A 130303-nucleotide genomic window follows, 5' to 3' on the forward strand; every position below is an offset into this window, starting at 1 on the left:
TGAGTTACTATTTCTATTTCCTTTGGATAATTACCATTGCAGTTTTGTATTTAGTTTTTGAGGCACCTTCATACTGTTTTCCGTAGTGGCTGCCCTTTGGGTACCCATACTGCCTAAAGTTTCACCTTTCCCCACATCCTTTCCAACACTCATTATCTCTAATTTTTTTTTTTTTTTTTTGTCTCTTATCTTCTGCCCTGTTTGCTATTCTGACAAGTGTGAGGTGATATCTCATTGTTTTGGTTTGCATTCCCCTGATGATTAGTGATGTTGGGCACCCTTTTGTGTCCCTGTTGGTCATTTATTTGTCTTCTTTGGAAAAAATATCTATTCAGATCTTCTGCTCATTTTTTAGATTGTTTGTTACTTTTCCCCTGAGTCCTGTGAGTTCTTTCTATATTTTGGATATTACCCTCTTAGCAGATATATGGTTTGCAAATATTTTATCCCATTTTGAACATTTTATTTTCATTTTGTTGATAATTTCTTTTGCTGCCTAGGAACTTTCTTAGTTCGATATAGTCCCGCTGATTTATTTTTGCTTTGTCATTTGTGCTTAAGGCGTCATTACCAAAAAAATCATTGCTAAGACATTGTCAAGGAGATTTCCCCCTGTTTTCTTCTATGAGTTTTACAGTTTCGGGTCTTATATTCAAGTATTTAATCCACTTTGAGTTCATTTTTGTCAGTGGTGTGTTCTAGGTGTCCAATTTTATTTTCTGCACGTGGTTATCCAGTTATCCCAGAACCGTTTATTGAAGAGACTATCCTTTCCCCATTGAGTATTCTTGGTCAAATATTAGTTGGCCATATATATATATATATATGGGTTTATTTCTGAGCTCTCTATTCTGTTCCATTGATGTATATATGTTATTATGCCAGTATCATACTGTTTGGAATACTATACTTTGCAGTATAGTTTGAAATCAGCAAGTGTGATGCCTCCAGTTTTGCTCTTCTTTCTCAGGATTACTTTACCTATTCAGGGTCCTTTGTGATTTCATGTGAATTTTAGGATTGTTTACTGTATTATGGTAAAAAAAAAAAAGGCATTGGAATTTTTATAGATATTGCATTGAATATATAAATGGCTTTGGTTAGTATGAACATTAATTCTTCTAATCCATGAACACAGGATATTTTTCCATTTGTTTCTGTCTTCTTTAATTTCTTTCATCAAAGTCTTGTAGTTTTCAGTATACATATCTTTTACCTTCTTGGTTAAATTTATTCTGGATTATTTCATTGTTTTTGATGCTATTGTGAATGAGATATTTCCTCCCAAATATTCTTTTCTTAATGTATAGAAATACAATTAATTTCTGTATGTTGATTTTATATCCTTCAACTTTACTAAATTTGATTAGCTATAACAGTTTTTTGGTTGAATCTTCGTGATTTTCTATATATTAGATATCATCTGCAATTAAGATAATGGAATCTGGGACTTCCCTGCTGGCCCAGTGGTTAAGACTCTGAGCTCCCAATGCAGGGGGCCCAGCTTCGATCCCTGGTCAGGGAACTAGATCCCACATGCTGCAACTAAGACCTGGTGCAGCCAAATAAATGAATTAAAAAAAAAAAGATAATGGAATCTAAAAAAATAATGCAAACAAAAGTATATGCAAAACAGAAACAGACTCACAGATATAGGGAACAAATTAGCAGTTACCAAAGAAAAGAGGGAAGAGAGAGGGGCAAATTAGGGTTATGAGATAAACAGATACAAACTATCATGTATAAAATGGATAAGCAATGGGGATATATTGTACAGCACAGGGGATTATAGCCATTATCTTGTTAAAACTTTTAATGGAGTGTAAACTATAAAAATATTGAATCACTATGCTATATACCTAAAAGTAATATAATATTGTAAATCAACTATAATTCAATTAAAAATAAATAAGGGCTTCATTGGTGGTCCAGTGGTTAAGAATCCACCTTGCAATGCATGGAATACTGGTTCAATCCCTGGTCCAGGAGGATCCCACATTCCACAAGGCAATGAAGCCTGTGCCCCATGACAACTACTGAAGCCCACATACCCTAGAGGCTGTGCTCCACAACAAGAGAAGCCACTGCAATAAGAAGCCTGCACACCACAGCTAGACAGTAGCCCCTGCCCACTGCAACTAGAGAAAGTCCACAAGCAGTAGTGAAGACCCAACACAGCAAAAAAATAAATAAATAAAAATAATAAAACAATTCATGCTGGAACCACTGGACATCTAAATGCAAAGGAGTGAATATAGATACAAGGCTTTTACACCCTTCACAAAAATTAACTGAAAATGAATCAAAGGCCTAAATGTAAAATTATAAAGAATAACATAGAAGAAAAACTAGATTACCTTGGATAGAGCACTGACTTCAAATACAACCCCAAAGACACAGACCTTGAAAGAATTAATTGATATTGAACTTCATTAAAATTAATAACTTCTGCTCTGTGAAAGATAATGTCAGGAGAATGAGGAAACCACAAACTGAGAAAAAATATTTGCAAAAGACACATCTGATAGAGGATTTATACAAAATATACAAAGAACTCTTAAAAGTCAACAATAAGAAGATGATCCAGTTTTAAAATTGGCCAAAGACTTCAACAGACACTTCACCGAAGAATAGATACAAATGTTACCTAGCTTTCATGCTTCCTGGTAATCATTCAAAGGAACTGAAAGCTTACGTTCACACAAAAATATGCATATGGATTATTTATAGCAGGATTATTCATAATTGACAAAAGTTAGAAGTAACCAAGATGTCCGTCAGTAGGTGAGTGGATAAACAGTGGTACATCTAGACCATGAAATATCATTTAATGATACAATAATGATGTATATATGTCATTATACATTTGTCCAAACCAATAGAATGTACAATACCAAGAGTGAATTACAATATAAACTATGAACTTTGGGTCATTATGAGGTGTCAATGTAGGTTTTTCCACTTTAACAGATGTACCATTCTGGTGGGGGGATGTTAATAATGGAGGAGGCTATGCCTGTGTGGGGGCAGGGAGTGTATAAGCAATCTCTATGCTTCCTCTCAATTTTGCTGTGAACCTAAAACTGCTTTTAAAAAAATTAGTCTTTAAGAATAATCAAGGATTGAAGTATGAATGTATGCTACAACATAGATGAACTTGAAAACTTTGTTTATTGAAAGAAGCCATACACAAAAGGTCACATGTTATTCCATTATATAAGATGCCCAGAATAAGCAAATCCATAGACAAAGAAAACAAACTTGTGGTTGCCAAGAGTGCTGGGGGAGGAGAAAAGACTGTTGTTGGGTAAGAGATCCTTCTGGGGGGTGGGGATGAAAATGTCCTGGAATTAGAAGTTGGTAATGGCTAGTCAACTTTGTGAATATAGTAAAAAAAAAAAAAAAAACCCACTGAATTGTACACTTTAAAGGGGTGAGTTTTATGGCATGTGAATTTTATGTTAATGTGTGCATGGTGTGCTAAGATACTTCAGTTGTCTCTTACCCTTTGCTACCCTATGTACTACAGCCACCAGTCTCCTCTGTCTGTGGGATTCTCCAGGAAAGAAAACTGGACTGGGTTGCCATGCCCTCTTTTAGGGGATCTTCCTGACCCATGGATCAAATCTATGTCTCCTGCATTGGCAGGTGGGTTCTTTAGCACTAGGGCCTCCTGGGAACCCCTTGTATATTAATAATTATTTTTAAAAGGACTATTTAAATTTGCATTTGAATCAGCTGGAGGAAAAAATCAAGCAAACCATTTACTTGTTTGCATTATCTGGATCATATTGTTTTAGCTAGTCAGTTTGGTGAGCCAACCAGTAGCCCCCCATGGTTTCCGTTAGAGGTAGAAGATAGAGGCTTCATTTTGTCTTTGCCTATTAGACTCTAAGCTATAATAGCTGAGGCTGTCTCTTTTTATTGCACTTGTAAATATGCACTAAGGCTCCCAAATAATGGACAGAGCCAATAAACATAATGAATAAATTAATAATAAAACCAAATTATGAAAGGAAAAGAGCAAATGACTGGCATGCACTGTTGTCAGAACAAATTCACTCAAGTGAGAAAAACAGCCTGTTGGATTCAGCTGCTAAGGAAGCAGCAATTTATTTAGAAAGCAGCTGCCTTTCCAGAATGGATTATCTTCTGATAAAAGTGATGAATATGTATATATGAACAGGGAGGGGGCTGGTTAAAGATTGCACTCAGGATAACTCAATTGATTCTTTCAGAATCGTGTGACTTAGCAATGAATCAGCATCACTGGCAGGCCATTTGCTTTTCTGTGGCAGTGTGTGGTTGAAACATACTCTTCTCTCTTACCTTCCATGTTACATTAGCTAACTCAAGCCTACAAAGTGAGAGAAAAGACTGTTCCTATAAAGATTTAGGATTGGGTCATTTTCATATGGCTCCCATCACTAATATAGTTTTTAAATATAAAATATCATCAAATGCCTTTGAAACTCTCAGTTGAAAAGGGGAATTTGAGCAGGTCAGGCATAAGATCTCTTAAAAAAAAAATCAAAGACAACCCACCCCCAAGTCACAAAATTAACAATCTTTAAACATCCACTCCTCACCAAAGAGTGAGTGAAGTAGAGAGATTTGACTGAAACTGCCACCTTGGGTAAGTTTGTCAGAAGCTCCTTTTATCTTCCAGGTTTCTTTCATTTGCTTACTGACCCTTAAATAAAAGGACAGAACTCTTAGCTTCACCTAGTGGCCCAAGAAGCCTCTTCCCTTTTCAGTAGAGCCTGAATGTTCCGGAGCAGAACCAGAGCCCCACCCTACCTCTGTTCATATCCCCTTGGGGTATGCCAGCCAAGAACTATAAAAGAGCTGAGCAAGTGTGTAAGGGTCTTATCCCAGGTCTATATCTCAGTTCTAATAACTTTGGGCAGGTTACTCACTATTTAAGCCTCAGCTTCCTCATATGTATATTAGAGATAATAATAGTATTTAATTCACAGGGTTACTAGGGGATTAAATGAGGTCATGCTGTGGTTGTTAATATTACTCTCTCTCCTTACTTAAGTATCTCTCCTACATAAATGAAAGGTGAGAGAGACTGAGTTTCTAGCTTAGAATCTCAACCGATAAATATAAATCACTAGAAAAAGAATGAGTCTCTATCAGTAACTTCTGACTTGTTTTCTGAAAATTTGGAACTCAATTTGGTGAAAAGGTTTCCTTTCTGGAATGCACTTCCTCTGGCATCCTTTGGCTCAGTTTAGTAACCCACAAGGCAGGTTCAGGTGACTGTGGGTCATGTCCTCCGCTGACTCATCCCATGGTGCACACAGAAGGTGAGGACTCCAAGGGAAGAACATTGAATGGAGGAGAGTGGGAAGAAGGAGGCTCCTCACATGGCCACTCTGCTCCTGTTAATGATCCTGGTTGCCAAGGAGGATAAATCACGGTTTCCCAGCAGTAGATCCAGGATTCATTGACTCAGTGACCAATGGACATTTTGCTGGCAACCTTTGGTATTTCTGCACTTTTACAGTTGGGAAGACAAATAATCTTAGAAACCAAAAGAAATGCCTCAGTATGACCATAGCACATGTGTTCGTCTGAACTTCATGGACGATTGTGGTAAGATAGAATTCCAGAGAATATTTGTTGTAAAATGTTGCGAAATTTTCTCTGTGTGTGTGTGTTTTCTTAAAACTTGTCTTCTACAAAAAGGCACCTGCTTTCTTTAACTGGAAGCACTTTGTGCGTGCAACAACTTTCTAGAGCAACTGCTGTGAGAAATCATTTTATGCAAACTTAAGGACTTCCTAGTGAGGAAAAACTGCTTCAAAGAGGAATAGCTCCTAATATTGTTCTGAGGAGAATAAAATATTATTCCCTTATCATGAAAAAGATAGTCACAGAGGTTCCTGCTACTTATACAACCAACTAACATGACTAATTGTTCTCTTTCCACTTATGCTGCTTATAAGAGAAGTTGTAAAAGAAACAGGAGAAGATGAGCCAGGGGGGAAGGCAGCAGAGTTCTATATTTAGTCCTAATAGGCAAGCTGGGTAAAGAAGTCACCCGTGGCTGTGTCTGAGGGAAGTTGTGGTACCAAGATCACCTGAAATCCACGGTTATCCTAATAAGATGTTCTAGGAATGAAAGTAATATAAGAACTCAGATGAATTAGAAGGAAACCTTTACCAAAGCCTGAGAATATGAATCAGGATTAGACTGAGCAGTGATATGTAATGTGAGAAAGATTTTTAAACTTTATTTATTTTTGATTATTTTTGGCGGTGCTGGGTCTCTGCTGTTGTGCCTAGGCTTTCTTTAGTGGTAGTGAGCAGGGGCTAGTCTCCAGTTGTGGTGTGTGGGCTTTGCACTGCAGTGGCTTCTCCTGTGGCTTTCAGGCTTTAGAGCATGCGCTCAGTAGTTGTTGTGCATGGACTGAGTTGCCCTGCAGCATATGGTTGGTATCTTACCAGACCAGGAACTAAATCTGCGTCCCATGCATTGTGAGGTAGATTCTCAACCACTGGACCATCAGTGAAGCCTGAGAAAGATGTCTGATTTTACCTGCTTATTTTTTTATTCTATTTTAATTTTTGTTGACATATAATTGATCATAATGTTGTGCCAATTTCTGCTGTATAGCAAAGTGACTCAGTTATTCACATATAGACATTCTTTTCTAATTGTTTATTTGGATCTTATATTTTTCATATACTAATAATATTTTAAATGGTTGTGTTTAATGTTGGCTATTTAAGTAAGAAAATGTGCTTCAAAAAATGAAGAATAATATAACAGAAGTCTTACCAAGCACTCTCTTTCTGTTACCTGTGCTCAGGGTTACCTGTCTATTTGGACCATGAGATAGATAATTATCAAGTCATTCATGGATGTGAAGGAAAATTTCAGAAAGCAATTGCTTTCTCTCTGAAAACGGCCTGAAAATTAAATCTTGATTAATAACACTCTCTAGATACTTTCAGATATTTGTCTTTTATAATCATCTTGAGTGTGTGTGCGTGCTTAGTCATGTCTGCTCTTTGCAACCCCATGGACTGTAGCCCACTAGACGCCTCTGTCTATGGGATTTCCCAGCAAGAATCCTGGAGCAGGTTGCTGTTTCCTTCTCCAGGGGATCTTCCCAACCCAGCATCGAACCCATGTCTCTTGCTCATCTGACTTGTACTTACCCCAGGACAAACAATATTGGCTTTTCTTCTGTGTACATAGATAAGAAACTGAATTTTTCAGTCAAGGCAGGAAGCTTTAGACTAGCTGGGAATGCTATGAAATATGGAATACAATAATAAGGGGCAAAAAAGGGATAAGCACTCGTACCTTGACTGAATTCAGTTTCTTATCTAATATACACAGAAAAAAGCCACCATTGTTTGTCCTGGGATAAGTGGTGAGAAACAAGGAGAGCAGGAAGGATTTTCAAGGTTAGGAGACAAATTTAAAAGACCATCACCTTGCTTTCTGTGTTCCCTTGCATCAGAAATGAAGATACACACAGGAGGAAAAGAGAGGGGATGAGAAGGAGGGGGCTCATCCATGGTGGTACGGAATGAGCAGAGCCATGTTAGCTCCTGTCATACTGTCATTTTCTGGGTCTGTCCCACACATTCAGGCCTGGAAGCAGATTCTCACCCAGGGAATATCCCAAGTACTATAATCAACTCATTGCAAAACAACGTCTTGCTCTCTTGTAGTTGCAAAACTCCCTCAAATATCTTTTGGCCCCTAGCTAAGGCCTCTTTATCTCTCAGGATCCCAAATGTGCCATCGTAATATGGAAATCTGCAGGTTGATATATTCTTAGCTCAGAGGAAGACTGTTCATTTCCTTAACAAATGTTTGTGGAATTCCTGCCAAGAGAGACCTAACACTGTTCCCAGCAACTGGGAGTACAAAATTAGGTCAAATCCCCTCTTTCTCTCATGTGTGTTGGGAAAGTAAAAACAAGAACTACAAAGCCCCTGATTTTGTGGGACTTAAAGTCTATAGGAAAGACTGATGATTGGCCCAGTAGTATTAGAAGGTGGTTAAATATGAAGCTAGGGGAAGTGCACTATAACGGGAGAAGAGCAAGGGAGCATGACTCTCAGAAAAGGTATCAGGGAAAACTTCCCAGAGTGAGGGACATGTTAATGAGAGCTAAAGGGTGAGTGGGCATCACTGATCGCTCAGCGGTAAAGAACTCCAAATGCAGGAGGTGTGGGTTTGACCCCTGGTTTGGGAAGATCCCCTGGAGAAGGACATGGCAACCCACTCCAGTATGTTGCCTGGGAAATCCCATGGACAGAGGAGCCTGGCGGGCTACAGTCCACGGGGTCGCAAAGAGTTGGACATGATTTAGCAACTGAGCACAAAAGGGGGAATAGAAGTTAGTCTGGTGAAGAAGGTTAAAAAGATTATCAGGCAGTGGGAACATGGAAAAGACCAAGGATGAAAAGAATCTCAGTTTTGCTAGAGAATGAAGTGCATGACTGCATGTCTCCCCACTGTGATGGGGAGACAACAGGGTAACAGAAGGCATCTCAAACATAAGATGCTTACCAAGTAGCTAATCTGCCACTTCTTTCTGGACAAACCCCAGTGGACCTTCCTTAATCACAGGAAACAAGACATATGAAAAGAGAAGCCTCCCCTTGAGAGGAACACAGGGAACAGTTAGCCTCTGGGGAGAACTGGACTCCAATTAAAGCCAGAAGAGAGTTAAAGATGGAGAAAAGCTTGTCAGTTATAGGAAACATTCTGTGGAAACTTTGGGTGGGAGGACAACAGCAGGAAATTGAATGAAAAACACAGAACACAGAGACTTCCCTTATGGTCCAGTGATTAAGACACTGAGCTTCAACTGCAGGGTTGCAGGTTTGATCCCTGTTTGAGAAACTAAGACCCCACATGCCATGGACAAAATATTTTTTTTAAAAAAGCACAGAACACAGAGATGTGAGTGGAGGGGTAGATAACCAGAAGAGATTGCATACTAGGAGGTGAAAAAAAATAAATGGTTACATGGCAAAATGGACTTAGCTAATTAGGATTCTTTTAGTTAAAAAGTATTAGAAAGTCCCTTGAATTGGTGTGATATAAAAAAGAAGTGAAGGGGCATTTGGCATAAGGATACAGAGGTCTTTCATGGACCCAAAGGAAAGAATGCAGGAAGAATGGACCATGAAGAAGAAGCTGGAAACAAGAACTATTATGTCTTTGCTTCTCTTTGCCCATTTTCTTATGCAGCTAATTACTTTTCTCTGCTTTTTTGTCCACAGAGTGGATGCAGATCTCAAATTTACACATTCTGTTTCTAACAAAATGCACTAGCAAACCATAACCAACTTCAGACCCAGTTCCAAAATCCCTTCTGTGATTTGATTGTCACAACCTGAGTACATGTTCGTTCCTTTTCCACATGGGACAAATGTGACAGTTAGCCCTGAACTCCAGTGGGTCAGGAGCAGGGCCCCAAACTGTGATTCAGGAAGTTGACTCGAATGCCCTCAAAATAACTTATTCTTACAAATGCCTTTCTGGCTATATGGGGTTGTCAATGGTGGAGGGGTCTCTCTGGCCTTTCAGGGATTAGCCAACTCCTGGGTAAGTTATCTTACTGAGGCACACTGGAGGTCTGATGACTGTGAAGACCCCAGTTGCTCTGCATGGTGTCCCCTGTGGCCCAAAATGAATGAGACTTCCAAACTACACAGTTTCCAAGAAGGTGACTTGAGGCCTACAGTAGATGTGTGTGAAGGTACAGGCGATGAAGTTCCCTCTCTTTCCTCCATGCAGTGGCTGCTCTTTACCCTCCAGGTGCCCATTACACTGCAGAGGGTCTCATTTTTTTGTGGACACCAAAATCTACACATGCCATGGTTAAAATTCAAATTCCTGGGTCCAATCTTAACAATTCCAATTCAGTGGTTTGATTCAATATCTAGGAATCTTCATTAAAAAAATTTTTTTTAAATTTTATATTGGAGGATAGTTGATTTACAGTGTTATGTTAGTTTCAGGTGTACAACAAAGTGATTTAGTTATACATGTGAATATATCCATATATATATTCATATTTCCATTCTTTCAGTTTCTTTTCCCACATAGGTTATTACAAATTATTGAGTTGAGCTCCCTGTGCTATACAGTAGATCTTTGTTGACTGTTTTATATATAGTTGGAGAAGGAAATGGCAACCCACTTCAGTACTCTTGCCTAGAAAATCCCATGTGGGAGGAGCCTGGTGTAGGCTACTGTCCATGGGGTCACAAAGAGTCAGACATGACTGAGCGACTTCACATTCACTTATATATAGTAGTGGGTAGGAATCTTCATTTTAAACAAGTACCTCTGGTGATCCCAGTGCATGAAATCCTTGAATCACACTTTGAGAAACTTGGCAATGCCAGTTTGATGGCAACTTTCAGGGTCTTAGACTTCCCTGGTGGCTCAGACGGTAAAGCGTCTGCCTACAATGTGGGAGACCTGGGTTCAATCCCTTGGTGGGGAAGATCCTCTGAAAAAGGAAATGGCAACCCACTCCAGTACCCTTGCCTGGAAAACCCCATGGGAGGAGCCTGGTAGCCTACAGTCCACGGGGTTGCAAAGAGTGACAAAGAGTTGGACATGACTGAGCGACTTGATTTTACTTACTTTCAGGGTCTTAATCATGCAACCAGCTAAAAATCACTCCTTAAAGCTATATTTAACTCATTTTATATATCTACATAGATCAAATTATTTCATTTATTGACTCAGATTTGTATTAAAAACAAAAATGTCTTTTTTTGCATCATGTGTTATTTCTGTTTTCTGATTTCACACCCAGCATTGAAATTTCTCCTGCTTAATAATTCTTAATGAATGTTTCTGACTCTGTCCTCTGAGCAAACTCTTTTTCTTTAGTAAATAATTTACTGCTGGTGACAGTCTGGTGATCTTTGCTTGTATCACTTGGCTAACTTAGTTGTAGAGGTAGGAAAGGAAAGTTTTGCTTTTTAACCTGTTACTTCCGTACTTTTTAGGTCAGGCCTGTGTGCGTGTGTGCATGAGTGTGTGCTAAGTCACTTCAGTCGTGTCTGACTCTTTGCGACCCCATGGACCATAGCCCACCAGGCTCCACTGTTCATGGGATTCTCAGGCAAGAATACTGGAGTGGGTTGCCATGCCCTCCTCCAGAGGATCTTCCCAAACCAGGGATCAAACCTGTGCCTCTTATGTCTCCTGCATTGGCAGACAGGTTCTTTACTATTTAGGTCAAGAGCAGGGTATAATAACGTGCAACAAACAAAAACGTTACGGTAAGTATGAAACTGAGAACCAGGAGTTCCAAATTACCTGTTTATCCTGAAAATAATAAAATCCCAGAATGCCAGAACTGGTAGAGATTTAGAGTCAATCCATCACTAGGTTGGCTGTATGAACTGTTTATTAAGTAACTTCTATGTGTGGGGAATTCTACGTGCTTTGTATGCATTATTTCATCTAATCTTCACAGTAACACTTGAGAAAGGGATCATTATTCCTAATTGAGCCAGAGTTTTAAGAACATCTCAACAGGCTTGATCAGTGAGGACAGTCAATTAATAGGGATTAATATAAAGCCATTTACCTGGTCTCCAAACGTGGCTGCACAAGTTTGGGATGGGTAAGATTGGACTCCACGGAATTTTGCATGAAATGACATGTGTGTTTTCACTGTGGCTGTAAGTTATTCATAAATAGGCAATAGAACCACTGCCAGAAAAGCTGTTTTCTTAAGCATAAATACATGGACAGAAGTTTTGTCCACTCTTTTCTCTGCTATTGTTCTGTGTGGTTGATTCCAGACTCCACAGTTTATGAGAAATTTTGACCAACCAACCTCCAAAGGAGAGATACAGGGTCCTGAAAGACATTTCCTCTGAAGAACACATAAAGGAATAGAGGTTATTTAAACCCCCTTAACATGAAAGCTACTTTGAATCCTTGAAGAGCTATGAGATGCACACAGGAAGGGACAATGTGTGGTTCTGAGAACAGCAAGAGGTATGATGGATGGCCCTCATAGGGAGATGAATTTCAGCACAAGGTAAGGAAGCACTTTCCAACAACGAGGACTGTACAACAACAGTACGGAGCCTTGTGTGAGGCAGCAGGCTCCCCTGGAAGATAAACTCCTCCTCCCTTCGTCCATGAAGATGAACCACTTACCCTGGAAGTTTGAGGAGGTTCATCCCAGGATGTGGGATTGGGTCCTATGACTTCTCAGATCCTTTCCAATTCTGAGAACTTATTATTCTGGTACCACAGATAGGATTTAGAAAGTTACCATATGAAAGACACTGAATCAGTGCTTTGAAGCACAGAAAATAAGGAATGATTCTTGCATTCAAATTACTTACCACCTAATGGATAAAAAGACAGGTTAAAAAGTAAATAAAAAAATGCATAGTTCCTATTTGCAGGGAAGGAATGGAGATGTAGAGAATGGGCTTGTGGACACAGTGGGAGAAGAAGGTTGTTAGGAAAATTGAGAAAGTGGCATTTACATATATATATATATATAATCATGTATAAAATAGATAACTAGTGGGAAGTTGCTATATAACACAAGGAGTCCAGCCTGGTGCTCTGTGATGACCTAGAGGGGTGGGGTAGGGTGGAGGGAAGGAAGGCACAAGAGGGAGGGGGTCTATATATAATTATGGCTGATTTGTGTTGTTATATGGCAGAAACCAATACAACACTGTAAAACAATTTTCCTCCAATTAAAAATTAAATTTAAAAATGCATAGTTCAACCCCCTTTTACAGCTGAGGTTAAAGTCAACATCTTTGTAGTTTCATTTATTGATGAAAGAATTGAGATTGAGGGATAGAGTGGATATTGGATTAGGTGTTGCACATAATAAAATGGAGATTCTATTATAGGGTGACCTTAATACTATATTAAAGTGATATTTTGGAGAAGGCAATGGCACCCCACTCCAGTACTCTTGCCTGGAGAATCCCAGGGATGGGGGAGCCTGGTGGGCTGCCATCTATGGGGTTGCACAGAGTCGGACACGACTGAAGTGACTTAGCAGCAGCAGCAAAGTGATATTTTATTCAGGGGTTTTAGGGATTCTGTATAACCCTTCCATTTAAATGATTCTGATGGTTATAGACAAAAGATGAAGTAAACCAGAAGAAGTAAAGTAATATTGTGCAATGTCTATAGACTAGTCTCTAAATTCCGGTGGTCTAGGCTGTACTGTTTGGAGAAATTATTTCTCTAAGTGGGTTGGATTTTTTTTTTTTTTAATCGCATGGAAACAAAGCAGGCTTTGGGCCCACTCTTTGTAAATACCTTCCTAAAAACCAAACCCTCCTCCCCAATCCTACAACTATAACATGCAACAAGGAAAAGACAAGTACCAGTTGCAGTTTGCATGTAGACTTGACCTCTGCTACCTGCCATGGGTCTTCTCACTCCTGAGCACTAGATCCTGCCATCACATGGGAGAAGAGGAGGAAAGATGGCCAAGGCTTCCCCTGGAAGGAAACAAAAAAGAGAGAAGAGGAAACACCACATTCATGCACATTGAGAATGTTCCCTTTAAGAGCTTTACCTGCTGGTAACTGGCCAATCCAAACCTGGACTCCTCCTTTAAGGGAGAGTCTCCCACTGTATCCCAAGTCATCCTGTGAGAGGGCAGGAGACAGGGAAGTACTGCGTGAAAGAGAGCCCAAGAAGGTCTTGGACTTTATTCTCCTAGAAGTCAACATTGCTGTTTTATATCATGAAGTTAATGACTCCTATTTCTAAGTTACCTTTGGTGTGTTCATCACACCTTTTTAAAATTAATTTTTATTGGAGTATAGTTGCTTTGCAATGTTGTGTTTCTGCCGTACAGCAAAGTGAATCAGCCATACGTATACATATATCTCCTTTTTTGGATTTCCTTCCCACTTAGGTCACCACAGAGCATTGAGTAAGGTTCCCTGTGCTATACAGTAGGTTTTCATTAGTTCTCTACTTTATACATAGTATCAATAGTGTATGTACATGAACCCTAATCTCCCAGTTCATCCCACTCTCTTTCCCCCACTTGGCATCCATATGTTTCGTCTCTACGTTACATCTTTTTAAGGGCTATGAGCTCTTTGAATAAATGTTAACTAGTGGTATGGCTTAAGACTTGAACATTAGTTGGAATCTCAGAGAATTTTTTGAAATACCTAGACAAGAATTTAATGATTACAAACTATGCAATAGGCATTCTGCATAAACAAGTTACAAAATTTATTATAATAACCCTGTGATTTAAGGATTATTATTAACGAAAGGTTTTGTTTTCCATCACACTGAAGTTTCACACAAACATACTTCTGTTCATTCTGCGGCAAACTGAACAATTTCTGAGAGTGTGGTTCCTAGTAATCTGAGGTGTGCTTGTGTTTCACAGGCTCCTTCAATCTTGTGTCTTCTTTGCCAGCACGCAGCCCTGGGTAATTCCTCATGTAATTCTTCAAGTCCGTTCTCTCTGCTGCCACCCCTAGGCAGCACAAAGAATTTCTGTGAGTAACACATAGCTCAGTTGGTAAAGAATCCGCCTGCAATGCAGGAGACCTGGGTTTAATCCCTGGGTTGGGAAGATTCCCTGGAGAAGGGAAAGGCTACCCACTCTGTATTCTGGCCTGGAGAATTCCAGTGCAGTCCATGGGGTCACAAAGAGTCGGACACGATTGAGCGACTATCACTGTCATGAAGCCATACTCCCAGGGTTCAATCTGATATATGCACGCTCTCCTGAGCTGGAGTCTCATTGCTATTCATGTAATCACTTTACTCATCATTGTTAACTCCCTGATACATCCCTCTTAGTATCGATTCTATATTTTTCCATACTCCCTAAACCTTCCACCTTTGACCCAACTCCTCCACAACTTCATTCTTATGCCCCCACCCCTTCAAATGGATGCTCCCTTGACTTTTCTTTATCAGAGAGACTTGATCACCATAGCAACCACTGCTGGCTTTCGTTCATTTCCTCAGAAGCCCCTACTGGCAGAGATAGCTGAATCATGGAACTTTTGCAAGGAGATGCTGGGAACCCTTAGTTCTGGGGGCTGAAATCTCAAAAGGAAAGGAAAGGGAAGTCACTCAGTCGTGCCTGACTCTTTGCGACCCCATGGATAGTAGCCTGCACCAAGCTCCTCTGTCCATGGGATTTTCTAGGCAAGAAGACTGGAGTGGGTTACTGTTTCCAAAGGCATCTCTAAATTCAACTAACCAGAAAGAAACAGATCCAGAAGGACAAAGGGAGCACAAAAGGGAGTCTAGAAATAGCCATCTCTTGTCCTGCCAACTTCTTGAGGGAAGTCATAGGTTCTGTGAAAAAATAGGGGTAGAGGTGAAATTTGAGAGCCTAATATCAAAAGACATTATACCTTGTTTCTTGCATTGCTTTGAATGCATTAAAAGTATGAACTTTAAAGAAACAAAATGAATATCTGACACTGTTTATCCCTTAACTATAATTTCCAAACAGACTTACAGAGTTAAAAGATGGAGTGATAGGTTAAGCCTATTTAGCAAACATTTGTTGTGGTCCTCTTTAAATAATGAAAAAGAATGAATATGACATAGAATCTGTCCTAGTGGGAGATATATACAGCTAGGGGAAAACAAAAAAGTTTCCAGTTAGACTTAAGTCAGTTCTTACAGAGGCATTTCTGTCACAAAGCACAAGCATACATGGAATCTCCATGAATTTGGGGAATGTTGTCCAATAAAGAAAGCATTTAGCCTTTATTGCACATCCAAGTTACCAAGGCAGTTCATTCTCTTTTGATTTAGTTCACCATGAGACAGTAGCTTCCTTATAGGGGACTCATAAGTCACAGTTCTTGGGTTTTTGAGTTTTCTCTTTCCTTCATCACCCTTATCCTTACTTCTATAGCAGCTGAGAAAGAAGTGCTCTCTTGGCCAAATTTTGAGGACAAGTTTAGGCTATACAACAAAACACTACAGTAAAATAGAGTCACACTGGACCTGCATAAGAACAAAGTACAGTGAAAACACAAGACGGGGCAATTTATGTTGTCCTGTGGACTTGAGAGAGGAAGGGCTGGCAAAAGCTTCATAAAAGAGAAAATATTTGAGCTGTATTTTGTCCTCCTCTTTTATTCCTAGGTGATATTTTAAATCATATTCTCTTTTGGGGGAGATTTTTTTAAATTTATTTTAATTGGAGGCTAATACAATATTGTGGTGGTTTTTGCCACACATTGAAATGAATGGGCCACGGGTGTACATGTGTCCCCCATCCTGAACCCCCTCCACCTCCCTCCTCATCCCATCCCTCTGGGTTGTCCCATGGCACCGGCTTTGAGTGCCCTGCTTCATGCATTGAAGTTGGACTGGTCATCTAATTCACATATGGCAATATACATATTTCAGTGCTATTCTCTCAAATCATCCCACCCTTGCCTTCTCCTACAGAGTCCAAAAGCCTGTTCTTTACATCTGTGTCTCTTTTGCTGTCTTGCATATAGGGTCGTTGTTACCATCTTTCTAAATTCTATATATATGCGTTAGTACACTGTATTGGTGTTTTTCTTTCTGACTTACGGAAATTTCTTTTTTTAAGTTGGAAGAGATGGGAAGCTATCCAGAAAGCTAATTCCTTTATAATTCTTCTCAGCCTCAGTCTAGACTTGCCAGAGTCTCTGCTAGGTTATGCTCTTAGGTGATGTTACTAAGGACTGTGTGAGATATTCCCTATTTCAGAAGGCAGTAAATAGTTACTGATTCACTCTCATATCCCTTAAGCTTGCATTATTTAATTTCTTTCTCCCTGTTATATTATTGATAGGGGAAAAAAAATCTCTTACTGTTTTCCTCAAAGTGTTTTGGAAAGATCAAGGAAACTATCACCTTAAGAATGTTGGAAACCTTGGGGGCATATGGCATTCAAATACTAGACTGAATGTCTAATGATATCATTTTAAAAATATCTTTCATTATTCTGTCATGTCCTGAAATCCCAATCCCATAAAAGCATAACAGAAATGGGGTTGGGGATTTTACTAAATTAAAATTTGTAAAGGAGGAAGGAAAGAAATTATGGTTTTCTTTACTTTCATTATTGTTCATTCCACATTCCAGAAAAAAGTAAACTATTAGTTAAGAGTCACAATTAGATAATTCTATATAGGAAGCCAAGGCTAGAAGTTCAAAATTTAACAGGGCTGATGAAATCAGAACATATCAGCCATCAAAATCTCATTTCCCTTTGGCAGCACTTTCTATGCAACCCCACAAAAGTTTCTAGGGCTTCACCTATTACACTTAGAGTCATCAACATTACTAAAAGCACTTTAAAGGTATTAATTATCTTAACTTACTTTCCTAATTAGTGATGGAGCACACCTCTGAAGAAATGGAAGGGGATGGGTATCAGGAACCCCTCCTTGATGACAGGAAACCAAGTGACAAAAGAGAGTTGATTTGTCCCAAGATATCTAAAGGCAAACTGGAAATGACAGCTAGACTCAAGTTTGGTTCAACCTGAAAAAAGAAAAACGCTACCTCATTCACTGACACCAAAATATTCGCCTTCACTTACAAAATGATTTTCTTCCTGGCATTTTTTTCCTTCGTTCAGCCTCAGAGATAATAATAATGATTACCAGAGATGGTAGTGAAAGCCAAACTTAATCACCATAATTGACAATTAAGTTGGGTAACAACACAGAGACAGGTGATTTCACACAGGGCTAATGAAAATGGGCTATTAAAATCTGCACACGTTTGGCAGCAATTATGAGCTCCTGGAACCATTTGCTTTGAAATGTGCACATTTCACAGGCGGCTGCCTGCCAATGAGACAGCTCTGAGCAGGACCAAGAAAGAAAGGAAAAGGCAAAGTCACCAGAGATTTTTGTAGGTGCCATTTGCCTTCAGTGGTTTGCTGGATCTTTATTATTACATACCTGATATTTTAAAGCCAAAGAAAAATGCTCAATTCACAGTTTTAGGAAATGATGACCCATTTTCCTACAAAACCACAATGGGACTGGCAGATGACAGGGAGTAGGCATGGACAAATGTTGAGTAGCATAGAGGGGGTCCGTGGAGTTTTAAGTGTGGGCCATGTGGGAGAAAGTTGGGTTTCCAGTCTAGAGTGCATCAGAGACCCTTATTTTAATCATTTTTGTAAAATGAAAAGCCTCAGACTAAAGGATCTGCCTGCAATGCAGGAGACCTGAATTCAATCCCTGGGTTGGGAAGATCTCCTGTAGAAGGGAATAGCTACCCTGTACTCCAGTATTCTTGCCTGGAGAATTCCATGGAAGAGGAGCCTGGCAGGTGTTATAGTCCATGGGGTCACAGGGTCGGACTTGACTGAGCAACTAACACTTTCACATTTTCACAAAATGTAAAGTAGAAGCAATAATCCCTGCTTCCCAAGGATGACGGAGAATAGTCATCCTTAAACACACCTGGATTAAGAAGGTGAGGTTACTTGACTGGTTCAACACTATTACTCCTTTATATTCAGTCTGCCACCATTTTGCTAAAAGCCTCTCTCCATGAAGTTCATACTGTCTGGATATACCAGTTAGTAGGGAAGCTAATTAACTATTTTTAATAACAGGAAACCAGATGACAAAAAGCAGTTGTCTTGAGGCAATCTGGGAATGACATCTGTATTCAAATATGGTGATTGAATCTTATTTTTTATCCACTCTGACAATCTCTCTTTTAAATGATACATTAGGACCACTCATATTTTAAGTGATACTCCATAACCTAATCCTTAACCTAAGTGATTATTAATATCACTAGATTAATACCTACTATGTTTGTAATTAGCTTCTTTATTGAACTTGTTCTTTTTTATCTCTCCCTCTTTTTCTGCCTTTTTTGTTTTAACTGAGTATTTTGCATGATTCCATTTTATCTCCTCTGTTAGTGTACCAATGACACTCACTTTTTGTGTAATTGAGTATATTTTTTTAGTGGTTGCTCTATAGTTTGCAGCACACATTTACAATTAATTTGCCTGCTTCTTCATGCTTAGTGGAGGTATCTTATAACAAAGTGTTCCCAATTCCTCCCTCCCATCTCTTATAAAATTTTTCTCTTGTGTTTTATTTTTTATTTACTAGATTAATATATATTGCTTTTTGTTTAACCCTTTACATTCCTCTCTGGCTGACATGCACAAAAGAAGAAAAACTGGAAAGGCCCAAAGCTAATAGAGTTAGCAAAGACAGGTGAGAAATTTCTAGAAGTAAATGGTATGGTTCTGATCTCGAATAGCCTTTATATCAATAGAATTTAAAACTTTTCATTTGTGAATCACTTGAGAAGGAAAAATATGTGACACTTCACCCATTTCTGAAGGAAGAACTTGGTGACAAGGGACCTGAAGGAAAAAAATATACATGCTGCTATAGACATTTTCAGAGTAGTTTTTTATGAATCAGTTATTTACTTGTTAAATATAGAATATACTGATAAATCATGGGCCCTAGAGATAAAAATTGCCTAGAAATTCAATTATACTCACACTGAGTGCATATTACAACTTTCTTAAACGGCAGAACTCTGTAAGTAGTTTGCTGGCTTCTCTTCAAGCTTGTTGCCTCTCCCCTCAGCAGTATCCAGTTTACCCTCAAAGGCATTATTCACTTCTGTTACAGTGTTTTTGATTTATGATTTATAGCACTTATAGCATTAATAGAAATAAAATATTTTTTATAAAAAATAAGATTATAAAGCAAATGATTTATAGCATTTCCTTTGATTCTTAGAGTTTCTTTCTCCTTGCTTATATTACTTATCTGTTATTTGCATGTTTTCTACTTTTTCCACTAGAATCCTTAACCTATTAATCAGTTATTTTAAGTTCCCTCTTCAATAATTCCAAAATACATATGATATCTGAATCTGGTTATGTTGCATGCTTTGTCTCTTCAGATTTTTTAATTTTTTTGTCTTTTAGTGTGCCTTGTGATTTTCGTTGAAAGTAGGTGTCCTTTTCTAGTTGATAAGTTTCCTAGTTTTCAGTAATTTGATTGTGGTATGGTATGTGTGTTTTGCTTAAGAGTTCATTGAGAGTCTTCGTTCTGTGTGTTATTTGCGCGCCCCCCCCAAATTAGAAACTGTGGAGCCTTTATTTCTTCAAATATTTTTCTGCCTCATTCTCTGTCTTTGAGACTACAATTTTGGATATACTATACTTCTTTAACATTGTCCCAGAAGTCACTACAACTTCTTTTTTCAGTCTTTTTTTCTCTCTTCAATTCATTTTGGATAAATTCTATGTCTTCATGTTTAATGAAAATTTCTTCTGTGCTCTCTAATCTTCTATTAACCATATCTAGTAATATTTCTATTTATGATATTTTATCTTCTTTTGGAGTTCCATTTATATCTTCCATTTCTCTCCTCCTTATACTTATATTTCTTTTCCTTTTTGAACATATAAGAATAATTAAAATGTATGTTTTAACTTTTTTGCCTAATTCCATCATCTCTCTCATTTCTGAGTTTGTTTCGATTGTCTGAATTTTATCCTGGTTCTGGGTCATATTTTCCTGTCCTTACTGTATTTTGTTTTTAAAGATTGTTGAAATTTGTTCTCAGAAGTTAAGTTATTTGTGTTCAGTTTGATTCTTTTGAGAGTTGTTTTAAAATTCTTTCAGGATGAGTCTATCGTAGTCATTGCTCAAGGGCACTTGGACCCACTTTTAAGTCAAGGCCTTTTTCTTCATTTTCTGCTGTGACAGTAATGATCTCCAGCCCAGTGTGGTCTCTAGGGATTATATGCCTTCTCCTAGTCACAGTTCTTTGCCTGGTACCTGTTCTTTCCCATTACCCTACCATACACAGGCTCCTATTCAGCTATTGATTCATGGGGTCCATTATATATATTTTGGTAACTCTTCTGTGTGTCGTCCTCCTCTCAGTTACTCTGTGCAAAAATCCAAGATTCCTTGTTTTTTTGTTTGTTTTTTAACTCAACAGTTTTCCATGCCTTTTTTGTTTCTTCCCTGTGCCATATCCCAGAAATTGTCTCTAAGAAGAAAACTTAGGTATGGTAGGTTTCACCTTATTTCTTTCAGAGATCAGAGTTCAGAGCTTCCTGTTGCCCGATGTCTGAAAAGTTTTTTTCTATATTTTTTCCGGTTTTCTAATTGTCTATTCCGGCAGCATAATTCTGGACTCAGTTTCTGATCAGAAGCAGAAGATGTCTCCCAGTTTTTGGAGCTATTTCTCGTAAAGACCATCTAAGAACTTCCACCTATATTATTACTAGCCAGAACATGTTATTACATGGCTGTTTCTAACTGCAAAGTCCACTGGAATGTGTAATTGTTTAATTGAATAGATTACATGCACACACACATACATTCCCCAATAAAACAGTATTCTGTTACATGGAGAAAATAGAGGAAAGGAAGAATTAATATTTTGGCAACTAGTAGTTCCTGTTATAACTCTTTATCTTGTTTGTTTTTAGCAATAATATAAAGCTTTTAAATGGCTGCAAAATGTTTTACAATGTGAATATTATCATTTATATGTCCATCCCTCCTCTGTTAGTGGATACTTGTCTGTAGTTTGGGTTTTTTGTTTTGTTTTTGTTTGATTTTTGTCACCACAAACCTAATTTACATACATACATACGTACTCTCTCTGTCATATATATACATGTATCTGAGATATTAGTGTCCAAACTTACAAACAACAAAATTCTTGCCTGGAGAATTCCATGGACAGATGAGCCTGGTGGGCTACAGTCCATGGGATCATAAAGAGTCGGACACAACTGAGCAACTAACACTTTCACTTAACTTTTACAGCAAAAAAGAAAAGGGATGATTTTCATGAAAATACTAATTACCAAGACCTTGACCTAAAAAGAAAGAAATAAAAAGCTAGAATAAACAGGACTAAGAAAGAAGAAAGAAAGAAAGATAGTGCTAAGTCATGTCCGACTCTTGCGATCCCATGAACTGTAGCCTGCAGGCTCCTCTTTCCATGGGATTCTCCAGGCAGGAATACTGGAGTGGGTTGCCATTTCCTTCTCCAAGACTAACAAGACTAGACCATAGGAAAAAAAGGTAAATAGAAAAAAGAGCAAGTCTAAGTGGTTAGCAAATACATAAAAAGTCTCTGCCAGCACTGTATGTGTGTGTGTGAGAGATGTGCAAACTGCTGGCAGTAGACAGGATCACTCTAATTTCTGGTGAGATTATCTTATAGTGTTAGTTGCTCAGTCATGTCTGACTCTTTGCGACCCAATGGACTGTAGCCTGCCACACTCCTCTGTCCATGGAATTCTCCAGGCAAAAATACTGGAGTGGGAAGCCATTACCTTCTCCAGGGGATCATGACGACCCAGGGCTTGAACCCGGTCTCCTGCTGTGCAGGCAGGTTGTTTACCATCTGAGCCACCAGGAAGATTTTACTGGGTGATGTTAGAAACAATAGTAATCAGTATGACATAAAACCCAACCAGCCAGAAGCTTTGCTAACTCTAATAGAATAGATACCAGATGTACACAAATGGTATGATCATTCTAGTGTTCAGTGACGAAAATCATCTGTGCATACACATATGTAAACATATCATTACGTATTTGTGCTCATATCTATGTAATCAGTTCCACGGATTGGGAACCTGCAGTATGTTGGGTGTGTGTACAGATGAGAAGTCTGACACAAGTCTCATCTTTTCATTTTAAGAACAGTTTGATTTTTCTCTTTGGGAATTTATAAGATTTACCTTTGTGCCTGGTGTTCAAGAATTTTAGCTCAGATGGTAAAGCATACACCTGCAATGCAGGAGACCCAGTTTCAATCCCTGAGTTGGGAAGATCCTCTGGAGAAGGAAATAGTAACCCACTCCAGTATCCTTGCCTGGAAAATTCCATGAACAGAGAAGCCTGGCAGGCTACATTCCATGGGGTCGTGGAGTCGGACATCACTGAGCGACACACACACACACACACACACACACACCCCTTTGTGCCTGGAGTTCAAGATTTTTATACTAGAATGTATGCCATCTTTTAATATAATACCTCGAGTTTGGAGTATTTCTTTCACTTGATCTTACAGGTCATCCTATCCTTTAGTCTCATCCTATCCTAAAATGTATTATAAAATTTCAGTCCAAAAACCATACTGTTAGTTCCAGGAAATATTTGGGGGGTATGCCATCTTTTAATATAATACCTCGAGTTTGGAGTATTTCTTTCACTTGATCTTACAGGTCATCCTATCCTTTAGTCTCATCCTATCCTAAAATGTATTATAAAATTTCAGTCCAAAAACCATACTGTTAGTTCCAGGAAATATTTGGGGGGTATTCTAATTATTTTTATGTTCAAATTGTTGTCTATCTCTTTTGGCTGTTGTAGTTAGTAAGGGGCTTATTCAGAATGTTTACTTATCATTCCCTCTCTCTGGCTGCTGGTCCCTCATAGGTGTGGTGTTACTTCTCTTGTCTCCTTAAATTAGCTGTGTTCATCTGCCTTAAGTGGTGGAATAGTAGATGGCCTAAGAGTATCTGTCCCTGTGAGTCAGTAAGACAGGTTGTTTGTCTGATTCCAGTCAGGTTACTATGAGGAAGCCTCTTTACCTTGCTTTCCTTAAGCTTTCCAAGTCTTAGGTGTGGAAAGAAATCAGTAACTCAATCACTCCAATTCAATAGGCACTCAGCTCATTCTTCTTCATTAGTTGAACTAGTTTTTAAAAATTTTATAGCTGCATATTATTTCATTGTGTGGTTGTGCCATAATTTTTCATCCTGTATTCTATGTATGAATATTTAGGTGGCTTCAGTATTTTGCAATTAAAAATAATGATTAAATAAATCATGAGCATTTATATTTTCTTCAGACATATATATTCAGGGAATATTTCTAGAAGTGGGATGAATTGGTCAAAGAGTAAATGAATATGTAGTTTTGTTAGATATTGCCATATAAGGGGAATTTGTATTTCCACTAGCAAGATAATAATAGTGCCTATTTACTTATCTCTCTAAAAAAGCTTGTCAGTAAGCATTTGAATTTTTGCCAATCTGGTAAGTGAGAAATGGTTTATAAGGGAGTGTTGAATTTCACTAATCATGCATGAAGTTGGATATCTTTTAGGATTATTTTAATAAAATTCTTGTAAGTTGTCTGCTTATATCTCTTGTCCATTTTTTGCCATTTCTACCCTGGTATTTAAGTGTTTTTGGTATATGTCAGTCCTCTATTTCACAGGTATTAATAATATTTTTCTGCCACTTTATCCCTTGATTTTGCTTATTTTTTGTCATGAGTGGTTTTAAGTATTTGAATTTATCAATATTTATCACTTTTGGATTTTGAGCTATAGTTAGGCTTTTTCAAAACCCAGTTTACAGAGGAATTCTCTCAAATTTTTCTAGTGTTTATATATTTTCATTTTTTTCTAGTTTTATTAAGATATAATTGTTATATAACACTATATAAGTTTAAAGTGTTCAGGATAATGATTTGATTTACACATATCATGAAATGATTATCACAGTAAGTTTAATGAACAACTTTCACCTATTATAGATATAAAATTAAAGAAATAGTAAGTTTTCCTTGTGATGAGAACTCTTAGGATACACTCTGTTAACAACTTTCAAGTATAGCATACAGCAATGTTAATTAAATTTATCATGTTGTACCTTACATCCATTGGAAACAAAAATATGCTGAATTAAAAGATGCCTGCTCCTTGGAAGGAAAGCTATGACAAACCTAGATAGCATATTAAAAAGCAGAGACATCACTTTGCTGACAAAGGTCCATATAGTCAAAGCTGTGGTTTTTCCAGTAGTCATGTAGGGATGTGAGAGTTGGACCATAAAGAAGGCTGAGTGCCAAAGATTTGATGCTTTTCAACTGTGTGGTGCTGGAGAAGACTCTTGAGAGTCCCTTGGACTGCAAGGAGATCAAACCAGTTAATTCTAAAGGAAATCAACGCAAAATATTCATTGGAAGGACTGATGCCAAATCTGAAACTCCAGTACTTTTTCCAGTGATGTGAAGGGCCAACTCATTGGAAAAGACATTAATGCTGGGATAGATTGAAGGCAAGAGGAGAAGGTGGTGGCAGAGGACAAGAGATGGTTAGATAACATCACTGATTCAATGGACATGAATTTGAGCAAACTCTGGGAGATAGTGGAGGACAAAGGAGACTGGTATGCAGTCCACGGGGTTATAGAGTTGGATACAACTTAGCAACTAAACAATAACCTTACATCCATAGTATTTATCTTATAACTGAAAGTATATCTTTTGACTCCCTTCACCCAATTCCCCCTTCCCTCACCCCCATCCTGCTATCCCTGCCTCTAGTAACCACAAATCTGATCTCTTTTTCTATGAGTCTGTTTTTGAAGTTTAAGTGACCTGTAGTACTATGTTAGTTCCTGTTATACTAGTGATTCGATTTCTACACATTTCAAAATTATCACTTTGATTTGTCACCATACATAGATATTATACAGTTATTCTGCACACTACATTCCATACCCATGACTCATTTATTTCATAACTGGAAATTTGTACATCTTAACCTCCCTCAACTATTTCTTTCCTTCTGTCACCCACCTTTCCCTCTGGCAAATCTGTTTGCCAGAGGGACGGGTTCTGCTTTGTTGTTTGTTCACTTGTTTTTTAGATCCCACATGTAAGTGAAATCATACAGTATTTGTCTTTTTCATCTAGATCTGATTTTTTTTTTCTTGAGTGAGATACGCTTCCAATTTTCTTTTTCCACGTGGTTACCTGGTTGTCTCAATACTATTTATTATAAAGTTCATCATTTCCAGTAAGTTGAGATTCTACTGTAATCATACACATTTTCATTATATTTCAAGGACCTATTTTTAGACTTTCAATTCAATTGTCCAGTAACAGTAGGACACTTATTTATAGAAACTTTATCCTATACTTTTAAATCTGCTTTTCTTATTTAGGGCTTCTTCACTAAGTACTGTGAAATTCAGTATGAAACTCTAGGTGAAAATACATGGTATTTTTATTTGGATTGCATTTAATTTCTCAGAGGACATTTTTCGTAAACCTGCATTTGGTAACTTAGATGGTAAAGAATCAGCCTGCAATGTGGGAGACCCAGGTTTGATCCCTGGGTCTGGAAGATCCCCTTGAGGAGGGCATGGCAAGCCACTCCAGTATTCTTCCCGTGGAGAACCCCATGGATAGAGAAGCCTAGAGGGCTACTGTGAGGTAGCCTGTGAGGTCACAAAGAGTTAGACATGACTGAAGTGACTTAGCATGCCTGCACCTATGCATAACTGAGTATTTAGGTAAACTCTCATAATACCTTTTAACATAGATAGTCTCACATCATCTTTTCCAATTCTTATGTCTCTAATTGTTTTTGCTTTCTAGTTACATTTTTTAATTGAAGTATAATTGCCTTACAGGGTTGTGTTTCTGCTATACAACAACATGAATCAGCTACGTATACAGATATTTCCTCCCTCTTGAGCCTCCCTCCCAGCCCTACTCCCTACTAGGTCATCACAGAGCACCAAGCTAAGCTATCTGTGATATACAGTAGCTTCCCACTAGCTATTTTACAAATGGTAGTGTTAAAGTGCTGTACTCAATATGCCAGCAAATTTGGAAAACTCATCAATGGCCACAGGACTGGAACCAATCAGTTTTCATTCCAATCCCAAAGAAGGGCAATGCCAAAGAATGTTGAAACTACTACACAATTGCACTCATTTCACATGCTAGCAAGGTCATGCTCAAAATCCTCAAATCTAGGCTTCAACAGTACATGAACCAAAAACTGTCAAATGTTTAATAAGCTGGACTTAGAAAAGGCAGAGGAACCAGAGATCAAATTGCAACCCCTGTTGGATCATAGAAAAAGCTAGAGAATTCCAGACAAAACATCTACTTCTGCTCATTGGCTTCTCTGATAGCTCTGTTGGTAAAGAATCCACCTGCAATGCAAGAGACCCTGGCTCGATTCCTGGGTTGGCAAGATCTCCTGGAGAAGGGAACAGCCACCCTCTCCAGTATTCTGGCCTGGAGAATTCCATGGACAGTTATAGTCCATGGGGTTGCAAAGAGTCGGACACGACTGAGCGCCCTTCACTTTCACTTTTCTGCTTCACTGACTTCGCTAAAGCCTTTGACTGTGTAGATCACAACAAAATGGAAAATTCTTAAAGAGATGGGAATACCAGACCACCTTACCTGCCTCCAGAGAAACCTGTATGCAGGTCAAGAAGCAACAGAACTGGACATGGAACCACTGGCTGGTGCAAAACTGTGAAAGGTGTACGTCAAGGCTGTATATTGTTACCTTGCTTATTTAACTTAAATGCAGAGTACATCATGCGAAATGCTGGGCTGGATGAAGCACAGGCTGGAATCAAGATTGCCAGAAGAAATATTAATGACCTCAGATATGCAGATGATACCATCTTAATGGCAGAAAGCAAAGAGGAATGAAAGAACCTCTTGAGGAAGGTGAAAGAGGAGAGTGAAAAAGCTGGCTTAAAACTCGACATTCAAAAAAAGAAGATCATGACATCCAGTCTCATCACTTCAGGGTAAACAGATGGGGAAACAATGGAAACAGTGACAGACTTTATTTTCTCGGGCTCCAACATCACTATGGATGGTGACTGCAACAAGGAAATTAAAAGATGCTTGCTTCTTGAGAGAAAAGCTATGACCAACCTAGACAGCATATTAAAAAGCAGAGACATCCCTTTGTCAACAAAGTTTGGTATAGTCAAAGCTATAGTTTTTCCAGTAGTCATGATGGATGTGAGAGTTGGATCATAAAGAAGGCTGAACACTGAAGAACTGACACTTTCAAATTGTGCTGTTGGAAAAGACTCTTGAGAGTCCCTTGGACTGCAAGGAGATCAAACCAGTCAATCCTAAAGGAAATCAACCCTGGATATTCATTGGAAACACTGATGCTGAAAGCTGAAGCTCCAATAATTTGGCCACCTGATTTGAAGAGCTGACTCACTGGAAAAGACCTTGATGATGGGAAAGATAGAAGACAGGAGTGGAAGGGGACAACAGAGAATGAGATGGTTGAATGGCATCACCAACTCAATGGATGAGTTTGAGCAAGTTCCGGGAGATGGTGAAGAACAGGGAAACCTGGTGTACTGCAGTCCTTGGGGTCACAGAGTCAGACACAGTTGAGTTACCGAACAAAAACTACAACTATATATATATGTGTCGATACTACTCTCTCAATTTGCCCCACTTCCAGGACAATATTAAATAGTAGAGGGAGGAAATAGGTATCTTTCTTGGTTCTTGACCTTAGTAAAAATGGCTTAGTGTTTTCCCATTTAGTAAAATATTGGCTGTAGGAGTAAGGTGTATATATTTTATCATGTTCAGGCTGTATCTATCAGTTCTTAATTTGAGTATTTTAAGAGTCTCCTATTCTGTCCAGTGAGCTAGCAGGAAACACCCTAATTTGAGTATTTAAAAAAATCAGAATGAATAGTGAAGTTTGTTAAAGATTTTCTTGGGATCTCTGGTAATAATCTTATGTTTTTCTCCTTCAATATATTGTTGAAGGATATTCAATATTGTTAATATAGAGACAATAACCTCAATCTATGCCATATATATAATTTGGTATAGTTCATCTTATTTCATGTGATGTTAGGTTTCTCTTTTTAAAATTTTTACCTTATTGAAGTATACTTGACATAAAACTATAATATATATTTATATAGATATAGCAAGAGAAATAATTTGAAATTATAGTTGTAAGTACAAAACAGTTAAGGACAGCTATATTTGTGTTACACCAATTATCAGTGTAGTTAGTTTTCTTTGATGCCTTTTCTTGAATACTATTCAATTTAAAATTAACATTTGCCAATCCCGATTCTTGCTATATTTCCTTGGCATGTATTTTCCATGTATTATTATCTTATATATGTAAGGGAGGTGGTTGGCCATTTAATGCATTGTTGTTCAGCACCTGTGCAGTTCTTGCTAACTGACAATCCAAATGTTAGTTGACTTTATTTCCATGTATGTGCAAACCATATTATGATTCTGGGATAAAATTTATGAGAGAGGTAGACATTTAATTTTCATCATATATACTATCTCAAGTGTTAAAATGAAATGGCCGTTTTCTCATTGTGTTTGTTAACATGGTTTTATTGGAGAATTATTGGTTTATAATGCTGTGTTAGTTTCTGCTGAACAATGAGGTGCATTGGATATATGTATACATATATATATTCCTTTTGTCTTGGACCTCTCTTCCCCATGCCACCCATCTAGGTCATCACAGAGCACTGAGCTGAGCTCCTTGTGCTATACAGCTGGTTCTTACTAGCTATCTGTTTTACACACAGTAGTGTATTTCTGTTAAATCTAATCTCCCAATTTATTCCACCCTACCTTTCCCACACTGTGTCCACATATCTGTTCTGTACACCTGCATCTCTAATCCTGCTCTGGAACTAGGTTTATCTGTACTATTATTCTAGAGTTCACATATATGCATTAATATATAGTATTTGTCTTTCTCTTTCTGACTTCACTCTCTGTGATGGCCACTAGATCCTTGCACATCTTGCCAAATGACCCAGTTTTAGTCCTTTTATGGCTAAGTAATAGTCCATTGTATATGTGTACTACATCTTTATCCATTCATCTATTGATGGACACTTCAGGTTGTTTCCATGTCCTGACTATTGTAAACAGTGCTGCAATGAACACTGGGGTACATGTGTCTTCTAGAATTATGGTTTTCTCAGAGTATATGCCCAGTAGTAGGATTGCTGGGTCATATGGTAGTTCTATTTTTAGTTTTTAAAGAAACTTCCATACTGTTCTCCATAGTGGCTATATCAATTTACATTTCCACCAACAGTGCAAAAGGGCTCCCTTTTCCCCACACTCTCGTTTTGATTTGCATTTCTCTAATAATCAGCAATGCTGAGCATCCTTTCATATGTCTTTTTGCCATCTGTATGTCTTCTTTGGAGAAATGTCTATTTAGATCTTCCACCCATTGATTGGTTGTTTTTTGATACTGAGCTGCATGAGCTGTTAGTGTATTTTGGAGATAATACCTTGTCAGTTGCTTTGTTTGCAAATATTTTCTCCCATTCTGAGGGTTGTCTTTGGGTTTCCTTTGCTGTGCAAAAGCTTTTAAGTTTAATTAGGTACATTTGTTTTTGCTTTTATTCTCATTACTCTAGGAAGTGGGTCAAAAAAGATCTTGCTGTGATTTATGTCAAAGAGTGTTCTTCCTATGTTTTCTTCTAAGAGTTTTATGGTTTTTAGTATTTTAGGTCTTTAATCCATTTTGGGTATATTTTTGTGTATGGTGTTAGAGAATGTTCTAATTTCATTCTTTTATATGTAGCTGTTCAGTTTTTTTTCCAGCACCACTTATTGAAGAGACTGTCTTTTCTCCATTGTATATCTGTGCCTCCTTTGTCATAGATTGGGTGACCATAGGTGTGTGGGTTTATCTCAGGGCTTTCTGTCCTGTTCCATTGATCTATATTTCTGTTTCTGTGCCATATTGTCTTGATTACTGTTAACTTTGTAGTATAGTCTGATGTCAGGGAACAGATACTGAAAAATCCTTGCATCCCTGGGATAAATCCCACTTGATCATGCTGAATTATCCTTTTAATGCAGAGTGTGCTGAACAAGAGGCTGCTATGGCAGGCCTCGCCCCTCCCTTCCGTCACAATGGGGCATCCGTGGTGGTGTCTTGCCCATGGTGAGCACACAAGGAGTGAGGCTCCTATGGTGGCCCCACCCCTCCCTCCACACCCCTTAACCTGTGTGCTTCCCTTTTATAGCAGGCATTGGCTTCTGTGTAGGCAGAACGAGATGTGCATCTCAGGCTGGGGAACTCAGGGCAGTAGCATGGAGCATCTATGCAGGTCTCTCTCTTTTCTGCCACAAACTGGCCGCTGTACTCTGTTTGAGCCTCTGAAGCTGTCTTGGCTGATCTCCCTACCTGTGAAGGGGCTTCTTAGGGTGCAGGAACCTTTCTTCTTTCCCAGCTCCCTCCCAGTGGGGTAGGTCCCACCCGGATTCCTTTCTCTTTCATCTTATCCAGTTATGTGGAGATCATTCTTGCATCTTTGGGTGTCTGAGATATTCTGCCAGAGTTCAGTAGGTTTTCTATAAGAACTGTTCCATGTATTGGTGTATTTTTTGATGTATTTGTGGGAGGAGGTGAGTGCTACATCTTTCTATTCTGCCATCTTGATTCCTCCCTGTGATTATGAGAAAGTGGTCTCTATCATTTATTTATATTTAATTTTTACATTTATTTATTCTTCCATTTCCTTTTGGAAGAATTCCTCAGTTTGTCTAGCTTTTTAAAAAAACTCTAAGTCATTCATCTGCTCTACTTATTCCACTATTTACCCAATCTTGAGTTCTTTTTTTCATCTATTTTTCATATGTAATATTTTCATTTGACTTCTTCAATATAATTTCAATTTCATATTGCTGATAATCTTCCTTGAGGTCTCTGATATTTCTATTTTGCTTATTATAAATTCTTAGTTTTTCTGTTCTAATAGTTTTTAAAGTATTTATTTAGTGGCACCAGGTCTTATTTGCAACATGCAGGATCTTTGATCTTCACTGTAGCATGTGGAATCTTTAGTTGTGGCAGACAAACTTAGTTGTGGCATCTAGTCCCTTGACCAGGGCTCAAACCTGGGTCCCCTGCATTGGGAGCACAGAGTCTTAGCCACTGGACCACTAGACCACTAGCTAAGTCCCTGTTCTAATTTCCTTTAATGTTATGAATGTTTTCCACTAAGGCTGTTTAAACCCTCACATATGCAGTTATGAGCTATATTCCCCTAGGGATATTTGACTACTCTATATGTTAACATGCAGTGGAAAAGACTAGATGTCCAGCTCTCAGCCCAGAAGTTTAGATCCTTAAGAAGAGAGGAGGGAAATAAGCCCCAGGGCAGAGAGCCTCAGGCATCACAGATCCACGGTCATGCTTTAAAATTTTTTTAATTTTACCTAGTAGTTCCTTAAGTCTGAACTACATCTTTGAATTTCCATATAGAAAAACAGTATTGGGGGGAGGGAGCACTCCCTAGATTGTTCTCTACTAGCCCTGGAATTCAAAGGGAAAGGATAGATGAGTAGATACCCAAGGCTGTTCATTCCCAGTCTGTGGGCCCCAAGAGGTTTTTGCCCTGCCCTGATTTTACCCCAGTTGGGTATCTGGGTCCTTGTGTCAAATTTCTGCAGAGAGGTGTCAGGAAAAAATGGATCCAAGGCAAGGTCAGATTAGGAGGCTGGTGGCACGATTAGAACAGCTCTTCCTGAACAGATTCCCACAACCACGCCAGTCATCAACTAACTACCCCTACACACCAGTTCAAAACACTTTCCACACCGCTGGGATTTTTTCAGGTCTATGTTGTTAGTTCTTAGATTCCATGCTTCCATTTTTAGTTCCTCCAGGGTTGATTCTGGAAGGTACCCAGGCTAATTTGACATTTTGGCAGGAACTAGTATGTCCTCTCTTTTCAGTCCAAATTGTTTGGAACTTTCAAATGATGGATGCATAATATTCATACTAAGTTATATTAAGGATTTGGGGTTTTACCCGAAGAACAATGAGAAGCCATAGTAAGTTTCAAGATGAGTGATGACAGGATAGATTTTATTTTGAGAAGACTATGCTGGCTGTGAACAGTCAGAGTGGAGAATTAAAGTCAACAGAAGGACAGAGTCAGAAAGCTTTTGTGGTTGTCCAGGTGAAGTATAATTGTTTACACTAAGGTGATGGTGGAGAAGGAGCAAAGTCGATGAATTCAATAGATACTTAGGAAGTTAAATTGCAGGATCTTGATGATAGGTTGAATTTATGGGGGATGAAGTATCAAAGGTCACCCTTACACGGAATAGATATATTTGTTTGGAAGAATGGGAAAGGACTGATATTAACTTGACTTGGGGTATGTAAATTTGTGGTGCCTTTGAAATATTCAGAAGAGATGTCAAGTAGGCAGCTGAGTATAATAGACTTGGAATTTCGAGGAAACAGCTGAGCTGGAGACCGGAGAAGCTAACTCACAGATCTAAGTGGATGAAATATCCTTGATAGAGAGTTCAGAATGGAGAGAGGAGAGTGGGGCCTGGGAATTAGCCTTGAGGAATTCCCATTTAACCACTGAGTGTTTTGGGCTAAACTGTGTCTTTCAAAATTCGTATGTTGAAGCCTTAATCCCCAGTACCTCAAAATATGACTATTTGTAGACAGTGCCTTTAAAGGGGCATTAAGTTAAAGTGAGGCTATTAAGATAGGCCCTAATCCAAACACACTCTTGGTGGAGTGAGGATGCAGAAAGTCAGAATGATCTGGGTTAAAGAGTGAATGGGAGGTGAAGAAATGAAAACACTGTAGATGAACAACTCTTTTAAGGTTTGGCTGTGATGGGGAGGGAATAAGGATTTAGGGAGTTCCTTTTAATGAGTGACTTGACCTTGTTTATAGTCAATGGAAACATTCTAAGTCAAAGAAGAAACAGTATGTAAGAGAAAGAGTAATTGGTAGGATAATATTATTGAGAAGGCTGGTGGGGACAGAATTCACAGAAGAGACGGGGTGGGCGTGTGAGGCAGTTGACCTTTTTGTTAACGTAAGGAAAGGATAGAAGGATGGCTGCTCATTTTCTAGCTGGTGAAGATCCTAGGTTTTTAAGCAATCTTTGTTTCCTAAAATGAAGTCGCAGTTCAGCTTTGCCTTATAACTGGTGTCACTTCCTCTCATATTCTGGCATTTGACTGGTTGGTTGGTTGGTTGTCTTATTTTCAGTGTGATTGTGAGTCTTCACCTTAATGCCATTGATATTTTAGTGGGAAGTTGGGAGAAGCTTCAAAGGGCAGTTGCTAGTCAGACACCCTAAAAATGACAAGTTTCTTTCTACATTCTCAAGTTTTACAGTTAAGTACTTAAGCCATCTGGAGTTTACAATGTATTCAGGAAGTCTAATATTCTTTCCAGTTGCTAGCCAGTTACATTCCACTTCAATTCAATATCTGAGTACTTACTAATTGATTTGTGTGATATGAAAAATAAATGAAAAAATCACTTTTCTCAAAGGCCTTAGGATTTAGCTGAGAACTAAATAAATATACCAATGAGTAAAATATGAGGTTAACAAATTAAGTGCCACAAATCCAATTATCATTAGTAATTCAAGTACAGAGAGATTAGATTTTTCTGGATTCTTAAAGAATTAGACTGGACAGGGGACAATAGGGTGCTGGAGATAAGGGAAGAGGTTTAGAGGATAAAGATGGTCCAGAAAGGGACTAGAATGAGCAAAGGCCCAAGGAAGCAACTGTGGGATGTCTTTGGGAAATAAGATTAAGTTATGGAGGAAGACAAGTAATGCTAGAGTGAGTTTATTCTTCACTTAGTAGCAAGCAAAATACAGAAAATACATTGGCCCAGAGATGGGCTGGGCTCTAAAATGGCTGATTCAAGCTCTAATTCAAGGATTAATTAATAGAATGTAGTTTAGGTTGATGGAACAAAAACTAAAGTCACAGGCATGTTACAAAATGAAGGAAAGTTTATTAAAAATTGAGAAAATATATAAGATGGTACACACAGCAAATTTCAAAGTTAAGCTCCTCACTATCTCAATAAGCAGGGAATTTTATTGATGTTTAGGGTATAAACTTCTCCACAAAAGCTCACCAGGTGAACAAAATCTTATATTATCCTCATGGCCCTATCTTGGTCCCCTCAGAGGGGAGGGCCGGGTGGTGTCAAAGACATTGCAGAAGGAACGGAACAGAACCCTTAGGATAAAGTAGTAACTTCTCTCATTCTTCCTTCCCAGACAGTGACACCATCTGATGAGAAGAGCAAGGGGATTATGAGACAGGAAAGACATATAGAGATAAAGCAGAGCAGCATTTTTGACTCTGAGCTAGGAGAGGTCGAAAGGGAAACCAGGGGAGTGCCACTAACAGGGGGCCCATGTTTAAGGGAGTGAGTTTTCTGATCTACTTCTGTGTTGTCTCCTCCCTGCCCCCCTCAGGGAGCAGACAGTCATGGCCAGAGCCTTGATCCAGAGAAAAACCCCATGTGGCTAGAGCAAGGGGGACAGTATAGGGTGAAAAAGAAGCCCCTGTTTTTTCAAAATATCACCTGTGTCCCTGAAAATGGTCAGCTATGCTCCCTTTGGGAGTGAGTTCCCTGCTCTGGTGCCCCTCTCAGATGCTCAAAAACCTCCATGGCTAGCCTTACACACTTTGCTATCTGAAGGAAGTACAGCTGTTCGGGAGGGTATACAGCTTTCAAATAAGTGTTTTCTTTGCATCTGCTTATACCTTACCTGTTTGGACTTTGGCTGCTTTTGAATACCAGGCAGCTTATTTGTGCATTAGGTTAAATTTCCCTATGTTCTCCCTCGTTGGAGTTCCAGTTCTCCTTCTAAGACTTAAGATGTCAGTCAAGAGGTTAAAGTTATCATAATCACCCAAGTGTCAAGGACTGGTGGTAAGAGTAATAGATTCTTGTTGTTTAGTTGCTAAGTCATGTCTGACTCTTTGCAAACCGCAAGGACTGCAGCACGCCAGGCTTCTCTGTCCTTCATGATCTCTTGGAATTTGCTCAAACTCATGTCCATTGATTTGGGGATGCCATCCATCCATCTCCTTCTTTGTCACTCCCTTCTCCTCCTGCCTTCAATATCTCCCAGTATCAGGGTCTTTTCCAATGAACTGGCTCTTTGTATCAGGTGGCCAAAGTGCTGGAGCTTCAGCTTCAGCATCAGTCCTTCTAGGGAATATTAGAGTTGATTTCCTTTAGGAACTCCTAGTTGTCCTAGGGACTCTCAAGAATCTTCATCAGCACAGTTCAAAAGCATCAATTCTTTGGCTCTCAGCCTTTTTTATGGTCTAACTCTCACATTCATATATGACTGCTGCCAAAAACCATAGCTTTGACTGTATGGAGTAGAGTAAGAGTAATAGATAGGCAATAAAAATGAAACTAAAATATTTTAGGAAAAAAAAGGAATGGGGTGGTCCTAAGATGGCAGAGGAATAGGATGGCTGTGAACAGTCTTTCTGTTCACTTTCTCTCCCATAAATTCATTGAAAGATCATGTGAATGCTGAGCAAATACCACAAAACAACTTCTGAACACTGGCAGAGGACACCAGGAAGCCAGAAAAGGCAGCCCATTGTCTTCGAAAGGAGGTAGGACAAAATATAAAAGATAAAAAGAGAGACAAAAGAGTTAGGGATGGAGACCTGTCCCGGGGAGGGAGTCGTAAAAGAGAAGTTTCCAAACACCAGGAAACCCTCTCACCGGGTCTGTGGGGAGTTTTGGAATCTCAGAGGGCAACATAACCAGGAGGAAAAAAATAAATAAGTAAAACCCACAGATTATGCACCTAACTGCAACTCCCAGCAGAGAAGTAGTCCAGATGCTTGTGTCCACCACCAGCAAGCAAGGGCTGAATAGGGAGGTGTGGGCTGCATTGCTTAGGGTAAGGACCGGGCCTGAATGCCCTGAGGGCAATCTGAAGGAGCTAATGTGAGATAGCAACCCAAATCATGGGATAGCCAGAGAGGGGGGAAAAAAAAAAGAGGAAAGAGAGAGAGAAAACTTTGCCTCGAAAAGCTCTAACCTAAGGCACTGCCGGCCCGCTCACAGAACAAAGGACTGACTAAATACCAGGGGAGAGCTAGCCAGCAGCGGACTGGCCCATACCCCGCCGAAGGCAGGGAGGCGGGCAGGCGACAGTCAGAGCCGGAAGGCAAGGGGCATCCTCTACCAAACTGTGAGCAGGCTCCTATTGGTCCTTTAATAATAATAATTGGAACCTTGTGGTCCGGAGTCAACGATAAGAAAGTAAGAGAGAGAAAGAGGGTGATATCCCCTGGTTTACGTGGAAGCCAATAGAGTCCTATTCTTAGGGCTCACGCTGCTGCACGTAGGCACCAGGCGCCCTCTCGAGTGGGTGAAGGCACAGTGTGCCTTCTCGAGAGAGTCTTAGAAGCCCGGGCAACAAAGTGAGCTCAGCGGGCCTCCGTGCTCCAAGGAATTAGCCAGAAATAGAGAGAGAAAGAATAGAAAGAAAGACACAGGGACTCAAGCTCTGATGGAGCAAAGGTGTTTTAATCAACGTGGCGTGTGCATATATACTGCCTTACAAGGTAGTTATTCTCAGCAAAGATAAAGATTAAAATTCCAGACTTAAAAAACATAAGATCCCTATCAAAGAGAGTTGCAAACAATCACCTTTTACCATATGGTTCATAAGAAGGAACAGGGTACTTATCACCATAATGAAAAATGCCTGGATCCCTCAGCCCCGGGAAAGGCATGCCTCTCCTCTTAATTCCTGAATATTCAGGAATTAATAAGGGCCAGAGGGTTCCTGACAGATCCAAAACAGCACACAGGAAGCCTCTTGTTAAATGCTTCCTGACAGGCTCCCAGTTGCTAACCAAGTCTTCCTGGGATCCTGGATGGTTGACATCCGCCAGAAGGGTCACACTGGAGGAGAAACACAGCCCACCTGAGACGGCGCTCCTGTTGCGTACCCAGGAAACCAAGCGGCTGGGATGGGGGAGGTGATAAGACACACCGCACCTGGGGAGATTGTGCTGGCCAAGCACTTGGTCGCCTGAGCTGCTGGGACCTGGGAAGGGCACAAAACGCAGGCCCAACCAAATCTGCACCTCTGTGGAGTACCTGAGGACCTGAACCTGAGTGGCTTAGATCTGGGAAGTGCACGCAACCCAGGGCCTGCCTTAGACAGTGCCCCTGCAGAGCAGCCTGTAGCCCGAGCAGTGTAGACAGGGGAAAGCACACACGCCATGAGTGGGGCGAACACAGTGCGGCCCAGTCACTGCGAGCACTCCTCACACACACCAGTGACATCTGTTTGCAGTGTTCCTTCCTCCCTGCAGCACAACTGAACAAGTGACCCTAAATAAGTGACCACCTTTGTGTCAGGGCAGAAATTAGATACTGAAGAGACTTGCAAACCGAGGAAGCCAAAATAAACAAAGAGGGAACTGCTTTGAAAGTGACAGGTGCAACAGATTAAAACCCTGGAGTTAGCACTGGCTACACTGGAAGGGACATATAGACATTGAAAAGAAGTAAAAGCTGGAACAAGGAACTATCTAAACTGAACTGACCCCACACTGCCCTCAACAGTTCCAGAGAAATTCCTAGATGTATTTTACTATTATCATTTTTTAATTAAAAAAAAATTTTAATTTTTAAGTTATTACTTTTTCATTTTAAAACCTATTACGATGCAAAAAAGAAAAAGACCCTATTTTTAAAGAAATTTCAAATTTTTTTTTTATAACTTTTGCGATTTTGTACTTTTTAAAAATATTGTATTTTTGAGAGCCTAACCTCTATTCTAGATTTTTAATCTTTGCTTTTTGGTATCTGTTATCAGTTCTGTACCTTTAAGAATCCAATCTTCAGTACCCATTTTTACTTAGGAGTGTGATTACTGGCTTGACTGCTCTCTCCCATTTTGATTTTCCTTTCTCTCCCCCAGGTCACCTCTATCTCCTCCCTCCCCCTTCTCTTCTGTACTTAAGACTGTGAATTTCTTTGGGTGTTCTGGGCTGTGGAGAACACTTATGGAACTGATCACAGGCTAGATTGGTCTTTCTCCTTTTGACTCCCCCTCCTCACCTCCTGGTCACCTCAATCTCCTTCCTCCCTCTTCTCTTCCCTATGGAACTCTGTGAACCTCTCTGAGTGTTCCAGACTGTGGAGAGCAAATAGGGAATTGATTACTGGCTAGATTGCTCTCACCCCTTTTGATTCCCCCTCTTCTCCTTCTGGTCACCTCTTTCTCCCTCCTCCCTCTTCTCTTCTCCATGTAACTCTGTGAATCTCTCTGGGTGTCCCCCACTGTGGAGAAACTTTTCACCATTAACCTAGATGTTTTCTCATTGGTGTCATATTGATGGAGAAGTTTTGAGGCTACTGTAAGCATAAGGGTGAAAGCCAAAACTTGAGAACACCAGAAAACTCCCAACTCCAGGGAACATTAATCGACAAGAGCTTATCCAAAAGTCTCCATACCTACACTGAAACCAAGCTCCACCCAAGAGCCAACAACTTTCAGACCAAGACATACCAAGCTAATTCTCCAGCAATGCAGAAAAATAACCCTGAGCATTAAAATACAGGCAGCCAAAAGTCACACCAAACCCCTAGACACCTCAAAACTCACTACTGGACACTCCATTGCACTCCAGAGAGAAGAGATCCAGCTCCACCCACCAGAACACCAACACAAGCTTCCCTAACCAGGAAACCTTGACAAGCCACTCATCCAGCCCCCCCCCCCCCAACAGGGAGGAACCTCCACAATAAAGAGGAACCACAAACTACCAGCATACAGAAAGGCCACCCCAAACACAGCAACCTAAAAAAAGACGAAAAGGCAGAGAAATAGCCAGCAGGTAAAGGAACATGATAAAAGCCCACCAAACAAAACCAAAGAGGAGATATACGGAGTCTACCTGAAAAAGAATTCAGAATAATGATAGTAAAAATGATCCAAAATCTTGAAAACAAAATGGAGATAAATAGTCTGGAGATGAGGATTGAGAAGATGCAAGAAAAGTTTAACAAGGACCTAGAAGAAATAAAAAAGAGTCAACCAATAATGAATAATGCAATAACTGAGATCAAAAGCACTCTGGAGGGAACTAACAGTAGAATACCTGAGGCAGAAGATAGGATAAGTGAGGTGGAAGATAGAATGGTGGAAATAAATGAAGCAGAGAGGAAAAAAGAATCAAAAGAAATGAGGACAACCTTAGAGACCTCTCAGACAATGTTAAATGCCCCAACATTCAAATCATAGGAGTCCCAGAAGAAGAAGACAAAAAGAAAGGCCATGAGAAAATATTTGAGGAGGTAATAGTTGAAAACTTCCCTAAAATGGGGGAAGGAAATAGCCACTCAAGTCCAAGAAACCCAGAGCATCCCAAACAGGATAAACCCAAGGCAAAACACCCCAAGACAAATATTAGTCAAATTAAGGAAGATCAAACACAAAGAACAGATGTTAAAAGCAGCAAGGGAAAAACAACAAATAACTCACAAGCAAATCCCCATAAGGATAACAGCTGATCTTTCAATAGAAACTCTTTAGGTGAGAAGGGAATGGCAGGACATACTTAAAGTGATGAAAGAGAAAAACTGACAACCTAATTTACTGTACCCAGCAAGGATCTCATTCAAATATGAAGGAGAAATCAAAAGCTTTACAGACAAGCAAAAGCTCAGAGAATTCAGCACCACCAAACCAGCTCTTCAACAAATGCTAAAGGACCTTCTCTAGACAGGAAACCCAGGAAAGGTTTATAAACTCAAACCCAAAACAACAAAGCAAATGGCAACGGGATCATACTTATCAAGAATTACCTTAAATGTAAATGGGTTGAATGCCCCAATCAAAAGACAAAGACCAGCTAAATGGATACAAAAACAAGACCCCTATATATGCTGTCTACAAGAGACCCACCTCAAACCTAGGGCCACATACAGACTGAAAGTGAAGGGCTGGAAAAAGATATTTCAGGCAAATGGAGACCAAAAGAAAGCAAAAGTAGCAATATTCTTATCAGATAAAATAACTTTGAAGTAAAGGCTGTGAAAAGAGACAAAGAAGGACACTACATAATGATCAAAGGATCAATCCAAGAAGAAGATATAACAATTATAAATATATGCACCCAACATAGGAGCACCGCAATATGTAAGACAAATGCTACAGGTTGAAGGGGAAATTAACAGTAACACAATAATAGTGGGAGACTTTAATACCCCACTCACACCTATGGATAGATCAACTAAACAGAAAATTAGCAAGGAAACACAAACTTTAAATGATACAATGGACCAGTGAGACCTAATTGATATCTATAGGACATTTCACCCCAAAACAATGAATTTCACCCTTTTCTCAAGTGTACACGGAACCTTCTCCAGGACAGATCACATTATGGGCCATAAATCTAGCCTTGGTAAATAAAAAAAAAACTGAAGTCATCTCAAGCATCTTTTGTGATCACAATGTAGTAAGATTAGATGTCAATTACAGGAAAAAAACTATTAAAAATACAAACATATGGAGGCTAAACAACATACTTCTGAATAACCAACAAATCACAGAAGAAAACAAAAAAGAAATCAAAATATGCATAGAAACAAGTGAAAATGAAAACACAACAATCCAAAACCTATGGGATTCAGTAGAAGTAGTGCTAAGGGGAAGGTTCATAGGAGTACAAGCCTACCTCAAGAAATAGGAGAGAAATCAAATAAATAACCTAACTCTACACCTAAAGCAACTAGAAAAAGAAGAAATTAAGCACCCCAGGGTTAGTAGGAGGAAAGAAATCATAAAAATTAAGGCAGAAATAAATGCAAAAGAAACAAAGGAGACCATAGCCAAAATCAACAAAGCTAAAGTTGGTTCTTTGAGAAGATAAATAAAATACACAAATCATTAGCCAGACTCATCAAAAAAAAGGGGGGGGGGAATCAAATCAACAAAATCAGAAATGAAAAAGGAGAAATCACAACAGACAACACAGAAATACAAAGGATCATAAGAGACTACTTATCAGCAACTGTATGTCAATAAAATGGACAACTTGGAAGAAATGGACAAATTCTTAGAAAAGTATAACTTTCCAAAACTGAACCAGGAAGAAATAGAAAATCTTAACAGACCCAAGACAAGCACAGAAATCGAAATTGTAATCAGAAATCTTTCAACAAACAAAAGCCCGGGACCAGACGGCTTCACAGCTGAATTCTACCAAAAATTTAGAGAAGAGCTAACATCTATCCTACTCAGACTCTTCCAGAAAATTGCAGAGGAAGGTAAACTTCCAAACTCATTCTATGAGGCCACCATCACCCTAATACCAAAACCTGACAAAGATGCCACAAAAAAAGAAAACTACAGGCCAATATCACTGATGAACAGATGCAAAAATCCTTAACAAAATTCTAGCAAACAGAATCCAACAACATATTAAAAAGATCATACATCATGACCAAGTGGGCTTTATCCCAGGGATGCAAGGATTCTTCAATATTTGCAAATCAACCAATGTGACACACTACATTAACAAATTGAAAGATAAAAGCCATATGATTATCTCAATAGATGCAGAGAAAGCCTTTGACAAAATTCAACATCCATTTATGATAAAAACCCTCCAGAAAGCAGGCATAGAAGGAACATACCTCAACATAATAAAAGCCATATATGATAAACCCATAGCAAACATTTTCCTCAATGGTGAAAAATTGAAAGCATTTCCCCTAAAGTCAGGAACAAGACAAGGTTGCCCACTCTCACCACTACTATTCAACATAGTTTTGGAAGTTTTAGCCACAGCAACCAGAGAAGAAGAAGAATCCAGATTGGAAAAGAAGTAAAACTCTGTTTGCACATGACATGATCCTCTAGGTAGAAAACCCTAAAGACTTCACCAGAAAATTACTAGAGCTAATCAACGAATATAGTAAAGTTGCAGGATATAAAATCAACACAGAAATCCCTTGCATTCCTATATACTAACAATGAGAAAACAGAGAAATTAAGGAAACAATTCCATTCACCATTGCAACAAAAAGAATAAAATATTTAGGAAGAAATCTACCTAAAGAAACAAAAGACCTATATGTAGAAAACTATAAAACACTGGTGAAAGAAATCAGGACACAAATAGATGGAGAAATATACCATGTTCATGGATCGGAAGAATCAATATAGTGAAAATGAGTATACTACCCAAAGCAATCTATAGATTCAATGCAAACCCTATCAAGCTACCAACGGTATTCTTCAGAGGAGTAGAACAAATAATTTAACAATTTGTATGGAAATACAAAAAAGCTTGAATAGCCAAAGCAACCTTGAGAAAGAAGAATGGAATTGGAGGAATCAATCTGCCTGACTTCAGGCTATACTACAAAGCAAGTCATCAAGACATGGTACTGATGACAAGACAAGGTATGGTACTGGCACAAAAACAGAAACAGAGATCAATGGAACAAAATAAGAAGTCCAGAGATAAATCCATGCACCTAAGGACACTTTATCTTCAACAAAGGAGGCAAGAATATACAAAGGAGAAAAGACAATCTCTTTTAACAAGTGGTACTGGGAAAACTGGTCAACCACTTGTAAAAGACTGAAACTAGAACACTTTCTAACGCCATACACAAAAATGAACTCAAAATGGATTAAAGATCTAAATGTAAGACCAGAAACTATAAAACTCCTAGAGGAAAACATAGGCAAAACACTCTCTGACGTAAATCACAGCCAGATCCTCTATGACCCACCTCCCATAGTAATGGAAATAAAAGCAAAAATAAACAAATGGGACCTAATTAAGCTTAAAAGCTTTTGCACAATGAAGGAAACTATAAGCAAGGTGAAAAGACTGCCTTCAGGATGGGAGAGAATAATAGCAAATGAAGCAACTGACAAAGAATTAATCTCAAAAAAATACAAGCAATTCCTGCAGCTCAATTACAGAAAAATAGGCGACCCAATCAAAAAATGGGCCAAAGAACTAAACAGACATTTCTCCAAAGAAGACATACAGATGGCTAACAAACACATGAAAAGATGCTCAACATCATTCATTATCAGAGAAATGCAAATCAAAACCACAATGAGGTACCATCTCACGCCGGTCAGAATGGCTGCCATCAAAAAGTCTACAAACAATAAATGTTGGAGAGGGTGCGGAGAAAAAGGAACCCTCTTACACTGTTGGTGGCAATGGAAACTAATACAGCCACTATGGAGAAGAGTGTGGAGAATCCTTAAAAAACTGTAAATAGAACTGCCATACAACTCAGCAATACCACTGCTGGACATACACACCAAGGAAACCAGAATTGAAAGAGCCACGTGTACTCCAATGTTCATCGCAGCACTGTTTACAATAGCCAGGACATGGAAGCAACCTAGATGCCCATCAGCAGATGAATGGATAAGAAAGCTGTGGTACACACACACAATGGAATATTACTCAGCTATTAAAAAGAATGCATTTGAATCAGTTCTAACGAGGTGGATGAAACTGGAGCCTATTATACAGAGCGAAGTAAGTCAGAAAGAAAAACACCAACACAGTACATTAACGTATATATATGGAATTTAGAAAGATGGTAATGATGACCCTATATGCGAGACAGCAAAAGAGACATAGATGTAAAGAACAGACTTTTGGACTCTGTGGGAGAAGGCGAGGGTGGGATGCTTTGAGAGAATAGCATTGAAATATGTATATTATCATATGTGAAATAGATCGCCAGTCCAGGTTGGATGCATGAGACAGTGTTCAGGGCTGATGCACTGGGATGACCCTGAGGGATGAGTTGGGGAGGGAGGAGGGAAGGAGGGTCATGGCTGATTCCTGTGAATGTATGGCAAAAACCACCACAATACTGTAAAGTAATTAGCCTCCAATTAAAATAAATTAAAAAAGAAAAAAAAGTTAAGGAATCATGAAATTAGTCTTCCAACTAAATTGGTTTTCAACACAGATTCTAAATTGTTGACGGGTGAAGAGGCCAGGGAGGAAGTCAAATAGAACAGTACAACCCAGATGCTAACAGCATTGCTTTCCTTAGAAGGTCAAGGCCCCAGTTCTGAGACCCCCCCAGGAGGAAAGGTTCCCTGAATCAAGGGCCCAGGCCTGAGGCCCAGGTATTAAGGGCCTCAAAGCAGCAGAAACCAGGTTGGTTGAGGACAGCCAGCCAAGACTGAGACTTCATGTATAAAAATGTGAAAAGTCGCAGCTTCTACAGTGTCTCCTCCTCCGACTCCTTCTCTGGTGGTTCTCAGCCCTCTGCCCTCCCCAGTCTGACATTTGCTGTCAGTTTTGTGCCACTTCCACAATTCCCTTCTTTTTATTTTTTTTAAATTCGTCTGTGCCAAGTCTTAGTTGCAGAACATGAGATCTTCCACCTTCGTTGTGGCATATACTCTTAGTTGTCGTACATGGGACGTGGTTCTCTGACAGAGATTGAACCTGAGCCCTCTGCATTGGGAGCACAGCGTCTTAGCCAGTGTACCACCAGAGAAATCCCCACAATCCCCTTATTTCTTGAAGCTGAACTGAATTTAATGGGAGGGGGAAAGCTGATCCTTGGTTTCTCTGAAGCCACATATGTTCCTCTGGATCTGAGTGCTGAACTGTATGAAGAGAAGGCAGGAGGGACTCTGGTTGTCTGGATCAGCAATCTCTCTTCTCAGTCTTTCCCCTAGAGACCTATCTTTCCAAGGCATGAACTGACTAAAGGCATTTCCTTCCCCCAGAACCAACCTGTTCTATTTCCCTTCCTTTCTCCTCAATGCACTTACCTTTCTCACCATAAAGAAATCAGTCTGAGAGGACGAAAACTAGATTGAGGAGAAAACAAGCAAAGACACCTTTAGAGAGAGAAAAGGTATTTATTACTATACAAATAGCTATGCATACTGGGGCACTGGCAAACTGCCAAAGAATTTTCCCAAATAACTTTTGCATAGCTGTATTACAGGTATTACTCATCAGTAACACATTCAGGAGAACAAAATTAGAATTCAGAAAACAGAGTCTCTCAGAGCCCCACCAGATTCTGATTCCTTGTTGAAATACTCTATTACAGTGGCTTTGAGCAACTAGCTTTTCTTTTCCCCCAGCTTTTTCAGCTGGTTGCTGAAGGCTGGATCTGATGCTGAGCTGATTGTTAAGATACTAGCTGTCCTGAGGATGAAGATGAGGCCTGTAGATGAAGGACAGCAGCTTTGTTTCTAGGAAAATAGTAGCTGAATAGGGCAGTCAAGGAATACTTTACATCACTTTAAAATCAACTGTACTAAAACTACTAGTTCTTTAGTAATTACTGAAATAATCACTCCAGAGGTGTATGCCTTAATTTCCTTTTACCATATAATAAATCTTTTCAATATTGTTAGTACTTATTACTGTAGAATTATGACGATATACTAAAACTCTTCTGAAACTGTCTGAATTGTGCAAATGTATAAAACCTAACTTCTGTGCTAAGTTTTAATAGTGATTTAAATAAACCCCCACCAAGTGAATTAATTTCAGTAATTGTCTAAGTAAAAGGAGGAAGTTTCTGTATAAGTATAGCACTTGGTAAATTCAGCTTCTTCTAATAATTCTGGACTCAGTATTGTGGTTCAAACAATGCTAACTTACAGCAAGCAGATCACTGGAAGAAAATACTAGTCTAGCAAAACTAGATTATACACTCATGGTCAAAATGAATTTCACACTGCTTAAGAATACACTGAATTGGTTCAGAAATAAAACAGGTCACTTGTTTGCTTGCTTATTTTAGTGAACAGAGTGAAGTTCTTAGAACTAGGCCTTGGTCTGTGGACCTAAAGGATCTCCAGAGAAGTGATGTGAAACAGATTCAACATGAGGGCAAACGGCAATTGTTCAATTAATTTCCCCTCTTCATGTATCTTTTAGCTGTTGCCACGTAGAAATGCTGGGGTGTGTTTATCTCCTTGGATATAAACATGGTAGAAAATGCTTCTTAGTTTTTTCTCATTGAAGTGGGGGCAGAGTGAAAAACATGGCAGAAGAGGACTTGGCCTTGGATTAAAAAATGGCATCAGAAAAATGCAAGACATTTTCCCCTTCTGAGCTGAAAGTGTACACCATTAAGATAATAAAAGGATACATGTAAGTTGGGATGCCTCTTGAGGCCAAGTGTTTCCTAATAAGTCGCTCAGTACCATACCAGTTAAAACCTTTCGTGGCATGTCCAATGCGTGGAAGATGGACACTTGCTGTTGAAAAAAAAAAGTTCATGATGTCGTCATCAAATTGAGTAATGTGTATAAGATATACATAGGAGATGATAGTGTATTCTGAGTCACTTTGCTGTTTCCAATGAATAAAATGTATATAATCTTGGTGAGTGACACTCAAATCATATGATTATTATATGAGGAGTGACTGTAACATGGGAAAACTAATTCTATAGAACACGAGGACCTACATACAGGCTCTGGTAATAAGTAGGTACAATGGGAACAGAATATGATTGATGATTGAGATGTAATTTAAAAAGCAAAGATTCTTTAACAAGTCAATCAGTTCGACAAACTCTGAGACATGCTGGGTTTGGAAACAAAATTAAACTCAGGTCTTTTGGCAGAGAACTGTCTGCTAATGCAGACTGTGACTCTCCGAGAGGGGACAGGATAAAAAGCGTTTCCCAACAGCGTGTGAGCGGTTTACCCCATATCTGGTCCTCTGCTTCCTTGTCTGTAAAATCATGATACAAATACCCAGAGGATGCAGGTGGTCCAGAGACAAAGGATACAAAAGTGATCAAGAAAGGAAAAGGGCTTTGAGAATACAAGATGACGAAAGTGTTACTTGTGTGGGCTCTCATATTGGGGCTTCCCTTCACCACACATACTGAATGGGATCTTGGCATTTCTCACCTCCTTTTAAAAATCACATCCTACGCTTGGAAACAGAAATTCATCTATTCCTGAGCACAAATGGAAGGACTTACCTTTCCTTTTCTTTGCTGCTAAAAATATCTTCTTCAGGGCCTCTTCTAGGGCTGCCATCTTAATGCCAGACAGGACATTGGTGCGATCTCGGTGCTGGGCCACAATCAAGGCCAACTACGAGGAACAATCATTTACTGAGTGGGAGCAGGAGCAGTTTCCAGAGGAGGTGATGGGAGTCAAAGTTTAGCTCCAATAAATTGATGTGGTTTTTTTCACTTACCAAATCTTGCCCTTCGTTTCTTGACTCTTTATCATCAATAGGAAATAAAAGGACACCTCCCAAACTCAAATCTGAGGTAAAACAAAAAGAAGCAACAGAAAGAACATAAAGTTCACTACAGAATGAGACCCCTGAGGAAGGGCTACTCTGAACCGTCCCTATGCTGTGCCTTTTCCAAAGCTACTCAGGTATATGTAACAGTGGTGCCCTATCTTGTTCCTGATATTAAAGGAAAAGTTTTCAGTTATGTGGAATATAATACATGCTGTGGGCTTGCTGTAAATAGCTTTTGGCTCAGTGGTAAAAGAATTGGCCTGCAATGCAGAAGATGCACAGGAGACTGGGGTTTGATCCCTGGGTCAGGAAGATCCCGTAGAGAAGGAAATGGCAATCCACTCCAGTATTCTTGCCTGGAGAATCTCATGGAAGAGGAGCCTGGTGGGCCCCAGGACACAACTTAGCAACTGAACAACGAAACAAAAAACGTACTGAGGTATGTTCCTTCTGTAACCAATCTGCAGAGGGTATGTCATCACGAATTTGTACTCTGTCAGATGCTGTCTCTACATCTATTGAGAGGATCACTTTTATCTTTCATTCTGTTAATGTGATATATAACATTTATTGATTTGTGTATGTTGAACCATCCCTACATCCCAGGGATAATTCCTACTTGGTCATGTGTGTAATCCTTTTAATAAGTTCCTGAATTAGGTCTGCTAATATTTTGTTGAGAACTTTTGCATTGAAGTTATCAAAGATATTGATCTATAGTTTTGTTTTCTTGTAGTGTCATTTGGCTTTGTTACCAGGCTGAAACTGGCCTCATAGAATGAATGAGTTTGGAAAGGTTCCCTCCTCTTCAATTTTTTGGAAGAGTTTGAGAAGGACTGGTGTTGATTCTTCTTGAAATGTTTGGTAGAATCAGCCAGTGAAGCCATCTGGTCCTGAAATTTCCTGTATTGGGAGGTTTTTAATTACTGAGTCAATCTCTTTGCTCATCACTGGTCTGTTCAGATTCTCTAGTTCTTACTGGCTCAGTCCTGACAGTTTGCAGATTCTATAAACTTATCCAATTCTTCCAGGTTACCTAGTTTGGTGGTGTATGATTATCCATAGTAGTCTCTTATGATTCTATGTATTCCTGTAGGGTCAGTTATAATTTCTTTCCTGGTTTTATTTGGGTCTTCTCTTTTTTATTCTCACTAAAGATTTATCAATTTTATCTTTTTGAAAAACTCTTAGTTCTATTAATCTTTTCTATTGTTTTTTTTCTGTCTCTGTTTCATTTATTTCTCCTCTGAACTTGATTTCCTTCCTTCTGCTAGCTTTGGGCTTAATTTGTTCCTCTTTTCTAGTTCCTTAAAGGCTAAAGTTAGGGTGATTATTTGTGATCTTTCTAGTTTCTTAATATTTGCATTTATTGCTGTAAGCCTCCCTCTTAGAACTGTTTCTGCAGGGCCCCATAGGTTTTGGGGTGTTGTGTTTCCATATTTTTTTTGAGATATTCTTTGCTTTCCCTTTAGGTTTATTCTTGACCATTGTTCAGGAGTATACTGTTTAGTTTCCACATCTTACAGATTTTCCAGTTTTCCTCACTTTATTTCTAGTTTCATGCCATTGTGAGCAGAAAAGATTACTTGGTATGATTTCAATTATCTTATTTTGCTAAGACCTGTTTTTTGCCCTATTGTATGATCTATTCTTGAAAATGTTCCATGTGCATTTAGAAGAAGTATATTCTACTGTTGTTGGATAGAATGTTCTATAGATGCTTGTTAGGTCCATTTGGTCTACTGTTTGGTTCAAGCCATCATTTCCTTGTTCATTTTCTGTCTGGATGATTTATGTACTGCTGAGAGTGGGATACTGAAGTCCCCTATTATTATTGTATTGTCTACTTCTCCCCTCATATGTATTAATATTTGCTTAATATATTTAGGTGCACCAATGTTGGGTGCACATATATTTACACTTGTTACAACTTCTTGATGAATTGATCCCTTTATCATTATATACTGACCTTCTTTGTCTCGTTACCATTTTTGGCTTCGAGTCTATTTCGTGTAATACAAATATAACTACTTCTGCTTTCTTTTGGTTTCTACTTGCATGGAATATGTTTTCCCATAATTGGGTCTTGTTTTTTATCCATCTAGACACTCTGTGCCTTTTGACTGATAAATTCAAACAATTTAAAGTAATTATATGTAAGGACTTACTAATGCCACTATGTGCATTCCAGTTGTTTTGTAATTCCACTGTTTCTTTTTCCCTGTTTCTGCCTACCTTTGTAAATAGATTATTTTCCATGGTGGTATGCTCTGGTTCCCTTTTGTCTTTTGTGGATCTGATCTAGGTTTTTACTTTGTGGTTACTATGGGGCTTTACATGAAACATTTTATAGATAGAACAGTGTATTTTAGGAGGACAGCAACTTATAACCAATTGCCTATAAAAGCTCCACCCTTTTATTCCTCCCTTTTATATTATGCATGTCACAATTTACCTCTTAGTATGTTGTGTATTCATTAGCAATTTATAGTAGCTGTAGTTACTTTTACTATTTTCCTTTAAGCTTTATATTATAGTTGAGTGGTTCACAGACCATCTTAACACCAAGTTGGTTTTCTAAATCTTACTGTACATATTTTACCTTTACCAGTGTGTTGTATACTTTGACATGTGCTCATATCACTGATTAGTGCCTTTTCATTTTGACTTGAAGAACTCCTTTCAGCAAGTCTAGTGGTGGTGAACTCCCTCAGCTTTTGTTTGCTGGGAAAGCCTTTATTTCTCCTTCCTAGCTGAAAGATAACTTTGGTGTATAAAGTATTCTTGGTTGGCAATTTTGATCTTTCAATACTTCAAATATGTCATTCTACTCTCAGGACCTGTTTCTGCTCAGAAATCTGCTGATAATCAAATAGGGGTTCCTTTGTACATTACATTCTTTTTTCCCCTAGCTTCCTTTAAGATTTTTTATCATTGAAAGTCTTGGAGAAGGTCTTTTAGCATTGAGATAACAGGGTGACCTATTAGCTTCATGGACATGCATGTTTTGTCTTTCCCCAGATTGGGAAAGTTCTCAGCTACTGTTTCTTAAACTCTTTTCCCCCTTCTCTTTCTAGAAGCCTAATTACTCTGATTTGTGTTTTCTTGATTCAGTCTCATAGCTTACACAGGCTTACTTCACTCTCTTTAAATTTGTTATTTTAAAATTCCTATCTCCCACAAGTCACTTATTCTTTCTTCCATATGGTCTCCCCTGCTATACATGCATGCTCAGTCATGTCCAACTCTTTGTGACCCCATGGATGTTAGCCCACCAGGCTCCTCTGTCCATGGGATATTCCGGGCAAGAATACTAGAATGGATTGCCGTTTCCTACTCCAGAGAATCTTCCCAGCCCAGGGATTGAACCCACGTCTCTTGCATCTTCTGCACTGGCAGGTGGATTCTTTACCACTGCACTACCTGAGAAGCCTACCTTGTTCTCTATTGTATTCTTCATCTCATCCAGTGACTTCTTCAGCTCTACAATTTGTTTGGGTTTTTATTTTATTTTTCCTCTGTAAAATCTGTCTTTTTGGAATTTTTAAATTTCCATTAATTTATGTATAGCAAAATTAATCAATTTTAAGTGTGCAAGTTTGTCACATACACATAGTCATATAACCACTACCATTCAGTTCAAAATAATTTTTAATTTCTCTTATGACCTTTTTCTTTGACCTGTAGATAATTGAGAAAAGTATTGTTTAATTTTCAAATATTTAGAGATTTTCTAGATATCTATGGTTGAATTCTACTTTTATTGTTGTTAAAGAACATACTTTGTGATTTCATTCATTTTTAATTTAATGAGAATTTTTTAATGACCCAGAATATGATTCATCTTGCTGAATGTATATATTTGAAAAGAATGGGCAGTTTGATCATTTGATGGAGTATTAATAGGTAAAGTGAAAGTGAAGTGAAGTCGATCAGTCATGTCCGACTCTTTGCGACTCTATGGACTGTAGCCTACCAGGCTCCTCCCACCATGAGATTCTCCAGGCAGGAATACTGGAGTGGGTTGCCATTTCCTTCTCCATGTTTGGGTTTTTAAAATTTCAATCTCTTTGAAAAGAAGTCACTATGTTAACATATTTTCGTCTTGAATTTATTGAGTTGCTTTTCTGAATCTTTTTGTAATTCACTGAGTTTCTTCATAACTGCTATTCTGAATTCTTTGTCAGTTAGATCACAATATTCTGTGCCTTTGAGCATGGCTGCTGGAGAACTGTCATTTTCTTTCTGTGATGCCATATTTCCTGATTTCATATTCCTGGTACTTATGCTCTGGTGCTTTTGCATTTGAAGTAGCAGACATCTCCTTAACTCAGTGCTCATTACCTTTAGCAGCAGACAGGGTATTATGTTATATAGTATTGGTATCATCTCAGTTTTTCCTGTATGTTTGTGTTCCACTCTTCTTGCTCTGTCTTGTGGCCAAATTTTTAAGCTTTTGTGTATTCTCTGATTTTTACAATTCACCAGGCTGGCTGGATACCGTTTTTCCCAGAAGGTGGAGCTATAGCTCAAGTCTGTGGTTTCTTCCTTGCCTGCCAACATGACCTGTTTTGAGTAGGATCCTGGTCTACCAGAGTTCACTTTCATGGATACACCAGGGAGCCTGCACAGGGAGCTGACATCAGAGCTGAGGGAAGGTGTGGGTTTAACACTTAGCGTGTTGGGATTGCCACACACCTGCAGGGAAATTTTCAGGTACTTGTGCATGAACTTTCTACTGAGCACGTGTCTTTGACATCATTTGAAATTCTTATCTGCCTCTTTCCCAATATCCTTCCTCTGCCCAGGTGGGGAGCTACTACCTTAGTACTCCAGATGCTGGCAGACAGAAACAGGTTTTTCCAGCTGCGTTCCACCTGGTGATGGTAGCTGCCAGAAAAATCAGCCCTTCGCAGTGTTTTCCTTGGCGGGCCAGGGCTGGGGCTGGGAAAGTTTCCCTTACCACCTATGCTGCAAAAAAACTCATATTTTTCTCTTTCCTCCAATGATGTGCCAGATCTCCCTTCAGGAAGGGTGGACTTCAGCAAGTTCCATGTATGAGTACCTGTGAGGGCAGCACTCACCTGTTTTTTCCCCTACTGCAGTGAGAGGGGTCTAGGCAGTTTCACAGGCTCTGCTGGTTCTTGCCTGTATGGAGATTTATCTGTGTCTTACCAGTTACAGTGGTGGGTGAGACTCCACTTGGAGTCTTTTAGAAGACCCACCAAGGCACTTTTGTTCAGGTGGGGATGTCTAATCCATGGGGTGAAAAAGAGGGATTAAAAGCAGGAATGTCTTTTGCTACCATGTCACCCCCTTCACTCCTCAATTTTTATGCTCTTCTACTTCAATTTTTATGCTCTTCTACTCCTCAAACATTGCCTATGAAGTATTCCTGTAGGCACTGGAGAGTGAATGCAAAACCCAGAAGTATCTGGGCTGGGAGCGGGTGGGTCACTATGAACTTAAAATTCCTTTACAAGAGTCTGATGTTTGTTTTAAATTATTCAAATACTGTATTCTACTATACATATTTGTATTTGTATATTTTCCTATCTCATCCAAATCAAATTCTCTACAGAAATGTGTTAATTCTAGACCTTGCATATTTCAGTTTGAACCTATTCTCCTCTCAATCCATCCTGCATACCCCAATCTTTTTAAGTCACTCTAAAATACTGGGCTGGCCAAAAAGGTTGTTCAGGTTTTTCCATATGATGATATAGAAAAACCTGAACAAACTTTTTGGCCAATCCAATATTTGCTCTCCCATGTCATTCTTCTACCCAAATCTCCCATGTCTAGCCATTAGAATGCCATCTCCCTGGACAAGCCATAAGTCATGTGCAGTCTTCTATAATGTGGCCCAAACCTCTCTTCTTTAAAACCTAACTTTATTCTTCAGCCTAAACTTTCTACTCCAGTCTGTCTGGCCTACACACCATTCCCCTAAAATATTCACTGTGTAACTACCTGGGTCATTCAATACCCCATACTGGGAATGGTGGGGTTACAGGAGATACCAAGAAGAATGAGATATGGTTATGGACTCTCCTACCCTTTCTCTCCACCTATTTAATCTTAACCTATCCTTCCAGGCCCAAGATAACTTTCACCACTTCCATCAAGCCCTTCCTGGTAATTCAAACCCACATTTCATCTACCCTGCTATACCCTATTCCAGTCCTCCTTCAGAAAAGAGTGCACACTCCCATCTGTTTCCTTACTGACCACTTACACCTTAACTCTATGCGGCCAGGTTTTACTTTCCACACTTTCTTCAAAATGCTCCAGGGTGATGTGACTGCCCTTGGGGGGAAAATCCAGTGGCCTTTTCCCAGTGCTCATCCTCACTTCAGTGTCTGACACTACAGACCACTTCTTGACACCTCTCCTCCCTTGTACCCCAAAATACTACATTGTCAAGGTTCTCTTATTTTTCTGACAATTCCTTCTTCCCTCTTCTCCTAAATGGAGGTGTGTTCTCTGTTCTGTTCTCTGCCCTCCCATTTCTCCATCCTCTCTCTTTCAGGGTTTTAAACAAGGATCCAAATGGAGACTCCTCAGTCTGTATCTCTAGCTCCAACCTCCCCTGAATTCTCTCCTTTTCAAACTGCCCAGTCAGTATCTAGATTGGGTTAATTATAGCAACACATATTAAGCCCTGTAATGCATTTTAGTAGACAGACCATTCACTCCAAGTCCTTACATCCCTTTCTACGTTAAAGAAGTGAGCAAAAAAACCAATTTCGAAGAAATCTGAAGAGCTCTTCTCTATTGGACAAGATCCTTTAACCTCTCAAGTTCCACAGGAAATAATCACAATAATCATTTTACTCCTCTTGCCACTTTGTGATTTCACACATAAAAAGGAGGTGTCTGGCCCTTTCTCTCTGCCGAGAGAACACCATTCAGCCTTCAAGTTTCCCCAGACAGCTCTGCTTCCGTCTCCAGGGAGTGTTACACCCCAGTCTGTGCTAACTTCATAAAACAACCTCCTTCCTCTCAGCACCCAGCTCCTGTTAGCCCTTCAATGGCATATCTGATTTCTTTCCCACAGGTGTCTGACAGTTCCAGGAGATATTCCCTCAAGAAGAGAGTGTGAACTGGGTAAACAGTGAAATGAACTTCAAGCCAATACTTCAACATGCATGCAGCGATTGACATTTATCAAAATACTTACACGTTCATTATCCTCATTATAGTCCCATGAGGTGGATGGAAAAAGTATTATTTTCAAATTACAAATGAGAAGACAGGTACAGGGAGGGGGAAGGGATTGCCTCAAATTCACGTATCAACTAGTTTTAACTAATGACAGAATTCAGACTCCAACTAGCTCTTCTGACTCCTCATCTAGTGCTTTTTAACACATCTAATGTCCTCTCCCTCTTATTCCATCCTTAACCCTTCTCTCTGCGTTGCTCCTTACCTTTCATTTTCCCAGCCAACTCATATCTTTTTCTTGGCTCAGCAGATCTTGTTTCCAGAGCTGTGAATAAACCACCTCTGCCCCAGCGACCAGAGTCATCTGATAGGAGAAAGAGAAGATTTTCTTCTATAGGAGGCAAAATCAAGTCCACAATTAAAAAAAAAAAAAGGTATGCCAAGTATACTTGATTTTTCAAAGGGCAAAAACAACTATCTAACCTCCAAGCATATTACACACTGGACTTGTCAAGTACGTTTAGGTTTTCTGGAGTATACCTGGCCATCATAATAGAAAAGCATCAAAAGAATCAGTGTTGTGAAAGAGCAGAAGCTCTGTAGTCCTTCTGTAATTCCTGGAAGATGGCTAAGGAAGGATGTAGAGTAGATGTAAAACCAGAAAGAGTTGAAGCATTGATAATACAACAGCTTACAGCTCCCATTTCATAGGTAAGAAAGTGGAAAGGTTAAATGACTTATTCAAGCTGGTACTAACACAGCTGGTTAATACTCTGTATTCAGTCATTCATTCCATCATACTATAAATATTTGTCAGTACTACATGTCAAGAACTCTTTTACGCTCTAGGGTTACACCAGTGGGGGGAGGGGGGAAATCACTGTTCCCATAAAGTTTTGTTTTCTAGTTCAGTGAAAGTATGAAAACTTAAGTGTTAGTCACTTAGTCGTGTCCAACTCTTTGCAGTCTCTTGGACTGCAGCCCATCAGGATCCTCTGTCCATGGAATTCTTCAGGCAAGAATACTAGAATGGGTTGCCATTTCCTATTCCAGGGGATCTTCCTGACCCAGGGATTGAGCCCAAGTCTCCTGCATTCTAGGTAGATTCTTTACAGTCTGGGCCACCAGGGAAGCCCAGTTCAATGAAACACCACGTGATACATTATGTATATATTTGCTTGTTTCATTGAAACAAACAAGCAAATACATACATAATATGGCATGTGGTGATGTGTCATCAAGTAAAGTAAGGTAAGAAAGTAAATAGAGAAAAACAGGGGTGAGTACGGGGTGTGGGAAGTCAGGGGAGACCTCTCTCTGAGATGCAGACATCTGAACAAAGCTTGATGTGGCTAAGTGGGGAAAGAGCATTCCAGGAAGAGGAACTTGCCTGGAAAAAAAAAAGTGCAAAGGTCATGAGGGAAGAACATGTTTAGAGTTCTGTTTTTTCTCAAAGGATTCATTTGGCTTATAGATGTAGCCTCTGTGTGCTCTCTTAAAAAGTTTGTGCAGGGAACAAGGCAGGTATTATCCCATGACACAGATAAGGGAACTGAGGCCTGGAGAAGTTGGATTCGACTCTTACCTTTCTTCTTTACCTGGTTGGGCAACCCTAGTCTCCTGGTTCTAAAGTTCACACTCTTTTTGACCACACAAGGCTGCCCTAAGCCCATTAAGCACCCCTAAGACAGGGTTCTGCCTTGTCTTCCTTCCCCAGTTCTTGGCACCTTAAGGATTGAGGCCCCACCACTTCTACCTACCTACGCAGTGCACAATGACAGCATCCTCCGCCCCAGCCTGGGGGTGGGTGACGTCACCGCTGACATACTTGATGGAGGTTGAGTCTGGGTCCTCATACTCCAGTTGGGCAGAGCTCTCATCTTCCCCGTCCTCTGGTTCGCTCTCCTCAGAAGGCAGACAGAAGGACTGGTAATTGTTGGACTCCCACCAGGCCATCCTTCGAGAAACCAGAGGGCAGAGGAATTAACTGGGCCTATCACCATTTCCCTCGAAGCACATCCTGGGCTGCGATTCACAAACGGTGAGTACCAAGTGAGATGCAATTAGAAACTCACCCTTGTCCTTCTGCCTGTTTGTAAATAAACAAGAAGCCTTACTGATTAGCCTAACTGCCTCCTGACTACACTTCAAAAATGAGCAGCCACCAGATGTCACTGTTTTTAAGAACACGTGACTAAAAGGAACTGTTCAAGTAAACTACTCTTGTCAGACAGCTGCAATCAAGTCCTAAAATGTTCTCGCTTCAGCTGAATGCATCTTCTCTGCCTGAGGCACTCGGGACTGTTCTCTTAAGTAGATGGACTGCTAAGGTGAAAGTTTAATCTTTATAAAAGTATTCTGTTACCAGTGGGAACTATCAGCATTACAGACACTTTCTGCAGTTTTAAAGTGATGTTTGACGGTGGGCTCACTATGCAGTAATGATCCCTTTACCAACTGTGACCTTCAGTTATATTAATAATACCAAAATAACACACACGTACTTTTTCTTATGTTCTGCTTCTTCCTTCTTCTTCCTCTTCTCCTCTAACAGTCTCTTTCTCTTGGCCGCTGCTTCTTGTCTTTTCTTCCTTCTGTCCTCCAGTTCTTCTGGGCTCAGAATCCGCTTCCTTTTGGTGGACCCCTCCACAAGGCCTGGGATAGGAACCTGCAGGAAGAACAAGCTCATAACCAGGGAACTGGGGTCTACCTGTTCCTTCATGAGTCTCATTCATCACCTTGATCAATGTGCTCAATATTTCACCATGGGTGGTGGGAAGTGCTGGCAAGATACTTCAGTTTACACATCTGGTAGGCATGGTAACCAGGATACTATGCTCTAAACTCAACCAAAGCACTGGCATGTCAGTATAGCAATATGTCGTTTTGATTAGTTTCATTAGGAATAAGGTACTTCAGAAAATAACTTGTTTTTTAATCGAAATGCCAATTTAGGTTTAACTAATTTTAATAGAAATATTCCCTAATGTATTTTATCCTTCAGTCTTAAACACAATATTCCAACATCATGATCACCTTAACAATAACTAGCATTTAATGTATCCAGACTAACTGCCAAATGCTATGGACGTTACAAACATCGTTTATGATTGCCATCCATCCTTAATGACATCGGGTCATGACTGTCAGCAGCAGGGTATGGAATTTTGAGGTAAGACAGTGATCCCTTCAAGGGTGGCTTACTATCACCTGCATTAAATGGTAAAATATAACCTCCTTGTTATTATTTTTAGGCCATCTTCTTATACTTTTTTTTCAACAAATAGTTACATTCTTATTTCTTAACAAATCATTCTAAGCATCACTTTCTGTTCATTTTTGTTGAAACTTCGGAAGAATTTATCCTCACATAAATTAACAGTTCTTACACTGCCTTTATTTCGGAGTAACCGGCCCTCTTGACTAGTCTTCTCCAAAAGGGTTTTCTGAAGATTCACCAGTTGCTCAAATGATTCTCTGTCTTCTTTACTAGGCTCCTTAGAATAATCTTTACCTTCAAATAAGTACATGTGGTTTTCTAAAAACATAAAACAGAGAGAGAAATGTTAGATACTAAAGAAAACTAGATTGATTCTAGCCAAAGCAATAAGGAGGGTAAACAAGAGAATGGTATGTATTCTAAATGGGCCAAGAATAGCTTGTGATGAAGGTACTGGATTCCCATCCCACTAATGCTGACGGATTTGGGATCCACCTGGGGATTTCATATATTTACTTTTTAAAGGAGCAAGCATGGTTAAAGCCCTTTTGGTCCATCTTCAGGTGATCTGTAAGTCTCAGTTTGATGCCTGCCAAGTCCTGGATCACTCATCACTCATTCATTCCACACTACTCCCCAGCACAAATCTCACTGACATTAAGATCACCTAACTAAGGGTAACCAACAGCGCATTTTTTTAAAATTACAAACAGACTTTTAATAACCACAAAAATAATCCCTTAGATTTACAACTTTCTTTGTAGAGCTCATGAAGCATCTTCATGACCCTCACCACAGTTTTGGTATGATTAACCAAGAAAAAGAGAAAATTGAGGGCTTCCCTGGGGGCTCCATGGTAAAGAATCCACCTGCCAAAGCAGGAGGCACAGCTTTGATCCTTAGTCCAGAATCAGAGAGTAGCCCTCGCTTGCCACAACTGGAGAAAAGCCTGTTCAGCAACAATGACCCAGCACAACCAAAAATAGATAAAATTATAAAAAAAACAACCCTGAGGTTCAGAGAGTTATTAAGCGCCTCCCCAGTTCAAATTGCTAATAAGTGAAGAAGACAGGATTTTCTGAGTCTGCTGTCAATGTGCTCTTTTCAGTATACAACTGTGTCTATAGAAGGATGGAAAGAGAACAGGCCAGCAAATAGAAACTACAGTAATAACACGAATGGTGATAGTGTGAACTTGAATAGCAGTTTATGCTGTCAGAGCACCTTTACATTTATAATCACGTCTGATTTTTGCAACTGTGTAAAAAGGTAAAGTATACACTACTAGCACCACTTTACAGATGAGGACACAAAGGCTCAAAGAGGTTGGGTAATTTGCCAACATCGTGAATCACATGCTAGAAGTCATAACAAGCCAAGCCTAGTGACCAGAGAGAGGTAAGACAACGATTCTAAATTGAAGCATATTTAACAGCACACGTTACCAAAGAATGTATTTTCACAGCATTATAAAATCAGCTATGAATATAAGTATGTTTTTCCCTAGAGAATACAGAAGCAAAACATTTTCATTCTCAAGAGATCAACTGCTTCACACTTGTACCCAAACCCAACCAGCTGTAATTCTAATTGGCATTTACTAATTAAATCAGCAGGGGGCTTTCAATGAGGTGCTCTATCAACAAGTAGGGAAAAAAGAGCCAAGAAGAGGCAAATACGATCACACATGTAGCTGCATGCGATTCTCAACTTACAAACGTGCTTTAAAAAAAGACCCTGGCATTCATGATAAAAGCCATCCTGCTTTTTAACTTTCGTAGGGGATGCTGTAGTTATGAGTCTTTCATGTTCATCTCTATTCTTTTAACCATGCTCTGTCTTCACTCTGCAGCCAAGAGAAGGTTGGAGACCACAGGCATGGACACTCATCTATATCCTGCCAATGGAACCACCTACCACAGACTAGACCTGTACTCACTGATCAAAGACAAAACTCCAAATTTTAATACAACTGGGAAATCTTTCCTGGCAGCTGGACTGCCTGAAAAAATATATATAATTTTTTTGGGCAGTTAGACTGACTGAAAAATATAATTATCTTTCTGGAAAACAGTGCAATTTTACTTTGTTCTACTAAACATTAGCAAAATAAGCTGAAATTAATCTAGATGAGTGCAGAAATGAGTGCAGGCTTCAGTACTTAATGTAATCAAAATGCAACTTAAAAACATACATCTATTTCTCCTCCCACCTAAAACCTACATGACAGTAAAGGGATTTTTAAAAGATATATTACAGTGGACAAAAAGTTCAACAACTTTTTAGAAAATTGTAAGTGGCTCAAAGGATAACAGAATTAAAAGAACAGTGGAAGAAAAACACAGGTGCCTGGTCAAGGGATGATTATGAGAACAGAGACCCTTTCAATCCTCCAAAAGCTCAGAACTTCCACAGACAAGGAACCGCAGGGAGGGATAACTGAGAGAAAGTCTGCACACCCACCAAGTAACAGGAGCTAAAAGAAATATTGTACATTAATGCATATGTGCTTCTAGGAAGCACAGTGGTAAAGAATCTGTCTTCCAAGGCAGGAGATGCAAAAGGCACAGGCTCGATCCCTGGGTCAGGAAGATCCCCTGGAGAAGGAAATGGCAATCCACTCCAGTATTCTTGCCTGGAAAATTCCATGGACAGGAGCCTGGCGGGCTATAATCCATGGGGTTGTGACTCAGCACACACAACACATGTATATGGAATCTAGAAAAAGGCCTAGATAATATGTATTTGCAAAGCAGAAATAGAGACAGAGATGTAGAGAAAAAACATATGGATACCAAGGGGTAAGGGGGTGGTGGTGGGATGGATTGGGATTGACATATATACACCACTACATATAAAATATTTAGATAACTAATGAAAACTGACTGTGTAATACAAGGAACTCAGTGCTCTGTGGTGACATAAATGGAAAGGAAATCTTAAAAAGAGGTGATATATGTATACATGTGGCTGATTTGCTTCACCCTAACAGAACACTGTAAAGCAACTATACTCCAATTTAAAAAAAAAAATAGCAGGAGCACCCTGAACCCCTTCATTCACGTTGTCTCCTCAATCTGAGCAAACAGGCTGCTGCTGCTGCTAAGTCACTTCAGTTGTGTCCGACTCTGTGCGACCCCATAGACGGCAGCCCACCAGGCTCCCCTGTCCCTGGGATTCTCCAGGCAAGAACACTGGAGTGGGTTGCCATTTCCTTCTCCAATGCATGAAAGTGAAAACTGGAAGTGAAGTTGCTCAGTTGTGTCCGACTCTTAGCAACCCCATGGGCTGCAGCCTACCAGGCTCCTCCGTCCATGGGATTTTCCAGGCAAGAGTACTGGAGTGGGGTGCCATTGCCTTCTCCGAGCAAACAGGTTACTCCAGACCCTATTCATCTCTTACAGAAAGATATTGAAGGATTCATCTTTGGAGAAATGGAGTTGCCCAGAGAAAAGACTCCAAATACAGACATCTGGGAGGGCCCCTTCAGTGAGAAGGCCAGCTCACCAACCAGTGATGCTGGAATAAGACCCAGGAATCCACATACCTGCTCAGGCCAGACCTGCCCATCAGCTCTGCATTTCACCTGCATACATGAACAGACAGCCAGGGCACACCAGATATTTCAGAGAAACTACCAACAAGGACAAGACAAATACACAACACGGGGCATAAAGGAATACTTTTTTAAAAAGCTGTAATAAAAGTCCTCAGAGAGGATATTCTATTCCTGCAAACAGAACAAGACAATTAAAACAACAAGCAGAGAATCAGAAAGGGTTCTTGAAGAATAAAAATGGGATGCTAATATTCAAAAATGTAAAAGCTAAACAATGAGAAAAGTTAAAGAGCAGTGTCTTACAGAATAATGCCAGCTGTCTACATTCTGATCTTCCCAAACATCCTATAAAAACCATAGGGAATAACAAGGACAACAAAGCCACCCTGAACCCACACCTTCTAAAAAGCTAGGAGTCGGAGAGTACTACAAACTTCAATTTGCAGGAAGGTAGAGAAATGAACATCCCAAATGAGCTGAATTAGCTCCCACGTCCACAGTGGAGTCAGGCAGAGACTGCACGGAAAGGAGGCGGCAGGGTTCTAACATCAGACACAGATCAAATTTGTCCCCCGTGAGGAGGACACATTCCAAGTGGGAAAATAATGAGGAAAGGTCTGCAACCAGGAAGATCAGAGAAGCAACTGCTAAGGAACTGACAGGAAGGGACTAGAAAGTACTTGAAGCTAGCAATTTGGGAAGGCACTGCTTCCAGAGGTCGTGCCTTGACAGTTTGGTGGCAAAGGGAAAGAATGAAGCAGGTGATGGAAATTCAAGGTCCTATGGAAACGAAAAAGAATCACAAAACGAGAAGTCATGCCAGCCTACTCTCTGCTCAAAAAAACGAAGCTGCATCAGGTAAAGAAACTGCCCTTCTCTGCGTGAATGGAATAAAGTACTCTCGAATCAAGAAGCCTAGTAAGACTAGCAGACCTCTCAGCCCATTCCACACTGAATTTGTGTTGCCACTGGTACAGACAAATAAATTCATTACAAAATAACCCTAAGCCATCAAGGAACATCCTTACAAAGCTACCATGTGGAAAAAAACATTTCAAATCAGAAATCCAAATACTACAGAAACAGAAATGGGGACCTGCTCTAGCTTGGGGTGGCCAGGCCATTAGCTGTGTTCTCACCCACCACTTACTTCCTTCCTCTGGCTCTCTGCTTCCTTCTTCTGCTGTAGTAGGCAGGGCATCAGAGACCCAATGGCCATCTTCTGTTTCTCCCAGGATAGACTCCAGGTCTATTTCATCCATGGTGCTCCCCTCTGAGGACAGCAGTTTATCCAAACCAAATTTGAGTATCTCGCTCAACTTGAATGAAGAAAACAAAAAAGTCCAGTTGGCCCTCATGAAAACAAACACTGGGCACCAGTGATTTGCAAAGTGGCTTAGACACCAGGGGTACCCCTGTCCTGACGCTCAGCCTTTCTTCCCTCCCTGTGACAGATGACACCATCAGGGCTGTTCTGTAGTTGGCTGATGGATGAGTAGAGAGGTGATAAATGACAGTCAGCGCCTAACTTTGACAATTCTCAATAAACAGAAAATTTGACCCTCCAATCTTTATTCTGAAGAATAACAGTCACTTCTGGCATTATCTTAGCACTTCTCACAGAGTTTTTCACAGGCATCCTCAGCAGTCACGTGAGATGTCACAGACCCTGTTAGCTACTCTCCCACCCCTCCTACTGCCAAACTTCTTGGAATGAGAAGGCTACACAGCATATTTCTTAAGTGACTTTGCTTTGGCAGTTTTGTTCCTACCACAGTGCTCAGTGGAAACCATCTTCACTAAAGACCAGTGACAACTCCTGACCACTAGACGGGAGAGCCATTTCTCAATTCTAACGTTGCTTGCTGGACATGCCTCTGGCATTGCACTACCCTGCTTCTCTTTCCTGCTCTCTAACGAACCCTCAGCCTCTCCCTAGGCTTGTAGGAACCACCTAAAAAAGTTCAGATCATCTTTCCTGGCTGTAGTTTCCTCATTTCAATTGCATACTTCCCGAAGTGCTAACTCTGAGGCTCTGAACCAAGCTGCATTCACACTTTGGCTCATTTGCATCTTGTCTTTTTGGGTTAGCTATCTCTAGCTGGTTTATTTTGTGTGAAATCTTACGATACTCTGCAACAACTGGAAAAAAAATTTAGATAGATAGCTCACTGGAAGTTTAACCTTGATATATACAAAAAAGCGACTGACTGGCAACTGGCTTCCCCGATAGCTCAGTTGGTAAAGAAAAAATAGCGCTAAGTTGTATCCAACTCTTGCCATCCCATGAACTGTAACCTGCCAGGCTCCTCTGTCCATGGGATTCTCCAGGCAAGAATACTGGAGTGGGTTGCCATTTTCTTCTCCAGGGGATCTTCCCGACCCAGAAATTGAACCCAGGTCTCCTGCATTGCTGGCAGATGCTTTACCGACTAAGCTACATGGGAAGTTGGTAAATAATCAGCCTGCAATGCAGGAGACCCCGGTTTGATTTCTGGCTCGGGAAGATCCCCTGGAGAAGGGATAGGCTACCCACTCCAATATTCTTGGGCTTCTCTGGTGGCTCGGCTGGTAAAGAATCCGCCTGCAATCTGGGAGACCCTGGTTCAATCCCTGGGTTGGGAAGATCCCCTGGAGAAGGGAAAGGCTACCCACTCCAGTATTCTGGCCTGGAAAATTCCATGGACTGTATAGTCCATGGGGTTGCAAAGAGTTGGACATGACTGAGCAACTTTCACTTCAGCAACTGGCACAAAGATAGAAGGCACTATTTATGAAAAAGACTGGTCCATACTGGGATACTCCCTTCAGTCTACCTTTCACTTGTGATGTGTCTCAGTTATCAAGGGACCACATGTATTTTTAGAGAAGAAATGTGTGTGCATGCTAAGTCCCTTCAGTTGTGTCTGACCCTTTCATGACGATACTATGGACTATAGCCTGCCAGGCTCCCCTGTCCATGGGATTCTCCAGGCAAGAATACTGGAGTGGGTTGCCATGCCCTCCTCCAGGGGATCTTCCCGACTGGGATCGAACCCACATCTCTTATGTCTCCTGCATTGGCAGGCGGGTTCTTTACCACTAGCACCACCTGGGAAGCCCATGAGAAGAAATATATTACAGTAATTAAAGGCAAGGGCATGTGCTTGGAGGTTACAGAGTCCTTGGATTAGAGTCTTAATGAATGAACATTCTTGGGCAAATTATTTGAAATGGGAATAAGGTGAGTGCCTACCTCATTCTTCTGTTATTCATATCACAGAAACAATTGGAAAGAAGCATTTCATATGATACTTAGCACACAGTGAGCATTCAATAAATGTTCACTCCATCTGTCTCTGCCTCTGCTTCTATTATGTTCTTCCTGCAGGATAATGAATCCGCTTCCTTCTTTGAGGATTTCATGATCCAGTACTTCTTAGATTTACTGAAACACAGTCACATCTTTGACTATCGGATTCTTTTTATTAGACAAACCCTGCTTTCTCTGGAGATAAGGGCACTGGGGTGTTATCTTTGCTTCTGGCAACCAGAGATAACTTGCAGAGGCTTGGTAGGTAAGAGAAAAATCAGAAGTAACCTTCTACTAACCACGAGCTGGGAGAGATTCTGATAGAGCCCCTCTCAAACAGCTGGGGGGGGGGGGGTCTATGTTCCCATTAGGATCTGGCCCATGGCACAGAGACATGTTTACATAATCACACGGACACGCCCAGCAGCCTACGTCACAGGGACACCATCACTGAATCCCCTGAGCCCCTCCCCAACTGGGAGAGAGTTCAAGCTCCTTACTGACAACTCCCACACACCAAGGCTCAGCCATTCATTCCCCTCACCAGACCAATGAACTTGTCACTCACAGGTTCTACAGAGAACTCATGCTTGGAGAACTGTAAGAGTCTCTGCAGTCTGCCCATACCTTTCTCTCAAGCTGCCATCTTACATTTGTAACTGCCTCTTGGAAAATGTGAACACATATAAAATCTGCTTTGCCACCAGCATGGACAAGCGTGCACACACACACAAAAAAAACAGAAAAAGGGAAAAAAAAACCACACTTTGCACCTTAAGAGAAACAAGAACCAAACAAGTAAACATACAAAACCCAGGGTTACTTTCTAGTTCAAGTTCCAAAATCAATGAAACCTTGAGCTTTTCCCGTAAGTTACTGACTTACTAACAAAATCAACGTGAGCCCTGTCTTCTGCAAAGCAGATGTGTAAAGATATGCACTGGTCTTTGTGGATATGATAACCATGTGAGAAAAACCAGACTAACCAAACACTTGGCAATTCCGCTTTTAATAGTAATTTTTCCTTTTAAATACTTGTTGTATTTTCTGTTTGATAAACTAGTCCCTTTAAAGTCTACTCTCTTACAAACTTTTGCAAATGAAATTTTTATCTCTGAGCTTTTCCTCTAACAGTAATTTTTTTAATACGTTTTTACTGCAAACTCTGTTGACTAAAGCCTAAATTATCTTCCCCTTCCTAAATCTCTACCTAACCTTCTTGCTTCCTAATTTCTATCCTCCTCATTATCCAGGCTGAAGACCTTACAGACATCTTTAAATTTTCCATTCTCCCTAGCTTCCCACCTCTAAGCAGCAGCTCCTGTCATTTCTTCTTCTGTAGTGTAGCTCACACCAGACCCTCCCATTGCTACTGCCTATGTCAGAGGTTTATAACTCATTTCATGCCTGGATCTTTCCAGCATCCTAGAAGTCAGTCTCTCTGCTTCCAGCCCCCTATCCCTGGGTCAAAATGGGAGGACCTGGGCTATATCATAATATGGATTCTAATTTAAACCCAAGGGCTGCTACAGAATATCTCCAAGTCCTCTTCCAGAAGAGTTTTCTCTAACATCTTCCAAGCCTGCATCTGCTTCCTAGCTGGTGTCTCCTCCTTTAAGTAATTAACTCTAGTTCTTTCATCTGTTTTTCCCATGGCATAATTCTGAATTCCTGATCTTGTCTACCCTCCCCTGAGTGTGAAGAAGGTGATGTAAAGCACTGATCAAAGGGTCTGGGGTTAAGATGGAGGTACAAGATAAATGATTATTTATTATGCTGAGTTGTTTATTTTACCTAATTCTCTTAAGGCCCCCTAATGGAACCTGTGGTATCCTCATTTTCAGAAAGCAAAGGTTAAGCTACCTGCTCAAAGCAACACAGCCAGTAAGAGACAAGGCTTGGATCTGAATCCAAGTAAAAGGGATCCAAAGTCCACCCTTATTCTGTATTCTGCTGCCTTTATTTATCATATTCATTTTCACTCCCACAGCAGCCTGCATGTAGTATAGATATTATCTGCATGCATGCTCAGTTGTGTCTGACTCTGTGACCCCATCGACTACAGCCCGCCAGGCTCCTCTGTCCATGGAATTTCCCAAGCAAGAATCCTGGAGAGGGTTGTCATTTCCTCCTCCAGGGGATCTTCCTATGGCAGGAAGGAATCTGGCCAGGGAACAAATGTGTAGCAGGAGAGAGTGGGTGGTTAATTCATCTACTTTCTCATCCATGAAAGCACTGACTAAAACCATGACATCTTCTAATATGAAGAACAGGGACTTCCCTGGTGGTCCAGGAGCTAAGACTCCATGTTTCCAATGCAGGGGCCCTGGGTTTGATCCCTGGTCAGGGAACTAGATCCCACATGCTGCAACTAAAAATTCCACATGCTGCAAACAAGACCCATTAAGGCCAAATAAATAAATAAGTTAAAAAAAAATAAATAAAAACAAAGTGAAGAACAGTGTGTCTTACCTGGAGGTCGGCATCCGCAGCAGGTTTCTGGGCTCCCAGAGTGAAATGGCCCCCTTCGATGATTATGTTGGTGAGCTGCAGTTTGGAGGCCGCTTTCCTATAGACAATCTCTTCCACAGTGTCTCGGCCAATCAGCCGAATAACTTTAACAGACCTGTAGAGAAATCACAGAAAGCTAATGTGCTAACATAGAAGGGTCTGCAAAGAAGCACGCAAGCATGCCAGGTCAAGACACAAAAAAGGAAACAAACCTAAAATGCCGTGTTCAGGGTACAACTAACGGGGGATTGTTGTACGTGAACCTGAGTTATTTGTTAGAGAGAATCTGGCCTCTAATTCTCACTGAACCTTTCCAAAAGAGTCAAGGGAGGGATGACGAGGTGGTCATGATTGGGGTTCCTTATCTGTGGTAGAGGAAAACCTCTGTTAGATCTAAATCATCACCAGGTCAGAGAGTAAGACTTATCTTTTTATTTTAGGTCCATAAACCCATAACTTCATTTTTAAACTGAATCACACCTTAACTCAGGAAGGATGTCAAATAATTTCTCAAAGTTCCTCCTAGTCCTTTCACAATTTGACTTTGCTTTTTACCAAAGCAAGTCCCAGCCCAGTACTACTCTGGAGTCAGCAACAGAGATGGGCTAAAACCTACTGGTCTCTCACCCTCCAGTCTAGAACTGTCACCAGCCCACATTCTTCACCTTCCCCCCAAACCCAGAACTACTGAAGAGCCAAGGAAGTGGAACCAGAGCTGTGCTTAAATCTCTCACTTGTTCTGGCCAATTCGGTGAGCCCGGGCAGCTGCTTGCAAGTCATTCTGAGGATTGAAATCACTGTCAAAAAAAATAACAGTATCTGCTGCCGTTAAGTTCATGCCAACTCCACCTGAAAACAATACAAAAAAGAATGTCAGCAGCAGTACATGGGCTAAGGACCAGACTATGATGACACAGGCCACAGCATTCAGACTGATAAACTGAAAGCAGCCAAAATGACTGGTTTCATCCTTCAAACTGACACCCCCATCCTCAACGCTAGACAGAGCTTTGTAGTGGTTAAAAGTCCTACCTGGGCTCTTATTGCCTGACTCAGGAAAGTTTAACAACTGCAAGTAACGGAAATGAGTGGAGCGGGGTAAGGAGCAAAAGTAGGTACTTAAGTTAGCACCCTGAATCCATTTTAAATCTCTTCTGTTTAAAAATCTTCATTGAACTTCATTTAGAATAGTCTGTGGAAAAGGACACATGCTCTTTCAGAAACAGTTTTAGATATGAGCGAGGTCTGGCTGTGGGCCCCAAGAGAAGACCTCTTAATGTCCACTGCAAGTTACAACCAGGCAGCACAGGCTCTGACACAAGTTAATGAGAAGAGGAGATGTCATGCATTACACCCCCAAGCGGAGCAGGGGGGCTACCTCCCTCTGATCAGAGAAGACTTTAGTAATTCTCTTCTGTTACTGTCTCCACATTAATTAAGGAGAAGGTAACAAAACCAACCAAAGGGCAAAAACACTCCCTGGGACAACTTCCCAGTCTTTCTTTAGGAAAAGGGCTGTGGAGGCTCCTTGGACTACAGGAATTAACGAGAAGAACTATGAAGGCAAATTACAGCCTTCTCTTTGATTAATGTGGAAACAAGCACAAAATGGACTCCCCCTTGCCAGGGTCATTACAGCTCGTTGCTGAAACAAGCAAGCCTGAAATGGCTTGTTCCTGGAGCCAGAACTAAGGACTAACTTCTGAGATGGGCTACTGCCTCTAAGCTGGATCTTAAGTCAGGCAGGAACATTCTAATTAAAGCCTTTATATAAAATTAAAGTCGGAATAAACAGATAATAAAGACTGATTACCGAGAGATGCTAATATGCTGAATAACAATGACAGCTACCCAGGTGCTACACTTTACTCTCTGCAGGCACCATTCTGAAGTGCTTTACATATATTAACTCCTGTAATCCTGGCAACAATCATGGGTATTCATTTTATAGATGTTGCAATGGAAGCACAGAGAGGTTAAGGGATGATTGGAAGCTGCAGAAAGAGCCAGATTCAGTACCACATGGTCTGGCTTCAGAGCCTATGTTTTTTACTCCATAATATTCCCAGGCACTTATTTCATTGAAGTGTTTTTAATTTTTTTATGAAATTTTTATTTCATAAAAGTTTTCTTCTTCTTCTTGGGTTACTGTTAAGTTCAGCTCTTCTTCATTAACGGGTGATATTTTATAAATAAGCTATAGCCAGACTTGTCTGAGACATATTCATGAGCTCTCACTGCCACCTGCTGGCAATATGACTCAATCAGAAATACCTAAAAGTTGGAAAGAAACTTGAATAAATGATAATGATGCAAATCAACAACTAAAATGTGACAGCAAACAGGACAGCTAGTGTTTGGAAAAGGCTCAGGACTGCTTTGGCTCCTATGAGATCCCTCTGTTCTGACTAATTCTGAGAACTCCAAAGAGATTAGTTGAAAAGCAGAGATCTTTCTTCCTAATTTCAGATGTTTCAAACAATGCTGCTGAGTATAACGGTGTTGAAATCAGTAAGGCATCAGTTCAGTTCAGTTCAGTTGCTCAGTTGTGTCTGACTCTTTGCAACCCCATGGAGTGCGGCACGCCAGGCCTCCCTGTCCATTGCCAACTCCCGGAGTCTACTCAAACTCATGTCCATTGAGTCAGTAATGACATCCAGCCATCTCATCCTCCATCATCCACTTCTCCTCCTGCCTTCAATCTTTCCCAGGATCAGGGTCTTTTCTAATGAGTCAGTTCTTCACATCAGGTGGCCAAAGTATTGGAGTTTCAGCTTCAGCATCAGTCCTTCCAATGAATATTCAGGACTGATTTCCATTAGGATGGACTGGTTGGATCTCCTTCTAAGATCACAGACTGCACCCTTGATCTCAGCCACTTACTCAGCAACTTATTATCAGGTTACCTAATCAGTCTCTCCTAAGACTACCCCAAGACAACTGCAACATGAATAAGGGGCTGAGATCGAGGGTGCAGTCTATGATCTTAGAAGCAAGCAGGACCAAATGAATTTCACTATATCTCTGTAATACAGAGATGAGACATACACAGGTAAAACAATCTCCTTATGGTCAAGGATTATATTCAACACTCCATTTTAATACCGTATAGTACCAGGCACTTAATAAATACTTAGTAAATAAGACTGAACTCTCTTCTCGTAAATATACTGATCTCTCTTTACAATAGAGGACATCCATCCCTTTAGAGCTCCTAATTCTATTCCATCAAATTTAGGTCTACCAAGAAAAGAGAGAGAGAAAAAAAGAAACTTAAGATTCTGTGAATTCAAAATTAATTTAAGGTCTGCTTGTTCCATGACATGAGAATAATTTCATCTCCAAGAGCTGACACTATTTAAGTAAAGGACAGTATTCCATAAGTGGTATGGAACTACAAATGTCATATAAAATATTTATGACTTAAGTCATATACAGACAATGTTACAATTAATTCTAAAGAGCTGGAAATTTCATTACAATCACACTTTTTAAAAGCAGATTTTTTACTAAGTTTTCACAACACTTTCAGAGCTACCTGTCAGAAGGACAACTAGTAGGCAGGTTGCTATCTCATTTCCCAAATTCATGGTTGGGAAGGACAGCTGTCTCTATTGAACATGACTAAAACTAAAATTTCTATACAAAAGTATAGAAATCTTTCAGGATGATCCCAGGTCATTGGTCAAAAGAGATCAGAATTACTTTCCAACAACCCCAGGTTTTAGCCTTACTTCTCTGAAGAGATGAAAGCTTAAATCAGTTTGACAGAAACGAGTACCATGCTAGTCTAGTACAATGATAAACTGATGTAACCTACCTCAATTCCCTCCACCCCTTTTTTTACACTCCTCAGTAAAAACCTCGCCTTTCAGTGAATTAAGGAAAAACATTCTAATGATTAGGATTTAAATGTACTGTTTCACCCTTTAATTTGTCTGCTTTCATCAATAGGGATGTGGCCTACCTGCCCTGGTACTCAAGAGAAAAGTAAAGATGGGCTGCTGTCCAAAGTTCTTAATGGCCAAGTGTCTCTCTTCTCCTCTCACAGAACCATCCACACGCTCATAGCTGTAGCCTTCACACACAGAGGGAGAAAACAGAGAAATAGAAAGCATTTTCAATTACTCACTGTGGAGTAAAACACTGTCTGCTCAAAACCAAACATGAATTTTGTCTCTTCTCATATACAGGCATGCCCCTGCTGTAAGCTATCTTCCTTTGATTCTGAATAATATTCTTACACTGTTGTTCTCTGTAACATCCCCACACCCCAGATAATTCTTCACGGGCCCATCTGGACTGTTAAGTCTAAAAGTCTTGAGTAATGTAATGAATGGCCAAGGGATGTCACCTCTATAATCCAGGTAGTCTTGGAGAATATCCAACATCTGGGTCATCTGGGAGAAAAGTAAAACTCGATGGCCTCTGGCAAGAAAAAGAAAAGGAAAAACTGCCAACTCCAATAGTATATAGGGTGGATTTCCTGCAGGTGAAACTTAGCAAAGAATGCAAGTTTACAAAGAAATGAAATCCTGAAGAAGAAACATAAGCATCATAAACATTTACAGAGCCTTCTTCAGTAATGTGAAATGTTTTATATAAGGATGTAACTGCACCGGTAGCTGAGTCCTTACAGCACTTCTCACTAGTGTTGGGATATTCCCAGGAGTCTGTGTCAACGCACCAGAGGGTATAAGAAGCCCTAGATAACCAAGGTGCTTCTTTCCAGGATGGCAATTACTAAATGGAAAGAAACATACAGTTTTAACAGCAAAATAAAAGATATGTGAAGAGAAAAATGCAAAATTCAAATGTACAAAAAAATGAAACAAAAACTGATGACCCTAAAGAGCTTGTGGCTGGCACTCCATAGCTCTTCTCTACTTTGGGGTGAAAGTCACTATCCTTTCAATTACAGCTCTATTGGTTGAAAATTTTGAGAAGCATCACTTTAGAGAAGCAAGAGGCAGGTGGCATTTCATATCCATATGATACATGAGAAAACTTACGCAGGGAAAGGCGAGAAGAAAGGAGGTGGCAAAATGGATTAGGTCAAGGACAAATTCAAGGGAATTCCCTGGTGGTCCAGTTATTAGGGCTCTGCACTTTTCTCTGTCAAGGGCCAGGTTCAAGCAAAAGCTTCACGGTATGGCCGAAAAAAAAAAAAAAAATTCAAACCTACAGCCCCATGGTTATCAGCTATTAAGTTTTCATAAACAAAGAAGTACTGTACGGCACTGTCTAAACAACATTCTAGTAGGAAAACTAATTTAATCTGGGTTTGCGATAGGTGCAGATGAACAATTATGAAAAACTCCTTTAAGACTCTAGCCTCAAATTGGTAGAAAAGGTATTGAACTTAAAATCTAATCCTCATCTAATCCCTTTAGATTAGAACCTCATCTAATCCCATTTCTGTCATTTGCTGGCTGTAGTGGCCTCAGACAATCCACTCAGCCTCTCTGGGCCTGTTTCATCACCTGTGAAATGAAAAGGTCGAAGAGAAGCTATTTATGGGTCCTTCTGCAACACTAGGACACTTAGAGGAGATACATCATAGCCTATAAAATACAATCAGGCATGCAGTTGTCTGACTTGCACATTCCTACTGTTGGACACTTTTGCCAAATCTGAGGTTCTAGGTTGGTTCAGGCCTTCCTGGGTCAGTTGTCCCTAAGGGACAACTTAGAAATCCTTGGGAAACTGGGATGTTTTTCTAGACTGCTCTGTCCCTCCGAGGACCAGAGGATCAGATACAGGCCGGACACCAGGCCACTGAATACTTAGCTAAATCTTTATAGGCCCCCAAAGTGGCTTATTCTTTCAATACCCAACTTGCATCTCAGGGAGAGTCCCGAGTTCTCCCTGAGTTCAAATCAAGCCCCACAAGTTAACAAGAGTAAATATTTGCTAAGTACTTAATACGTGCCAATTCAAAGCAAGGTACACCAGCAGGCCTTTTAAAAAGAAATGTTTGATGGTATCTTTGTCTCTGTAGAACTAAAGAATACAGCTGGAGTGACATGGTTTATATAGCAATTAACCAGATAGCAGATTAAGGCAGTACATTGCCAAGTGCTGGATTAGGATCCTAAGTGCTGTAGGAATTCAGGAAAGGAAAGGATGATCATAGAGGGGATGGCATGGGATGAAGGGTGTACCTGCAGAAAAGGCAGAACCTGAATCAGGGTCTTGGAAAAAAGGAGAACTGGGATTAGTCTCAAGAAATCAGTGAGTTGCTCATTATTCTGGTTTTAACAATCACCAGCTCAGAGTAGAAAATATGAACCTATCACCTACTTGGAATACAGGAATGCCAACAGTTTATCCAGCAGGTGAAGTTTCCCGCTAGCCTCAATCAGGTGGTCTCCAATTTCAAAAGGCTCTGGTTCCACACCTGGAAAAGAAAGGACCCACTCCCAGTAAATGTATTCCCGTTGGGGCAGTCTCTGAATGGAGAAGCTGACGGCAAGGCTACGGAGAAGCTGACGGCAAGGCTTCAGAGAAGCCAAGATCCTTCTGACTGATAATGGGCCAAAGTCTCATATCTCTTTGAGGCATTTCATAATTATTTGTTTATATTATGATATCAGCGCTACCCAACATCAACCACAGAGTCTGGCACATCCAATATGTCTCAGAAATGTTTATCCAAGGAACAAATCTACTCTTTGGGAAACTGAAATACAGGGAGATGCTAAAGACCAGACACACCCAAAACTGAAACCTTCAGGTTCTCACTCTAGAAAACAAATCAAGACATAGGGTTAGATATAAATTAGTCATTCTCATGCTGAGGATAGCAAAATAACCTGGAAGGCTTCTTTCGAAATCTACATGTTCCCAACAACTCTTCACATAAAAGAAAAGCTCTGACATGTACCTCATTAAGATTCTGCAACATTTTTAAACAATTCATACGGCTTCTTGCCGTATTGCATTGATCATATCAATACTAGAGCCCTCACAGCATAAAACACCTGGAACTGTCGGCTACCCATCAGAGTGAATTAAAAAAACAAAACCAAAACCAATTTGAATGAAAATGAAAACACTACATATCATGTGTAGAATGCAGCTAAATTAGTACTTAAAGGGAAATTTACAGACATCCATGAGATGAAATTCCCTCAGCAAAGGAGGCAGAGAAAGAGAAGACATAAGGCAGATGGAAAAGCAAAAGTATTGTCTCAAAAGCCAAAGGAAAAAGGTGTTTCAAGGAGTGATCAATTCTGCCAAAGGTTTTGAGAGATTAATTTAAAAAAAGTGAACTGATAACATCAGTTGAGCCACACAGCGACCACTGATGAACTAGGAATGGTGATGACAAAAAAGGTTCACTGAGTGGGTTAAGACAAAGAGATATCCAATCATAAAAAAATTCAGAGCATGAGACATCCCATAAAACATATAGCCATGATTCTTCCAAACTGTCAATTTAATGAAAAAGTTAAAAAAAAAAAAACAAAAACTGAGGAGTATTTCTAGATGATAGAAGAATAAAGAGACACGACAAATGCGCTGTAAGATCTCTGACTGGATCTTGAATTTGAAAAGAACAAAGATGGACACAAGCAGATTCACAGGAGAGAAGTATTCACATGATTTCCCGTAAGTTTCATGTGACACAGGAAGCTCTCCAAAATAAATGAAGACCCAGAAAAGTGGCAAAATTTAAATGCTTTTCTATCATAATGAAATCAAGATTGCCAGGAGAAATATCAACAACCTCAGATATGCAGATGATACCACTCCAGTGGCAGAAAATGAAGAGGAACTAAAGAGCCTCTGGATGACGGTGAAAAAGGAGAGTGAAAAATCTGGCTTAAAACTCAACATTCAAAAAAATGAAGATCATGGCATCTGGTCCTATCACTCACTTCATGGCAAACAGAAGGGAAAAAAGTGGAAACAGTGACAGATTTTATTTTCTTGGCCTCCAAAATCACTGTGGATGGTGACTGTAGCCACAAAATTAAAAGACACTTGCTCCTTGGAAGAAAAGCTATGACAAGTATAGACAGCGTATTGAAAAGTAGAGACATCACTTTGCTGACAAAGGTCCGTATGGTCAAAGCTATGGTTTTTCCAATAGTCACGTACAGATGTGAGAGTCAGACCATAAAGAAAGCTGAGAGCCAAAGAATTGATGCTTTTGAACTGTGGTGTTGGAGAAGACTCTTGAGAGTCCCTTGGACTGCAAAGAGATCAAAACAGTCAATCCTAAAGGAAATCAATCCTGAATATTCATTGGAACGATTGATGCTGAAGCTCCAATACTTTGGTCACCTGATGCAAAGAGCTGACTCACTGGGAAAGACCCTGATGCTGGGGAAGATTGAGGGCAGGAGGAGAAGGGGGCAAGAGAAAGGAGATGGTTGGATGGCATCACTGACTCAATGGACATGAGTTTGAGCAAGCTCCGGGCGTGAACTATAGGGAAGCAGGAGAGCTGCAGTCCGTGGGGTCACAAAGAGTCAGATATGACTTAGTGACTGAACGATGAACAATTATACTGAACAAAGAGAAGCAGTTGTGGAAAAGGAACTACAGTATGTGAGGAGGCTGAGTAAAATGAGAATTATGTTTAACAAGGTCTGTTCATGTGCTCAGCCACTCAGTCATATCCAACTCTTAACGAGGTCTACTTATATAGAATTCTCTGTCTCCAGTTTCTGCCCTTGAGGATAAACATGTCACTCCTTCCAGCAGAGGGAGGAGATCTTCATGGTGGGAGTGGATGGGGGAATGGATATGCTATCATTTCTGGACCTGTGGTTTTGGGGGTTGTAGTGTTTTGTTTTTGCTATTGTTTCTTTTTTAAGTGTCCATAGCTCAAAATGATAACAAAATGTAGATCAGATCCTATCAGTCCCCTGATTAAAAATTCTCCTGTGTTTTCCCATTGTATCTAAAATAAAAATAAACTTACTTTAAAAAGATTTTTTTAAAAAGTCATAAGGGACTTTTAAAACTGAAGAAATCTGAATATGAACAATACATTAGATAATCAACACAAAAAATTAACAACAGAAGATGGGGAAAAATAGATAGTAAATATAGGCAAATCTTTTGAAGAACTTTTCTATGAGGTTGGCCATAAAACGACAACAAAAAGTAATGCTGAGAAAAAAGGGCACTGTCTTACCATCAAACAAATACGGGTGATCCACACACTTCCGAAGCTGGGACAGGACATTCTGAAGTTTAACTTTCTTCGCCATCTCATTTTCAAATGCATCTGAAATTTAAAAAAGAGAGAGAGAGATGGATTACTGAACAAAAACAAAAAACCCTGCAAGTTTCCATACATAACCTTACTCATTTCAATAATGTATCTTTCAAATCTATATTAACCTCCCAAATTTCACTGAAGTGCATTAAGAACAGCACACTGATAAGAAGTTTTCTTAACCATCAGCTTGTTTTAAGACAGAAAAGTAAAAGTGTTAGCTGCTCAGTCGTGTCCAACTCTTTGCGACCCTAATGTAGCCTGCCAAGCTCCTCTGACCATGAAACTCTCTCAGCAAGAATACTGGAGTGGGTTGCCATTCCCTTCTCCAGGGGATCTTCCCAATCCTGGAATAAAACCCGGGTTTCCTGCATTGCAGGTGGATTCTTTATCATCTGAGCTACCAGGGGAAGCCCTTTAAGGAAAACCAGGAGTCGGGGGATGGGGAGGAAGTCTCACAAAGTCAACGAACAACAAAGTCATAGTTACACTTTGACTGGCAAAGATACTCTGCCAGTTTCACTCTAGTTGACCTGACTACTATTCAGAATAAAAAATCCCATCCCGTATTCTTGCTATACAAACTGAGTGTGATTATAAAATATTTCCTTGCATGAAAATCACAGCCTGATTAGTTTCTAAATGGACAAGTACCCTCTGATTACCTAGGTCTTTCATCAGAATGGCCTTGTAGTATTTTTTCTGCAGTGCTGACATGCCGTGGTATATCACTACTTCCGTCTTCCTGGGAAGCTCTGTGGCTACCTCAGCCTTTACTCGCCTCAGCAGAAATGGCTGCAAGAGTTTGTATAGCTCACTTGCTGTACAAGGAAAGAAAAAAACACACACAAGTGGTGTGGGACAAAAGCAAAACCAAGGCAATGAACTATTAGAGAGTATACCACAGTTTACTTTTGCTTCTCATTTTCATACCAATTCTGCCTTCTAGGCCAGCAAGGTGATTGTTCACAGTATTTTGTCCTTCCTTGGATTCTTCTTTCCAACTTCTTCTGTTTCTAACAATCTCATTTGCATAGAGCTATTCTTTTTCCAAGATACTTCTGCATTTGATCAGCATAGCAGCTCAGAAATGTAGGCAAGTTGCTAACATTGTCCCTATTTGTATAACTAAGTGAAGTTCAGAGAGGTTAAATCCCTTATCCAAAGTCACACAGCTGGCTGCTAAAGGTGCTAGTACTCACACTATGTTCTTTGACTTCCATACCCTTTTTCCCTCCTGAGCTGTCGGAAACTTTGAAAACTAAACTGGAATTACACTGCAAGCAGGATTGCCAGATACAGAAAATAAAAATACAAGTGCCAGTTAAATATGAATTTGATAAACAAATAACTTTTAAAAGATCAGTATGTCCTGTGTAATATTTGACTTGGCATATTTTATATAGCAACCTTAAACATGGGAACAATCAGAGCAGGTTCCCCGGGTAAAATTCAATCTGTGGTATGGAGACTTCTGCTGTGAGAAGCCTTTCCAACTCATCCTCAGCTAGTACATACAGACCCACTAGTTGGCATGTCTATCAATTATTTTGAATAATGATCCTGGGATAATATCACATAGACTGACAATTTTATGAGGCAGAGGAGCAAAGGTATGAGAGGAAAACTATGAATGACCATTGTACAAACCAGAATGGCTTCCTCCTTTACTTCTACCACCATCCAGCACAGACTTTTGGTTATTACGCACTGATAAAAAGTGTTAAAAGAAACACCAGTGCTAAGGAACCCCGAATGACAGTTTCAGACTACGGCACACACATATTTCTCTGCCTCAAGAAGTACCATGGGAAGTTATCCAAGTCCTCACAGAAATTACATGTTGGAAAAAAAAAAAGTCTGCAAACCAGCAGACACTCTTTCTTCTGATAATGACCCAAATAAGCACTATTACAGTGTCACGTGACAAATAAGAGCCTCATGAATAGCAGGCACCAGGAACAAAAGGGGGGCTCTGACATCACCTCATCTTTGTGCGGCTCTTTATTTCCCCAGCAGGGATTCTCTGATTATGGGTTCTCCTTCTTTTCTATCTATAATCCTTAAGCCCTAGGGAAGTTGCTGGGTCCAGACCTCTTGGACATGATTTCTAAGACGGGAACTTGCCTGACTCAGGCTCTTTCTCAATGTCCTGGTAACGCTGAACAAAATCTTCCACCTGCTCCTTGGAAAAGAGATCAGGCTCCACAAAACTGAGGAGTGCGTAGAGCTCCTGGAGGCTGTTCTGGATGGGTGTTCCAGTCAGCAGGAGGCTGAAGACAACTGAGAACTCAGATACAGAAATGAATAAAGTGAAAATCTGTAATGCTGGAAAGCAAGACTGAGTGACCCATTACAACCTTTACAGAGAGAGGCATGATTCAGTGAAATGAATTCAGGGACATGAAATCAGAAAGCTCAGGTTCTAAATGTACATAGCTGTTTGACGTAGGAAATAATACCTCTTCAGTTTCAACTATAAGAAGGGGATAATAATCCTCTGAAGGAGATACCATTTATAAAGTAAAATCACTTTGTGAATGCTAATGTACTGATGAGTATTCAAAATGGTTACTGTTATGCAACCCATGTGGAAATTCAAGCACACAGTAAATACTCATGCAGTTTGAGAAGCCCAAAACTACAGCAGCAGGACCCACCACTACAAGAAAGAAGATATGTTTTTTAAAAACATCCTTTTGTAAAACTTAACATGTGTAGCCAATGCAAGACATCAAGAATTCTGGACATTTTTGGACTATATACCACCCAAAATGGAAAGACACTTGTTAAATTTTGAGCAGAGGAATAAGAACACCATGAATAACAGACTAATGAAGTAAAAGGTTAGGAAAAACAGTAACAACATTTGTTAGGTCAAGCAAAGGACAATCTCTTAGCTAACTTAACAAGACCTTATACTATTTGAGTTAAATAATACAGCACAAAGAGAAAGCTATATCCTGTGTGTATATATATATATATATATTAAACATGGAAATACATTATGTGTGTATATATGCACATATATATGCATATATATACTGAATTCTGATATTTAATATATTTTTATTTTTTTAACAATGTTGGAGAAGGAAATGGCAACCCATTCCAGTATTCTTGCCTAGAGAATCTCATGGACAGAGGAGCCTAGAGGGCAACAGTCCACGGGGTTGCAAAGAGTCAGACACGACTGAACCAACTTAGCATGCACACATATATATATTTAGGTTTGGGTGTACACATGCGCTGCAAAGAACATGGCAGCATATATAACAAATACTAATATACACAGTGGAATAGGATTATTGGCGGCTTTTACTCTTCCTCTTGTGTTTCTATACTTTGATTTGGGAGGGGGTCATAAGAAGATATCAAAGGTGATACAATCAATGAAAAACTGTTTTCAAAATCTTTTGGGGGAGCACTTTCACTTGGTTTGTTTCTTTTTAAATTGTCTAATCAATGCCCACCCACTCATGCCTTCTTGTAGTGCAACATAGTCACAATATTTCAAGTATGGAAAATGGTTAACAGTGAATGTTTCCAATAACTAAATCACATTTTTACAACATGTTCAAAGAACTAAAGTGGCCAAAAAACATGAAGTCAACAAGGATAACCAAGGTTGTCAATCACTAAAATGAAATTACACTATCACATGGATTAACATTTTAATTCAAAGCAGTGTTCATTTCAGCATCAAAACTTATAACTGGGAAAAAAGAAGCCTAGAGACAATCTCTGCTTGTATAGAAAACTTTGGAAACTTTTTTGTAGAAAATACTTTGCAAATATTTTATACATTATTAAATATTCTTCTACACAATTTTTCATGGCAGCCTTACTCTGTAAATATATTGTATATATACCACAAATTGTACAGTATAATCGATTCCTATGTTGACATTTAGGTTTCTTCCAAATTTTACAAACTAGCTGAAAACAGTATTTGGAAGAAGAGAAAATAAAAGGCAGTACCCGTCTGCCCACCTCTCAGCCCAATCAATAAATGTGTTTTTTTTCCTGACCAACTAGCTGTCTGCAGTTCAAATCTGACCTAAAAACGAATACTCAGATAACATAGAACAACCTCCTCTGAGCCTGTTTCCTTACGAATAAGAAGAAAAGGCTCTGGAGCCAGCAACAGACTTTAGCTTCCCCACTCCAAACACAGGCTTCCTTTACTACACCTGCTTCTCTTCCCCACTATAAATCAATAAACCGGCATAGCAGTTGATGAAGCCCTATCTTACAGTCTCTTGGGTGCCGGGTATGACAATCTCTTGGGAAAGAGACAGTGTTAGGCAGTCCTTAAAAAGAAGGCAAAGCCCACCATAGAGCAGGGGGGGGCCCTACTAGGGGACAGCAACCTTTGAGATCGGGGTAATAATAATAATAATAGTGGCCATATCTGCACTTAAACACTAAAAACTGTAACTTTTAACCAGTAAATAAAGAATTCAAATCTAAGGCTTTCCTCCAAATGACCTCTAAATTCATTAATTGATCTATTATAGGAAAGGGACCAAAAGTCAATGACGATCCCAGAAATTTGCACACGAGGTCGCAGGAATGAACAAGCCTTTACTAGGTCAACAACAAGCAGGGCACTTCATACTCATAAGCTGTTCCACTGGCTCCTCAGAAAAGAGGGCAAATCTAAGGCTACGATGCCATTTCTCATCTGCTTTGCCAGAATGATTCCAGAGAAGTAAATGGAGTAAGATCAACGGTTTCATACTTATTCAATGGCATGAAATTAGTCTCTTCATGACTCTGAATTATCAAATTTTTTAAACAGGTAAATGGGGGAGTGGTACAATAAATATGTCAGATATGTTTGTTATTGCAGACAGAAAAACTACAGTAAGATTATTTTTAAAGAAACTAAAGCTCAAAAAGACAGTTGGAACATTTCCAAAAATACAACGTATTATCCTGGGGTAGAGTCCTATTCATTTGACAACCAGATTTTTAATAAACATTATCTCCTATGTAAAAGGCAAGAGAAATTAGGCCATGTTAAGTATTACTTCTGTCACCATAAAATGTTCATTGAACCCTGCAGAAATCTCACTGAAAAAAATGTGCCAATTTAATTGGCTCTATATGGGACCAAACTAATATTAACATTTTTTTAAAAGGGAGTGATATACAACCTAAAAGTATCCGATGAGTTTACCTCTGAAAGAGTCTTATGCAGCAAGGAGCTTTGGTTTTTCAACCTGTGAGCTTCATCCACAACAAGAACACTCCAAGGGAAGCTGTGAGGGAAAAGTCCATATTTTCAGTTTTGTATAACTCAAACACATATCTCACACTCAAAAGTCTTACTACAAAACTAAGACTCTGGGAAGACTAATATCAAGCCATTCTGTTAGAAACACACCCAAATTGCCTTCTCCAAGAGCCGACCAAGTACATCAGGCAGTATCTGGATAATGCAGTAAAATTAAGGGAATTTATTTTCTGAGATGGGAAAGTTCTATGCATTGAAGGTAGAAAAGAAGGCGCTGGAGACAGAAAGCAAAAGGAAACACTAATGACCACTTACTATGTGCCACTTTAACATACCTAAAGCTTGGGGCTTTAGGTATGTTATTTAACCCCCAAAAATAAAATGAGTAGACATACTGTGCCCTTTTTACTAACATGGATACTAAAGCTCAGAAAGGCAGATGACTCGGTCAAGGTCATAAAGTTAGTATGAGGCAGGACTAAGATACAGACCCAGAAGAAAAGTCAAGACACAATGATGTCACAGTAGCTAAAAAAACAGTGTGATTTTAACATGGGGACATGGTAGACTTCCCAGGTGGTACAATGGAAAAGAATCTGCCTGCCAATGCAGGGAACACAGGTTCAGTCCCTGGTCTGGGAAGATCCCACGTGCTGCAGAGCAAGTAAGCTCCCACACCACAACCACTGAGCACACAGCCTCGAGCTCACGAGTCACAGTCTCTGAAGTCCACGTGCCCAGAGCCTGCGCTCTGCGACAGGAGAAGCCACGGCAACGAGAAGCCTGTGCCCCGCAATGAAGAGCAGCTCCTGCTCGCCACTACTAGAGAAAGCCGTCAAGCAGCAAGGAATACCCAGTGCCACCAATAAACAAATAAATTATTAAAAAATGCGGACGTGGTGAACAGATCAAATGTTACAACAGGAAGATACATCACTGGCTCTGTTAATGGAAGTCACTGGTGGCTATGCCATAATAGTTATGACCACAAATTCCCAAGAAGACATCCTCTGTATACACTCCTGCGAAGCTGTTTTGCCCACAAAAAAATTTAAAATATGTATGTATTAATATGTTCAAAGCTGCATTATTTAAAACAGCAAAAACCTGAAAATAATAATAGGTCCAATGATGGGTGATGAAACATAGCATTTAAAATGATAAATATGATTATGTTATAATTTAAAAGGCCTATGTAACTAAAAAAGATATAAATATTATATATATACATTTATATAACATATATTTAATAAAACCCATGCAAAAGATAATAAAGTGGAAGTTATAAGGCTCTTATCTCATTTGTAAATATTCTCTAATCCCATTACATTATTCTTATACTTAAAAAACTAAATGTAGGGGACTCCCCTAATGGTTCAGCAGTTAAGAATCCACCTTCCAATGCAGGGGACGCAGGTTTAATCCCTGGGCGAGGAACTAAGATCCCACGTGCTGCAGGACAACTAAGTCCATGGTCCACAACTACTGAGCCTGTGCACCTCAACTAGAGACCCCAAGGGCCGCAAACTACAGAGCTTACACACTCTGAAGCCTGTGAGTCACACCTAGAGAGAAGCCTGAGCATCGCAACAAAAAGCCCATGCACCAGCACACCACAATGAAAGATCCAGCAGGCTGCAACCAAGACCCTGACACAGCCAAAAACACATTTATACTCACAAATTAAAAACAACTAAATGTACATGCAAGTAAAGCAGAACACTGGAAAGATATATGGAAATTAAAATCCCTCAAATATTAGAGGAAGATCTTGAGCAGAGGTTGGCCTTAAAAGAGGAGGAAGCCTTCTTCCTCTGAGGCCACAGAGAAAATCCAGAAAATGGGTACAGAAACAGACACCTAGGCCCATTCACCTACTGAGTGGTGCAGACAGAGGGAAGAACTGGGTCCAAGAGAGGGTGCAGGAATCAGGATCATTCCTGCCGGGTAGCAGGAGTTGCACTGAAGGATCATGAGGAGTAAGAGTCCAACTGATCTTGGACACTGGTCATGGCATGACAAGTGTGTGAGCCCTTTTCAAGGGGCTACAGGAGAGTGCCTGGCTCCTGTTTAAATTGCCATTCAACATAGATTAGGTATTAATCTATTAAGATCATTACAGTATTATTATGGCATTAAGAGCTATATATTCAGATTTTTAAAAATTTCTAGTCTTTTAATTTATTTTGCCACACAGTGTGGCATGTGGGATCTTAGTTCCCCAACCAGGGATCAAACCCATGCCCCTGCAATGGAGGCATCAGTTGTTCCTAACCACTGGACCACCAAGCAAGTCTCAATATTCAGGTTTTTACATACAGAAGCAACCAATAAAAAGTGTGTTTAATGAATCAGACTATAAGGAGGTGGATTTGGACTCAGTGACAGAGGTCATCAAATTACTCTCTAAAGGACATGCCAAGGGATGCTCCCTGGAGAGGAAGAGGTGGAGGGAATTCCAGGACTGAATGGAAAGTGGGAAAAGTAATTTCTAATCCTCTTGATCCAAAGATTTTGTAAGTTTATTGTCAAAAAATTTTCCTATTTTTCATATTGTTACATGCACAGTCTCAACCCTCCCTAATAAGCCTCTTTAGGGCTGAGATTGCATTACACTTTCAGGCTGTTCTCAGTATGCAGTACAGTAATACACAGTATAACCTTGCCAAAAACATCAAAAGAACACAATTGTGTTCTTAGGGGTCATACTGAGTAAACATTATAAATGTCCCTTTACTACTTAGTTTCTTAAATTCACTAGGAATGGATTCACAATAATGATCTAATATAGAAAGATTATATTTCTACTGAAAAAGTGAAACTCCAGTGCACCTAGATACTTTGGAAAGTTCTCTTTAAAAAAATCTCTACAACAAAGTGGGTTTGGATGTCTGCTTTGCCATTTACTAGCAACGTGCCCTGGGATGGGTCACACCTAATCTCTTACCATTCTCATCTATTAAATGGATGACGATACCTACTTATTAGGGTTTTCATGCAGATTCAATAGGATAATTTATGGAAAGTACCCAATATCATCTATGTCCTAATCTTCTTGCCTTTTGAGACTTTCCATATATTGCCTAATATTATGGATATCTGTACACTTCTTATTAACTCTACTGGAGTTTATGTTCTCTTGGGGATCACCATATGGTTTACTTTCCTGGTATTGCTGTTAACTCCCAGAACAATGTCTTTCCAGAGGAGAGATCTTTAATACATATAAAGTTGGCTATTGACAATAAAAAAGAAGTGAGAGGGAAAGCACATCCTTTTCTTAAGAAAAGTAAAGTAATACGCTTACTTAAATGAAACATGAATGAAACAAAACACTACATGGAAGTCATGAAATCTATGACTGAGTCTTTAGTGTTTCAAAATAAGATGAAAATAAAGATCCAACTCAGAAGAGCCTGGGTATGAAATAACATTTATAATATTGATAAAGCACTCTGTAAAGGTTCTGAATATTAAAGAAACAAATCCCACCTAACCATAAGTACACATGCTATGAGAATGAAACTGTCAGTGTATCTTATTATTCACCCAAAACTGAGCTCTTGTTTAATGTATAAGGTAACTGTTGGCTTAACCACACACTACAACACAGCATCCCTCCCATCGTAAGTACCAGGTAGTATCAGGGGTTACACCTAAGTTTCCTGCACTTTATGAGCTGATTTGAGACCTGTTAGCCAATAACTAGAAAGAAATTTACTTAAAAATTCCTTTCTAAAAAGCTAATTTTAGGGCTTCCCTGGTGACTCAGTGGTAAAGAATCCACCTGCCAATGACGGAGACACAGCTTTGATCCCTGGCCAGGAAGGTCCCACATGCTGCAGAGCAACTAAGCCCGTGCACCACAGCTCTTAAGCCTGGGCTCCGCAACAAGAGAGGCCGCCACAGTGAGAGGTCTGTGCACCACAACCAGAGAGTACCTTCTACTTGTTGCAACTGGAGAAAAGAAAAAGCCTGTGCAGCAACGAAGACGTAGTACAGCCAAAATAAATCAATAAAATTATTTAAAAAATAAAAAGTTAACTTTATAGCGCTGATGGCTATTTTAGGATATTTCCAGAAAACAGCTCTAATAATTCCCCTCCTATGTTGTAGCAGAATTTCCATGCAGCAGTCCTGACAGGCATCTATACAAATTGTGATGCAAAGAATCTGGTATCTACTAACCGCCCACCATATACAGCTTATCTCACACAAATAGACAGCTTATCTCACTCAATCCTCACAGCAGCGGTCCTCATTTTACAGATAAAGAAGCTGAGGTTCACAGAGGTTAAGTTAGGGAATCTACGCATACACAGCTAAGGAGTAGGGGCTTGGGCTGTAAGACTCCTGCCATACCACACACCCAGTAAGACTCAGGGATAACAAACCAGGGGAAAAAATGGGAAGGAAAGACATAACTCACATGACACATTCAGGACAAATTCAGGAAGTAGTGCAACATACTCACGACTTTAGAAAAGATGCATCTTTCAAGCAAATCTGAAAAATTAAGGAAAACACATTGTAAAGGCTGATATTGATATACTTCTGACATTAATAAGCTAGTCTTTTATTAACTCCTAAACTATCGGATTTAGCGGTCTCATTCACCGACTATGTACGAGTTCCGAGCATAACCTCTAGGTGGCAGCATCTTACAGACAAAGGGATGCATGAACGTGTGGAAGGTCTTGCTTATAGGAGTCTGGACATTCTTGGCTTGAAGAATGAGAACAGAGACGGGAACTAAGTATCTTCACCTTCCTTTCCCATCCTCTAGTAACAGATGATGCCTCAGCCCATTCTACCTTTTTCTACTCATCGGCCAAGAGACAGCTCAAGTGCTGCCTCCCTGGGAAGCCCTCCCCCTTGATCCACCAAGAAAGAGGGAGAGATATCGAACTAACCGTTTTTCACTCCCCTTGCTCACAGGACCTTTGTGAGAATCAAATGAAAACAGACTTTCCTCCTAGAATAACATTAGCCCTCAAAAAAACTAAATATAATCCCAGAGGATTCTACAACTTCTAAGGTCCCAGGTTAAGAATTCTGGCTGTAGAAAAACAAACAGATACCTCATAGGTAGTTAGCAACACATGAAAACGCGACTCCTGCTTCAGGTCTTGCTGTAGGCAGGCTCTCTTGTCCTTGTCACCGGCATATACTACACAGGAAAGACCTGGAGCAAGTCTGAATCCAAGAAAAGAGGTAGATGAACACACAGAGCCATGGACAAGGGGTGCATGTCTGGAAAATGACATTTCATGGAAGGATTGCAGATGTACAGATCCCAGGATGCTCTGCAGCCAGAACAAGTCCTGAGACCCTGAAACCTCAACTAGAGTAATGGGTAAACCTAAGGGTGACTAAGTCCCCATGTAAAGAGGGAGAAGGGTCAGATGAACATCTGAAAGGACCTTGTATTAATTCTTAAAAGAAAAAATATTTTTCCACATTCATTACTTCCTATGAAATGTCACTGTATCACTATGAAAAGGATGGTTTCTCCTTCAGTTCAGCAAAATTTACTAAAAATGAGTACTGACCTTCAAACTGCCAAAAGGCAACAAAAACATCCATTGGACCCTCCCTCATCTGATCCTCATTCTCTATCTACACTGCCTCAGGTCAGAGTTTTCTGGAAAAAATAAACTCATTGCTTAGGACAATATGTTGTTTTATCATATTTCACATAGTACCCAGAAAAAAAAGTAAAAAAAAAATTTCAACTACATCTACTCTGTACCTCTCCATCTCTTCTTTCCAGTTGCTCAAAACAGACAAGGGACAAAGAATCAGAAATGGTCCTTCATCATTTAATCTTCCCGCCAAATAAATGAAGAGTGCAATAGTCTGGAACACATAAAAAGAAGGCAGTTTTGATCACCTTTCCACATGAGAAATAATTATAAAGTTCCCACAGCCTTGCAGAGACAATTATAATTGCATCAAAAAGAATAAAGTACAAACACAATCTATTAAACAAGACTGGCTTTACAAACAAATAATGTGCAATCTTCCACACATTAGGAGAGTCATCCATTCCAAGAGTGAAATCAGGTAAGCCTTGATACAACTGCCGAAGACATTTATGGTACTCAATTACATCAACAGTCAACAAGCAATAGTGCTCAAAACTTAAGTAACTGAACCTTTCATACGAAGGAAAGCATCAGGAACAGACAACAGAAATCAATGAAAACAATGCAAATGAGGCACAAAGTTAGGAATGCTCTAAAAACATATGCTAAGAAGAATCAAGATATGACTGTGAAGATGACCAACCACACGCTGGTCTCTTCTGTTGGCCAGGTCTCCTAAAGGAGGATATTTTCCCTCCTTCCTAACTTCCCCCCACATGGATTTATGCTAAGCTGCATCGGTCTATCCAACTCAGCAACCCCATGGACTGTAGTCTGCCAGGCTCCTCTGTCCGTGGGATTCTCCTGGCAAGAATACTGGAGTGAGTTTCTGTGCCCTCCTCCAGGGGATCTTCCTGACCCAGGGATCGGACCCACATCTCTTTATGTCTACCTACACTGGTAGGGAGGTTCTTTACCACTAGCATGAGGAGGGCATGGCAACCCACTCCAGTATTCTTGCCTGGAGAATTCCATGGACAGAGGAGGCCTGGTGGGCTACAGTCCATGGGCTCGCAAAGAGTCGACCACAACTGAGTGACTAAGCATCGCATTACCACTAGCACTACCTGGGAATCCCGTGCACTAATGGAGTACCCTCTATCCACCAGGCTCTACTCTGAACTCTGGTGTAGAACAGTTAACAAAACAAACAAAACTCCTAGCTCTCCTGGGGCACACATTCCAGTGAAGAAAACAAACAATAAATAATGCTTCATAAACTCAGGTCAGGGTCTAAATTGAAAATCTCTGTAAAGCCTAATAGCCTATTTTAAGACACGGCTGTACACATTTTTGACTAGAGAAGTTTCTTTAAAAGCTTGCCATGATAAATGGATACTGCACAGGAGACTACGTGGAGGGCTTTGTACCTGAATATAACAGTCCATTGGCCTGCCTCCCAGAAACACTGGGATACTTAGCTTTGTTCCATAGCTCTCAGTTCAGGAATATACTAGAACCAGGATTACTGCCTGAGACATCTGAGGGTGATAAATAGCTACCTTGGGGAACCATGCTCAGAGGTCATACTGTATCCTGAATAACCCCAAGATTGATGAGATACATCTAGATTAAGGCATTGCCAACATGGTCAGGGGCCTCCTTGATAGCTCAGTTGGTAAAGAATCCACCTGCAATGCAGGAGACCCTGGTTCGATTCCTGGGTCAGGAAGATCTGCTGGAGAAGAGATAGGCCACCCACTCCAGTATTCTTGGGCTTCCCTTGTGGCTCAGCCAGAAAAGAATCCACCTGTAATGCAGGAGACCTGGGTTTGATCCCTGGGTTGAGAAGATCCCCTGGAGAAGGGAAAGGCTACCCACTCCAGTATTCTGGCCTGGAGAATTCCATGGACTGTATAGTTCATGGGGTCGCAAAGAGTTGGACATGACTAAGCAACATTCACTTTCACTTTCAACATGGTCAGGCTAGACTCTGAGCAGAATTGCTCCAGCTTGATGTTTACTATGTGACGTCAGACTTAAGGGGGGAGGTTAGTCCTTCTAAAAGGACTAATGGGAACTTCACTCACTCTGTGGGTTCAATGATGAAACCTTTGGAATCAAGAAACTTATGCTTCCATGGTTTCTGCTCAATTGCCTCTGCTGTATACTCTGACTGCACTGACTTTCTTTGGTACACTACAGAGGAATAAACCTTGTGTGATGAACCCAAGGGGTATCTGTGTCTGGACTTTCCATCAATCCAAGACTACCACTGACCTCTGTCAACATGAGCTGTACTGGTGATTATCCTACCGGCAGGATCAATCTCAAGACAAAACCTGGTAATCCATGCCCAAGGAAGTCACATCTGATTCTATCCAAGGAGGTAGGTCTGACTCCTAACACTGGAAGGCCAGGTCATTTTAGAAAACAGAGTACCTCCTCTGTAATTCTCTAGCATGGCGGAGAAATGGGAAGTAGCCCCACCATCCACTGAGGGAGACTGACATTAAAGTGATCCAGTTAACTAGTAAAGTATTACTTAAGAGGGAAGAAACAATTTGATCCCTGGGACAGGCATATTTGCTTTATATAGAAAATCCTGCCCATTAATTGTAATTCTATATGTCAAGGGTTAGATTAAAACAAAGGTAATGACAGTTCAAAACTACCCCCATAATGAGAAAAGCCAAGTCCAAGGTCATGATCTCATAACAAAGGCTCAGGTATAAAAATACTTGTATATCTCCTAGTATAAAAATACATACCAATAGTTGGCAGCTAAAAACAGGAATGAGTTGTAAGGAGGTATTTCAGCAGAGGTAAACAGTACTCGCTCCACACTAACATACCTGGCAGGTCTTACCCAAGCCCATCTCATCCCCCAGGATGCAGCCATTCTGACAGTGGAAGCACTGGGCTAGCCAGTTGACTCCCTGCAGCTGATAAGGGCGTAGATGTATCCCTAGAAATTTAAAAAAAAAAAGAAACAAAAAACAGCAAGTCAGAAGAGCAGACATTTCAGCACACACACAAGCTATGTTCAAGACCTTCAACCAAAGAACACAGCCTAATTGCCCATACCCCAAGCCTTACTGGCCGTATCTTTTGCTGAGAAGTTACAGATATGCAGATACTTGCTGACTTCCAAGCTATTTTTGAATGAACTTTGCCACCACTATAGTCAAAGCCCTAAAACAGCCTGTCAGTGTTACAGGATCCGCTTGACAGATGAGAAAATCAACCTGGGATCTGGCCTCTGACTGCCTGAGTCTCATGCCAGTGTCCATTCTAGGGAATGAGGTTTTACTGATGCAACGTAATAGCAAACAACAACACACGGGTGATACACGTGTCTGCTTGCTTAACTGCACCACTTAAACCTGCCACCAGATGCTACAGAAAAAAAAAAATCAAGACAGGCAGGACTAGATTAAATCAAGTTTGAATCAAGAAGCAGTGCTCTTAAGAATGGAAACAGTGTTGCACAGGAGCTGTTTACCAATGTACAAGGACAGCAGAAAATAGATGTCTGAAATCCATAGAGCTCCTGCTGCCTCTCGTTCTCTGGGGTCGGGGTGAGGGGAAATCCAGTTTCAGAGACTAGCCATATCTTCTGAAGGGGGGAAACCCCAAACATACTTTATAGAAAAACTATTAACAAAAGTAAAACTCTGGTTTGAACTCGTCACCTTTAAAAAGAAACTGGGCAACATACAATTGTGAAACATTTAAAAGATTAACAAGTTATTTTTTATGTAGGTATATAATTATAATTTTTATCTAAAGATATTTACTTTATATACGTAATTTTTATTTAGAAAATAATAATAGATTAAAAAAAACCTCCATAAAAATAAAAGGCAGACCTTCCTGGTAGTCCAGTGGTTAAGGATACACCTGCCAATACCAGGGACATGGGTTCAATCTCTGGTCTGAGGAGATTCCACATGGTGCAGAGCAACTAAACTCCTGCGCCACAGCTACTGAGCCTGCACTCCAGGGAGCACTCTGGTGCTGCCAACTACTGAAGCCCACACACCCCAGGGCCTGTGCTCTGCACAAGAGAAGTCACTGCACTAAGAGGCGCGCACCACAACGAGACAGTGCACTGCAACTAGAGAAAATCTGCAGGCGGCAACGATGACCCAGTGCGAACAAAAATAAATAATTTTTTTAAACAGCAAATGACAAATGAAAAAAAGACACTGATGGCAAGTAAGGCAGATAAAGGAGTACTATTTTTGATATTATGCACTTACTAAATACCAGAGAGAGTAGTAAACAATGTACATTAATTTACCCAATTTAAAGCTAGTAACAATCCCATGCTGGGTATTATCCCCATACTGTATGTGGGAAAATCCAGAAAATTTAAAGAAGATTAAAATATGAACCTTGGAGACTTCTGCTTTTGGGAAGATAGAGATGTTCTTTTCACCATTCCTCTTGATAATACAACTAAAAATTCTGAATATTACAAAGAAAATGAACATAAGATGACTCTGAAAAGGTGGGGCCAAAGAAGGCAGACTGGTCAGTAACCTTGGGAGCCACCAAACAACAGTTATGAGTTCCCTGGGTTTCTTTTTGCCTCATATAGCCCAGACTTAGAGGTGAAGAAACTGACCACCCAGAAATGCCAATGTACACAGCAAAGAAAAGTTTAACAAAAGCCTGTTTCCATAGCCAAAGGAAAAAGACAGCCTAGAGAGACAGAACTTTTAAACTTTTGGACAATAACCACTCTAGTTAAGCTAAACACTTAAGGAAAAATCTGTGGCCCTACCCACATCAGCAAAGGCCAAATGGGAGCCTCCACCCTCAAGAGATTCAATGAAGTTCCCATCACCCCTAGCAGGAAGGTACCACAGACAGCTAAGCAGGCAGTCAGGATCTTCATCCCATTCACCAATAATGAAGCCGTCCCACTTCACTTTTCCCTCCCCTGCAGCGTCAGGGAGCCCACATAGGGAGCCTGAACTTACACTCCTACTAGATCATATGAGCCCCCTCCCCAACGGGCCCTACAAACAGCATTAAAGGAGGCCTAGTGGAGACTCAGGATTTTTATCACTGCCTAGGTTAATGGGACCACCCCAGCACAGTGTCCATGGGGACCAGACTAGGAGCCAGTACTTTCATTCTCACCCGGAAGTAAGGAGAAATCCCCTCCCTATCCCCAGGTATTAAGAAAAGCTCAATATTCTTTTTTTTTAAAAAATGTATCAGTTCAGTTCAGTTCAGCTGCTGGACTATTTTCTAGTTTTTTTAATTGTTTTTAAATTTATTTTTGGAAATCAAGATGTAAAATAAAATAAAACATAAATCTCTGTTCAGATTAAAAAAAAAAAAAAAAAAGATAACCTCGGGGGGAGTCTGATATCTATTTCCACCTGGTAGCAACAAGGCAGCAACCACCTTCCCCTGCTAGAGTAGCATAGACAACTCAACAAAAGGTTTAAATGAGACCTTGAGTCTCAACACGTAAAGTAAGAACTTCCCTGGTGGTCCAGGGGATAAGACTTCACGCTCCCAATGCAGGGAGCCCAGGTTCAATCCCTGATGAGGAAACTAAGCAAGATTCCACATACTGAAACTTAATCTGCACATTGCAACTAGGGAAGCCCATGTGCCACAATGAAGACCCTGTGCAGCTAAAATAAATTTAAAAAAAAAAGGATTTAAAAAAAAAAGTCCAGTTTTAATAAACATTGATTATACCAAGAACCAGGAAGATTTCAAATTGAATGAAAAAAGACAATCCATAGATGCCAACATCTAGATGACACAGGTGTTACATTTATTTTAAACCAGCAATGACAAAAGTGCCTCAACAAGCAACTATGAACATACTTATTAAAATAACTGAAAAAAAAAAATAGAAAGCATCAGTAAAGAAATAGAAAGTACAAAGAAAGATAATATACTAACAAATACAATAACCAAAGCAAAAAACTCAGAAGATGGACTTAGTGGCAGAATAGAATAGAGAAAAGAATCAGTGAACTGGAAGGCAGAACCACAGAAGTTACTCAATCTGAACCGAGAGAAAACATACTGAAAACAGAGCTTCAAGGAACTGCAAGTCTCTAACAAAAGATCTGCATTCATCCATTGGCATGCCAGAAAGAGCTGAGAGATGGGACAGGGTTAAAAAAGTAAGAATGGCCGAAAAATTTCCACAGTTTGGCAAAAGATCTATAGTTTCAAAAAGCTGAATGAACTTCAAATAGAATAAAAAAACAAACCCAAAGAAATATATACCAAAACACATCATAATTAGGTTTCTGAAAACTTAAAAGAAAGTATCTTAAAAGCAGTCAGAGGAAAATGACATAAATTACCAGAAGGAAAAAATCAGGATGCCAACTGTCAGCTTTCTGCATATTCAAAAAAAAAAAAGAAAAATGCAATCCAAACACATCTTTATTTGCTTATTTAAGTCAGTAATTAAGAACCTGGAATAAAAACTAGACTCTCAAAAGCACAGTGTAAAAATATGGATTTATTTCAAAAATAAGTTTTTTGTTTTTTTTTTAGAAAGGTGAAAGTAAGCTATAAAAAAAGCTAAAGGAGTAATAAAGAACTGTATTAGGACAGTATGAGGGGAAATAAGAAAAATAAGAGGGGAAGAAAAAAAAATCTTATTTTTGAAATAAGTTCCATATTTTTACAGTGTGCTTTTGAGAGTCTAATTTTTATTCCAGGTTCTTAATTTTTGCTTTTCTACCTTTTGTTATTAATTTTGTATCTTTAAGAGCCTAATTTTTAGTACCCATTTTCACTTAGGGATTTGGTTATTGGCTTGACCGCGCTTCCCTTTTGACTCCTTTTTTCTCCTCCTGGTCACCTCTCTCCTTCCTCCCTATTCTCTTCTCTTTATAAACTCTGTGACTCCCTTTGGGGTTCCTGGCTGTGGAGAGTTGTTTCATCATTAACCTACGGGGTTTGTCTTTTGTGCTGTGTGGATGGAGAAGTCCTGATGCTACTGTAAGATGTCAGGACTGAAACCCAGAGGCAGGAGGCTCAACTCCAGAACTTCTGACCATCATAAAACTCCTGACAACAGAAAATATTAATACATAAGAGTCCACCCAAAACCCTCCGTACCTACACTGAGTCTAAGCTCCACCCAAGAGCCAGCAAGCTCCAGGGCAAGACATCCCAAGCCAATCCTCCAGCAAAACAGAACACAATCTGTAACATTAACAGCCAGGCTCCCCAGAGCCACAGCAAATCCACAGATACCCCAAAACTCTCTACTGGACACCGCACTGCCCTCCAGAGAGATGAGATCCAGCTCCATCGACCAGAACACACACACAAGTTCACCCAATCAGGAAATCTTCACAAGTCACTGGTCCAACCCTACCCACAGGGAGCAGACTCCACAACTAAGAGGAGCTACAACCCTCCAGGCAGAAGAAAGGAGACCCCAAACATAGCAAACAAAATGAAAAGCCAGAGAAATACCCAGCAGGTGAAGGAACATGTAAAAACCCACCAAACCAAACCAAAGAGGAGATAGAGTCTATCTGAAAAAGAATTCAGAATAATGACCGTAAATATGACCCAAAATCTTGAAAACACAATGGAGACACAGACAAGCACACTAGACACATGGATTGAGAAGATGGAAGAAATGTTTAGCGAGGATCTAGGAGAAATAAGGAGCAGTCAATCAGTGATGAGCAATGCAATAACTGAGATGAAAAACACTCTGGAGGGAACCAACAGTAGAGTACCTGAGGCAGAGGAAAGGGTAAGTGAGCTGGAGGACAGAATGGTGGAGATAAATGAAGCAGAGTGGGAAAAAAAGAAAAAAGAATAGGAAGAAATGAGGATAGTCACAGAGACCTCTGGGACAATGTTAAGCACCCCAACATTTGAATCATAAGCACCCCAGGAGAAGAAGACAAAAGGAAAGGGCATGAGAAAATATTTGAGGAAGTAATAGTTGAAAACTTCCCTAAAATGGGGATGGAAATAGCCACCGAAGTCCAAGAAGCCCAGAGAATCCCATACAGCACAAACCCAAGGAGAACATGCCAAGATACATATTAATCAAACTAACAAAATTAAATACAAAGAAAAAATATTAAAAGCAGCAAGGGAAAAGCAGCAAACAACATGCAAGTAGACTCCCATAAGGATAACAGTCAATCTTTCAACAAAAACTCTGCAGGCCAGAAGGGAATGGCAGGATATACTTAAAGTGATGAAAGGGAAAAACATACAACCAGGATTACTCTACCCAGCAAGGATCTCAATCAGATTCAAAGGAGAAATCAAAAGCTTTCAGACAGAAAAAGAAGAAGAACAACAACAAAAAACCCAAAGTTAGTAGAAGGAAATAAACCATAAAACTCAGAATAGAAATAATGAAAAGGAAATGAAGGAGACCAAAGCAAAGATCAATAAAACTAAAAGCTGGTTCTTTGAGAAGATAAACAAAATACACAAACTGTTAACCAGACTTGTCAAGAAAAAGACTCAAATCAATGAAATTAGAAAGGAAAGTGGAGAAATTAAGACAGACAACACAGAAATACAAAAGATCATAAGAGACTACTATCAGTAACTATATGCCAATAAAATGGACAACTTGGAAGAAATGGACAAATTCTTAGAAAAGTATAACCTTCCAAAACTGAACCAGGAAGAAATGGAAAATATGAACAGACCAATCACAAGCATGAAAATCAAAACTATAATCAAAAAATCTTCCAACAAACAAAAGCCCAGGACCAGATGGCTTCACAGCTGAATTCTACCAAAAATTTAGAGAAGAGCTAACACCTATTCTACTCAAACTCTTCCAGAAAATTGCAGAGGAAGGAAAACTCCCAAACTCATTCTATGAGGCCACCATCACCCTGATACCAAAACCAGACAAAGATGCCACAAAAAAAGAAAACTACAGGCCAATATCACTGATGAACATAAAAGCAAAAATCCTCAAAAAAATTCTAGCAAACAGAATCCAACAACATATTAAAAAGATCATATAGCATGATCAAGTGGGCTTTATTCCAGTGCAAGGATTCTTCAATATTTGCAAATTAATCAATGTGATACACCACCTTAACAAATTTAAAGATAAAAACCATATGCTTATTTCAGTAAATGCAGAGAAAGCCTTTGACAAAATTCAACACCCATTTATGATAAAAATTCTCCAGAAAGTAGGCATGGAAGGAACATACCTCAACATAATAAAAGCCAGATATGATAAACACACAGCAAACATTATCCTCAATGGTAAAAACATTGAAAGCATTTCTTCTAAAAGCAGGAACAAGACAAAGGTGCCCACTCTCACTACTACTATTCAACACAGTTTTGGAAGTCCTAGCCACAGCTATCAGAGAAGGAAAATAAAAGGAACACACATTGGAAAAGAACTGACTCTCACTGCAGATGACATGATCCTCTACATAGAAAACCCTAAAGATGCCACTGGAAAATTACTAAAACTAACCAATGAATATAGTAAAGTCACAGGATATAAAGTTAATACACAGAAATCCCTTGCATTCCTATACTCTAACATTGAAAAATCATAAAGAGAAATTAAGAAAACAATCCCACTCACCATTGCACTGAAATGAATAAAATACTTAAGAATAAATTTACCTAAAGAGACAAAAGACTCATATACAGAAAACTAAAACAGTGATGAAAGAAATCAAAGATGATACAGAGAAATATACCATGTTTTGCATTAGAAGAATCAATATAATGAAAATGAGTATACTACTCAAAGCAATGTACAGATTCAATGCAATCCCTATCAAAACTACCAATGGTATTTTTCACAGAACTGGAACAAATAACTTCACAATTTGTATGGAAACACAAAAGACCCTGAACAACCAAAGCAATCTTGAGAAAGAATGGAACTGGAGGAATCAACCTTCCCGACTTAAGACTATACAACAAAACTACAGCTATCAAAACAGTATGGTACTAGCACAAAGACAGAAAATAGATCAATGGAACAAACTAGAAAGTCCAGAGCTAAATCCACTTGCCTATGAAGAGCTTACCTTTGACAAAGGAGGCAAAAATACATAATGGAGAAAAGATAGCCTCTTCAACAAATGGTCCTGGGAAAACTGGACAACTACATGTAAAAGAATGAAACTAGAACACTTTTTAACACTATACACAAAAATAAAATGCAAAATGGATTAAAGACCTAAATGCAAGACCAGAAACTATAAAACTCTTCAAGGAAAACACAGGCAGAACACTCTCCATCATAAATCACAGCAAGATCCTCTATGATCCACCTCCCAGAGTAATGGAAATAAAAACAAAAATAAACAAATGGGACCTAATTAAACTTAAAAGCTTTTGCACAATGAAGGAAACTATAAGCAAGGTGAAAAGACAGCCCTCAGAATGGGAGAAAATAATAGCAAACTAAACAAGTGACAATCTCCAAAATATACAAGCAGCTCATGCAGCTCAATACCTGAAAAGCAAACAACCCAGTCAAAAGGTGGACAAAAGACCTAAACAGACATTTTTCCAAAGTCGTCATATAGATGGCTAATAAACATGAAAAGATGTTTAACATCACTCATTATTAGAGAAATGAAAATCAAAACCACAGCGAGGTATTGTCTCAAGCTGGTCAGAATGGCCATCATCAAAAAGTCTACAAACAATAAATGCTGGAGAGGGTGTGATGAAAAGGGAACCCTCTTACACTGTTGGTGGGAATGAAAACTAGTATAGCCACTATACAGAACCGTGTGGAGATTCCTTAAAAAACTCGGAATAAAACAGCTATATGACCTGGCAATCCCACTGCTGGGAGTATACCCTGAGGAAATCAGAATTGAAAGAGACATATGTACCCCAATGTTCACTGCAGCACTATTTACAATAGCTAGGACATGGAAGCAATCTAGGTACCTATTGGCAGATGAATGGATGAGAAAGTTGTGGTACACATACACAATGGAATATTACTCAGCTATAAAAAGAATGCATTTGAGTCAGTTCTAATGAGATGGATGAACTTAGAGCCTATTATAGAGTGAAATAAGCCAGAAAGAGAAAGACAAATACTGTATACTAATGCATATATATATATATATATATATATATATATATGGAATTTAGAAAGATGGTACTGACAATCCTACATACAGGGCAGCAAAGGAGACACAGACGTAAAGAACAGACTTTTGGACTTGGTGGGAAAAGGAGAGTGAAGGATGATTTGAGAGAATGGCACTGAAATGTATAGATTACCATATGTAGAAGAGATGACCAGTGCGAGTCTGATGCATGAAGCAGGGCACCCAAAGCCAGTGGTGGAGTGGGTATGGGGGTAGGAGGGGGGTCAGGACTGGGGGGACATGTGTGTAATGTACCTATGGCCAACTCACGTTGATGTATGGCAGACACCATCACAATATTGTAATTATCTTCCAATTAAAATAAATAAAAATGAAATTTAAAAAATACACTTCAGTTCAGTTCAGTCGCTCAGTCGTGTCTGACTCTTTGCGACCCCATGAATCGCAGCACACCAGGCTTCCCTGTGCATCACCAACTCCCGGAGTTTACTCAAACTCATGTCCATTGAGTTGGTGATGCCATCCAGCCATCTCATCCTGTCATCCCCTTCTCCTCCTGCCCCTAATCCCTCCCAGCATCAGGGTCTTTTCCAATGAGTCAACTCTTCGCATGAGGTGGCCAAAGTATTGGAGTTTCAGCTTCAGCATCAGTCCTTCCAATGAACACCCAGGACTGATCTCCTTTAGGATGGACTGATTGGATCTCCTTGCAGTCCAAGGGACTCTCAAGAGTCTTCTCCAACACCACAGTTCAAAAGCATCAATTCCTTGGCGCTCAGCTTTCTTCACAGTCCAACTCTCACATCCATACATGACCACTGGAAAAACCATAGCCTTGTCTAGACAGACCTTTGTTGGCAAAGTAATGTCTCTGCTTTTTAATATGCTATCTAGGTTGGTCATAACTTTCCTTCCAAGGAGTAAGCATCTTTTAATTTCATGGCTGCAATCACCATCTGCAGTGATTTTGGAGCCCCCCCCAAAAATAGAATCAATAGCAGGACAACTGAGACAGGAGAATGAATAAGTGAGCTAAAAGGTAGAATAGTGGAAATAACTGCAAAGGAGCAGAATAAAGAAAAAGAACAGAAAGAAATGAGGAGAGTCTCAGAGACATTAAACTCACCAACGTTCAAATGACAGCGATTCCAGAAGAAATAAGAGAAAGAGAAAGGGTCTGAGAAAATATTTGAAGAGATTATAGCCAAAAAATCCCCTAACATGGGAAAAGAAATAGCCACCCAAGTTCAAGAAGCACAGTCCCATACAGGATAAACCCAAGGAGAAACATGGCAAGACATATATTAGTCAAACAAACAAATACTAAATTCAAAGAAAAAATACTAATGCAAAGGAAATGCAAAAAAATAACATACAAGGGAATCTCCACAAAGTTATCAGTTGATTTTTCAGAGGAAATTTGGCAGGCCAGAAGAGACTGGCAGGATATATTTAAAACAATGAAAGGGAAAAACCTACTTTACTCTACCTAGCAAGGATCTCATTCAGATTCAAAGGATAAATTTTTACAGACAAGCAAAAGCTAACAGAATTCAGCACTACTAAATCAGCTTTACAGCAAATGCTAAAGGAACTTCTCTAGGCAGGAAACACAAGAAAACAAAAAGACCTACAAAAACACACCCAGAATAACAAAGAAAATGGCAATAGGAACATGTATATTGATAATTACCTTAAATGTAAATGGATTAAATGCTCCAACCAAAAGAAACAGACTGGCTGAATGGATACAAAAACAAGACCTGAATGTATGGTTCATCCATGGTGGCTCAGATGGTAAAGAATCTGCCTGCAATGCTGGAGACCTGGGTTTGATCCCTGGGTTGGGAAGATCCCCTGGAGAAGGAAATGGCAACCCATTCCAGTATTCTTGCCTGAAGAATTCCATGGACAGAGGAGCCTGGCAGGCTACAGTCCACGTGATCGCAAAGAGTTGGACACGACTGATCAACTCAGCACACAGCACACTAGAGACTTACTTCAGACCTAAAAACACATACAGGCTGAAAGTGAGGGGATGGAAAAAGACATGCCATGCAAATGGAAATCAAAAGAAAGCTGGAATAGCAATACTTATATCAGATAAAACAGACTTAAAGACTTACAAGAGTCAAGGAAGGTCACTACATAATGATCAAGGGATAAATCCAAGAAGATATAACACATAAATATTTATGCACCTCAATACATAATGAAAATGCTAACAGCCATAAAAAGGAAAACTGACAGGAACACAATAATAGTGGGGGACTTTAACACCCAACTTACACAAATGGAAACATCACCTAGACAGAAAATAAGGAAACACAGCTTTAAATGCCAATATAGACCAGGCAGGTTTAATTGCTATTTATAGGACATTCTACCCAGAAGCAGCATATTACACTTTCTTCTCAAGTGCACATGGAACATTCTCAAGGATAGATAACATCATGGGTCATAAGTTAAGCCTCAGTAAATTTTTAAAAACTGAGATCATATCAAGTATCTTTTCTGACCACAACATTGAGACCAGAAGTCAATGACAGGGGGGGAAAATGTTAAAAAACAAACAAACAAACAAACAAAAAACACAAGGAAGCTAAACAATATGATACAAAATAACCAAGACATCACTGAAGAAATCAAAGAGCAAATTTAAAAATACATAGAAACAAATGAAAATAGAATGACCCAAAATCTAAGTATGAAGCAAAAGAAGTTCTAAGAAGGAAGTTTATAGCAATTCAATCCTACCTCAAGAAACAAGGAAAAACTCAAACAACCTAACCTTATACATAAAGCAATCATAAAAATCAGAGCAGAAATAAATGAAATACTGAGTTGGCCAAAGAATTCCTTTGAGTCTGTCCATAAGATGTTATGGGAAAACTTAAATTAACTTTTTGGCCAACCCAGTAGAAATAAAACAACAGCAAAAATCAATGAAACTACAGCTGGCTATTGATAAACCTTTAGCCAGACTCATCAAGAAAAAAAGGGACAAGATTCATCAAAAAAATTAGAAATGAAAATGGAGAAATTACAACTGACACCACAGAAATACCAAGGATCAAAAGAGACTACTTAAAGCAACTATTTGCCAATAAAATGGACAACATGGAAGAAATGGACAAATTCTTAGAAAGGTACCATCTTCCAAGACTGAACCAAGACTAAACCAATAGAAGATACAAACAGACCAATCACCAGTAATGAAATTGAAACTATAATTAAAAGTCTTCCAACAAACAAAAGTCCAGGACCAGAATGGCTTCACAGGCGAATTCTAACAAACATTTAGAGACGAGCTAACACTCATCCTTCTCAAACTCTTCCAAAAAATTGCAGAGGAAGGAACACTCCCAAGCTCAATTTACAAGGCCACCATCACCCTAATACCAAACCAGACAAAGATATCACAAAAAACAAAATTACAGACCATATCACTGATGAACACAGACACAAAAATCCTCAACAAAATCCGAACAAACAAAATACAACAACATATTAAAAGGATCATACATCATGATCAAGTGGGCTTTATCCCAGTGATGCAGGGATTCTTCAACAAATGAAAATCAACATGATATACCATGTTAACAAATTAAAGAATAAAAACCATATGGTCACCTCAATAGATGCAGAAAAAGCTTTTGACAAAATTCAGAACCTATTTATGATAAAAATCCTCCAGAAAGTAGGCATAGAGGGAATCTACCTCAACATAATAAAGGTCATATGTGAAAAACCCACCACAAACATCATTCTCAATGGTGAAAAACTAAAAGCATTTCCTCTAAGATCAGGAATAAGACAAGGATATCCACTCTCACCACTATTATTCAACATAGTTTTGGAAGTCCTAGCCATTGCAGTCTGACAAGAAAAAGAAATAAAAGGAATCCAAACTGGAGATGAAGAAGCAAAAGTGTCACTGTTCACAGATGACATGAAACTATACACAGAAAATCCTAAAGATGCCAGCAGAAAACACTAGAGCCAATCAATGAATCTGGTAAAGCTGCAGTATACAAAATTAATGCACAGAAATTTCTGTTACTTCTACACACTAACAACAAAATATAGGAAAGAGAAAAAAAAAAATCCCATTTACCACTGCAACAAAAGAAATAAAATATCTAGGAATAAACTGACCTAAGGAGGTAAAAGACCTGTACTCAGAAAACTATTATGAAACTGATGATAGAAATCGAAGATGACACAAACAGGTGAAAGAAAGATATGTTCTTAGAAGAATCAATACTACCCAAAGCAACCTACAGATTCAATGCAATCCCTATCAAATTACCAATGGCATTTTCCATAGAATTAAAAGAAAAAATGTTTACAGTTTGTACGGAAACACAAAAGACCCCACATAGCCAAAGCAATCTTGAGAAAACAAAATGGAGCTGGAGGCATCAGATCTCTGGCTTCAGACTATACTACAAAGCAAGAGTAATCAAGACAGTATGGTACTGACATAAGAACAGAAATATAGATCAATGCAACAGGATAGAAAGCCCAGAGATAAAGCCACATTCCTAAGGTCACCTAATCTATGACAAAGGAAGCATGTAAGTAGAATGGAGAAAAGACAGTCTCTTCAATAAGTAATGCTGGGAAACTGGACAGCTACATGTAAAAGAATGAATTAGAACACTCCCTAACACCATACACAAAAATAAACTTAAAATGGATTGAAGATCAAATACTATAAAACTTTTAGAGGAAAACATAGGAAGAACACTCTGACATAAATCACGGCAAGATCTTTTTTGACCTACCTTCTACAGTAATGAAAATAAGAACAAAAATAAACAAACGGGACCTAGTTAAACTTAAAAGCTTTTGTACAGCAAAGAAAACCATAAATGAGATGAAACAACAACCCTCAAAATGGAAGAAAATATTTGCAAACGAAATAAATGACAAGAGGTTAATCTCCAAAATAAAAATAAAAAATGAAAAAAATCAGCCTGTACCTACTAAATATGTAACCCACGCCAGTGTTCTTGCCTGGAGAATCCCATAGACAGAGGAGCCTGGCGGGCTACAATCCACAGAGTCGCAAAGAGTTGGATATGACTGAAGCGACTTAGAACACATGTACACACTAAATATATTGAAGAAGACTAAATGACAATAAGGAAAAAATTTATGGTTTCAGAAAAATGAAACCCCATTTTTGCACTTCTCCCTCAGTCCTGGCCCCATCCTAGAAAAGAAAGAGAAAAAGAAATTGTATATACAAACATATGCATGCATGCAAAGGCCAAGGACTGGCAGGAAACATAATAGTATGTCATAGAATTATGTATATTACTGTTTTTCTTTATGCATAGAATATTACCCTAAATGTTTTACAGAAAATATGTACTACTTCTGTTAAAAAAGGAAAAAATCAGAAGGAAAAAAACACACAATTTTTAAAAATACAAAAATTAAAAAAATAAAAATTCAGTAGGCATTTTTAACCAACTCACAAAGAATAGTTTCTCAGAACATTAATTTATTCAAATAGAAATAGGAATTTCAAGTTAGAATATTAAATGGTTATTCCTCTGAGTATACTTATTTTCTGCTTTTTCCTTTCTCCACACTACGCACTTATCCACGTCCACCACCAAACTTACGTATTTGTCTATTTAACTCTTCATTCACTCACTCTAATTATCCAGGCAAACCTGCTATCTCGTACCTATCTTCTCAACTTTACTATAACAGCACTGGTCCATGTGTATATTTCTCCAGGTGTATTATCAACAGTCCAGTATCAATGTGCACATTTGATCTAGCCTTCTCTAAAACATCGTATCATACCCAAAAACACATACAAGGAAATAGACACATAATCACGTATAAACTTTGGCTTTATAAAATGATAAACTTTACACCGAACACATAAGCATCAGACCAAAAATTCACATTTAAGATGGATAAACACTTCTTACGAGCTTCCCGGGTGGCTCAGTAGTAAAGTAACCGGCTGCCAAAGCAGGAGACGCAAGAGACATGAGTTCGATATCTGGGTTGGGAAGGTCCCCTAGAGAAAATGGCAACCCACTCCAGTATTCTTGCCTGGGAAGTCCCACGGACAGAGGAGCCTGGCGGGCTACAGTCCAGGGGGTCTCAAAAGAATAAGGTACGACTTAGCGACTAAACAACAACAAACGACAACACCATCCTGAGGGCTCCATCCAGAAACGCGCTCCGCCTCCCTGCCTGAAGACCTCAAGGGGATGCAAGCTTTGCTCTTCTAAGATTCTAGGGAAGGGCTAGTACAAATAAAATAGTTACACGCAGAAAAGCGCTGATGAACTTTGCTTAGCTGCATATTTCAAGTTATAACGTTGGAGGAGAATTAACCCGTGGAGAACTATCAAAGAACTATGCGAGCCGGGTAAACGAAGAAGAGAACTGAAGCTCGGAGACGAGTTCTGATCGTTTTGCAGAAGCAACCAATTAAACGCCCCAAGCTAGGCCTCCAAACCCACCGGAACACAAACTTGAAACCCAAACCCTTGGGGCGCCAGGACGGTCTCCGCCTCTTGAGAGAGAGGAACGTCTTACCTTTGGCACAGGGGCCTCAATAAGTTCCCCATCCCCAGGGCCGGCGCGCCGGGTAGCGGGAGCCGCGGGCTTCCGCTCTGGGAATCCCATTTCTTCCGCGTCCGCCAGCCGCGCGCGCTGCGCAGGCGGGGCAATGGCCACCCGGCACCAGGCGGGGTTCCTCTCCGCCCAGCCTCGCCGCAAGGGCGGGAAGGGAAGGCTCTGCTGCCGTAGGTTTGAAACCGACGGAAGGTCCACCCGCGGCGCCGCCAGACCGTTCCTGGCACCGGATACAGGGGCCCGGGCGAGCAGAGTCCCAAAGAGTCGGCCGGCGTGGGCCGAAGTTCGCCTGAAGCCACTGACCTGTGAGGCCCCACTGCCGCAAGTCCTGCTCCTGCACCCGCGCCCGCGGCGCCTCGGCTCGGCTCTCGCTCTGAAGAGCCAGAAGAAAGCCGGGCATGTCGCCCTCGGGGGTCGCGGCGCCCGCACGCTCCATTCAGCCGGGCGAAGCGCCGCCCCGCGCCGCCGCCCCGCCCCTCGAGCTTCCTTCCCGACTCTCTCGGCCCGAATCCCCGGACGCCGCCGCCGCCAGAGGGCGCTCCTGCTCTGAGTTCTGGGTGCCGAGGGTGCTCGAAGGTCCCCTACCTCTCTGTTGAATGCTTGCAGCCGGGTGCACGTGGGCCCGCTCACACTTGTGCCTCTGGCTGAGCTTTCGTCCGTTCTAGGCGACTGACCACCTGAAACGCTCGTCATTCACTTGTTATTTAATTAACATTGAATGTGCTTTGCTGGACTCTGGGGTTTTGGCTCTTCTCCCCAGCGATTTTCGGCAATATTGTAAAGTTCAGTTTACAGTATTAATAAATTGGTTTGGGCCCTGAAATCCGTACTTACTCCCTGTAGTCTGTGGGCTGGAACCTCTGAGTGGTAGTAAGTTTATGAAGAATGTCATGGCCACAATGGATTTCTCAAGTGAATTGCTGCTGCTGCTAAGTCACTTCAGTCTGTCCGACTCTGTGTGACCCCATAGACGACAGCCCACCAGGCTCCCCCGTCCCTGGGATTCTCCAGGCAAGAATACTGGAGTGGGTTGCCATTTCCTTCTCCAATGCATGAAAGTGAAAAGTGAAAGTGAAGTCGCTCAGTCGTGTCTAACTCTTAGCCACCCCATGGACTGCAGCTTACCAGGCTCCTCTGTCCATGGGATTTTCCAGGCAAGAGTACTGGAGTGGGGTGCCATTGCCTTCTCCTCACAAGTGAATTACAGGGAGCAAACTGAAGCTATGTGTTAGATTGAGAGTCACCATGACTCAGCATCAGCTTTGATTGAATTTAAGGTGTAATAATGTATAATTAGTAGTGTACAAACAAGTTGCTGCATTTATTGATGCAGTTAGAGTTACTCCCCTAAGGGCTTTCTGTGATTTTCTTATGTAACACACCCAATAACCCTATTGTTATCCCTGATGTCCGAATCCCCGAGCGGGAAGAGAGAAGGCTTCCAAGACAATGCAACTCACAAAAAAAGGGAAGTTTATTGCTGACTCGAGTCAGGGCTCACTGCCACAACCAACGCAGTGGTGCAGGGTCAGAAAGCGCTGAGCCCGAGCTGTTACCCAATTTATAAGGTGTGCATAAGCAGTTGGTAGCTGGCTTAAGTGGATTGGTTACATGTTTGCAAAGTAATCTTATTGGCTCAAACCTTCCAGGGCTTTTTGGCTTTCCCCTGATAGGTTCCCTTTTCCTTACTGGGCGCATATTGATTGGCTGGCTCCAGGTGGCCTGATAATCATGTTACCCTGGAAAACCAGGCCTACTTCTGATCTAGGCTGCCTGTCATGGCGCAGCCTCACACCTATGAATAGGTACCATAATTGTCCCTACATGACAGCTGAGGAAACTGACTTGGAATGGTAATTGAACAAAGCTGAGCAGGACCCATAGGAGAAGGCAATGGCAACCCACTCCAGTGTTCTTGCCTGGAGAATCCCAGGGATGGGGGAGCCTTGGTGGGCTGCTGTCTATGGGGTCACACAGAGTCAGACATGACTGAAGCGACTTAGCAGCAGCAGCAGAGCAGGACCCATATACTATTCTCTGGGTAATATAAAAATACTAAATTCCCGTTTAGGTTAATCTTGGCGCTTCCACCTTCAGTAAACACAGATTAAAGTTGCACTCCCCACATCTTCACCCCCTTTAAATAAAGGGTGAAAATTGCTACAAAAGACATGCCTTCTAGTTGATTTATTCATAAAAATACTCAAAGCATTGCAAAGTTAATGTTGAGTCTTGAGTCATTCTGTCTCAAAGATGTCTGATTGAACATCTTTGTGCCAAGAACTCTTTTGGCCCTGGAGACAGAGGCCACTAATTTCATCTGTAGAACATTTAAGTAAATTATATTGTTTATATTTTAAATTAGGGTTATGTTTTAAAAGGAGATAAGTGATAAGCAAATAAAATCAGGTAGTGATAAATGTTAAGTTGAAAGAGAAACAGAGTTGAAGGAGTCTTTGGGCCTAGAAAAGAAAACAAGGGTCTCAAAGGCCCTTGCTGATTCATCTAACTTCGGAGAAAACAAAACCGAACTTTAAGTCCCACCCTGATGCTCCAGGCCTGTTGCATCTACCTGGGACTTATCATCCCCTGCCCAGAAACCTCCCACCTCCTACATCTGCCTGGGACTTATCACCCCCTGCCCAGGGGACTTATCACCCCCTGCCCAAAACCTCCCACCCCCTGTTCAATTACAAATGTCATCTCAACCAAAGATTACTCAAAATGTCCCACCTGACTAATGTTTCCCTTATCGCTTCCACAAACCTCCCTTTAAATATGAAGCCTCCCTGATCCCTCTCATGCTCAGCCTGGTCCTTAGGCTGACTGTCACCCCTCCTTGCCTGAATAAAGGTATCCTACCTCCGTTGAGATCATCTCTCCTTTTCTGCCTAGGCCTGAACTATATCTAACAAGAGCCACCTGATGGGTCTACATTGATTTCCTAATTGGGTATTTTCTCAAAACCTTAACACAGACTTGTATCCTCCAGCTTCCCTGGAGGAACTTCTGTCCTATGTGGTTACTCCTGAGTGGTTTTTGCATCCTGGTTTCTGTGTTTGACTTATTTTTTGCCCTCCAGATTCTGTGGATAGACTTATCCACTAAAGCTGCAGTAACAACCACCTGCAGCTCAAACAAAAGGGTGTTTGTTATTTTTAACTTAAAGTACATTCATTTTCTTATAATACCAGAGATAGGATACTAGCTATAAGCTAAGTGTTCTGTTGGTATATTGAATCTGGCATCTAAAATACAGCTAGGTAACTGTATAAAGGTAGCTGCGAGACTCTAAGTCATCTAGTGAGATGACACCTATTAAGTTCTACTCTGAATGCTGTATGAAAAGTCTATAGAAGAGGGCAGCGTGGCTGCAGAGAGACTAGTTAGGAAACTATTGCAGGAGTCTGGGCAAGAGATGATAGTTGTTGGGTCAGGGTGGTGAAGGCAGTGGAATAATGAGGAGTGGTGACATCCTAGGTATGTTGAAAAGGCAGAGCCTATAAAATATGTTGAGTATCTGAGAGAAGAAGAGGAATAAAGGGTGATTTCAGGGATTTGGTCAAAGAAAATGATAGAATGGATTTTCCATTTATGGAGGAGAGAAGACTGATAATGAGATTTGAGGAACATGAATTCATTTTTGGACATAGTAGCATGAAATGGTTATTAGATATTCAGGTGTAGGTTTGGACTAGATAATCAGATTAGTCTGGAATTCAAAGGAGAGATTGGAACTGAATATATAATATAAATATGGAAGTCCTCATTTTAGGATAGACCTTATGCCTTGATACTAGATACGTCCCCCTAAGAGACGACTGAAGCTGTAAAAGAGACTAAGCCTTGGACAACTAATATTTAGAAGTCAAAAGATGAGGCAGAACCAGCAGAAGAGAGTAAGAACAGTCTGGGACATGGTATAGGAACTAAGAATGTGGTGTCCCTGAGCCAAATGAAGAGGAGTTTCAAGAAGAAGTGATTGTGTCAAATGCAGCTAAAAGCTGGAGTAAAAATAGGAGAGAAAAATAAGCATTGGACTGGGAGATATAGTGGACATTGATGACCTTGACAAGAATGATTTCTGTACATTGAAGTGGACTTTTAAAAAGGAAATAGGAGAAAAAGTGGAGACAAAATGTCTCAAGCCTCTTTGGTTTGTTTTGCTTCAGTGGTTCTTTTAAAGAATTCAAGATGTAGTCCACAGGTTGGTAGCTAACACCAATTTGTCAGGTACTTCGCCTAGTACAAATCAAGCATCAAAGTTAAAGGAAAGACGTGAATTTATAATAGCATTTATTAAATGAATCTCACCAGTCCCGGGGAAAGCACCTTCATCTGGCTCTCAGCAGCTGGTCAGTGCACCAGAGGGAGCAGCTGGTCAGTGCTCCCCAGAGGGAGCACCATCCACTACATACATCCATGCGTGGAGGGGACCTTGCCATGAGTATGGGGGTCTGCGATTTTATTCCTTACAATGTTCTTTGTTCTCAAAGGAGTTCAAAGAGTTTGTGCATGAGGGTAGTGGAAAATAATCTGGTCCCCCCCTTTGACTAGCCAGATCAAAGAAGGAAAACAGTATTCCCCAAATCCTTACTGTTTCTGATCTTTATCTACTTGATACCTTTCCCCCTTTCTTGGCAGATGTTTTCATGATGTTCTCATTCTTTATTGTGTTTAAGTACACAGTTGTTTAAGTATAAGTAATGTTTAAGTATATAAGTTGTTTGGGTGCAAGCAATGAACACAATATATCAGGTCACCATCTGGTGAATGCTTCATCAAAATGGTGACCGAATAGTGCAGTAACATTAAGTTATTAACCATAGCATTACACTCTTCCAAAGAGTTTTGCTGTAAAGGGGAACAGAAAACAGGGAGCAATAACTGAAAGAGGACATTGTACAGGAGGCTGGGATCAAGACCATCCTCAAGAAAAAGAAATGCAAAAAGGCAAAATGGTTGTCTGAGGAGGCCTTAAAAATAGCTGGGTAAAGAAGAGATGCAAAAGGCAAAGGAGAAAAGGAAAGATATACCCAACTGAATGCAGATTCTAAAGAATAGCAAGGAGAGATAAAAAGCCTTCCTAAGTGAACAATGCAAAGAAATAGAGGAAAACAATAGAATGGGAAAGATCTCTTCAAGAAAACCAGAGATGCCAAGGGAACATTTTGTGCAAAGATGGGCACAATAAAGCACAGAAACGGTATGGACATAATACAAGCAGAAGATATTAAGAAGTGGCAAGAATACACAGAAGAATTATACAAAAAATATCTTAATGACCCAATAACCACAATGGTGTGATCACTCACCAAGAGCCAGACATCCTGGATTTGCAAGTCAAGTGGGCCTTAGGAGGCATCACTACAAACAAAACTAGTGGAGGTGATGTAATTCCAGATAAGCTATTTCAAATCCTTAAAGATGATGCTGTGAAAGTGCTGCACTCAATATGCCAGCAAACTTGGAAAACTCAGTAATGGCCACAGGACTGGAAAAGTTCAGTTTTCATTCAAATCCCAAACAAGGTCAATGCCAAACAATGTTCACACTATGACAAAACTGCACTCATTTCACATGCTAGCAAGATAATGTTCAAAATCCTTCAAGTTATGCTTCAGCAGTATATGAACTGAGAAATTCCAGATGTACAAGCTACATTTAGAAGAGGGAGAAGAACCAGAGATCAAATTACCAACATCCTTTGGATTATAGAAAAAGTAAGAGAATTCCAGGAAAACATCTACTTCTGCTTCATTGACTATGTTAAAGCCTTTGATCATGTGGAACACAAGAAACAATGGAAAATTCTTCAAGAGATGGGAATATACCAGAACACCTGACCTGCCTCCTGAGAAACCAGTATGCAGGTCAAGAAGCAACAGTTAGAACTGGACATGGAACAAAGGACAGTTCAAAATTGGGAAAGGAGTACGCCAAGTTGCTTATTGTCATGCTGTTTATTTAACTTATATGCAGAGTACATCATGCGAAATGCCGGGCTGGATGAAGCTCAAGCTGGAATTGAGATTGCTGGGAGAAATGTCAATAACCTCAGATATGCAGATAATACCACCTTTATGGCAGAAGGCAAAGAGGAAATAAAGAGCTTCTTGATGAAGGTGAAAGAGGAGCGTGAAAAAGCTGGCTTAAAACTCAACCATTCAAAAAACTAAACCCATGGCATCTTAGTTTTCTTGGGCTCCAAAATCACTGCAGATGGTGACTGCAGCCATGAAATTGAAAAATGCTTGCTCCTTGGAAGAAAAGGTATGACAAACCTAGACAGCATATTAAAAAGCAGAGACATTACTTTTCCAACAAAGATCCATATAGTCAAACCTATGATTTTTCCAGTAGTCATGTACAGATGTATGAGTTGGACTGTAAAGATGGCTGAGGGCTGAAGAATTGATGCTTTTGAACTGTGGTCTTGGAGAAGACTCTGGAGAGTTCCTTGGACTGCAAGGAGATCAAACTAGTTGATCCGAAACCAAATCAAACCTGAATATTCATTGGAATGACTTATGCTGAAGCTGAAGCTCCGAGACTTTGGCCCCCTGATGGGAAGAGCCAACTCACTGGAAACGACCGTGATGCTGGGAAAGACTGATGGCAGGAGAAGGGGACGAGAGGACCAGATGGTTGGATGGCATCATTGACTCAATGGACATGAGTTTGAGCAAACTCTGGGAAATAGTGAAGGACAGGGAATACTGGCATGCTGCAGTCCATGGGGTCGCAAGGAGTTGGACATGACTGAGCGACTGAACAATGAGGACAGCAAAGGGAGAAAATGTACCTGCACTTAGAGAGCTTAGATTCTGTGATGGAGACATACAAAATGGGGGCTACAAATGAGTTATCAGGTAGTATTAGTGCTAACAAGATGGTTAAGAAAACAGGTAATGAAATTAAGAGCAGGGCTGAGGAGCAGCTCTGTATAGGAAGGGTTGAAGAACATGTCACTAACAAGATGACATTTGGGCTAAGATCTGAATGATGAGAAGCCAGCTCTGTGAAGTCAGGAAGGGCCATGTTCAAGGCAGAGAGACCACAAGGGCTAAGACATTGAGGTGGGGTTAGCAAGGGAGTAAGATTTTTTTAATTGGTGAGGGTACACTTGAGAGGACTATCATTGACTGGATAGAGGACAGAGGGAAAGAGAAACATTGAGACTGACTCCCAGGCCTTTCTGTCTCAGGCAACTGGATGGATGTCAGTGCCACCCCCGAGACAGAAAATAGATGAGATAGAAGCTAGTTTGAGGAAGAGAAGATAATGATATCACTTTTGGATATGTTAAAAATTCAACTGTACCTAGAAGAGTGTCTAGCACAAAAGAATGTTTGAATGAGGTGCCTGTTCTAAAAGCCAGGGCCTAGGGTTGCTATCCCCTGGAAAAGAGCATGGCAACCCACTCAAGTGTTCGTGCCCGAGAATCCCTGGCCTGAGCCTGGTGGGCTACAGTCCATGGGATTGCTGCAACTTTGAGGTGTACAGAGGATCTTTCACAATGGGCAAACTAAAGCTCACGGAGTTTGGGCAACTTGTGCAATGTTTCCCAGTGAGTCAGTGTTGACTTCCAGAATAAAGTGTAATCCCAGTTTCTGTTCCATCCGAGTTACATAAGTTCAGGTTCTGTAAACATGGTGTTCTTATTAATGCTTTGTTTGTTTGTTTAAACCATGGAGGCACAACCTCTGGTAACAGCAAACCAATAAAGATTAATGATATTCAAACCATGCCAGTTATGGATTTTGGCCTATGCCAACCCTACTAAAACATGTTTGATCAAATACAGGTTGTGAAAAAGTTGTGTCTGCTGTCTGATATGTCCCTGCTCTGTTGGATCACAGTAGTACACCAGCTGGCAGCATCTAATGAGTCCGATGTGCAGCTTGAGTGAAAGTTGTGATCCTGGGTGAATATCTGGATAGATTTCTTCCTGAGCACATGGATTTAGACCTTTGGGTCCAGGTTAGGATTAGGTCAGTGAGTAACTAAGAAATAAATAAAAATCACTGCACTAGGATGAAAGAAACTGGGTTTCCTTTCTCCCTTGAAAGGAAATACCGTATTTTGCTTTTCAATGTAATTATACAACTTTGGGATCAAAGGTGTGTGTGTTAGTGGCTTAGTCATGCCCGGCTCTTTGCAATTCCACAGACTGTGCCCACCAGGCTCCTATGTCCGTGAAATTCTCCAGGCAAGAATCCCGGAATGGGTTGCCAATTCCTTCTCCAGGGGATCTTCCCAACCCAGGGATTGAACCCAGGTCTCCTGCACTGTAGGCAGATTCTTTACCATCTGAGCTTTACCATCATATAACACATAGTAAACAAAAAAATCCAGAATATCACTCAGCCATTAAAAAGAATGAAGTAATGTTATTTGCAGCAACATGGATGGACGTAGAGTGTCATACTCAGTGAGGTAAGTTAGACGGAGAAGGAGAAACATCCTATGACATCCCTTTTATGTGGAATCTAAAAAGAAATGATAACAATGAACTTACAAAACAGAAAGAGACTCAGAGACTTACAGAATGAACTTAAGGTTGCTGGGAGGAGGATGGGGGGAAGGGACAGTTAGAGAGTTTGTGATGGACATGTATACACTGCTATATTTAAAATGGATAGCCAACAAGGACCTACTGTATAGCACACAGAACTCTGCTCACTGTTCTGTGGCAGCCTGGATGGGAGGGGAATTTGGAGGAGAATGGATATGTGTATAAGTATGAGTCCCTTCCCTGTCCACCCGAAACTATCACAACATTGTTAATTGGCTATACCCCAATGCAAAATTAAAAGTTAGAAAAGTAAATAAATAAAATTAAAAAAATAAAATCCAGAATTCCAGGGGGAGAAATAAATTAAAAACACTTCACATTTTAGCGTATCAACAAAGTAAGTCTTCTTTACAAGACTCTTGCCCAGTCCACTTCAGAAAATTGTTGGTAGCCTTTACCATCAAGGGTAAGGTCATAATAACACTGAAATATTATTAAGGAAATCTTTGAGAACAAAATATAAAGGTTGTGAACTTGAGCCATGCACTAAAATTTGCCCACAGATCTTTTGTTGACAGGACTGTGTTTATTTTCCTTTTTAGTTATTTATAAATGTCTTTTGACTGTCATGCCTTGCCATCAAATTAGTCACATGTGATTTCACTCTTCCTGTTCTTCACCCAGCAGTACAATGTTTATGCATAGCTAATCCCCCCAGTCTTTCAAGTTTTCCAACCCTGGAACTTAACTTTTGTGACATTTCCACAGAAGGATCAAGAAATCTCAATAATAAAATCATGATGTTGAATGTTTCTCATGACTCAGCCTACATTGAGTAACTTTAGACAAGGTGGACTTGGTACCTGAAGCTGTAGTCCTAAGAACCACCTTCTGCTGTGGTTGACAAGAACCCAGAGCCATCTCATGCCCTCACCCCACAAAGCTGGGTCTTAGGTTTGAAAAATAAGCACACCTGTTGGACACATATCTGTATTCTGAGACACTGTTGTAACCTTGATGCAAGGGAGTTCTCCCACCCCTCAAAACTGCATGTGAACTCTTAGTTATGACAGCTGAAATCTAGTTCCCCAACCAGGGATCAAACTGGGGCCCCCTGTATTGGGAATGCAGAGTCTTGGCCACTGGGCCACCAGGAAGTTCCTGAATTCCTTATTTAGTACTATTTATATACTGAAGTTTTGAATTTGCACATGTAAGACTTTTACTTCACTATTCTTAGATTTTTGTGTCTTATTTATGAATGCTTTTCTTTTCTCCCAGGTTATACAAATATTTTCCTATATTTTCTCCTATTTTTCTCTAGTTTTGTGTTCTATGTCTATCTCTGGAATTTGATACAGTGCAAAATCAGGACCTAACTTTTCCCCCAAATAGATAATACACATTATTTATTGATAATTTATTTTTTCTTACAATGATTAGAAATAGCATTTTTATTGAAACTAAATTCCTTTTTATGCACGAGGCTATCTTTTTATATAACTAATACAACACTGCTTCAATCACTATAATGTTAGTTTGCTTTTAAATATTTCTTTTCAGTTTTTGTCTTTCTCTTAATTTTTTCAAATATTTTCTTTTCCAATATTCAATATAAATTTGAGAATCAACTCATCAAGGTCCATGAAAAATTCCACTGAAATTTTGACTGGGTTGCCTTGACATTACCAATTAATGCTGACAGACAAACAATAATTTTTATAATACTAAGACTCCCTATCTGGGAACAAGTCATATTGAAGTCATATTTTATGACTGACATATTTTATCCTGACTGGCGTGTCAGGTTTACTGTTTACTTCACATAGATCTTGCATATTACTTTTTGGTTTATTCTTAGGAGGTGTTTAGTTTTTCTTGCTAGTGTTAATGGAATCTTTTATTCTCTTACTTTTCCTAATTGATGCATAGGAAAAATACCAATTTGTAAATGTTGATCTTATATTTTGCCCCTTTATTGAACTCTTTTTAGAACAAATTGTTATTCAGTTGGTTCTTCTAGATTTTTTGCAGGGAGCCGGCTTGAACGTACAGGCCCGTTACGGCCCTAAGAGAGAACAAAGGGTCTCTCTTTGTCCTGCCACCCCTTCTTGTTAAAGTATAGACTGGCATTTGTCTCCTTCAGGGAAAAAACACCCCGGTGACCTTTTGCCTGTTTTCCTGGTGCTGATAAACTCATCATGCTCGAAACCTGTTTTCCATCTAGATAATGTTCTATTGATGAAGCCTGTTTTCTATCTAATGTTCTATTGATCTTAATCATGTTGGGCGCTAGGGTAATTAATGCTTTACTGATCTTGAGTGTGGGAATTTAAAACATCTATAGCTCTGCACGTATGCAAACCCTCGATCTATTCTTAGTAACTCCTGTTAGTATATATATAGGCTTGGTATTCTTCAATAAAGTTGGCGGAGTCAGATGCAAGCAGATTCCGTCCCTCTCAACCCCATCTTTCTGAGTCTTATTTTTCCTAGGTACTCTGGTAATTGCGTTCTCAACCAGTTCGTTTGCCGGCAGGCTCCGGCAATTTTTAAAATTACCACTAATGTCCATCAACAGATGAATGGATAAAGAAGCTGTGCTGTGGTACAAATCTACAATGGAATATTACTCAGCCATAAAAAGAACACATTTGAGTCAGTCCTAATGAGGTGGATGAACCTAGAGCCTGTTATACAGAGTGAAGTAAGCCAGAAAGAGGAAAACAAGTATCATATATTAATGCATATATAAGGAACCTAGGAGATGGTACTGATGAACCTATTTGCAGGGCAGGACAGAGGAGCCGGGTAGGCTACAGTCCATTGGATCGCAAAGAGTCGCACATGACTCAGCAACTTCACTTCTTGAATGGAGACACAGATGTGGAAAACAGACCTGTGGACATGTTAGAGGAAAATGAAGTTGGGGCAAATTGAGAGGAGCATGGAAACATATACACCCCCATATGTAAAACAGATAGCCAGTGGGAATTTGTGGTATGACCCAGGGAACTCAAACCAGGGCTCTGTGACAACCTAGAGGGTGGGATAGGGTGTGAGGTGTGAGGGAGGTTTGAGAGACAGGGGACATGTGTATACCCAAGGCTGATTCATGTTGATGTATGGCAAAAACCAACACAATATTGAAAAGCAATTATCCTTCAATTAAAAATGAATTTTTTAAAATTCCACTTATAAAAATATTATGGCATGTTAGTGTGACCTTTATTATATGGTTTAAAAGGTAAACTAAGTTTGTTTTCAGAGTGAGAATACGTCAGCTATGACTAACAGAACTATAGATAATGAATAAAAGATATGGGCGCACGTGGGCCACAATATATGGATAAATAGCAACTATCATATTTTATTGCACTACCACTCATTAAACTGTAGGTTATGTAGACTTTCAGTTTGACCCAAGATGAGTCCAACCTCTAGTATATTTCAACTTATTTATCTATTAATTGTTTTAAAGTTTACATGTAGCTAATTCACTCTTTTTGTTTCTATATGTTTGTATATGTTTATCTTATATTTTGCCCCTTTATTGAACTCGTTTTAGTACAAATAGTCATTCAGTTGGTTCTTCTAGATTTTTAAAATTACCACTTATGTCCACCAACAGATGAATGGATAAAGATTTTTGTTTCGTTTATTGTTTTTTGAGTTTTAATAATACATAGATTCTTATAACTACCACCACCACAAGCAGAATAAGAACAAGTCTAACACTCCTTAATCCGTTTCTTAACCCAACCCTAATCCCTAGAAACTATTGATCTGTTTGTTATTACTATACTTTTATCTTTTCCAAAATATCATATAAATGGAAATATACATTAAGTAACTTTTTGAGACTGGCTTCTTTCACTTAGCATAATGCATTTCAGATTTATCCATGGTGTTTGTGTATTAATAGCAAATTTCTTTTTACTGATGAGTAGCACTCCATTGTATGACAATTCCACAGTTTATCTTTTTGTCTGTTGATGGACATTTTGAGTTGTCTTCAGTTTTTGGTAGTTATGAATAGTGGTGCTATGAACCTGTGTACAAGTTTTTGTGTGGATATGTGTTTTCATTTCTCTAGAATAAATACTTATTAATAGAAGTAGGAATTCTGGGTAACATCGCAGGTATTTGTTTAATTTTTTAAAAACTATCAACCTATTTTCCAGAATCATTATTCTATTTTGCATTCTCACAAGCTAGGTAGGAGAGTTCAAGTTGTTATAGATCCTCACCAGCACTGGGTATTGTCATTTTTAAAAAAATTTAGCCATTATAATAGGTGTGCAAGAGTTTCCCATTTGGTTTCAATTTTCATTTATGTAATGACTAATGGGTTCATCATGTGTTTTTTGTCATCCATGTATCTCCTCTGGTGAAAGTGGATGAGTTAAAGTCACTCAGTCATGTCCGACTCTTTGCGACCCCACGGGCTATACAGTCTATGGAATTCTCTGGGCCAGAATACTGGAGTGGGTAGCCTTTCCCTTTTGTAGGGGATCTTCCCAACCCAGGGTTGAACCCAGGTCTCCTGCATTCCGGGCAGATTCTTTACCAGCTGAGCCACAGGGAAGCCCAAGAATACTGGAGTGGGTTGCCTATCCCTTCTCCAGTGGATCTTCCCGACCTAGGAATCAAAACAGAGTCTCCTGCATTGCAGGCAGATTCTTTACCAACTGAGCTATCAGGAAAGCCCTCTGGTGAAGTATCTGTTCAAATCTTTTGCCCTCTTTTTTTTAATTGTATTTTTTTCAAGTTTTAAAAGTTGTTTATGTATTCCATGTAAAAGTTCTTTGTCAAGTGGATGATCAGTAAATTTTCTCCCAATCCATGGCTTTTCATTCTCTTAATGTCTTTTGAAGAGAAAAAGTTTTAACAAAGTCTAATTTATCAATTTGTTCTTCTATGGATCATGCTTTTGGTTTTGTATCCCAGAAATGTTTGCCCTATCCAAGGTCATGAAGATTTTCTTTGATATTTTCTTCTAAGAGTTTTATATCTTATACCTTGTCTACTATCCATTCTGAATTCATTTTCTATATAACTTATGAGACATAGGTCAAGGTTCACTTTTTTTTTTTTTTTTTGGCATATGGATGCCTCATTTTTCCAGGATCATTTGTGCAAAAGACTGTCTTTTCTCCATTGAATTGCCCCTGTACCTTCACTAAAAATCAATAAACTGAATTTACAAAGGTTGTGGCCGTAAAGGTCCAGGAGTGAGCAATGAGAATGAAAACAACACGAAATCTGGTGCAATGGGTCGGGGGGCCTGCAGCCTCTATTGGACTGAGGTGCAGAGTCCACTGTGAATCCAGCTTTTATTCCTAATTGCAGACTACAAAACTTTCTTTGATCTATCTTTCCCAAGACACTACATTGACATAGTCCAGATCTCCTTGTTTTTATCCCAGGCTGTTTCCTTCTGGGATAGTCTCAGGAACAATCAGCAAGTGCGTAGGCAGTGTTCATACCTAACGCCAACTCGGTGTTCCAAGCTCCATGCTTTCATGATCCCCATCATACTCCCTTCTGGGTCTGGCCTTGGGGTCTGTAACAAGGCTATTATTCTAAGAAAAACATGAAAAATAATCATCAATACAGTTTCTTGATATATGCTGTTTTTCCAGGTGTTATTTCTATGATATTTCTCAAGGCTGTGAAAGTATATTATTAGAAATTCCCACTACAAAAGGTCAAATTCTGGAATCTATTCTGCTCCACTAATCTATGTGTCTATCCTCTTACCAATACCACTGTCTTCTCTATTTAGATTCATGATATATCTTAATGTGAGTCTTCCAACTGTGTTCTTGCTTTTCAAAATTGTTTTGACTACTTTAGTTTCTTCACATTTCCATATGCATTTTAGAATTATCTTTTGTAAAGATTTGCAAAAAATCTGCTGGGATTTTAATTGGGATTGCATTAAATCATTATATCAACTTAGGGAGAATTGACATCTTAACTATACTGAATGTTTCAATCATTGAAAATGGTATGCCTCAATGTCTCACCATTCATTAAGTTCTTCTGATTTATTTCATCAATGTTTTTTGATTTTCAAAATAAAGATCCTGTATATCCTATTATAATTATACCTGTTTCATTTATGAAGAGCTATTGGTGCTGTTTTTGACTTTGGGATTCCAATCATTTATAAACAAAAAATCAACTTGCATTTCTATATATTTATATGTTGACCTTTTTAATACTGTGACCTTGATAATCACTTGTAAGTTCTAGTAGCTTTTTGTGTAGATTCCTTGGAATCTTCTACATGGACAAATGTATTCTCTGCAAGTAGGGACATTTCCTCCTTCCAGTTTAAATATCTCTCATTTATTTTTCTTATTTTGTTACACCATCTAGGATTTCTAATACATTTATGTCTATAAATTGGAATCAATATTTTATAGAATATGAAATAAGAATCAAGTTTTGTGGGTATTTTCCACACAGCACCATTTATTGATAGCTACTTTTCCAATTGCTTTGCAGTGATAACTTCATCATAAATCAAATGTCTTTATGTGCATGAACCAGTTTCTGGATTCTCTATGGTGTCCTATTCAACTATTTGGCTATTCTTATACCACCACAACATAACTGTAGCTTAGTACAACATGTCTTCTTTTTAAACAGAACTAATGAAAAAAAAATTTAAGATTCCATTTTTCCAGACTTTACTTTTTTAGAGCAGCTTTAGCTTCATAGCTAAACTGATAAGAGGTAAAGAGATTTCCCTTATACTCCCAGCTCCCACACAAGCATAGCCTACTTCATCATCAGCATCCCCAGAGTGGTACATTTGTTACAATCAAAGAATCTGCATTGACACATCATTATCATCCAAAGTCCATAGTTTACATTAGGGCTCACTCTTGGTGTTGTATATTCTATACATTTGAAGAACTATATGATGACATGGATAATTATAGTATCACACGGAGTATTTTCACTGCCTTAAATCTCTGTGCTTCACCCATTCATCCCTTTTCCCCTCAAACCCCTGACAACCACAGATCATTTAAGTATCTTCATAGTTTTACATTTCCCAGAATGTTATATAGTCAGAATCATATAGTATGTAGCTTTTTTAGTCAGGGTTCTCCATAGAAACAGAACTAATAGTATGTATGTAATGTACATATATATGTATGTATGTGTGCACATATATGTGTATACATATATATATAGAGAAAGAGAGAGTAAGAGACTTATAATGAGGGATTGGTTCACTGACTATAGAATTTGAGAAATCCCAATGTCTGCCATATGCAAGTTGGAGCATAGGAAAGCCAGTGGTGTAGTTCTAAACTTGAAAGCCTGAGAACCAGGGAAGCCCCAGTGATTTAAATCATAGTACAGTCCAAGAGCCGAAGAACAAGAAGCACCTGTGTGTGAGGGCAAGAAAAGATGGATATTCCAGCTCAAGGAGAGAGCAAATTTGCCCTTCCTTCACCTTTTTGTTTTATTCAGGATCTCAGTGAATTGGATAATGCCCACCCACATGGGTAAGGGGTGATATTCTTTACTCAGTCTGCCAATTCAAATGCTAATCCCATCTAGAAACACCCTTACACTCAGAAATAATGTTTTACCAGCTATCTGGGTATACCTTATTTAACCCAGTCAAGTTGACACATAAAGTTAACCATCACAGTAATCTTTTTCATTTTAGTTTCACTTAGTAAGATGCATTTCAGTTTCCTCCATGTCTTTTTTATGGCTTGGTAGTTAATTTCCTCTTAACATTAAATAATATTCTGATGTCCAGATGCACTACAATTTATCCATTTGCCTACTGAAAGACATCCAAGTTGCTTCCAAGTTTCAGCAACTACAAGTAAAGCTGCTATAAACACTTGTATCCACAAAAGACACCAAATAGCCAAAACAACCTTGAGGAAAAAGAACAAAGCTGGAGGAATTACACTTCCTGATTTCAAACTATATTAAAAAACCTGCAGCAATCAAAACACAATGGTAGTGGCATAAAAACAGACACATAGACCAGTGGAAGAGCATAGACAGCTAGAAATAAACTCACATATACACAGTTAACTAATCTTTGACATGGGTGCCCAGAACATAAGATGGGAAATGGATACTCTCTTCAATAAATGGTGCTGGGAAAGCTAGATATCCACATTGCAAAAGAATGAAATTGGACTCCTCTCTTATATCACTCACAAAACTAACTTGAAATGGATTCAAGACTGAAATGTAAGATCTGAAATCATAAAACTCTTAGAAAAAAATAAAGGGAAAATCTCCTTGATATTGGTCTTGGCAATGATTTTTTAGATAATCCAAAAGTGCAAGCAACAAAAGCAAAAATAAGCAACTGGGACTACATCAAACCAAAAAGCTGTACAGCAAAGAAATAACCAAGAAATGAGAAGACAAGAGACAGAATGTGTGAAAATATTTGCAAACCATGTGTTTGATAAGGGGTTGATATCTAAAATATATAAGAAACTGGTGCAACTCAATAGCAAGGAAACAATCTGATTTTAAAAATAGTCAAAGAGCCTGAGTAGACATTTTTCCAAAGAAAATATACAAATGGTCAACAGATACATAAAAAGGTGCTCATTACCAGAAACCGTCAGGGAAATGCAAATCAAAACCATAATGAGATATCACCTCATACCTGTTATAATGGCTATTATAAAAAGAAATATATGTAAGAAATAACAAATGTTGGCAAGGTTGTGGAAAAAGGGAATTCTTGTACATTGTTGGTGGGAATGTAAATTTATACTGCTATTATGGAAAACAGTATGGAAGCTCCTCAAGAAATTAAAAATAGAACTATGATAAGATCCAGAAATTCTACTTTTGCATATGTATCCAAAGGAAGTAAAATCAGTATCTAGAAGAGACATGCACACTCATATTCATTATAACATTATTCACCATATGCCAGGTATGAAAACAACCTAAGTGTCTGCTGACATACTAATGGAGAAACTATGTTATATACACATAACAACAGAGTATTATTTAACCACAAAAAGGGAATCCTGTCATTTGTGACAACACAGATGAACCTAGAAGGCATTATACTAGGTGCAATACACCAGAAGGGAAAGATAAATATTGTATGCTATCACACACAGTGTGATATGGAATTATTATATGTGGAACCTTAAAAAAAAAAGTTGAGCTCATACATATAGAATAGAATGGTGGTTACCAGGGGTTAGAACATAGAGGAAATGAAAAGATGTTCAGGGGGAGGAGCCAAGATGGCGGAGGAGTAGGACGGGGAGACCACTTTCTCTCCTACAAATTCATCAAAAGAATAACTGAACGCAGAGCAAACTTCGCAAAACAACTTCTGATCGCTCGCTGAGGTCATCAGGCGCCCAGAAAAGCAGCCCATTGTCTCCGAAAGGAGGTAGGACAAAATATAAAAGACAAAAAGTGAGACAAAAGAGCTAAGGACGGACATCCGTCCCGGGAAGGGAGTCTTAGGCGGCATTGCTTGGGGTACGGTCCGGGCCTGAGTGCCCTGAGGACAATCGGAGGGAGCTTCTGTGAGTTCCCAACTTGAACTGTGGGAGACCAAAAGAGAGAGAGTAAATTAACCGGCCTGAACACACTGCCGGCCGTTCGCAGAACAAAGAGACCGAGAAAATCCAGAGAAGAGCTCGCAGGCTGCGGACTGACCCAGCCCCGCAGAAGGCAGGAGGCAGCGGGGAGGGGAAGGTCGCGGAGGGACACAGGGAGCAGGCACCCGACCAGCGCGGGCGGCGACTGGGGCTGGGGACGCGGAGGGCAGAAGGCGCAGGCACCCGATTGGCGCCAGAGGAAACTGAAACTGGGACCGTGGAAGGGAGTGGGCGCGCCACACCTGGGGAGAGTGCGCCCACCAAGCCCCTGGCTGCCTGGACCGCTCTGACGGGGAAGGCACAGAGAGCAGGCGCAGCTTTTCGTTCTGCGCTTTTGTGGAACACCCGAGGGCTGGAACCTCGCGCAGCGCGGGGCGCGCTCCATATAGAACAGCCGGGAGCCTGAGCAGCGCAGACGGAGAAAGCGGCGTGGGCCCCTCCCGGCAGCGCCAGCCCGTCCCCATAGTGCCAGCCCCTCCCGGCAGAGCCAGCCCGTCCCTGCGGCGCAAGCCCGTCCCCATAGCGCCAGCCCCTCTCTGCAGCGTCAGCCCCTCCCCTCAGAGCGACGGAACTAGCTACCTGAATAAGAGTCCACCTCCGCCCGCCTGTGTCAGGGCGGAAATGAGGCTCTGAAGAGACCGGCAAACAGAAGCCAAATAAACAAAGGGAACTGCTTCAGAAGGGACTGGTGCAACAGATTAAAATCCCTCTAGAAAACACCGACTACATCGGAAGGGGCCTGTAGATATCGAGAAGTGTAGGCTGGAACGAGGAGCTATCTGAAACTGAGCCGAACCCACACTGACCGCAACAGCTCCAGAGAAACTCCTAGATATAATTTTACTTTTTTCTCTTTTTTTTCTTTTTTTATTTTTTCTCTTTTATTATCCTTTAAAATCCCCTATTACTCCCCCATTACTCCTTAACTTTCATTTCCATAGATTTTTATGATTTTTTTAATTAGGGAGAAAAAAAATTTTTTTTTCTTTCTTTATTTTTTTTTCTTTTTTCTTCTTTTTTTTCTTTCCTTTTTCTTTTCTATTTTCTATTTTTCTTTTTCTCTTATTTCTTTTAAAGTCCTATAGTACTCCTCCTCTACTACTCCTTAATTTTCATTTTCAATACACTATAACCTTACAAAAAAAAAAAAAAAGAAGCCCTATTTTTAAACCGAAGATTATTCTCTCCCAATCTTGACTTTCTGTTTTCTACCTCAGAACACCTCTATTTCCTCCTTTCCGCTTCTCTTCCCAATCCAATTCTGTGAATCTTTGTAGGTGACTGGGCTACAGAGAACACTCTGGGAACAGACAGCTGCGTAGATCTGTCTCTCTCCTCTTGAGTCCCCCCTTTCCTCCTCCTGCTCATCTCTATCTCCCTCCTCCCTCTCCTCTTCTTCATGTAACTCTGTGAACCTCTCTGGGTGTCCCTAACGGGGGAGAATCTTTTCGCCATTAACCTAGAAGTTTTCTTATCAGTGCTGTATAGTTGGAGAAGTCCTGAGACTACAGGAAGAATAAAACTGAAATCCAGAGGCAGGAGACTTAAGCCCATAACCTGAGAACACCAGAAAACTCCTGACTACATGGAACTTTAAGTAATAAGTGACCATCCAAAAGCCTCCATACCTACACTGAAACCAACCACCACCCAAGAGCCAATAAGTTTTAGAGCAAGACATACCATGCAAATTCTCCAGCAACGCAGGAACATAGCCCTGAACGTCAACATACAGGCTGCCCAAGGTCATACCTAACACATAGACCCATCTCAAAACTCATTACTGGGCACTCCATTGCTCTCCAAAGAGAAGAAATCAAGTTCCACGCACCAGAACACTGACACAAGCTTCCCTAACCAGGAAACCTTGACAAGCCAATCGTCTAACCCCACCCATTGGGTAAATCCTCCACAATAAAAAGGAATCACAGACCTCCAGAATACAGAAAGCCCACTCCAGACACAGCAATCTAAACAAGATGAAAAGGCAAAGAAATACCCAACAGGTAAAGGAACATGAAAAATGCCCACCAAGTCAAACAAAAGAGGAGGAGATAGGAAAAAAAAAAAAAAAAGAATTTAGAATAATGATAATAAAAATGATCCAAAATCTTGAAAACAAAATGGAGTTACAGATAAATAGCCTGGAAACAAAGATTGAAAAGATACAAGAAATGTTTAATAAAGACCTAGAAGAAATAAAAAAGAGTCAATTAAAAATGAATAATGCAATGAATGAGATCAAAAACACCTTGGAGGGAACCAAGAGTAGAATAACGGAGGCAGAAGATAGGATAAGTGAGGTAGAAGATAAAATGGTGGAAATAAATGAAGCAGAGAGGAAAAAAGAAAAAAGAATTAAAAGAAATGAGGACAACCTCAGGGACCTCTGGGACAATGTGAAACGCCCCAACATTTGAATCATAGGAGTCCCAGAAGAAGAAGACAAAAAGAAAGGCCATGAGAAAATACTCGAGGAGATAATAGCTGAAAACTTCCCTAAAATGGGGAAGGAAATAGCCACCCAAGTCCAAGAAACCCAGAGAGTCCCAAACAGGATAAACCCAAGGCGAAACACCCCAAGACACATATTAATCAAACTAACAAAGATCAAACACAAAGAACAAATATTAAAAGCAGCAAGGGAGAAACAACAAATAACACACAAAGGGATTCCCATAAGGATAACAGCTGATCTATCAATAGAAACCCTCCAGGCCAGAAGGGAATGGCAGGACATACTGAAAGTAATGAAAGAGAATAACCTACAACCTAGATTACTGTATCCAGCAAGGATCTCATTCAGATATGAAGGAGAATTCAAAAGCTTTACAGATAAGCAAAAGCTGAGAGAATTCAGCACCACCAAACCAGCTCTTCAACAAATGCTAAAGGATCTTCTCTAGACAGGAAATGCAGAAAGGTTGTATAAACGTGAACCCAAAACAACAAAGTAAATGGCAACGGGACCACACCTATCAATAATTACCCTAAATGTAAATGGGTTGAATGCCCCAACCAAAAGACAAAGATTGGCTGAATGGATACAAAAACAAGACCCCTATATATGCTGTCTACAAGAGACCCACCTCAAAACAAGAGACACATACAGACTAAAAGTGAAGGGCTGGAAAAAAATATTTCATGCAAACGGAGACCAAAAGAAAGCAGGAGTCGCAATACTCATATCAGATAAAATAGACTTTCAAATAAAGGATGTGAAAAGAGACAAAGAAGGACACTACATAATGATCAAAGGATCAATCCAAGAAGAAGATATAACAATTATAAATATATATGCACCCAACATAGGAGCACCGCAATATGTACGGCAAACACTAACGAGTATGAAAGAGGAAATTAATAGTAACACAATAATAGTGGGAGACTTTAATACCCCACTCACAACTATGGATAGATCAACTAAACAGAAAATTAACAAGGAAACACAAACTTTAAATGACACAATGGACCAGCTAGACCTAATTGATATCTATAGGACATTTCACCCCAAAACAATCAACTTCACCTTTTTCTCAAGTGCACACGGAACCTTCTCCAGAATAGATCACATCCTGGGCCATAAATCTGGTCTTGGAAAATTCAAAAAAATGAAATCATTCCAGTCATCTTTTCTGACCACAGTGCAGTAAGATTAGATCTCAATTACAGGAAAAAATTGTTAAAAATTCAAACATATGGAGGCTAAATAACACGCTTCTGAATAACCAACAAATCATAGAAGAAATCAAAAAAGAAATCAAAATATGTATAGAAATGAATGAAAATGAAAACACAACAACCCAAAACCTATGGGACACTGTAAAAGCAGTGCTAAGGGGAAGGTTCATAGCATTACAGGCTCACATCAAGAAACAAGAAAAAAGCCAAATAAATAACCTAACTCTACACCTAAAGCAATTAGAGAAGGAAGAAATGAAGAACCCCAGGGTAAGCAGAAGGAAAGAAATCTTAAAAATTAGGGCAGAAATAAATGCAAAAGAAACTAAAGAGACAATAGCAAAAATCAACAAAGCTAAAAGCTGGTTTTTTGAAAAAATAAACAAAATTGACAAACCATTAGCAAGACTCATTAAGAAACAGAGAGAAGAACCAAATTAACAAAATTAGAAATGAAAATGGAGAGATCACAACAGACAACACTGAAATACAAAGGATCATCAGAGACTACTACCAGCAGCTCTATGCCAATAAAATGGACAACTTGGATGAAATGGACAAATTCTTAGAAAAGTATAACTTTCCAAAACTGAACCAGGAAGAAATAGAAGATCTTAACAGACCCATCACAAGCAAGGAAATTGAAACTGTAATCAAAAATCTTCCAGCAAACAAAAGCCCAGGACCAGATGGCTTCACAGCTGAATTCTACCAAAAATTTAGAGAAGAGCTAACACCTATCTTACTCAAACTCTTCCAGAAAATTGCAGAAGAAGGTAAACTTCCAAACTCATTCTATGAGGCCACCATCACCCTAATTCCAAAACCAGACAAAGATGCCACAAAAAAAGAAAACTACAGGCCAATATCACTGATGAACATAGATGCAAAAATCCTTAACAAAATTCTAGCAAACAGAATCCAACAACATATTAAAAAAATCATACATCATGACCAAGTGGGCTTTATCCCAGGAATGCAAGGATTCTTTAATATCTGCAAATCAATCAATGTAATACACCACATTAACAAATTGAAAGATAAAAACCATATGATTATCTCAATAGATGCAGAGAAGCCTTTGACAAAATTCAACACTCATTTATGATTAAAACTCTCCAAAAAGCAGGAATAGAAGGAACATACCTCAACATTATAAAAGCCATATATGACAAACCCACAGCAAGCATCACCTCAATGGTGAAAAATTGAAAGCATTCCCCCTGAAATCAGGAACAAGACAAGGGTGCCCACTCTCACCACTACTGTTCAACATAGTGTTGGAAGTTTTGGCCACAGAAAAAAAAAAAAAAAAAGAAGTAAAAGGAATCCAGATAGGAAAAGAAGAAGTGAAACTCTCACGTTTGCAGATGACATGTCCTCCTACATAGAAAACCCTAAAGACTTCTACCAGAAAATTACTAGAGCTAATCAAGAATATAGTTAAAGTTTGCAGGAATACTAAAAATTAAAGCACACAGAAATCCCTTGCATTCCTTATATCACTAACAATGAAAAAAACAGAAAGAGAACTTAAGGGAAACATACCATTCACCATTGCCAATCAAAAAGAATAAAATACTTAGGGTATATCTACCTAAAAGAAACAAAGACCTTACATAAGAAAACTATTAAAAACACTGATGAAAGAAATCAAAGAGGGACACAAACAGATGGAGAAACATACCGTGTTCATGGATTGGAAGAAATCAATATTGTCCCAAAATGGCTAATTCTAACCCAAAGCAATCTATAGATTCAATGCAATCCCATCAATCTACCAATTGGTATTTTCACAGAACTAGAACAAAATATTCACAATTTGTATGGAAATACAAAAAACCTTGAATAGCCAAAGTAATCTTGAGAAAGAAGAATGGAACTGGAGGAATCAACCTGCCTGACTTCAGACTCTACTACAAAGCCACAGTCATCAAGACAGTATGGTACTGGCACAAAGACAGAAGTATAGATCAATGGAACAGAAGAGAAAGCCCAGAGATAAATCCACGAACCTATGGACACCTTATCTTTGACAAAGGAGGCAAGGATATACAATGGAAAAAAGACAACCTCTTTAACAAGTGGTGCTGGGAAAACTGGTCAACCACTTGTAAAAGAATGAAACTAGAACACTTTCTAACACCATACACAAAAATAAACTCAAAATGGATTAAAGATCTAAATGTCAGACCAGAAACTATAAAACTCCTAGAGGAGAACATAGGCAAAACACTCTCCGACATAAATCCCAGCAAGATCCTCTATGACCCACCTCCCAGAATATTGGAAATAAAAGCAAAACTAAACAAATGGGACCTAATGAAACTTAAAAGCTTTTGCACTACAAAGGAAACTATAAGTAAGGTGAAAAGACAGCCCTCAGATTGGGAGAAAATATAGCAAATGAAGAAACAGACAAAGGATTAATCTCAAAAATATACAAGCAACTCCTGCAGCTCAATTCCAGAAAAATAAATGACCCAATCAAAAAATGGGCCAAAGAACTAAACAGACATTTCTCCAAGGAAGACATACAGATGGCTAACAAACACATGAAAAGATGCTCAACATCACTCATAATTAGAGAAATGCAAATCAAAACCACAATGAGGTACCATTACACGCCAGTCAGGATGGCTGCTATCCAAAAGTCGACAAGCAATAAATGCTGGAGAGGGTGTGGAGAAAAGGGAACCCTCTTACACTGTTGGTGGGAATGCAAACTAGTACAGCTGCTATGGAAAACAGTGTGGAGATTTCTTTAAAAACTGGAAATAGAACTGCCATATGACCCAGCAATCCCACTTCTGGGCATACACACTGAGGAAACCAGATCTGAAAGAGACACTTGCACCCCAATGTTCATCGCAGCACTGTTTATAATAGCCAGGACATGGAAGCAACCTAAATGCCCATCAGCAGATGAATGGATAAGGATGCTGTGGTACATATACACCATGGAATATTATTCAGCCGTTAAAAAGAATTCATTTGAATCAGTCCTAAT

General features: G+C 39.7%; 1 protein-coding gene across 4 annotated transcripts; it reads right to left on the reverse strand.

The window, feature by feature from the left end:
- Positions 1–34664: 34664 nt before the first annotated feature.
- On the reverse strand, positions 34665–105907 carry CHD1L (chromodomain helicase DNA binding protein 1 like). Of its 4 annotated transcripts, none has more exons than XM_043458992.1 (23): positions 105760–105907; positions 90595–90707; positions 87904–88010; positions 87233–87347; positions 86626–86657; positions 82095–82176; positions 79037–79199; positions 77575–77730; positions 76826–76918; positions 73978–74074; positions 72029–72102; positions 71642–71752; positions 68409–68523; positions 67636–67789; positions 63022–63190; positions 58482–58630; positions 57597–57760; positions 56853–57049; positions 55358–55456; positions 47872–47942; positions 47651–47765; positions 45465–45503; positions 34665–34911 (listed from the first exon to the last, which is right to left on the reverse strand). In XM_043458992.1, exons 1-22 carry the CDS (start codon positions 105890–105892, stop codon positions 45484–45486), a joined length of 2529 nt encoding a protein of 842 aa, XP_043314927.1. In that variant the 5' UTR covers positions 105893–105907; the 3' UTR covers positions 34665–34911; positions 45465–45483. The 4 variants fall into 4 exon arrangements, with proteins under 4 accessions (XP_043314927.1, XP_043314918.1, XP_043314934.1 ...); XM_043458983.1 differs by lacking the exons at positions 34665–34911; positions 45465–45503 and adding exons at positions 45535–45911; positions 46805–46913; XM_043458999.1 differs by lacking the exons at positions 34665–34911; positions 45465–45503; positions 105760–105907 and adding exons at positions 45535–45911; positions 46805–46913; positions 105418–105655.
- Between the last annotated feature and the right edge of the window lie 24396 nt (positions 105908–130303).

This window comes from Cervus canadensis, chromosome 2, assembly GCF_019320065.1.
Source record: "Cervus canadensis isolate Bull #8, Minnesota chromosome 2, ASM1932006v1, whole genome shotgun sequence".
Taxonomy (NCBI): Eukaryota; Metazoa; Chordata; class Mammalia; order Artiodactyla; family Cervidae; genus Cervus; species Cervus canadensis.

Excerpts from the sequence above, each read along its gene's own strand:
- CHD1L (XM_043458983.1), bottom strand. The coding sequence starts at position 105,892 with ATGGAGCGTGCGGGCGCCGCGACCCCCGAGGGCGACATGCCCGGCTTT. Across the intron at positions 88,011-90,594 it reads GCTTGGGTAAGACCTGCCAG|ACTATTGCACTCTTCATTTA; the intron begins GTATGTTAGTGT and ends TATGTGTTCCAG. Across the intron at positions 55,457-56,852 it reads TGTCATTGTGCACTGCGTAG|ATGACTCTGGTCGCTGGGGC; the intron begins GTAGGTAGAAGT and ends TTCTCCTATCAG.